Raw genomic sequence first — 144,179 nt, 5'->3', positions numbered from 1 at the left:
ACTTTGAGAAACACCCATGTGTTGTTGTTTTTTGTTAGGTGCCATTGAGTCTGTTCTGAATCATAGCAATCCTATGTACCACAGAAAAATATACTGCCTGGTCCTGGGCTAACCTTACAATCATTGTTATGCTAGAGCCTATAATTGCTGCCACTGTGTTAATCCATTTCATTGAGGGTCTTTGTCTTTTCTAATGACCCCTCTACTTTACCGAGCATGTTGTCCTTCTCCACAGATTGATCCTTCCTGAAAACCTGTCGAAAGTATGTAAGACTCAGTCTTGCCGTTCTTGCTTTTAAGGAGGATTCTGGTTGTACTTCTTGCAAGACAGATTTGTTCATTCTTTTGGCACTCTGTGGTATATTCAATATTCTTTGCCAGCACAATTCAAAGGTGTCAATTCTTCTTCGATCTTCCTTGTTCACTGTCCAGCTTTTCACATGCATGTGATGCAATTGAAAATACCATGGCTTGGATCAGGTGCATCTTAGTCTTCAAGGTGACATCTTTGCTCTTCAGCACTTTAAGAAGGTCCTTTGCTGCAGATCTACCCAATGCAATGCATCTTTTGATTTCTTGCCTGCTGCTTCCATGAATGTTGAGGGTGGATCCAAGCATAATGGAATCATTGACAACTTCAATCTTTTCTCTGTTTATATGATGTTGCTTATTGCCCCGGTTGTGAGAATTTTGTTCCCTTTAGGTTGAGGTGTAATCCAAAATGAACTCTTTGGCCTTCGATTTTCATCAGTATTGGCTTCAAGTCCTCTTCACTTTCAGCAAGAAAGGTTGTATCATCTGTACATGGCAGGTTGTTAATGAAGATTCCTCCAATCCTGTTGCCTCGTTCTTGTTCATATAGTCCTGTTTCTGGGATTATTTGCTCAGCATACAGTTGAATAGGTATGGTGAATTAATACAACCCATGTGCACACCTTTTCTGATTTTAAACCACACAGTATTCCCTCTTTCTGTTCAAAAGACTGCTTCTTGATCTATATACAGGTTCCTCATGAGCACATTTAGAGACAAAACCAACAGTTATCTCCAACTTACTGTGGCTTGAGGCAGTACAGGCCTTTTTCCACAGTGTCCTTTGCTTCATCTTCCAACTTGTTAATAGAAGTGGAACCATTTTTAATATGGTAATAATTTTAATTAAAAGATAAATGCTTTTGTGCAGCAAAAAATAGAATGCATTTGTGAAGGGAATATAACTTATTTGTGGTGATTAGCAGTACCTAGATTAGATGAACTCTAAAATTATTTGGGTACTAAAATTTCAGATTTCAAGGACAGGTTATGAATTACCTCAAAAGGCAGGTCTGTGATTCCATTTCTTAACAGTTGAGTAACGTGAAACTATAAGCTGTCTTCTTAATTTCACTATACGCTGTCTTCTTAGTTTCACTAGAATGGGTAAAAATGACTCAATGATTGGCTACATAGACACTGTTTCTTAAAGACCTATATTTAGCTTCAGCGAAGTGTAATAAGAAAGATTTGTTTTTGACAATTCATATCCTATTTCAAACTGCTACCTGGCACTTTGTCGCAAAAAATGCTGTCTTTGATTCTTCAGAATCATGTTGAATTTTGGTAAAATCACAGAGACAAAAAAAAAAAAAAAAATCAGTTCATGTGTCAAGCAATTTCATGAACTCAATGATAGATGAAATTTTTATGTCCGGGTTTCCTATTTTGACAGAATTATTAGAGAATACTGGGGGGTGTTTGATCTCTTCCAAAAGAACTTTTCCATTTTTTCTTTTAATAAAAATGAAGCTATGGTTGACATTTTTCCCTGCACATTATTCTTTCCCTCTTTTATTAACACAATGGTGATTTCCCAAATGGCACACTCTCGGCCTGGAAAAATAGTTGTTAAAGTGCACATCAGCATCACCTTGTTCTTGTTAGAAATACAAATTCTCAGGCACTACTCTAATGATATTTGTGTTGTTAACCCACCCCTGAACTCCAGGCCCAAATATTTACACACCTTCGTGAGTGTAAGGATGGGCATATGGTTTATGTCAGTGGTTTTCAAACCTTTAGTGCAAATTAGAATCATTTGGAGGCCTTGTTCACACTAAGATGGCTGGGTGTCACCTGACAGCTTCGGATTCAGTATTTTGAGAATGTGCATTTTTAACATGTTTACAGATGATGTTGATGACCATACTTTGAGAACCACCCACTTGTTATTGCTGTTAGGTGCCATCGAGTTGGTTCTGACTTATAGCAACCTATGCACCACAGAAATAAACAGTGCCTGGTCTTGGGCCATCCTTACAATCATTGTTATGCTTGAGCCCATTGTTGCAACCACTGTGTCAATCCATTTTGTTGGGGTTCTTCCTCTTTTTCTATGATCTTCTACTTTACCAGGCATGATGTCCTTCTCGAGGGACTGATCCCTCCTAATGACAAGTCCAAAGTATGTAAGACCCAGTCTCCCTGTCCTTTCTTCTAAGGCACATCCTGGTTGTACTTCTTCCAAGACAGATTTGTTTATTCATTTAGCACTCTATGGTATGTTCAATATACTTTGCCAGCACAATTCAATGGAGTCAGCTCTTCTTGGTCTTCCTTATTCACTATCCAGCTTGCACATGCATATGATGTGACTGAAAATACCATGGCTTTGGTCAGGCACACCTTAATCTTCAAGGAGACATTTTTGCTTTTCAACACTTTGAAAAGGTCCTTTGCAGCAGATTTGCCTAGCGCAATGCTTCTTTTGATTTCTTGACTGCTGCTTCCATGGGTATTGACTGTGGATCCAAGTAAAATAGAATCCTTGGCAATTTCAGTCTTTTTTCTGTTTGTCATGATGTTGCTTATTGGTCTGCTTTTGATGCTTTTTGTTTTCTTTGTGTTGAGATGTAATCTATACTGATGGCTGTAGTCTCTGATCTTCATCAGTACGTGCTTCAATTCTCTTCAATTTCGGTAAGCAAGGTTTTGTCATCTGCATATTGCAGGTTTTTAATGAGTCTTCCTTCAATCCTGATGCCCCGTTGTTCATATATTCTAGCTTCTGGGATTATTTGCTCACATACAGGCAGAAGGACCCAGCAGTCTACTTCTAAAAAGAATTAGCCACTGGAAATCATCCATTTAACTAGTGATATTAAAGCCTGGGGTTTTGTTGAAATTCCACTGCATCAGCTGTCTATTGCCATCAATAATGGTGTGTGAAAATCCACCCCAAAATCGGGTTACATACAATAATAAGCACTTATTTTTCATTTACACATAGGCAGTTTGGCTGGTATTTGACTGTTCAAGCCTGGGTTAGGCCATGCTGGGCAAAAAGCTCTAGGTTTGGTTCAGTTCTGCTCCATGTGTCTCTCACTCTCTCTGGTTTAGTGATTACTCAGAGCATAATCCTCTAATGGTAAAAGGCAAAACATTAGCCTAACCAGGGGTGGATTATTCTATAGGCAAAGTAAGCACAATCCTTACCTTGCTCAGCAGATCATCTGTAGCGAACAATTTCACATTTTTTTACCCCATCAAGGATTGTGCTTCTAGTTATAGTTGGCTTCTGTCTTTCTTCCAACCCCACAAAACATTCCTACAGAAGCAAAGCTACTTTTCTAATTTACAATCCCTGACACGGATGGATGACCCAGTAAGCATGGTAAGCAGGAACTAACTTGCGCTTATTTACTTATCTGCACTGAACAATTTCACATGGGTTTCACTACATCTTTGATGTGAAATTGTTCACTGTAGATTAGTAAACAAGTACAAATAAGCCTATGCTTAACTTGCTTACTGGGTAATCCACACCTGAGTCCAAAAGTGGAAGCCTATGGCAGCTCAAACTCATGTCACATCTGCTAATAATCCTTTGGCCAAAGCAAATTACATAGCCAATGCCGTCATCAAAACCTCTCAAAAAGTCAGAGATGGACAGAATCAAAATTTAGTAAATAATAATGAATCACACATCTGGGAGAAAGTGTTTTTGCTGGTTTTCTAAACTTGTAGATTATAGTTCTGAATATGTTATGGATTAACTTTGAAGCCACATGGGAAGAACTTGCTTGAGAATAAAGCCAATACAAGGAAAATCAAAGCTGGAGGGAGATTCCTGAGGATCCAGCCATGCCTGAAACCAAATCTATCATTGAATATATATATTTTTTAAGTTAGGAAAATCAATACTTCTATTTTTCTTAAGATAGCTATCACGATTGAGAAGTCCTTAACCCTGTATTCACGAACCAAATATTCAATAATTATTTGCCTGTTTGTAGATCTCCATCAATCCTTGAGATAATGGGCATTTTAATAAATACTGTTTTTACTTTATTGTATGAAAACAACTTTTGTTTTCAAACTTCCTTTCATACAATGGTATTCCAGAACTTCAATTGGAGGTTATGTTTATCTTAACAGTTTGTCTTTAACTAAAAACTTTCAGTACCCTATCACATTTTTTTGGCCACACCAGAAAAGATTAGGTAAGAATTATATAATGAAGTGCCATAGGTAAAAAAAAGGGAACTCCATATCTTCAGGGAAATTCAGGAAGATTGTAGATTGCATTTGTTAGGAATCGCATAATAATCCTAGTAACAACACTGGAAAAAATACTACCTTAAACAGGATGATTTCTTAAGGTCTTTTTTTTTTTTCTGTTTTTCCTGTCTAAAACTAGGCATTCTAAGGCTGGCTTGAATACCACTGTCTTTGATTCAGGCTTCTTCTATCTTTCTCCTCTGCCATCTTTAATGAATGTTTACCAATCATTACCAACAATCCAAGAAGTTTCCCAGAATTCAAACTCACATACCAGGCACAAAAAGGAATTTAGAAGAGCAAAAGGGCCTAGACTAGCTGTCTACTATTCTTTTAAGATTTACTGAAAGTGTCATCCAAAGAAATCACTCATATCAGTGGTCAGATCTTAATCACATAGAAACAGCAAGATTGGTTAAGAAATACTGTCTTTTAGCTTGGAACATTCACAGAGGAAATAAAATCAGGGTTGTGTTACTAAGAAAGAAAGAAGAAGAGATATTGGGAAGGCAATTAGCCGTCATTGCTACAAATGTAAATTTCAAAAGTAAATGAGAACAAAACACCTCTGATGGAAATCAGCATAAAATCAAAGATCAATGAAAGGCAAAGTGAAATGTCTACAGAAGTTAATGTGAACACACCTCGAAAGGGAACTGGTATATAAAATGTAAACAACAGTGTGTTGGAAAAACAGAAAAAAGTCCGGTCAACAGAACCCCAGAAAAAAAGATGTTAGAGAAAAATTAATTTTTTCAGGGCTTAGCACACAATATTCTTTCTTGGAAGAGAGGTAAGTGTTGTGAATATTCCGGTTAACAGCACCATTGGGAGGGAAAATGATCCCTCTTTTCAAATATAGCCAAGCTTTTAAAGTGTTTTTCAACAGTCATTATCAGCTTGAATGAAGTATCTTTAAAAAAATCCATTTCAGATTTTTTGCAGGCTGGGCCAAGATGACTGGCTAGGTAGAAGCTACCTCGGATCCCTCTTGCAACAAAGACTTGGAAAAACAAGTGAATCAATCACATACATGACAACCTACGAACCCTGACCATCAAACACAGATCTAAAGGACTGACCTGAGTGACAGGTGAGCAAAAAGCTGTGTCCTGAAACAGCAACTGCCACTGAAGCCAGTGACCTGCACCACAGCCTTGAGCCGTCTCAGTTCCCGGGTGCCGAGTGGCGGTTCTGATTGCGGCTTGCTGAGGCGGGGCAGGCACAGGACACAGCCCTAATCCCTAGCCCCCTGGGGTAACCTCCGTAAAGACTCAGCCAGCACAAGCAGGCTGCACACTGAAGCTGCTAACGAGAGAATGAGCAACCACGGGGAAGCAGCGCCTGTTTTCTGAGCCTGGAGCCAGTGTCCCAGTCAGAAAACCTTGGCACCGGGCTTTGGACTAGGCACAGTGGAGCTGAGCACCGTATCCTGAGATGGTGCAAACACAGGAAGCAGCCCTATCCCCATGAAGTGACCTCAGGTGAAGCCCAGCCAGTGCACTCAGGCAGTGCAGCGATGTAGCTGACAGGTGGAGAAGTCACTGGGAGGCAGTGACTGGTTTTGTAGCCTGGAGTGCGGCATCCCAGCTGGGGAACCTTGGTGCTGGGCTTTGGACTGGGAGCAGAGGAACTAACCACAGCTTCTGAGACAGCACAAGCACAGGATGCAGGCTTGACTCTTGGGGGCAATCTAGGCCCAGCCAGCCCACACAAGCTACATACCCCTTGGGAATCTCAGATAAAAGAGTCATCACCAAGCAAGATAAGTAACTTTGCCTATATTTCCGGGTGCTACTCTCTCCTATCTACCTGATCCCTCCGCTCCCTTCCCAGGCAGCTTCATTAACATTGGAATTTCCTGGGCCAGAGAGTGAAGTGCCCTGCGGTTTTTTTTTGATGTTTTTTTTTTTTTTTTTTGTCTTTTCCTAACCCATTCTCCTGGCCTGAGAGAAGCAGCTACAAAAAACACAGGGACCAAACCCCCTCCCTGACTGCCCGAAATTGGAATAAAAATACAGAACCAGCTCCAGCCAAGCATATGAAATCCACAGTCTTGGGCTTTCATCCCTACAGGGAACAAGGTGGCTATTATAATGCAAAGGCCTTTCTGATAGGGATCTGACTGTAATTGTTTTAGCTGATTACTGGAAAGACAAGTTCTCCAAGTCTGATATCTCTACCTATTAAACAGGGCCCTCTCTGACCCACAATGGGGAACTGAGAGCTGAAGCTCCACCCAAACCACCTAGCCTCCTGCCATAGGGGTCTGAGGATTGTGACACTTACCAATCTGTAGAGGTACATGCATTGGGTGCCTAAGGTAGAGCTGCAGAGCCCACCCACCAAAGTGCTTTAGGAATAAAGACACACCTACCTCACAGAAACTTGAGGGAAGCCTGTCAGCATCCTGCCCCCCCAGAGTGTGACCCCCTGCTGCTACTAGAATCTGGTGCACACAACTATCACCACTACTCCTCTAAGTGAATAGGTGACAGTCTGCACCACACACTTGGTGATCCAAAATCAGATTCTACTCAAGAATAGCGAATGGACTCTTAGGCTTATATATCTGGTAACAGCCCAAACAAGCTGGTAATAGGACATAAGTGATTCAAAGGCTACAACAATCAAGACAGTGCAATCTAGTAGCCCATCTACGTATATTGAAAGAAAACAAACAAGATAAGACTCAGTAAGCAAATATAAAATAAATCATAACTATATCTTATAGAAGGCTCGGAGACAGCAGTCAATATCAAACCACATAAAGAAGCAGACCATGATTGCTTCTACAACTCCCCAAATTAAAGAATCAAAATCTTTCCCAAATGAAGATACAGTCCTGGAATTGCCAGATGCAGAATATAAAAAACTAATTTACAGAATGCTTCAAGACATCAGGGATGACCTCAGAAATGAAATAAGGCAATCTACAGAAAAAGCCAATGAACACACTGATAAAGCAGTTGAAGAACTCAAAAAGATTATTCAAGAACATAGTGGAAAAATAAATAAGCTGCAAGAATCCATAGAGAGACAGCATTCAGCAATCCAAAAGATTAACAGTAAAAATACAGAATGAGACAACTCCATAGGAAGTCAGAGGAGCAGAATTGAGCAGCTGGAATGCAGAGTGGGGGAGGTGGAGGATAAAGCAACCGACACCAATATAGTTGAAGAAAAATCAGGTAAAAGAATTAAAAAAAAATGAAGAAACCCTAAGAATCATGTGGGACTCTATCAAGAAGAATAACTTCCTTGCAACTGGAGTTCAGGAACAGGGAGGGGTAACAGAAAATACAGAGAGAATAGCTGAATATCTGTTGGCAGAAAATGACCCTGGCATCACAAAAGACGAAAGAATATCTATCCTAGATGCTCATCAAACCCCATGTAAGATTGATCCAAAAAGAAAATCACCAAGACATATTATCATCAAAGTTGCCAAAACCAAAGATAAAGAGAAAATTTTAAAAGCAACCAGGGATAAAAGAAAAGTCTCCTACAAAGGAGAATCAGTAAGAATAAGTTCAGACTACTCAGCAGAAACCATGCAGTCAAGAAGACAATGGGATGACATATATAGAGCACTGAAGGAGAAAAACTGTCAGCCAAGGATCATATATCCACCAATATATGAAGGTGAAATTAAAACATTTACAGATAAACACAAGCTTAGAGAATTTGCAAAAACCAAACCAAAGCTACAAGAAATACTAAAGGAAATTGTTTGGTCAGAAAATCAATAATATCAGATACCAACACAACACAAGGTCACAGAACAGAACATCCTGATATCAACTCAAATAGGGAAACCACAAAAACAAATTAAGATTAATTTTAAAAAGAAAAAATGCTCAAAACAGGGATACATGGAAGTCACTATGGAAAAGATCACAATAATAAAAAAAAAAAAAAAGGGACTTAATACAGGAGACATAGAACTGCCTTATGGAGAGGAAAACAAGGCGATATAGGATGATACGAGTTAGGCTTTTACTTAGAAAAATAGGGGTAAATATTAAGGTAACCACAAAGAGGTCTAATAATTCTGTAACTCAAAATGAAAACCAAGAAAGACATAAGGACTCAGCAAACATAAATTCAACTACTATGAAAATAAGGAACACACAATTTGCAAAGAAAAACATCTCAGCACAAAAAAGTAAATGGAAAAATGAAATTGTCAACAACGCACACAAAAAGGCATCAAAATGACAGCACTAAACACATACTTATCTATAACTACGCTGAATGTAAATGGATTAAATGCACCAATAGAGACAGAGAGTCTCAGACTGGATAAAGAAACACGATCCGTCTATATGCTGCTTACAAGAGACACACCTTAGACTTAGAGACACAAACAAACTAAAACTCAAAGGATGGAAAAAAATATATCAAGCAAACAAAAAGCAAAAAAGAGCAGGAGTAACAATATTAATTTCTGACAAAATAGACTTTAAAGTTAAATACACCACAAAGGATAAAGAAGGAAACTACATAATGATTAAAGAGACAATTTGCCAGGAAGATATAACCATATTAAATATTTATGCACCCAATGACAGGGCTGCAAGATACATAAAACAATTTTTAACAGAACTGAAAAGTGAGATAGACACCTCCACAATTATAGTAGGAGACTTCAAAACACCACTTTTGGAGAAGGATAGAACTTCCAGTAAGAAGCTCAATAGAGACACGGAAGACCTAATTGCTACAATCAACCAACTTGACCTCATAGACTTATACGGAACACTCCACCCAACAGCTGTAAAGTATACTTTTTTTTTTCTAGTGCACATGGAACATTCTCTTGAATAGACCACATATTAGGTCATAAAACAAACCTTTGCAGAATCCAAAACATCGAAATATTACAAAGCATCTTCTCAGACCACAAGGCCATAAAAGTGGAAATCAATAACAGAAAAATCAGGGAAAAGAAATCACATACTTGGAAACTGAACAAAACCCTACTCAAAAAAGACTGGGTTATAGAAGACACTAAGGAAGGAATAAAGAAATTCATAGAATGCAACGAGAATGAAAACACTTCCTATCAAAACCTGTGGGACACAGCAAAACAGTGCTCAGAGGTCAATTTGTATCGATAAATGCACACATACATAAAGAAGAAAGAGCCAAAATCATAGAACTGTCCCTGAAACTTGAACAAATAGAAAGCGAGCAACAAAAGAATCCATCAGGCACCAGGAGAAAACAAAGAATAAAAATTAGAGCTGAACTAAATGAATTAGAGAACAGAAAAACAATTAAAAGAATTAACAAAGCCAAAAACTGGTTCTTCGAAAAAATTAACAAAATTGATAAACCATTGGCCAGACTAACTAAAGAAATACAGGAAAGGAAACAAATAACTCAAGTAAGAAAAGAGATGGGCCATATCACAACAGACCCAACTGAAATTAAAAGAATCATAGCAGATTATTATAAAAATTGTACTCTAACAAATTTGCAAACCTAGAAAAAAAGGATGAATTCCTAGAAAAACACTGCCTACCTAAACTAAGACAATCAGAAGTAGAACAACTAAATAGACCCATAACAAAAAAAGAGACTGAAAAGGTAATCAAAAAACTCCCAACAAAAAAAATCCTGGCCCGGATGGCTTCACTGCAGAGTTCTACCAAACTTTCAGAGAAGAGTTAACACCACTACTACTAAAGGTATTTCAAAGCATAGAAAGTGATGGAATGCTACCTAATCCATTCTATGAAGCCACCATATCCTTGGTACCAAAACCAGGTACCAAAAGCAGGTAAAGACACCACAAAAAAAGAAAATTACATACCTATATCCCTCATGAACATAGAAGCAAAATCCTCAACAAAATTCTAGCCAATAGAATTCAACAACGTTTCCAAAAAATAATCCACCACGACCAAGTGGGATTTATACCAGGTATGAAAGGCTGGTTTAATATTAGAAAAACCATTAATGTAATCCACCATATAAATAAAACAAAAGACAAAAACCACATGATCTTATCAATTGATGCAGGAAAGGCATTTCACAACGTCCAACACCCATTCATGATAAAAACTCTCAGCAAAATAGGAATTGAAGGAAAATTCCTCAACTTAATAAAGGGCATCTATACAAAGTCAACAGCCACCATCATTCTAAATGGAGAGAGCCTGAAAGCATTCCCCTTGAGAAAGGGAACCAGACAAGGATCCCTTTATCACCTCTCTTATTCAACATTGTGCTAGAGGTCCTAGCCAGAGCAATTAGGCTAGACAAAGAAATAAAGGCATCCGGATTGACAAGGAAGAAGTAAAATTATCCCTATTTGCAGAAGACATGATCTTATACACAGAAAACCCTAAGGAATCCTCCAGAAAACTTCTGAAACTAATAGAAGAGTTCGGCAGAGTCTCAGGTTACAAGATAAACACACAAAAATCACTTGGATTCCTCTACATCAACAAAAAGAACATTGAAGAGGAAATCCCCAAATCAATACCTTTCACAGTAGCCCCCAAGAAGATAAAATACTTAGGAATAAATCTTACCAAAGATGTAAAAGACCTATACAAAGAAAACTACAAAGTACTAATGCAAGAAAAATTTACATAAGTGGAAAAACATACCTTGCTCATGGATAGGAAGACTTAACATAGTAAAAATGTCTATTCTACCAAAAGCCATCTATACATACAATACACTTCTGATCCAAATTCCAATGACATTTTTTAATGTGATGGAGAAAAAAATCACCAACTTCATATGGAAGGGAAAGAAGCCCCAGATAAGTAAAGCATTACTGAAAAAGAAGAAGAAAGTTGGAGGCCTCACTCTACCTGATTTTAGAGCATATTATACAGCCACGGTAGTCAAAACAACTGGTACCGGTACAACAGGCACATAGACCAATGGAACAGATTTGAGAACCCAGATATAAATCCATCCACATATGAGCAGCTGATATTTCACAGAGGCCCAGTGTCAATTAATTGGGGAAAAGATGGTCTTTTTAACAAATGGTGCTGGCATAACTGGATATCCATTTGCAAAAAAATGAAACAGGACCCATACCTCACACCCTGCACAAAAACTAACTCCAAGTGGATCAAAGACCTAAACATAAAGACTAAAACGATAAAGATCATGGAAGAAAAAATAGGGACGACGTTAGGAGCCTTAATACAAGGCATAAACAGAATACAAAACATTACTAAAAATGACAAAGAGAAACCAGATAACTGGGAGCCCCTAAAAATCAAACACCTGTGCTCATCTAAAGACTTCACCAAAAGAGTAAAAAGGCCACCTACAGATTGTGAAAGAATTTTCAGCTGTGACATCTCAGACCAGCGCCTGATCTCTAAAATCTACATGATTCTGTTAAAACTCAACCACAAAAAGACAAACAACCCAATCAAAAAGTGGGCAAAGGATATGAACACGCACTTCACTAAAGAAGATATTCAGGCAGCTAACAGGTACATGAGAAAATGCTCTCGATCATTAGCCATTAGAGAAATGCAAATTAAAACTATGATGAGATTCCATGTCGCTCCAACAAGGCTGGCATTAATCCAAAAAACACAAAATAATAAATGTTGGAGAGGCTGGGGAGAGATTGGAACTCTTATACACTGCTGGTGGGAGTGTAAAATGGTACAACCATTTTGGAAATCTATCTGGCGTTTTCTTAAAAAGCTAGAAATAGAATTACCATACAACCCACAAATCCCACTCCTCGGAATATACCCTAGAGAAATAAGAACCTTTACACGAACAGATATATGCACACCCATGTTTATTGCAGCACTGTTTAAAATAGCAAAAAGCTGGAAGCAACCAAGGTGTCCTTCAATGGATGAATGGTTAAAGAAATTATGGTATATTCACACAATGGAATACTGCACTTCGATAAAGAACAGTGAGGAATCTGTGAATCATTTCATAACATGGAGGAACTTGGAAGGCATTATGCTGAGTGAAATTAGTCAGATGCAAAAGGACAAATATTGTGTAAGACCACTATTATAAGATCTTGAGAAATAGTACAAACTGAGAACACAAACTTTTGTGGTTATGAGAGGGGGGAGGGAGGGAGGGTGGGAGAGGGTTATTTACTGATTAGATAGTAGATAAGAACTACTTTAGGTGAAGGGAAGGACAATATTCAATACATGGAAGGTCAGCTCAACTGGACTGGACCAACAGCAAAGAAGTTGCCGGGATAAACTGAATGCATCGAAGGTAAGCAGAGTAAGGGTGGGGGTTTGGGGACTATGGCTTAAAGGGACTTCTAAGTCAATTGGCAAAATAAATTCTATTAAGAAAACATTCTGCATCCCACTTTGAAGTGTGGTGTCTGGGGTCTTAAATGCTAACAAGCGGCCATCTAAGTTGCATCAGTTGGTCTCAACCCACCTGGATCAAAGGAGAATGAAGAACACCAAGGTCACACGATAACTATGAGCCCAAGAGACAGAAAGGGCCACATGAACTAGAGACTTACATCATCCTGAGACCAGAAGAACTAGATGGTGCCCAGCCACAACGTATGACTGCCCTGACAGGGAGCACAACATAGAACCCCTGAGGGATCAGGAAAGCAGCGGGATGCAGACCCCAAATTCTCATAAAAAGACCAGACTTAATGGTCTGACTGAGACTGGAAGAATCCTGGTGGTCATAGTCCCCAAACCTTCTGTTGGCCCAGGACAGGAGCCGTTCCCGAAGACAACTCATCAGATATGGAAGGGACTGGACAATGGGTTGGAGAGAAATGCTGATGAAGAGTGAGCTACTTGTATCAGGTGGACACTTGAGACTGTGTTGGCATCTCCTGTCTGGAGGGGAGATAGAAGGGTAGAGAGGGTTAGAAACTGGCAAAATGGTCTCAAGAGACTGGAAGGAGGGAGCAGACTGACTCATTAGGGGGATAGTAAATGGGAGTATGTAGTAAGGTGTATATAAGTTTATATGTGACAGACTGACTAGATTTGTAAACTTTCACTTAAAGCACAATAAAAATTATTCAAAAAAAATCCATTTCAGGCATACTTGACTCCATATTCATTGTGCAGCCTTCTGGTGATAAATTTGTCCTTCAGCATAAACTTCCTCACCCACCAGAAAAATATAATAAAAGCACCACAAATATTTGAGTTTAATGAAAAGATACATCTCATTCAAAAACTTTGGCGTTTAAGTTAAGAATCACTGTTGTGTGAATTTCCCTGGAGTGAGTCATGTTTGTGGATCTGAGTTTACTAGCAGCCAAGCCCTCAATCTGGATGTAATGAAATGAAGATAAACTCTGGACTAGTGCCTTTGGTGCTACTAACCTCCTGATGCTGGGTTATCATAAAAGAAATGAGTTTTCAAAAAATGTATTTCATAGAAACAGTATAGGAAGAAGTTCAAGGACAATGATATTTTGACAAAGTCTTCAAATGCCTGCTTAGCTCAGTTGGGTAGAATATGGTGCTGCTAAGGACAAGGTCACTGATTTAATCTTTGATTCAATGATTTTCACTAACACTAAGGTCTCAGGCTGCCCTCAGAACTACATCCAGGAGCCTGGCGAATCCTTGCAGTTGTTTACATGAGAGACTCAGAAAAGCCTTGTGCAGGTCTAGTATAGACCTACTGAGGGGAGCTGGACAACAGCATCTATTTCAGCTTAAGAGATATCAGGGTCTATTTTCCACCTGGAACGTGGGAGCACTCTCAGAAAGGACATTGACTGAAATGGGTGTTATGGATTGAATTGTGCATGTCAGCCTGGCTAAGCATTGATTCCCAGAATTGTGTGATTTTCCTCCACTTTCTCATCTGATGGCAATTTTGCTGTTTTGAAAATCCTACCTCTGTGATGTTAATGAGGCAGGATCAGAGAAAATTATGTTAATGAGGCAGGACTCCATTTACAATACTAGGTTGTATCTTAAGTCAATCTCTTTTGGGTTATAGAGAAGCCCAAAGAGAGACAGTGAGACCTCCTACCACCAAGAACAGAGACAGGAACAGAACGCTTCCCTTGGACCTGGGCTTCCTGTGCTGAGAAACTCCTAGACAAGGGAAAAATTGATGAGAATGACATTCCTCAAAAGCCAAGAGATAGAAAAGCATTCCCCTGGAGATGGCACCCTGAATTCAGACTTCTAGCCTTTTAAACTCAGAGGGAATAAAATTCTCTTTGTTAAAGACCTTCACTTGTGGTATTTCTGTTAGAGCAGCACTAGATAAGTAACACAGTGGGACATGGCTAAGTTTGGCCTGTGTGGGTGGGTTCCTGTTGACCAGGATTTTGGTTTAGGTTGAACCAAATTCAAGTAACTGCTTAGTGGCAGAAGATCTGTCCACATGCATAGCTTCGTAATTGTACTTCCTCTGTTTGTTTGGTGTCATCTTAATGATTATAGCTCACACTGGCCCTGTGCTAAGCACTTTGTGTTTATCTCATTAGATCCTTCTAAAAACTGTGTGTAATCACTGTATTTAGTATTGTCAATTTACAGACAGTGTAACTGAGGTTCACAGAGGACACCTACTCAAGATTACCCAGGTAATCAGTGGTAGAGCTGGGGCTCTGTATCTGGGCAACATTGGCTGGAGCCCATGCTCCACTCCCCTATGCCATTATGAGTCAATATTCCCCACCTTCCATGGTACTAGCAAGGAAATCAAAAAAGAGTCAATTATTAGTACGAAATTGCTCAAGAAGCTTAACCTTGATTACTTTTTGATTCACTTGTTAATTCTTTCACCTATGTTTTCAGCAAGTGCTGAGTGAGACCCTTCATTATGCCAGGTGGTTTTCTAGGCTACTGGAATAGAAGGACAAATAAGATGGCATCTTTGCCTTCAAGGAATTCAATCATTTATTTTCTATCTCCCTCTTTGGATTTCTCTTTTCATTATGATGGAGCAATGCAACATCTTAGCAGGGGACTGTAACCCTATTTTTGTGTGATAGCGTGCAGTCCTAACAATCTTACAGTATTTCTTCCTGGTCTTTTATTATTTGTAATTTCTCCTGTTTACCACACCTTCCCTTTTATCTCTACCATCCATAGCTTTTAATAATGTTGTCTAATATTGAACAAAAAATATTCTTTCCCAAGCATGGAAGGAGCATGTGTGAGTGTGTATGTGTGTGTGTGTCTGTGTTTGTGTAGATATGGGTCTTTCTGTTTTTATTGTTTAAAAATATTATACAAATATTCTCAGAAGTAATTTAAGTAAGATTTAATCAGGATTCTAACATTATTATTGAATATTTTTTCAGCTATTAGTATTTAAAAGGAAGAGTTATCTGATAGAGTGTATCTAAACTGTTAGTTTGAAACCATCTTAAACACCACATGTTTGTCAGTTCATCACACTCTGGTGGCTTGTGTGTTGCTGAGATACTGGAAGGCTTGTCATCTGTATTTCAAATACCATCATAGTCATCCTTGGTGGGCAGGTTTCTGCTAAGCTTCCAGACTAAGACAGACTAGAAAAAAGGAACTGCCAGTTTACTTATGAAAAAAAAAGGCTAGTGAAAACCGTATGAATAGCATGAAAATATTGTGCGAGATAGTGCTGGAAGATGAACCTCTCAGGATGAAAGCTACTAAAAATACGATTGGGGAAGAGCTGCCTCCTCAAAGAAGTGTCAACCGTAATGATGTAGATGCAGTAAAACCTTCAGGATCTTCATTTGCTGATGTGGCATGACTCAAAAGGAGAAGAAATAGCTTCAAACATCCACTAATAATTGGAACGTTCAATATAAAAAAAAATACAAAGTATAAATTTAGGAAAATTGGAATGTATCAAAAATGAAATGCAATGCATAAACATGGATATCCCAGGCATTAGTGAACTAAAATGGACTGGTATATGGCCTGGAATGTCAAATTGAATAGGAATTGCATAGAATTCATATCAAAACAAACATTTCAAGATCAATCCTGAAGGACAATGCAGTCAGTGATAGGGTAATATTTATAAACCTACTAGAAAGAGATCATTAAAAAGACATGAAAGAAAGAAAAGAACAAAACGGATGTCAGAAAAGACACTGAAACTTGTTCTTGAAAGTCCAGTAGCTAAAACAACAAGAAGAAATAATGAAGTAAAAGTGCTGAATAGAGGATTTCAAAAAGCAGCTCCAGAAGACAAAGTACAGTATTACAAGGACGTGCAAAGAAAGACCTGGAAATAGAAAACCAAAAGGGAAGAGAGCACATTCAGCGTTTCTCAAGCTGAAAGAACTGAGGAAGAAATCCAAACCTCAATTTGCAATATTGAGGATTCAGCCAGGAAAATACTGAACGATCCAGGAAGCATCAAAAGATGATGGAAGTAATATACACAATCACTATACCAAAAAGAATTTGTCCATGTTCAACCATTTCAGGATTTAGCATATGATCAGGAGCCAATGGTACTGAAGGAAGAGGTCCAAGCTGCACTGAAGCCATTGACAAAAAATAAGGCTCAAGGACTTGATGGAATACCAACTGAGATGTTTCAACAAACACATGCAGCACTAGAAGTGCTCACTCATTTATGCCAAGAGATTTGGAAGTGAGTTACCTGGCCAACCTACTGGAAGAAATCCATATTTATGCCTATTCCAAAGAAAGGAGATCTGACCAAATGCAGAAATTATTGAACAATACCGTTAAACTCACGTTCAAGTAAGATTTTGCTGAAGATCATTTGAAAGTTGTTGCAGCAGTACATCAACAGAGAGCTGCCAGAAATTCAAGACAGATTCAGAAGAGGGTGTGGAACAAAGCATACCATTGCTGATGTCAGATGAATCCTGGTTGAAAGCAGAGAGTACCAGAAAGATATTTACCTGTGTTTTATGGACTATGCTAAGGCATTCAACTGTGTGGATCATAACAAATTATGGATAACATTTTGAAGAATGGGAATTCTAGAGCATTTAATGGTGCACACAAGGAAACTGTACATAAATCAACAGGCAGTGGTTCAAACAGAACTCGGGGATTCTGTAATGTTTACAGTGAGGAAATATGTTTATCAGAATGGTATCCTTACATCATACCTATTGAATCTGTATGCTGAACAAGTAATCTGAAAAGCAGGACTGTACGAAGAAGAACGGGGCATCAGGATTGGAGGAAGACTCATTAACAACCCACATTATGCGGACAATACAATCTTGCTTGGCGCAAGTGAGGAGGTCTTGAAGCACTTATTGACAAAGATCAAAGACCACAGTCTTCAGTATGGATTACACCTCAACATAAAGAAAATAAAAATCCTCACAACTGGACCAATAAGCAACATTGCAATAAGTGGAGAAAAGACTGAAGTTGGCAAGTATTTCATTTTACTTAGATCTACAATCAACAGTCAATAAATTAGGTGACACATTTCATTGGGCAAGTCTGCTGCAAAAGTCCTCTTTAAAGTGTTAAAAAGCAATAATTTCACTTTAAGGACTAAGGAGCACCTGATCCAAACCTGGATGTTTTCAATGGCCTCATATGCATTTGAAGGCTGGACATGAGTAAGGAAGACAAAGTAAGAATTGATGCCTTTGAATTAAGGTGTTGACAAAGAATATTGAATATACCATGGGCTGCCAGAAGAACTAACATATCTGTCTTGGCAGAAGTACATTCAGAATGCTCATTAGAAGCAAGGATGGTGAGGCTTCATCTCACTTACTTTGGACATGTTATGAAGAGGGACCAGTTCTTGGAGAAGGACATCATGCTTGGTAAAGTAGAGGGTCAGTGAAAAAGGTGAAGACCCTCAAAGAGGTGGACCGACAAGGTGGCTGCAAAAGTGGGTTCAAACTACCTCAGCCAGAGCCTGTAGTGCCTCCTGATAGCAAATTTTTATATATTTTTAATTCATTTCTGGTGACTGCATATGGCCGTACCTCAGAGTCTCCAGCTAGGAATGAGTGTGAGGGTTATAGTACTTCAAGTGTGCAGAAAAAAATCAGCTTAAATGAACGAATTCTTCTCAGTTAGGGTGAAAACTAAGTTTTAAGTTTTTCTTTTTCTTCTCCTGCTACACTGTTAGCAATCTGAGACTGAAAATTGTGTCTGGTTCATTTTTATAATATCAGTGCTTAAGATAATAATGCTTGGCACAGATAAGTAGTCACTGAAATATGGGGAGTTACTGAAAGACTGATGATCTTGAGACAAGCATTTCTCATATTGAAAAGAAGGTTCGTTATCTGATTACCAAGTCTTCGATTTGTCCAGTTATGCTTAGCTCTAGTTTCTAATAACCAGGTGCAATTGAGTCGATTTTGGCTCATGGTGAGCCCATGTGTGTCAGAGTAGAATTGTGCTTCATAGGGTTTTCAGTGACTGAGTTTTCAGAAGTAGATCATCAGGCCTTCCTTCTGAGGCACTATGAATGAACTCAAACTTCACACCTTTTGGTTAGCAACCTAGCATGTTAACTATATGCACAACACAGGGACTCCTGATTTTCTCTTAATAACAACAACAACAACAAATACTGTTTCACTGATTCCAACACATGGTGGCTACAGGTATTGCAGAGGAAAACTGCTCTCCACAGGGTTTTCAAGTCCGTGATCTTAGGAAGCCTATCACTAGGCCTTTCTACAACGTGCCTCCTGGTAGGATTGTACTGACAACTTTTTGGTTAGTGGCCCAGCACTTAAGTGTTAGCACCAACCATGTTGTTTAGTTTCTCGTTAAAAAAAAAAAAAAAAAATTGCAGTTGCGTAGTCCAGTCAATCCCGACTCATAGTGACCCTATACAACAGAGTAGAACTGCTCCATAAAATTTCCACAGAGAGTCTGGTGGATTCAAATTCCTGACTTTTTGGTTAACAGCTATAGCTCTAATCACTGCACCAACTGAGCTCCTGGTTTCTCATAAACAAAAAAATTTTTTTTTTTTTGTTTATGGTTTCTCATAGTGAGGGACAATTTAATAATTCACTTAATAGGCACTGTTAGTACACAAATCAATTTGATACACTTGCAGGTATACAATTATGTGCAGAATAGGCATGCTATGTGTGTATGTGAGAGTATATACAAATATATATATATCTATTCCAAGCTGTTGAATGGACAATAATTCTAAGGCGCCTTCCTACACAGTGATTTGGTTGTACATCCTTATCATGTACAAATGTATATATAAAAGATAATTACAGAGAAAGCAGTTGGGAAGTTTCCAAAAGAACAAGAAGCTCTTTAGTCTCAATATACTTGGCACACATCAAAGACTCTAAATATTTTGTCTAGGTAATAGGTAGAAATTTTCTTAAGATCATGTCTAAAGGACGTCTTTACTTGGAAAACTTCAAATCTATCTCCAAGACTGTTGTCCTAGTTACATACAGCCGATGTAACACAAATACCACAAGTAAGTGGCTTTAAAGAAGAGAAATTTTTTTTCTGAATTTTGGAGGCTGAAAGTCCAAATCAGGGTCTCGGCCATGTCAATTCCTTTATGGGTAGCCCTGAGCATTCTTTCGTTCCTTGGCGTTCATTGGTTGGTAGATGATCCTGACTTAACATCTCTCTTGTCCCTCCCTGACTCCACCCTACACTGGTTTGGCTTCATTGGCTTAACCAAAGAAAAACCCCATCGTCAAACAGAATCAGATCCACAGGCACAAGTATTAGGATTTCAATATATATGTTGGAGGTCAAAATTCAGTTGTAACAACTGTGTTTAATCTTCTGTTGTCATATTTTCCCAGAACCCAACGTTTTCTTTGCTCTTATTTCATGTAGATAGAGAGATGTGTGCTCCCATCAGAGGCTAGAAATGGAGGACAAACAGAGGGACAGATCCAAGGTTCTCTTAGAGATGGTCCTGGAAAATAGTGTTAACTTTAAGAGCATGTGAGGTCCTCACCCACAATACTTGTTTTTTTTTTTTCTCCTTACTATCAAAAACATCTTAGCTCTTAAGGTAATTGATATTTTGCTTCATAGGTAGACAATGGCTTTATCTGACTTGACCTGATTTTGGCTTCTATCAGAGCACAAATTCAAAGAAACTGCCCTTTTCTGGATTGCCCATGAAACAAAGGATCTGTCTTGAGTTCTATTTGTCACTAGAAAACATGATCGCAAGTTATTTGAATATTTAAAGTTAGAATTATATTAAGCATATAGGCTGTTCTTAAACTGGTGAAAAATTAAGGGGCAAATCTTCCAGATGACATTTGTGAAGTCACAGTGAGATATATGAGATTAAAATTCAGTTTCTGAAACTCTCCGTATTCTAATATCAACATCAACGGTTCCATAGGATATACACAGGTACATTGGCATGCTCAGCCTTAATTATTGGCATTAAAGCTTTCTATTTTTTTAGCACTCGAGAGAGGCTTTTTGCAGCAGATTTACTCAATGCAGCACCTCATTTGGTTTCTTGGCTGTTACGGCCATGAGCTTTCATTATGGATCCAAGTAATATGAAATCCTTGAGAACTTCAGTATTTTCTTCATTTATCATGATGTTGCTTACTGGCCCAGTTATGGGGATTTATGTTTTCTTTATGTTGACTTGAAATCCATACTGAAGGCTATTAGCTTCATCCGTAATTGCTACCAGTCCTCTTAGATTTCATCAAATAAGGTTGTATCATCTGCATATCACAGATTGTTAATGTCTCTTCCTTCAATCTTGATGTTATGTTCATTACATAGTCCAGCTTCTTGGATTGTTTGCACAGCATACGGATTGAATAATTATGGCGAAAGGATACAATCCTGCCTCAGGCCTTTCTTGATGTTAAACCACATAATATCAACTTGTTCAAATAACTGCATCTAGTTCTATGTACAGGTTCCTCATGATCACAATTAAGTGTTCTGTAATTTCCATTCTTCAAAATATTATCCATATTTCATTATAATGCAATATTTCTATTTTATTTGTTTATGTATTTCTTTATTGATTTAGCATCTTGTGCTTTTTTGTGTTGTTTTATATTTGTTTTTATTTATCTGGAGCTTAGCTATTTCTCTTTTTAAATTGTCTACCTTCTTTGTATTGTTTTATATTGTTTAGCTGTTTTGGTCTTTGTATGAGTGTGATATTGTTGGTTATTTTTTCTGTGTATGGTTTGGTGCTGTCTTTTGGTTGGATATTTTTTTCTTTTCACTTGTGGGTATGGTGGGTTGCTCAGCTAGGGAAGGGTTGGGTAGGTCAGGCCACAGGGTCCCACTTGGCCAGGGGTGGTAAACAGGGAAGAGCAGGGAGTTGCTCTCAGCCAAGGGTGGTTAGATAGGGCAGGGTATGGAGTCCCTCTCAGCCAGGTATGGGTTGTACTCTATAGGTTATAAAAACCCTACCACCAATCCTTTTCTCCTCTGGCTTCACAGTGCCTAATGTCTCATGCACTTTGAAGTTGGACATGGCAGTGATCTTAGAAACATTTTGTCTGTTTCGAAGCCACTTGGGGTTAAAGTTGCAATCAAGGCCAAGGTACGCATAGTTTAACTCTGTAAAGGGCATGAAACCAAAAAAATGAGTTTGTCATTGTGTGTGCAATGAACAAAAGTACGTTTAGGAACGAAAATTCATAACTAATTTAGAAATCCATGATAGTGAATCTAGCTCCCAAAGAATCACACCTTTTGCATTACTTGGAATAAATTTTATTCTGTGAAAATCTGGAATCTCCTAGTGTGCAGGATATCTAAACACCGAACAAGATCCCAATTCAAATATGGGATTTGATTTAAATGTTGGAGCTTTGATTCAGGAAGCCAAAATAATTCGGATCCCTCTCTTCTGTGCTTCGCATTGAGGTGGAAACAAACGGCAGCCTAGCAGGCTGAGTGTCCCAGGAGACGCCAACAGTGGAGCGCCTGATACACTTAAAGAACATAAACAAGAAAGTGAAGCAAACTGAAGCAAGCATTGTGAATCGTATTTAATAAGTTAACTTCATCTAAAATTGCTAAATACTGGATGTGCCTTGAATTAATTTGTACTCTGAAGGTAAATCATCAATGATACATTGACAACTTAGTTTCTTTCATCCTAAAGCCTGCTTTTGAGTTGGATTTGGAATAAATGGAACGGTGAGTCATCTAGGAGGAAGGGGGCCTCTGTAAATATGTTTGTAAAGAAAGCTAATTAGAAAAGAAATGCCAAAAACATAGGTTATTATTTGTGTAATTATTATTATTAGTTGATGCCACAGGGACTTATCCTGTGAAGACGGTGGCACCATGACTTCTGAGGAGACCCATATGAAAGAACTTGTTTTTAAAAAGTCACAAAATTGAGAATAAGATTTATTGCTTTGTTTTTTTCTGACATCTCCTACCTCATTACCCACACCTTGGCATTCTCCTAACTCCTCCCACCTTTACCCTTCCCATACTGGACTATCTCCTGACAACACCACCTGCTTATTACCCACACCTGGAATGTCTTCTTCTCCTCCTTTGGTCCAAACTTTCTTTCCACTTTCTCTGATAATAACAACCTCTAATCCTTTCATTAGGATCTGATTATTTCTCACATTATGTAGTTTAGGGGATAGTCTCAGACATTCTGATTTAATTGTCTTGGGGTGTGATCTGAGCATAAGCATTTTTAAGAGCTACCTGAGTGATTCTAAAATGTAGCCACGTTTGAAAACTACTACCCTCTTTCCCTTCCCCAGGAAGAGCATATGAACCAAAATGGGCCAATCACATATTTCCCTGAGAATTCACTACAAACATAAGAGGGTCTGTTCTGCATTTAAAGGCTCTTAGCACAAATTATGTCAGCCTGTCTGCCCTCCTCACACTCTCCAACCCTATAACTATTCCCTGCATGGTTGTTTCTCTCCTCTTTTCCTCACATGTTCATCTCAACCATTCTGCATCACATATAGCCTTCAGATTCAGTGCTCTTTTTTCCTAGATGTGCATATGTATATTTTTTATTTCAGTAAATATATTGGCCTAATGTCAGTCTTCCTGGGGAAACGTAATGATTTTATACATCAAACTATATCAATACTAATGCTGCCTTCATGCCATAATGACCTTTCTAGGCAGTTGTCTTTTTTTTTTTTCCTTACGTATGTGGAGAAATCATCACCAAAATCAAGATAATGAACCTGTGCCTCAACCCCAACACTTTCTGTGCGCCCCGTGGTAATCCTTCCTTCCCCAGCACTCATTAAAGTTCATATTCTATATATGTCTGGAACTATATGTATATATTTTAATTTTAACTCCATTTTGACATCTCTTCCCCAGGCCCTGGTAACCACTCATCTACTTCTCTCAATGCATTTTCCTTTTCTAAATATTTCGTATAAGTGGGTTCATACAATATTTGTTCTTCTGTTTCTGATTTGTTTCACTTAGCATAATGTTTTTACAGTCCATCCATGTGGTGCCATATGCTGAAAATTCATTCCTTCTTATGGCTGGATAATATTCCAGCATATATCTGTAACACAGGATGGCGAGAATTTGGACATGTTGTCAGGAGGGACCGGTCCCTGGAGAAGGACATCATGCTTGGCAAAGTAGAGGGTCAGTGGGAAAGAGGAAAACGCTCAGAGGGGTGGACTGACACAGTGGCTTCAACAATGATCTCAAACATTGCAAGGATGGCACGGGACCAGGTAGTTTCATTCTGTTGTGCATAAGATCGCTCGAGGGCACTTAACAACAACAACAATCTATAATGCATTGGTTCATCCATTCATCAGTCTATGGTCACTTGGGTTTTTTTCATCTTTTGGCTGTTTCAATAATGCTGCAATGAACATTGGAATACAAGTATATGTTTGCATCTGTTCTATTCTTTTGGGTATTGTATGTAGGAGCAGAATTGCTGGGTCACCTGATAATTTTGTGTTTATTTTTTTGAGGAATCACCAAAGTATTTTCCACAGCAGCTGCTCCATTTTACATTCTCACCAGCAGGGCACAAGTGTTACAATTTCTCCACATCCTCATCAATGCTTTTTCTTTTATTTTTAATAATACCTGGCCTACTGAATGTGAAATGATATGGCATTGTGATTTTGATGTGCATTTTTTTTAATTAATTTTTATTAAGCTTCAAGTGAACATTTACAAATCCAATCAGTCTGTCACACGTAAGTTTACATACATCTTACTCCCTTCTCCCACTTGCTCTCCCCTTATTGAGTGAGCCCTTTCAGTCTCTCGTTTCGTGACAATTTTGCCTGCTTCCCTCTCTCTCTATCTTCCCATCCCCCCTCCAGACAAGAGTTGCCAACACACTCTCAAGTGTCCTCCTGATTTAATTAGCTCACTCTTCATCAGCATCTCCCCCCCCCACCCGCTGACCAGTCCCTTTCATGTCTGATGAGTTGTCTTCGGGAATGGTTCCTGTCCTGTGCCAACAGAAGGTCTGGAGAGCATGGCCGCCGGGATTCCTCCAGTCGCAGTCAGACCCTTAAGTATGGTCTTTTTATGAGAATTTGGGGTCTGCATCTCACTGATCTCCTGCTCCCTCAGGAGTTTTCTGTTGTGCTCCCTGACAGGGCAGTCATCGGTTGTGGCCGGGCACCAACTAGTTCTTCTGGTCTCAGGTCTCTGGTTCATGTGGCCCTTTCTGTCTCTTGGGCTCTTAGTTGTCGTGTGACCTTGGTGTTCTTCATTTTCCTTTGCTCCAGGTGGGTTGAGACCAATTGATGCATCTTAGATGGCCGCTTGTTAGCATTTAAGACCCCAGACGCCACATTTCAAAGTGGGATGCAGAATGTTTTCATAATAGAATTATTTTGCCAATTGACTTAGAAGTCCCCTCAAACCATATTCCCCAGACCCCCGCCCGTGCTCCGCTGACCTTTGAAGTATTTATTTTATCCCGGAAACTTCTTTGCTTTTAGTCCAGTCCAATTGAGCTGACGATCCATGTATTGAGTGTTGTCTTTCCCTTCACCCAAAGCAGTTCTTATCTACTGATTAATCAATAAAAAACCCTCTCCCTCCCTCCCTCCCTCCCCCCTTCGTAACCACAAAAGTATGTGTTCTTCTCAGTTTTTACTATTTCTCAAGATCTTATAATAGTGGTCTTATACAATATTTATCCTTTTGCCTCTGACTAATTTCACTCAGCATAATGCCTTCCAGGTTCCTCCACGTTATGAAATGTTTCACAGATTCGTCACTGTTCTTTATCGATGCGTAGTATTCCATTGTGTGAATATACCACAATTTATTTACCCATTCATCCGTTGACGGACACCTTGGTTGCTTCCAGCTTTTTGCTATTGTAAACAGAGCTGCAATAAACATGGGTGTGCATATATCTGTTTGTGTGAAGGCTCTTGTATCTCTAGGGTATATTCCGAGGAGTGGGATTTCTGGGTTGTATGGTAGTTCTATTTCTAACTGTTTAAGATAACGCCAGATAGATTTCCAAAATGGTTGTACCATTTTACACTCCCACCAGCAGTGTATAAGAGTTCCAATCTCTCCGCAGCCTCTCCAACATTTATTATTTTGTGTTTTTTGGATTAATGCCAGCCTAGTTGGTGTGAGATGGAATCTCATCGTAGTTTTAATTTGCATTTCTCTAATGGCTAATGATCGAGAGCATTTTCTCATGTATCTGTTGGCTGCCTGAATATCTTCTTTAGTGAAATGTGTGTTCATATCCTTTGCCCACTTCTTGATTGGGTTGTTTGTCTTTTGGGGGTTGAGTTTTGACAGAATCATGTAGATTTTAGAGATCAGGCGCTGGTCGGAGATGTCATAGCTGAAAATTCTTTCCCAATCTGTAGGTGGTCTTTTTACTCTTTTGGTGAAGTCTTTAGATGAGCATAGGTGTTTGATTTTTAGGAGCTCCCAGTTATCTGGTTTCTCTTCATCATTTTTGGTAATGTTTTGTATTCTGTTTATGCCTTGTATTAGGGCTCCTAGGGTTGATCCTATTTTTTCTTCCATGATCTTTATCATTTTAGTCTTTATGTTTAGGTCTTTGATCCACTTGGTGATGTGCATTTTTCTAAAGACTACTGATGTTGATCATCTTTGCATGTTCCTGTTGGCCCATTTATATCTTCTTTGCAGAAATATCTATTCAAGTCCTTGCCTATTTATTAATTGGATTGTTTCTCTTTTTGTTGTTAAGTTGTACAAATGCTTTCTATATTCTGAACAATAAACAACTATCTAATATATGGTCCCAAATATTTTCTCCCATTCTGTATGGAGGTTGCCTTTTCACTTCCTTTATACTCTTCCTTGATGCACAAGTTTTTAATTTGACAGAGTTCACTTTAATTTCTCTTTTGTTGTTCTTACTTTTTGTGTCAGGACAAGATTTATTTTAAAGGCTCATGGCTTTTAATTCTGACTTTTTTCTTGGTTTGTTTGTTTGTGTCAATTTGGCATAACGCATTGTGTCCTCAGTATTCAAAGATTTGCTGAAAGTATTTCCCTTAAGTCTAGCATTAGACCTCTACTTCTTTATGTCTGGTATTAGCAACCTGAAGGTATGCTGACCTAGAATGTGCTGCGCTTTGATTTTATATTCCAAAGAAAGATTTAGAAATGATCCTGTGCCTAATTAACTGATGAAACAATGTTTACCCTTTTTTTTATATAATTTTTATTGTGCTTTAAGTGAAACTTTACAGACCAAGTCAGTCTCTCACACAAAAACTTACATACACCTTGCTACATACTACCAAATACTCTCCCCCTAATGAGACAGCCTGCTCCCTCCCTCCACTTTCTCTTTCCTGTGTCCATTTTGCCAGCTTCTAACCCCCTGTGCCCTCTCATCTCCCCTACAGGCAGGTCCAAAATAGTCTCATGTGGCCACCTGATCCAAGAAGCTCACTCCTCACCAGCATCCCTCTCCAACCCACTGTCCAGTCCAATCCACGCCTGAAGAGTTGACTCCAGGAATGGTTTCTGTCCTGGGCCAACAGAAGGTCTGGGGGCCAAGACCACTGGGGTCCTTCTAGTCTCAGTCAGACCATTAAGGCTGGTCTTTTTATGAGAATTTGGGGTCTGGATCCCACTGCTCTCCTGCTCCCTCAGGGGTTCTCTGTTGTGTTCCCTGTCAGGGCAGTCATCGGTTGTAGCCAGGCGTCATCTAGTCCTTCTGGTCTCAGGCTGATGTAGTCTCTGGTTTATGTGGTCTTTTCTGTCTCTAGGGCTCTTAATTACCTTGTGTCCTTGGTGTTTTTCATTCTCCTTTTGATCCAGGTGGTTTGAGACTCATTGATGCATTTTAGATGGCCACTTGCTAGCGTTTAAACTCCAGATGCCACTCTTCAAAGTGGGATGCAGAATGTTTTCTTAATAGATTTTATTATGCCAATTGACTTAGATATCCCCTGAAACTATGGTCCCCAAACCCCCACCCCTGCTACACTGGACTTCGAAGCATTCAGTTTATTCAAGAAACTTCTTTGGGTTTTTTTTACACCAGTTGTGCTGACCTCCCCGGTGTTGTGTGTTCTCTTTCCCTTCACCTAAAGTGGTTCTTATGTACTATCTAATTAGTGAATACCTCTCTCCCCCCCTCCGCCCCCACCTTGGAACCATAAAAGAATGTTTTCCTCTCAGTTTAAACTATTTCTCGAGTTCTTCTTTTACAATATTTGTCCTTGTGCAACTGACTAACTTCACTCAGCATAATGCCTTCCAGATTCCTCCATGTTATGAAATGTTTCACGGATTCATCACAGCTCTTTATCAATGCATAGTATTCCGTTTCAAAGGCACTGGGAGTATTCCATTGTGTGAATATACCATAATTTATTTATCCGTTCACCTGTCGATGGGCACCTTGGTTGCTTCCATCTTTTTGCTATTGTAAACAGTGCTGCGGTGGACATGGGTGTGCATATATCTGTTCGTATAAAGACCCTAATTTCTCCATGGTATATTCCAAGGAGTGGGATTGCTGGAATGTATGGTAGTTCTAGTTCTTTAAGGAACCGCCAAATCAATTTCCAAAGTGGTTGTACCATTTAACATTCCCGCCAGCAGTATATAGTGTTACAATCTTTCCACAACCTCTCCAACATTTATTATTTTGTGTTTTTTGGATTGATGCCAGTCTGGATGGAATGAGATGAAATCTCATTGTAGTTTTGATTTGCATTTCTCTAATGGCTAATGATTGTGAGCATTTCTTCATGTATCTGTTAGCTACCTGAACATCGTCTTTAGTGAAGTGTCTGTTCATATCTTTTGCCCATTTTTTATTTGGGTTATTTGTCTTTTTGCAGTTGAGTTTTTGCAGTATCGTGTAGATTTTAGAGATCAGCTGCTGACTGCAAATGTCATAGCTAAAAAAGTTTTTCCCAGTCTGTAGGTAGTCTCTTTACTCTTTTGGTGAAGTCTTTGGATGAGCATGTTGTTCAGTGCCTTTGAGTCAGTTCTGACTCGTAGTGACCCTACGCACAACAGAATGAAACGCTGCCCAGTCCTGAACCACCCTTACGATTGTTGTTATGCTTGAGCTTATTGTTGCAGTCACTGTGTCAATCCACCTCGTTGAGGGTCTTCCTCGTTTCCGCTGACCCTGTTCTCTACCAAGCGTAATGTCCTTCTCCAGGGACCGATCCCTCCTGACAACATGTCCAAAGTGTGTGAGATGCAGTCTCGTCATCCTTGCTTCTAAGGAACATTCTGGTTGTACTTCTTCTAAGACATATTTGTTCATCCTTTTGGCAGTCCATGGTATATTCGATAATCTTCGCCAACACCACAATTCAAAGACGTCAATTCTTCTTTGGTTTTCCTTATTTATTTTCTAGCTTTCACATGCATATGATGTGATTGAAAATACCATGGCTTGGGTCAGGTGAACCTTAGTCTTCAAGGTGACATCTTTGCTCTACAAAACTTTAAAGAGGTCCTTTGCAGCAGATTTACCCAATGCAATGAGTCTTTTGATTTCTTGACTGCTCCTAACATGGCTGTTGATTGTGGATCCAAGTGAAATAAAATCCTTGACAACTTCAATCTTTTCTCCGTTTATCATGATGTTGCTCATTGGTCCAGTTGTGAGGATTTTTGTATTCCTTAAGTTGAGGTGCAATCCCAACTGAATCCTGTGGACTTTGATCTTCGTTAGTAACTGCTTCAAATCCTCTTCACTTTCAGCAACCAAGGATGTGTCATCTGCATAACGCAGGTTGTTAGTGTGTCTTCCTCCAATCCTGATGCCCCATTCTTCTTCATATAGTCCAGTTTCTAGGATTATTTGCTCAGCATACAGATTGAATAGGTATGGTGAAAGAATACAACCCTGACACACATCTTTCCTGACTTTAAACCAGTCAGGATCTCCTTGTTTTGTCTGAACAACTGCCTCTTGATCTATGTAAAGGTTCCTCATGAGCACAATTAAGTGTTCTGGAATTCCCATTCTTCGCAATATTATCCATAGTTTGTTATGATCCACACAGTCGAATGCATTTGCATAGTCAATAAAACATAGGTGAACACCCTTCTGTTATTCTCTGATTTCGGCCAGGATCCATCTGACATCAGCAATGATATCCCTGGTTCCACATCCTCTTCTGAAACTGACCTGAATTTCTGGCAGTTCCTTGTTGATATACTGTTGCAGCTGTTTTTGAATGATCTTCAGCAAAATTTTCTTGCATGTGATATTAATGATACAAATATTGTTCTATAATTTCCACTTTTGGTTGGATCACCTTTCTTGGGAATAGGCATAAATATGGATCTCTTCCAGTCAGTTGGCCAGGAAGCTGTCTTCCTTATTTCTTGGCATAGATGAGTGAACACCTCCAGCGCTACATCTGTTTGTTGAAACACCTCAATTGATATTCCATCAATTCCTGGAGCCTTGTTTTTCAGCAATGCCTTCTGAGCAGCTTGGACTTCTTCCTTCAGTATCATCGGTTCCTGATCATATGCCACCTCTTGAAACAGTTAAACATCGACTAATTCTTTTTGGTATTATGACTCTGTGTATTCCTTCCATCTTCTTTTTATGCTTCCCGCGTCGTTTAATATTTTCCCTATGGAATCCTTCACTATTGCAACTCAAGGCTTGAATTTTTTCTTCAGTTCTTTCAGCTTGAGAAACACCGAGAGTGTTCTTCCCTTTTGGTTTTCCATCTCCAGCTTTTTGCACATGTCCTTATAATACTTTACTTTGTCTTCTCGAGACACCCTTTGAAATCTTCTGTTCAGTTCTTTTACTTCATCAATTCTTCCTTTTGCTTTAGCTGCTCGATGTTCGAGATCAAGTTTCAGAGTCTCCTCTGACATCCATCTTGGTCTGTTCTTTCTTTTCTGTCTTTTCGATGACCTCTTGCTTTCTTCATGTATGATGTCGTTGATGTAATTCCACAACTCGTCTGATCTTCGGTCACTAGTGTTCAATGTGTCAAATCTGTTTTTCAGATGGTTTCTAAATTTAGGTGGGATATACTCAAAGTCATATTTTGGCTCTCGTGGACTTGCTCTGATTTTCTTCAGTTTAAGCTTGAACTTGCATATGAGCAATTGATTGTCCATTTCACAGTCAGCCCCTGATCTTGTCCTGACTGATGATATTGAGCTTTTCCATTGTCTCATTTCACAGATGTGGTCAGTTTGATTTCTTTGTGTTCCATCTAGAGAGGTCCATGTGTATAGTTGCCGTTTATGTTGGTGAAAGAAGGTATTTGCAAAGAAGTCGTCATTGGCCTTGCAAAATTCTATCTTTCGATCTCCTGCATTGTTTCTATCACTAAGGCCATATTTTCCGACTACTGATCGTTCTTTTTTTCCCAACTTTCTCATTCCAATCACCAGTAACTATCAATACATCTTGATTGCATGTTCTATCAATTTCAGACTGCAGCAGCTGATAAAAACCTTCTATTTCTTCATCTTTGGCCCTAGTGGTTGGAGTGTGTCTGTCAGTTTGTCTTACTGTGGGGACTTGCATGTTGTTCTGAATCTGGAAGCTATGCCACTGGTATTCAGATACCAGCAGGGTCACCTATGGAGGACAGGTTTCAGCTGAACTTCCAAACTAAGACAGACTAGGAAGAAGGACCCACAGTCTACTTCCGAAAAGCATTAGCCAGTGAAAACCTTATGGATAACAGTGAATGAGCATTGGTGTTTGAATTTCAGGAGCTCCCAGTTATCTAGTTTTTCTTCTGCATTCTTATAATGTTTTGTGTACTGTTTATGCATGTATTAGGGCTCCTAACGTTGTCCCTATTTTTTTTTCCATGATCTTTATCGTTTTAGATTTTATATTTAGGTCTTTGATCCATTTTGAGCTCGTTTTTGTGCATAGAGTGAGGTATGGGTCTCATTTCATTTTTTTTAAAGATGGATATCCAGTTATGCCAGCACCATTTGTTAAAAAGACTATCTTTTCTCCATTTAGCTGTTTTGGGAACTTTGTCAAATATCAACTGCTCATATGTGGATGGATTTATGTTTGGATTCTTAATTCTATTCCATTGATCTATGTATCTGTTGTTGTACCAGTACCAGGCTGTTTTGACTACTGTTGTGGTATAATAGGCTTTAAAATCAGGTAAAGTAAGGTCTCCCACTTTATTCTTCTATCTCAGTAATGTCTTACTTATCCAGGGCCTCTTTACCTTCCATATGAAGTTGGTGATTTCTTTCTCCATCTCATTAAAGAATGTCCTTGGAATTTGGATGAGAATTGGATCAAATGTATAGATCACTTTTGGTAGAATAGACATTGTTATAATGTTAAGTCTTCCTATCCATGAGCAAGGTATGTTTTCCCACTTATGTAGATATCTTTTGGTTTCTTGCAGAAGCGTATTGTGGTTTACTTTGTATAAGACTTTTACATCTCTGATAAGATTTATTCCTTAGTATTTTATCTTCTTGGGGGCTACAGTAAATGACATTGATTTGGTGATTTCCTCTTTGATGTTCTTTTTGTTGGTGTAGAGGAATCCAACTCATTTTGTATGTTTATCTTGTATGTCGATACTCTGCTGAACTCTTCTATTAGTTCCAGTAGTTTTCTTGAGGATTCCTTAGGGTTTTCTGTGTATAAGATCATTTCATCTGCAAATAGAGATAATTTTACTTCTTCCTTGCCAATCTGGATGCCCTTTATTTCTTTATCCAGCCTAATTGCTCTGTCTAGGACCTCCAACACAATGTTGAATAAAATCAGTGATAAAGGGCATCCTTGTCTTGTTCCAGATCTCAAGGGGTATGCCTTCAGTCTCTCTCCACTTAGGATTATGTTGGCTATTGGTTTTGTATAAATGCCCTTATTATGTTGAGGTGTTTCCCTTCTATTCCTAATTTGCTGAGAGTTTTTATCATGAGTGGGTATTGAACTTTACCAAATGCCTTTTATGCATCAATTGATAAAATCATGTGATTCTTGTTTTTTTGTTTTATTTATATGATGGATGACATTAATTGTTTTTCTAATGTTGAATTATCCCTGCATACCTGGTATGAATCCCACTTGGTCATGGTGAATTATTTTTTTGATATGTTGTTGAATTCTAGTGGCTAGAATTTTTTTGAGGGTTTTTGCATCTAAGTTCATGAGGGACATAGGTCTAAAATTTTCTTTTTTTCTGGTATATTACCTGCTTTTGGTATCAGGGATATGGTGGCTTCACAGAATGACTTTGGGAGTATTCCGTTCTTTTCCATGCTCTGAAATACGTTGAGTAGTAGTGGGGTTAACTCTTCTCTGAAAGTTTGATAGAACTCTTCGTGAAGCCATCTGGGCCAGGGTTTTTTTTTGTTGAAAGTTTTTCAATTACCTTTTCAATGTCTTCTTGTGTTATGTGTTTATTTAGTTGTTCTACCTTTGTTTGTGTTAGTTTAGGTAGGTAGTGTTTTTCTAGGAATTCATCCATTTCTTCAAGGTTTTCAAATTTGTTAGAGTATAATTTTTCATAGTAATCTCATATGATTCTTTTAATTTCAGTTGGGTCCATTGTAATATCATCCATCTCATTTCTTATTCAGGTTATTTGCTTCCTCTCCAGTTTTTCTTTTGTCAGTTTGGCCAGCGGTTCATCAATTTTGTTGATTTTTTCAAAGAAACAGCTTTTGTTCTTGTTAATTCTTTCAATTGTTTTTCTGTTTTCTATTTCATGTAGTTCTGCATTTATTTTTATTATTTGTTTTCTTCTGGTGTCTGAGGATTTCTTTTGTTGCTCTCTCTCTTTGTTCAAGTTGTAGGGATATTTCTTTGATTTTGACCCTTTTTTTCTTTTTGTATGTGTGCATTTCTTGATATAAATTGGCCTCTAAGCACTGCTTTCACTGTGTCTCAAAGGTTTTGATAGGAAGTGTTTTCATTCTTATTGGATTCCATGAATTTCTTTATTCCATCCCTAATGTCTTCTATAATCCAGTCTTTTTTGAGCAGGACATTATTCATTTTCCAAGTGTTTGATTTCTTTTCCCTGCTTTTCCTATTATTGATTTCTACTTTTATGTCCGTATGGTCAGAGAAGATGCTTTGTAATATTTCAGTGTTTTAGATTCTGCTAAGGCTGGCTTTATGACCTAATATGTGGTCTATTCTAGGGAATGTTCCATATGCACTAGAAAAGAAAGTATACTTGCTTTCTGTTTGGTGGAGTGTTCTGTATATGTCTATGAGGTCAAGCTGGTTCATTGAGGCATTTAGATCTTCTGTGTCTTTACTGAGCTTCTTTCTGGATGCCCTTTCCTTAACTGAAAGTGGTGTGTTGAAGTCTCCTACCATTATTGTGGAACTGCCTATCTCACTTTTCAATGCTGATAGAGTTTGTTTTATGTATCTTACAGCCCTGTCATTGGATGCATAAATATTTAATATGGTTATATCTTCTTGGTATATTGTCCCTTTAATCAGTATATAGTGTGCTTCCTTATCCTTTTTGATGGGCTTAATTTTAAATTCTATTTTGTCAGACATTACTATTTCCACTCCTGCTCTTTTTTGATTGTTTGTGTTTGATATATATATTTTTTCCATCCTTTGAGTTTTAGTTTGTGTCTGTAAGTCTAAGGTGTGTCTCTTGTAGGCAGCATATAGACAAATTATGTTTTTTTAATCCATTCTGCCAGTCTCTGTCTCTTTATTTGTGCATTTAGTCCATTTATATTCAGCATAATGATGGATAGGTATGAATTTAGCACTATCATTTTGATGTCTTTTTTTGTGTGTTCTTAACAGTTTCTTCTTCCCACTTAATTTTATATGCTGAGATTATATGTTGTCCTTTCATCCTATTTATTGTTGCTGATTTTGTTTCCACTGAGTCTCTATTTTTTTCTTGTATTTTATTTTGATGAGTAGAATAGCTTGTCTCTTTTGTGACTACCTTATTATTTACCCCTATTTTTCTAAATTTAAACTTGAATTTATTTCCATGTATCACCTTATCTACCTCTCCATATGGAAGATCTATGATTACATTTCTTAGTCCCTGTTTATTGTTTTAATGTTGTCTTCTTTTATATAATAACATCAACGTTACCCTGTTTTGAGATTTTTTTTTTTTTAATCTTGCTTTTTTTTTTTTTTATTTCCCTGTCTGGGTTGACTTCTGATGGCTCTGCCCAGTGTTCTACTCTTAGGTTGATGCCGGATATTATTGATTTTCTAACCAAAGAACTCCCTATAATATTGTTTGTAGTTTAGGTTTGTTTTTTACAAATTCCCTAAATTTCTGTTTATCTGGAAATGTCTTAATTTCACCTTCATATTTAAGAGACAGTTTTGCTGGATATATGATTCTTGGCAGGCAATTTTTTTCCTTCAATTTTTTAAATATGTCATCCCATTGCCTTCCTGCCTGCATGATTTCTGCCTAGTAGTCTGAGCTTTTTCTTATTGACCCTCCTTTGTAGGTGACATTTTTTTTATCCCTAGCTGCACTTAAAATTCTCTCTTTATCTTTCATTTTGGAAAGTTTGATTATAATATGTCTTGGTGACTTTCTTTTAACATCTACCTTATGTGGAGTTTGATGAGTGTCTTGGATAGATATCTTCTCATCTTTCATGATATCAGGGAAGTTTTCTGCCAACAGGTCTTCAACTATTCTCTCTATATTTTCTGTTATCCCTCCCTGTTCTGGTATTCCAATCACTTATAGGTTATTTCTCTTGATCGAGTCCCACATGATTCTTAAGTTTTCTTCATTTTCTGAAATTCTTTTATCTGATTTTTCTTCAAATATATTAGTGCTAAGTGCTTTATCTTCAAGTTCAGAAATCCTGCCTTCCACTTGCTCAAATCTGATTCTCTGACTTTCTATTGAATTGTCTACTTCTGTAATTTCATTGTTAATCTTCTGAATTTCTGATTGCTGTCTGTCTATGGATTTTTCCAGCTTATGAAATTTTTCTTTAGGTTCCTGAATAATCTTTCTAATTTCTTCAATTGCTTTATTTGTGTATTCCTTGGCTTGCGCTGCATATTGCCTCATTTCCTTCCTGATGTCTTGAAAGGTTCTGTATATTAATCTTTTGTATTCTGGCTCTGGTAATCCCAAGAATGCTCTTTCATCTAGAAGATCTCTGGATTCTTTGTTTTGAGAGCTTGTTGAGGTGATCATGGTCTGTTTCTTTATGTGACTTGATATCGAGTGTTGTCTCCAAGCCATCTGTAAGTTATTGTATTAGTTTATGCTCGCTTACTGTTTCATAGCTTCTTGCTTTGTTTTGTTTTGATATGCCCAAATGGGTTGCTTAAGTGAGCTAGCTTGATTATTTTTGCCTTTGGAGTTCTGACGCCCTGACCCCAGATGGATCTATTTGTTATCAGATATATCAGTCTAGGAGTCCATTCACTTTTCTTGTATGAATTCAGCTCAGGTGTCCAGGTAGCTGATCATCAAGTGCATGGTACAGACTGTGTCCTGCAGTCTTAGAGGGACAGGGTTGATTGGTGTATGTACCGGTTTCTGATTCCAGCAGAGGATCACACTGTGAACGAGGCTGGGGGCAGAGAACTGACCTCCGAGTGTCTCTGAGGAAAGCACTTCCCTATTCCCTAGAGCATGCAGGTGGGTGGGTTCTACAGATGGGCCCTGGGCACCCAATATTTTTGGTTGTAAGGACTGGGAGGTACCAGTTATCCTTGGACCCCAGTTCTGGGTGGCTGGGTGACCTGAGTGGAGCTACAAGTCCTTAGGTCCCTGATGTGGGTAGGCAAGGAACCTGTTTAATAGGCAAAGCAATGTCAAATATCAAACACCCACCTCTCCACCATACAGCTGAAATGTTTGGAGTCTGCCAACAAGTGCCTATTCTCCTGAAATAGACCCACACAGGTCCCTGCAGAAGGGGAAGTTGCTCAAAGTCCAAGGACCATTTATGCCCGCACAGAAGCCGCTTCTGTCTTGAGCTCCTCTAGTTAGTAGAGCTGGCAAATTATCTTTTCCCTGAATTGCAAATTTTTTCCTTCTCCAAGGCTGGGAAGATGGCTCTAGGTACTCAACAGGGCTTATCTCAGGCCCAGGGAATTCAGCCAGTGAAGCTGGCTTGGGGGTTGGGGGGCATGGTAAAATATACACAAGTACTTCACTTTTGCAGACAGCGCCATTCTTCCTTCGTTCCAGAGGTGTGAGTAGGTTGTGTGGCTGGCTGCTACCCCCTGAGGAAACTGCAGCCGAGCACTAGTACTAGCCCACCACCACGGTTCCAGGAATGGTGTCTGAAGGCTCCCTGCGATTCAGGTTCAGCAAGTCCTATCTGCTTCTGAACAGTCTCTTCCTCCCCCTTCCCCTCAGTTCATTTTGTAAGGTTGCCTTTGAAGCTCAGGGCTCCTGCTCCTAGCTTGTCATAAATATACTCGTTTCACTTGTTTTTTTTTTTTTTTTTTTTTTTATCTTTGTTTTAAAGAGTGCTCACTGGAAGCGCCTGTCTATTCCACCATCTTGGCTCTACCTCCCCTCACCCCTTTAATTAAAAATAAGTATTTTTCAGCAAAGTTGCTATATTAGTTTGTTAGGTTTGCCATACAAATTACCACAACCTTGGTTGTACAAAAGCAACAGAAAATGTACTCTCTCACATCTCCTATGACTAAATGTTCAAAATTACTGTGTCAGCAGAGCCACGCTTGTTCTGAAGATTCTAGGGGAGAATTGTTCCTTGCCAATTTCAGTTCCTGCTGGTTCCAGGCAGCCGCTGGCTCCTGGCAACATAACCCTAATCTCTTTCTCTGTCATCACATAGTTTGTGACCTTGAAAAGGTGTAGAAAAGATAGATACAAAAGATACACTCACCACAAATACTTGATGAACATTTATGACCTGACCTTTGAATTTTCTCAAAATGCTGAGTTGTAAGATTTTCTTGATCACTGTGTCTTGAATTTTGCCCAGTGCTATGTCTACTGTGGATTATATTTCAGGAGGGATCCCAGGTTGCCAGCAAAATTGCTTTTTCTCTGGAGCTTCTGCTCCTGGGGGCAGATTTTGCAGATTGAAGCAGATTTAACAATCTTTCGAGGCCCCCTGTGACATCGTGCCTCCTCTCCTTGACCTACCCACTGTCGCCAAACTTTATCTGTAGAGCAGAGTCCCACCCTTTTACTTAATTGTTTATTATTTTGGGAGATTAATGATTAAGTCTTCCCATTACTCTTGTTGTTCTCTCTTTGCCTTTAGCTCTAATGCTTGTTGATGGCATTTGTATAGAATCTGGATGTCCAAGAACAATACAAGGGAGTGCTGTTTGTTCTTTCATCTTTATATGATTTCAATTCTAGCATCTAAATGATAAAACTGTGCCTTGGTTGTGTTTTGAACAAGAGGAAGTGTTTTTACTTCATATAGGCATTCACCAGGCTTTAGGCATTTATGTAAAGAATAAATGCTGTGGATTGTCCTGTTTCAACCCTTCATATTCCACATTAATTTTCCCACATTACCAGAAAAGCTGTTCCCTTTAGACTGGATTGGTTGCGTTCCCATCATGAGGCTGAAGCTAGGGAGGGGAGTAAGAGAAGTCTGAGAGGCAAAGGTGTGACCTGAGTCCATGGAGAAACATCAAGTATTAAAGACAACAGACCAGTTCAAAAATCAAAATCCATTGGGATAGAAACAGGATCTGGGTCAAAATGAATAATCTGAGCGTTCGAAGTAAGGTCTGTTGGGGAAAAAGCCTTCACGGGCAGTGGGGTGTTATAAGGGGTTATGGGCAAATAGCACTCCCAACAATCTCTGCATTCTTACATGAACACCCAGTTTTGCGATGGCTGAGCACTTGTCATAAAAGTGAAATGTCAGATAAATAGTCAATAAGTGAGGAGTAGTTGTACTCTCAACAGGCTCTAAATGTCTCTGTGCTCTCTGCTGTGTAGATTTCCTGGTTGCTGAATAAATGAGCTAATTCCTATAAACTGGTCAAAATGAAGCCTGGTGCAAAATAAAAATTTTAGTATAAAAAAGTTATCATTATGGAAACACATTTGTTTTCCTCACTTAAGGTTTTGCAGAGGTATGATTTTCATTTGGATTATTTTACACTTATGCCTTGAGTTTTCATGTCTTAGCTGTCTTTAATATTTTAATATGTCTACATTAAAATAAATGTGAAAAGGAAACTTGCAGGAGAAAATAACCTTTCATTGTTTTAGGCACTCATTCCTAAGTATGAAGCAATATTATGGCATGTTGCCACTCTTAAATATAAGTGCTTATGTAGTATACAGATTCATTTTCCATTAGCAGATGCATAGAAAGATATTCTGCTGAATAGACACCAAATTGTTATCAATAGTTATCTGTGGGTTGAAATTAGAGTCAACCAGTTCCAGCTCATGACAACCCCATGTATGCAAAGTAAAACTGTACTCCATAGAGTTTTTACAGTTTGACCTTTCAGAAACAGATCACCAGGACTTTCTTTTGAAACCCCTGTGGGTGTATTTGGACTACCAACATTTCTGTTAGCAGCTGAGTACTCAACCATCCCAAAACCAGGCCTTCATGTAAGAATGCAGAGATTGTGGGGAAGAACCAAAAGTGCTATTTGCCCATAACCTCTTAAAATACGTTTTTGGCTATTAAAGTTTGTTACCCACCAGACCTGATTTAGAACACTCAGCATATCCATTTTGACCCAGATCCTTTTTCTATCCCATTGGATTTTGTGTTTGAAACTGGTCTGTTGTATGGATAATTTTCAAATGTGGAAAATGTCAAACAATATCATTAATATCACATGCAATTCAGATTTTGCTAAATATCATTTAAAAGCAGCCACAGTAATATATCAATAGGGAACTGCCAGAAAGTCAAGCCAGATTCAGAAGATAACGTGGAACCAGGGATATCATTGTATATGTCAAATGGATCCTGGCTGAAAACAGAGAATACCAGAAAGTTATTACCTGTGTTTAATTGACTATGCAAAGGTATTCGACTCTGTAGATGATAACAAATTGTGGATAACATTGCAAAAACCAGGAATTCAAGAACCCTTCATTGTGTACATGATTAACCTATACATAGGCGAAGAGGTAGTCATTTGAACAGAACAACAGGATGCTGCATGTTTTAAAGTCAGAAAAGCATGCATCAGGGATGTATCTTTCACCTTACCTATTTAATCTATATGCTGAGCAAATTATCCAAGAAGCTAGACTATATGAAGAAGAATGGGGAATCAAGACTGGAGGAAGACTCTTTATCAACCTGTGTTATACAGAGGACACAACCTTGCTTGCTGAAAGGGAACAGGACTTGAAGCACTTACTAATGAAGATCAAAGAGCACAGCCTTCAGTATGGATTACACCTCAACATAAAGAAAACAAAAATCCTCCCAACTGGATCATTAAGCAACATCAGGATAAAGGGAGAAAAGATTGAAGTTGTCAGGGATTTCATTTTACCTGGATCCATGATCAACACTCAAGGAAGCAACAGTCAAGAAATCAAAAGGTGTATTGCATTGGGCAAATGTGCTGCAAAAGTCCTCTTCAAAGTGTTGCAAATCAAAGATGTCACCTTGAAGTCTAGGTTGTACCTGAGCCAAACCATAATTTTTTCAATGGCCTCAAATGCGTGTGAAAGCTTCACAGTTAATAAGGCAGATGAAAAAAGAACTGACACCTTTGAATTTTGTTGGCTAAGAATATTGAATATACCATGGAATGCCAAAAGAACCAACAAATCTGTCTTGGAAGAAGTACAACCAGAATGCTTCTTAGAAACAAGGATGGTGAGACTATGTTTCATATACTTTGAGTATGTTATCAGTGCCTGAAGAAGGACATCAAGCTTGGTAAAGTAGAGGGTCACTGAAAAAGTGGAAAACCCTCAACAAGACAGTTTGACACAGTGGCTGTAGCAACGAGCACAAGCATAAGAACGATTATGAGGATGATGCTGGACTCTGTAGTGTTTTGTTCTGTTGTATGTAGAATCACTACGAGTCGAAAGCAACTCGAAGGCACCTAACAACAACAACATGGGTGGACACACATCATCAACTTTTTGATTAGCAGCCTAGCATGGTAACTGTTTTTATCACCCAGGGACTCCTTTGATTCTCATAACAACAACAACAAAAAAGAACAAATCAGTTGCTACTGAGTTGATTCCGATTAATGCTGACTTCATGTTTTGCAGAGTAGCACTGTGCTCCATACAGTTTTGAAGTCTGAGAACTTTTGGAAGCAGATTACCAGGCCTTTCATCCAAGGTTGCTCTGGGTGGGTTTGAACAGCCAACTTTTTGTTTACTTAGCCATAACTTAACTGTTTGCACCACCCCTGGAGTTCAGTTTCTGATAGTGAAGGCAATTTGAGAAATCAAATGAACAGATACTGTTAGCATAAAACTCATTCAGGTACACTTGCATAAATAGAATTTTGTGTAGTAAATGCATGATATGTGTATATATATACATGTTCCTAAGTATTGGATGGACAACAGTTTCAATGTGCATTAATATAAACTAGTTGTATTACACATTCCTATCAAATGTACAAATGCATATGTAAAATGTAGAAAGCAGTTGGAAAGATGACAGGAGAACAAGAAGTACTTTAGTCTCAATGTACTTGGCACACATCAAAGTTTCTTAATATTTTTGTCTAGGTAATGAAAATAATTTTATGATCATGTCTCAAGGGAAATGCCAAATCTACTTCCAAGACTGTAGTCCTAGATCTACCAGAACACAAATTCAAAGCGCCATCTCTTCTCTGGGTACCCTGTGAGGCAAAGGATCTGTGTTGAGCTCTGTCACTGGAGACCATCTTATTGCCATTAGTTGCCTTTGAGTCAGTTCCAACTCATACATATATAACAGAAAAAAACACTGCCCAGTTCTGTGCCACCCTCACTATTGTTTTTATGCTTGCGACCATTGTTGAAGTCACTGTGTCAATTCATCTCAGCAAGAGACTTCCTCTTTTTTTCTGGACCTCTACTTTACCAAGCATGATATCCTTCTTCAGGGGCTGATCCCTCCTGATATCATGTCCACCATCCTCCCTTTTGAGGAGCATTCTGGTTCTACATCATCCAGGACAGATTCGTTCCTTCTTTTGGCAGTCCATGGCATATTCAGTATTCTTATCCAACACCATAATTCAAAGGCATCAATCCTTAGGTCTTCCTTACTCATTGTCCAGCTTTTGAATTCATATGAGACAACTGTAAACACCGTAGCTTGGGTCAGCTGCACCTTAATCTTTAAAGTGATGTCTTTGCTTTTTTGAGAGACCATGAACGCAATTTACTCCCATATTTAAATGTAGGACTGTATTTACCATGTAGGCTATTTCTAAACTGGTGAAAAATTAAGTGAAAAATCTTCCAGATGGAAGTGTGGAAATTCACAATAAAATATATAAAAATAAAACCCATTTTCTTAAGCTCTCTCTCTTTTCATAACAACCTCTAGATGGTTGGAGACATCAGTGGTTCAATATGATATACGAGAATGGATACATTGGCATACTCCATCTTATTTGTTGGCATTACTGAGATATTTCATTTAATACTTGTTTATTTAAAATGTTCTTGACATGTAAATTGAAAATCCCAATTCAAAAACATGAGCTACGCCAAAGAGGCAAATAAGGTATACTTTTTTTTTTTTAACAATGTAAAATATCCATGCATTGTACAATTCAGACTAGGCAAGATTTGATGGAGCAGTGACATGGAACACTCTTGGCCTCTTACGAAACTATCCATGATCCTTTGTTCTCATCTTTTGGTTTGTTTCATCAAAGTACCATCTCTGCTCTCAGGAAGTTTCCAAGATAATTTTAAGTTATTAGATATGGGAGAGTTTAGAACCATTTCATTCTATTTCCTTGTCATTTTTGAGGGTGTGGTGCACAGCGATTTTGTGTGTCTGTCTGTCTACCTCTCTAATTTTTAGGGTAACGACACCACACAATTAACCAAAAATTTTGCAGGTGCAACCTACAGGTGATATGACATGATGAGAGCTTATGGTTGAAAATGGGGATGTTTGAGTTTCAGAGGAGATACAGTACCTGGTGTTCACAAGTCCATGGAGTAAGCGGCCAAGGTAGAGTGCCAAAAGAGTTCATCAGAGAGAATGTAGTTTAAAAATCACTCTGATTAGAGAAAAACTTTTGGAATTAAATACAATAAGGTAAGAAGGATATCCAAACTTAACTCTCTCTACAAACTTAATTCTCTTTTTGCTACATAATCTAACATATTCATGGATTCTGGGGATTGAAACATGGACACTTTCGACAATCATTATTCTGCTTACCACAGTTTCGTAGTATGTGTAGGGCCTGTCCAGAGTGATCAGCTAGGCAGGATCCTTTCCACAACTGCAGATATGGAAACCACTGTCATTTCTATACCTTTCACTTTATTGCCAGGTTCAACAACAAGACTGCTTTCAAATCTATCTTATTTACATGCCAGCATATATCCAGGAAAGACAGTGAAGGAGAAGGATGTAGTTAACATAATCCAGTTGGTAGAGAGGGATTGAAAACCAGCCAATTCCAGACAGGTACTGAGCTAGTGGGAGCCTGGATGCACCTAATTTGTGGCCCAGGGGTACCATCAGAATCCACACAAATTCAAAGATAAAACTATAAAGAATTTCAAGACAGCAAGGGACTGCAGGACATTAAACTCCAAGCACTGGGGTGCCCCTTTGGAACATGATACCCTGAGAAGATACCCTGGTCTCTTCCTGAGGAAGTTGGCCCTAACTCTAGGTATAATACAGTTATCAACATTTCCCTCTGTTCTTTTCTCTTCTCTTCTTCTTGAGGGTAACTCTACATTTTTTTCAATGTTAATGGTGATGTAGTATATATGAAAATTACTTCTGATGGTCTCAGGTTTCTCATTCATTTAAGTCATATTCTTGACACCAAGAAGCTTGCAGTGTGGTATGGGAAGCCTCCAGACTCCCAGAACTTCAGAAGGTGATGCTCAATGAGAAAGCTGTCAGAGGACCAGATTTCCATATGCCAGGCAAAGCAGCTATACCCTGTTGTCTCAATAACATTATTCTTTCAGTCATGAACGCAATTGTGTGAATTCCTGGGTACATGTAGTGTGTTTGGTCCAAGTTTACAGACCCTTTGTAATTGTCCATTTTATATTCCTATCACAGAGAATTTACATTTCATTTTTTTTTTGTTTTGTGCAATTATCTAAATCTAAAAAAAAACCTTTTCATTAGGACTCTTCACTGTATGAATAAATATCTGCATTACTTTCCCTCTGTCATAAATCTCTCTCTAATCCATTTTAGAGGGTGAAGTCAAGGCGGCTTCTTTCCCAATGCCTTCCACCAGAGAGGGCAAATCAGAAATCTTTTGCTCTTTTCCCTGGATCTTGTTTTTTCTAGTTTTTCATGCTCGGGAAATTTCTCCTATGTGAGTCGAGTAGTGGGGAGTGCAGAGGTTACTCGCCATGGTAAGAGCAAAAACTGCAAGATACTTCCCTCCCCTCCTCTCCAAGCATCAAGGTCTGAGGGCATAATCCCCACTAAACCAAACTAATCTCTGCTTTTTTGATTGTGAATCTGGAAATAATAATGAAAGAGTTGGAGGTAGTGGCTCTTTTTGAAGCTGGAAATAACAGCATAGGCAGCTGAGGTAGAGAGGTCAAGGGTAAGTTCCTGTGTGGTGTAGCCTCTCAGGACTGACTTTTGCCTCTGGCTGCTTATCCTTGTTCTTTCTTTACCTTTGTCAAGCATCATTTTCCAGCCTTCTTAGCTGTATTGTGAGCTCCTTAACATATATATATATATTTTTTTTTAATTAAGAGATCTTATTTTTACAACACTGTTAGATTTACAGAAAAATTGAGCAGAAATGCCGAGAGTTTCCATATACCACCATGCACACTCCCATGCACAAGCTTCCTGGTTCTTAACGTTCTGTGTTTCTGTGTCGTGCATTACTTGTGATTGATAAACCAATATTTATACAATTATTTTCCAGTCAATTGTATAGGGAAAGTTACAGTTTATTATTTGTGATGTACGTTTTATGGATTTTAACAAATGCATAATATCATGTATCTACCATTACATTATCATGTAAAACAGTTAAACTGCCCTAAAAATCTCCTGTGCTCCATCTATTCTTCCCACATTTTCTCCCTGGATCCCCTAGCAACCACTGCTTTTTTACTATCACCATACATTTTTCTTTTCCAGAATGCCATATAATTTGAACCATAGAGTATATAGCTTCTTCAAACTGTCTAAGGACGCTCCATGCCTTTTTGTAGCTTGATAGCTTATTTCTTTTTATTTATTGAATAATATTCCATTATGTGACCATACCACGCTTTGTTTATCCATTCACCTATTGAAGGAAGTCTTGGTTGATTACAACTTTTGGAAATTATGAATAAAGCTGCTGTAAACATTCATGTAAGGGCTTTTATGTGGACAAAAAATTCCATTTATTTGGGGGAATACCCAGGAGCCTAATTATTGGATGATATAGTAAGCCTGCGTTTAGCTTTATGAGAAACTGCCAGACTGACTTCCAAAGAGGGTAGAATATGTTTGCATACCTAACAGCAGTGAATGAGAGTTTCAATTGCTTCACATCCTTGCCAGCATTTAGTGTAGTCAGTGTTTTTTGTTTTTGTCATTTTAATAGGTGTACGACTTTATCTCAATGTTTTACTTTGTCATTCCCTAATGACAGATAATGTTCAGCAGTTTTTCATATTCTTATGTGCCTTCGGCAACTCTGGTGGCGTAGTGGTTAAGTGCTATGCTGCTAAACAAGAGGTCAGCAGTTCGAATCCACCAGGTGCTCCTTGGAAACTTTATGGAGCAGTTCTACTCTGTTCTATAGGGTTGCTATGAGTCAGATTCAACTCAATAGCAGTGGGTTTGTTTTTTTTTGGGTTTATGTGCCTTCAGTACATCTTCTTTGGTGAGGTATCTGTTTTGATAATTTGCCTATTTTTAAACTGTGTTGTTTATTTTCTTATTGCTAGGTTTAAGAGTTCTTTATATATCTTGAATACATGCTCTTATCACATATGTATTTTGCAAACTTTTTCTCCCAGTCCATGCTTTGTGTTTTCATTTTCCTAAGAAGTTTTCTTTTAGTCCCTTTAATATTTTTGGTAAATTTGTATGTAAGATCATTGGCAGAGAGATTGTTAACTTATTTAGCTCTCTAACTTCAAGTCCTCTTCTGAAACTGGACTGAATTTCTGGCAGTTCCCTGTTGATATACTGCTGCTGCCGTTTTTGAATGATCTTCAGCAAAATTTTCCTTGTGTGTGATATTAATGATATTGTTCTATAATTTCCACATTTGGTTGGATCACCTTTCTTGGGAATACGCATAAATATGGATCTCCTCCAGTCAGTTGGCCAGGAAGCTGTCTTCCATATTTCTTGGCATAGACGAGTGAGAACCTCCAGTGCTACATCTATTTGTTGAAACATCTCAATTGATAGGCCATCAATTCCTGGAGCCTTGTTTTTTGGCACTGCCTTCAGAGCAGCTTGGACTTCTTCCTTCAGTACTTTCGATTCTTGATCATATGCCACCTCTTGAAATGGTTGAATATCGACTAATTTTTTTTGGTATAATGACTCTGCGTATTCCTTCTGTCTTCTTTTTATGCTTCCTGTGTCGTTTCATATTTTCCCCATGCAATCCTTCACTATTGCAACTTGAGGCTTGAATTTTGTCTTCAGTTCTTTCATCTTGAGAAACACCTAGCATGCTCTTCCCTTCTGGTTTTCCATCTCCAGCTCTTTGCACATGTCATTATAATACTTTACTCTGTCTTCTCGAGGGGCCCTTTGAAATCTTCAGTTCTTTTACTTCATCAATTCTTCCTTTTGCTTTAGCTGCTCAACGTTCGAGAGCAAGTTTCAGAGTCTCCTCTGACATCCATCTTGGTCTTTTCCTTCTTTCCTGACTTTTCAGTGACCTCTTGCTTTCTTCATGGATGATGTCCTTGATGTCATTCCACAACTCATCTGGTCTTCGGTCACTAGTATATCAACAGGGAACTGCCAGAAATTCAGGCCAGTTTCAGAAGAGGACGTGGACCCAGGGATATCAATCCTGATGACAGATGGATCCTGGCTGAAAGCAGAGAACACTAGAAGGATCTTTACCTGTGTTTTACTGACTATGCAAAGGTATTTGACTGTGTGGATCATATCAAACTATGGATAACATTGCAAAGAATGGCAATTCCAGAACACTTAATTGTGCTCATGAGGAACCTTTACATAGATCAAGAGGCAGTTGTTTGGACAGAACAAGGGGATACTGATTAGTTTAAAGTCAGGAAAGGCGTGCATCAGGGTTGTATTTTTTCACTATACCTATTTAATTTGTATGCTGAACAAATAATACGAGAAGCTGGACTATATGAAAAAGAATGGGGCATCAGGATTGGAGGAAGACTCATTAACAACCTGTGTTATGCAGGTGACACAACCTTGCTTGCTGAAAGTGAAGAGGACTTGAAGCACTAACGAAGATCAAAGACCACAGCCTTCAGAATGGACTGCACTTCAACATAAAGAAAACAAAATTCCTCACAACTGGCCCAATGAGCAACATTGTGATAAACGAAGGGAAGATTGAAGTTGTCAAGGATTTCATTTGACCTGAATCCACAATCAACAGCCATGGTTGCAGCAGTCAAGACATCAAAAGACGCATTGCATTGGGCAAATCTGCTGCAAAGGACGTCTTTAAACTGTTGAACAGCAAAGATATCACCCTGAAGACTGAGGTTGGCCTGACCGAAGCCATGGTATTTTCAATCACATCATACGCATGTGAAAGCTGGACAATGAATAAGGAAGACCGAAGAAGAAATGGTGCCTCTGAATTGTGGTGTTGGTGAAGAATATTGACTATACCATAGACAGTCAAAAGAACAAACAAATCTGTCTTGGACGAAGTGCGGCCAGAATGCTCCTTAGAGGCAAGGAAGACAAGACTGAATCTTACATGTTTTGGGCATGTTGTGAGGAGGGATCAGTCCCTGGAGAAGGACATCATGCTTGGCAAACTATAGGGTCAGCAGAAAAGAGGAAGACCCTCATCGAGGTGGATTGACACAGTGTCTGCAACAATGAGCTCAAGCATAACAATGATTGCAAGGATGGCTCAGTGTTTCGTTCTGTTGTGCATAGGCTCACTATGAGTCGGAACTGACTTGATGGCTCCTAACAACATCAATTTCAAGTCAAGTATCATCCTGCGTTTCTGCCTATTTTCTTAATCTGAAAGATCCTGATAGTGTAGTGGTCAAATCTTGGCTGATAACTGAAAGTTCAGCCATTCAATCCCCCTATCTGCTCTTATAGAGAAAGATGGAGTACTCTTTCATTGTAAAGATTGCAGCCTTGGAAACCCCGTGGCAGCTCTACTCTGTAATATATGGGCAGTATGAGTTGGAATCTACTTCATAGCAATAAGTCATCTGTGTTTTCTTTATTTGGCCTTGATGAGGTGAGGCACCAAAAAGGAAGTTCTAGGAGGCAGGGCAAAGATGGCAGAATAGACAGTGAGCACTCTCAGAACAAAAACCCAAAAAATCAAGTGAAACAAGTATATTTATGACAGGCTAGGGGCCCTGAACATCAAATGCAAAGTTAGAAAATGAACTGAGGTGCAGAGGGAGGAAAAGACCGTTCAGAATCAGAGAGGAATTACTGGACCTGAATCACAAGTATCCCTCAGGCACCATTTCCAGAAGTGGCAGCAGTGGGGTGGTAGTAGTGTTTGCTGCAGTTTTCTCAGGGAGAAGCAGCCAGCCACACAGTCTACTGACACCTCGAGAATCAGAGAAGAACGGTACTTTTCTCAAAAGGTGAGTACTTGCGTATATTTGAGCTCTCCCGTCCCCAAGCTGGCTTCATGTTGGTTTCCGTGGGCATGAGATAGTCCCTGTTGAGTACCTAGAGCCATCCTCCTGGTCTTGGAGAAGGAATAAATTTGCAATTGGTGGAAAAGATAATTTTCCAGCTCCACTAACTGTGGGAGCTCAGGACAGAAGCGGCTTCTGTCCAGGCATAAATGTTCTGTGGAGTTTTAGTACCCTTCCCTCCTGCATGGACCTGTGTGGGCCTATTTCAGGAGAATAGGCCCTTGCTGGCAGACTACAACTGTTTCAGCTGTATGGTGGAGAAGTCGGTATTTGATTTTTGACACCATTTTGCCTATTAAACAGGGTCCACACCTACCCACATCAGGGGCATAAGGACTTGTAGCTCCACTCAGGACACCCAGCCACCTGTAATAAGGTTTCAAGAGTTATTAGCACCTCTCAGTCCTTACAACCAAAAACACTGGGAACTCATGGTCTGTCTGCCGAACCCACCTACCTGTACACTGTAGCGAAGAGGGACACGCTTTCTTCAGAGACAATTTTGGGATGATTCTCAGACCCCCACTTTGTTCAGAGTGTGACCCCCTGCTCCAAGCAGATACCAGCACCTACACCAATCACCCCTGCCATTCTAAGACTATAAGGTAGAGCCCCTACCACACACATGATGATCAGTTACCTGGACACCTGAGCTAAATTCATACAAGAAAAATGAAAGGACTACTAGAATGATATACCTGAAAACAGCTGTAGCCACCTAGTGACAGAGTGTCAGAGCTCCAAAGGCAAAAATAATCAAGCTAGCTCACTCAAGCCACCCATTTGGGCATATGAAAATAAAACAAAGCAAGAAGTTACAACACAGTAAGCAAACATAAAATAACCAAACACAATATCTTATAGATGGCTCAGAGACAACAGTCAATACCAATTCACATAAAGAAACAGACCATGATCGTGTCAATAAGTTCTCAAAACAAAGAATCAAGGGATCATCTAGATGAAAGTGCCTTCCTGGAATTACCAGAGGAAGAATACAAAAGATTAATATACCAAACCCTTCAAGACATAGGCAATATGCAGAAGCAGTCAAAGAACACACAGATAAAGCAGTTGAAGAAATTAAAAAGGTTATTCAGGAACATAATGAAAAATTTATAAAGCTGGAATAATCCATAGACAGGCAACAATCAGAAATTCAGAAGAATAACAATAAAAATACAGAAGTAGACAACTCAATAGAAAATCAGAGGAGAAGAACTGAGCAAGTGGAAGGCAGAATTTGTGAACTTGAAGATAAAGCACTTGGCACCAATATATTTGAAGAAAAATCAGAAAGAAGAATTTAAAAAAATAAAGAAAACTTAAGAATCACGTGGGACTCTATCAAGAGAAATAACCTACGAGTGATTGGAGTACCAGAACAGGGAGAGATAACAGAAAATACAGAGAGAATTGTTGAAGATTTGTTCATAGGAAAATTCCCTGATATCGTGAAAGATGAGAAGATAATTATCCAAGATGTTCATCGAACTCCATATAGGGTAGATTTTAAAAGAAAGTCACCAAGACATATGATAACCAAACTTCCCAAAACCAAAGATAAAGAGTAAATTTTAAAAGCAGCTATGGATAAAGTAAAAGTCACCTGCAAAGGAGAATCAATGAGAATAAGCTCGGACTACTCGGCAGAAACCATGAAGGCAAGAAGACAATGGGATGACTCATACAAAACATTGATGGAAAAAATTGCCAGCCAAGAATCATATATCCAGCAAAACTGCCCCTAAAATATGAACGTGAAAGTAGGACATTTCCAGATAAACAAAAGTTTAGGGAATTGATAAAAACCAAACCAATACTACAGGAAATAATAAAGGGAGTTCTTTGGTTAGAAAATCAATAATATCAGGTATCAACCCAAGACTAGAACTCTTGACAGAGCAATCTAATGTCAACCAGACAGGGAAGTCACAAAGATAAATCAAGATTTAAGGAAAAAAAAAGCTCAAAACAGGGAAACAGATATGTTATCATATAAAAGGAGACAACATTAAAACAATAAAAAGGGACTAAGAAATGAAGTCATAGATCTTTCATATGGAGAGGAAGACAAGGCGATATAAAGAAATCATTTAGAAAAATAGAGGGAAATATTAAAGTAACTACAATGGAGACAAACTACCCTACACATCAAAATAAAATATGAGAAAAATATAGAGACTCAGCAGAAACTAAATCAGCAACGAGTATGAAGAAAAGACAATATATAAAGATAAACTGCTAAGAACAAAAAATTAAGTAGGAAAAGCAACAGTCAACAACACACACAAAATACATCAAAATGATAGCACTAAATTCATACCTATCCATAATTACTCTGAATGTAAATGGACTAAATGCACCAATAAAGAGACAGAGAGTGGCAGAATGGAATTAAAAAAAAAAAAAACATGATCAGTCTATATACAGCTTACAAGAGAAACACCTTAGACTTAGAGGTACAAACTAAAACTTAAAAAATGGGAAAAATATATCAAGGAAACAACAATCAAAAAGAGTAGGAATGGCAATATTCATTTCTGACAAATTAGACTATAAGGTTAAATTGATCATAAAGGATAAGGAAGGACTCCATATAATGATTAAAGGGACAATGTACCAGGAAGATATAACAATATTAAATACTTATGCACCCAATGACAAGGCTGCAAGATACATAAAAAATTTAACTCTATCAGCATTGAAAAGTGAGATAGACAGCTCCACAATAATAGTAGGAGACTTCAAGACACCACTTTTGGTGAAGGACAGGACAAACAGAAAGAAGTTCAATAAAGACACGGAAGATCTAAATGCCACAATCAACCACCTTGACCTCATAAACATACACAGAACGCTCCATCCAACAACAATCTGGTATACTTTCTTTTCTATTCCACGTGGAACATTCTCTAGAATAGATCACATATTAGGTGATAAAGCAAGCCTTAGCAGAATCCTAAACATTGAAATATTACAAATATTACAAAGCATCTTCTCTGACCGTAAGGCCATAAAAGTGAAATCAATAACAGAAAAAGCAGGGAAAGGAAATCAAACACTAGGAAACTGAACAATGCCCTGCGCAAAAAAGACTGGATTATAGAAGGCATTAAGGATGGAATAAAAAAATTCATAGAATCCAATGAGAATGAAAACACTTCCTATAGAACCTTTGGGACACAGAGAAACCAGCACTCAGAGGTCGATTTATTTAAATAAAACCATACATACAAAAAGAAGAAAGGGCCAAAACCAAAGAATTACCCCTGCAACTTGAACAAATAGAAAGACAGCAATAAAAGAAACCCTCAGGCACCAAAACAAAGCAAGTAATAAAAATTAGAGCAGAATTAAATAAAACGAGAAAACAATTGAAAGAATTAAAAAGAGCAAAAGCTGGTTCTTGGAAAAAATTAACAAAAATGATAAACCGTTGGTCGAACTGACAAAAGTAAATCAGGAGAGGAAGCAAATGACCCAAATAAGAAATGAGGTGGGTGATATTACAACAGAACCAACTGAAATTAAAAGAATCATATAGATTACTACAAAAAATTATACTCTAACAAATTTGAAAACCTAGAAGAAATGGATAAATTCCTAGATACACAGTACTTACCTAAAGTAACACAAACAGAGGTAGAACAACTAAATAGACCCATAACGAAAGAAAAGATTGAAAAGGTAATAAAAAACCTCCCAACAAAAAAAACTCTAGCCCAGAAGCCTTCACTGCAGATTTTCTACCAAACTTTCAGAGAAGAGTTAACACCACTGCTACTAAAGGTATTTCAGAGCATACAAAAGGACGGAATACTCCCAAACTCATTCTACAAAGCCACCATGTCCCTGATACCAAAACCAGGTAAAGACACCACTAAAAAAGAAAATTACAGACCTATATTCCTCATGAACTTATATGCACAAAACCTCAACAAAATTCCTGCCAATAGAATTCAACAACATATGAAAAAAATAATTCACCATGACCAAGTGGGATTCATACCAGGTATGCAGGGATGGTTCAACATTAGAAAAAAAAAATTAATGTTATCCATCACATAAATGAAACAAAAGACAAAAATCACATGATTTATCAATTGATGCAGAAAAGGCATTTGACAAAATTCAACACCCATTTATGATAAAACCTCTCAGCAAAATAGGAATAGAAGGAAAATTCCTCAACATAATAAAGGACATTTATACAAAGCCAATAACTAATATCACCCTAAATGTAGAGAGCCTGAAAGCATTCTCCTTGAGATCGGGAACCATACAAGAAAGCCGTTTAGCACTGCTCTTATTCAACATAGTGCTGGAGGTCCTATCCAGAGAAATTAGGCTAGATAAAGAAATAAAGGGCATCCAGATTGACAAGGAAGAAGTAAAATTATCTCTAATTGCAGATAACATGATCCTATACACAGAAAACCCAAAGGAATCCTCAAGAAAACTCCTGAAACTAATAGAAGAGTTCAGCAGAGATTCAGGTTACAAGATAAACATACAAAAATCAGTTGGATTCCTCTACACCAAGAAAAAGAAACATCGAAGAGGAAATCACCAAATCGATACCATTTACAATACCTCTTAAAAAAAAAAAATTTTTTTTTTTTTCCCAATAAGTTAAAACACTTAGGAATAAATCTTACCAGAGATATAAAAGACTTATACAAGGAAAACTACAAAACACATCTGGAAGAAAAATCACCTATATAAGTGGAAAAACATACCTTGCTCATGGATAGGAAGACTTAACTTTATAAAAATATCTATTCTACCAAAAGCAATCTATAGATTTAATGCAATTCCCATCCAAATTCTGGTGACATTTTTTGATGAGTCGGAGAAACAAATCACCAACTTCATGTGGAAGGGAAAGAGACCCCAGATATGTAAAGCATTACTGAAAAAGAAGAACAAAGTGGGGACCTTACCTTACCTGATTTTAGAACCTATTATACTGCCACAATAGTCAAAACAGCCTGCTACTGGTACATCCACAGATACATGGACAAATGAAACAGAACTGAGAATCCAGACATAAATCCATCCACATATGAGCAGTTGATATTTGACAAAGGCCCCAAAACAGTTAAATGGGGAAAAGACAGTCTTTTTTCACAAATGGTGCTGGGAGAACTCCATATTCATCTGCAAAAAACTGAAACAGAGGTGCTACCAAGATGGCTGACTAGGTAGAAGCTTCTGCTTATCTCTCTTGGAACAAAGACTCAAAAAAACAAGTGAATTGATTACATACAGGACAATCTACCAACCCTCACCATCAAACACAGAACTAAGGAGTTGACCTGAGTGACAGGAGAGTGAAAAGCCACACAACGAAGCAGCAACTGCATCCGGAGCCAGTGTGCCATGCCACGGCCTTGAGCCCTCGTGGTTCCCTGCTGCCAGAGTGGTGGGGCTGATTGCAGCTTACTGAGATGGGACAAGCATGGATGCAGGCCTAACCCTTGGGACCAACCTCAGAGGGGACCCAGCCAGCACACGCAGGCTGAACACCAATGTGGCTGATAGCCCTTTGAGTTTTAGTTTATTTGTGTCTCTAAGTCTAAGGCGTGTCTCTTGTAGGCAGCACATAGAAGGATCGTGTTTTTTTGTCCAGCCTGCAATTCTCTGTCTCTTTACTGGTGTTTTTAGCCTATTTACATTCAGCGTAATTATAGATAAGTATGAGCTTTTTTTTTTTATGAGCTTAGTGCTGTCATTTTGATGCCTTTTTTTGTTTGTTGTTGTCAATTTCAGTTTTCCCCTTCCTTTTTTGTGCTGAGAAGTTTTTCTTTGTAGAATGTATGTTCCTCCTTTTCATAGTAGTCGAATTAGGTAACTCAATAGGAAGTCAGAGGAGCAGAATTGAGGAATTGGAATGGAAAGTTGAGGAGATGGAGGATAAGGCAATTGACACCAATATATTTGAAGAAAACTCAGATAAAAGAATTAAAAAAAAAGAAGAAATGCTAAGAAGCATTTGGGACTCTATCAAGAAGAATAACTTGCATGTGATTGGAGTTCCAGAACAGGGAGGGATAACAGAAAATACAGAGAAAATACTTGAAGATCTCTTGGCAGAAAACTTCCCTGGTATCATGAAAGATGAAAAGATATCTACCCAAGATGCTCATCAAACCCCATAAAAGATAGATCCCAAAGGAAAATCAGCAAGACATATTATTATCAAACGTGCCAAAAACAAAAGTAAAGAGAAAACTTTAAAAGCAGCCAAGGATAAACGAAAAGTCACCTACAAAGGAGAACCAGTAAGTTCAGACTACGGGCAGAAATCATGCAGGCAAGAAGGCAATGGGATGACATATACAGAGCACTCAAAGAGAAAAACTGCCAGCTAAGGATCATATATCCAGCAAAACTCTCTCTCATATATAAAGGTGAAATTAAGATGTTTACAGATAAATACAAGCTTAGAGAATTTTCAAAAAGCAAACCAATGCTGCAAGAATTACTAAAGGAAACTCTTTGGTCAGAAAATCTATAATATCAGATACCAACACAAGGTCACAGAACAAAATATCCTGATATCAACTCAGATAGGGGAATCACAAAAAAAAAAGATTAATTTTTAAAAAATTGCTCAAAACAGGGAATCATTGATGTCATTATGTAAAAGATTACAATAGTCAAAAAAGAGGGACTAAATACAGAGGCATAGATCATCCATATAGAGAGGAAACCAAGGCAATACAGGGTGATACAAGTTAGGTTTTTACTAAGAAAAATAGGTGGAAATATTAAGGTAACCACAAAGAGCCCTAACAATTCCATACTTCAAGATACAAACCAAGATAAACACTTCTTATCAAAACCTTTGGGACACAATGAAAGCAGTGCTCAGAGGTCAATTTATATCAATGAATGCACACATACATAAAGAAGAAAGAGCCAAAATCAAAGAACTGTCACTACAACTTGAACAAATAGAAAGAGAGCAACAAAAGAAACCGTCAGGTGCCAGAAGAAAGCAAATAATAAAAATTAGAGCAGAATTAAATGAATTAGAGAACAGAAAAAAGAATTGAAACAGCAAACAAGGCTAAAAGCTGGTTGTTTGAAAAAATTAACAAAATTGATAAACCATTGGCCAGACTGACTAAAGAAATACAGGAAAAGAAACAACCCGAATAAGAAATGAGATGGGCCATATCACAACAGATCCAACTGAAATTAAAAGAACCATATCAGATTACTATGAAAAATTGTACTCTAATGAATTTGAAAACCTAGAAGAAATGGATGAATTCCTAGAAACACACTACCTACCAAAACTAACACAAACAGAAGTAGAACAACTAAATAGACCCATAACAAAAGAAGAGATTGAAAAGGTAATCAAAAAACTCCCAACAAAAACAACAAAAAAAGCCCTGGCCCTAATGGCTTCACTGCAGATTTCTACCAAACTTTCAGAGAAGAGTTAACACCACTACTACTAAAGGTATTTCAAAGCATAGAAAAGGATGGAATACTACCTAACTCATTCTATGAAGCCAGCATAATCATGATACCAAAATCAGCTAAAGACAACACAAGAAAATTACAGACTTATATCCCTCATGAACACAGATACAAAAATCTTCAACAAAATTCTCTCTAATAGAATTCAACAACATATCAAAAAAATAATCCACAATGACCAAGTGGGATTTATACCAGTTATGCAAGGATGGTTTAACATTAGAAAAAGAATTAATGTAATCCACCACATAAATAAAACAAAAGACAAGAACCACATGATTTTATCAACTGATGCAAAAAAAGGCATTTGACAAAGGTCAACAAATCCATTCATGATAAAAACTCTCAGCAAAATAGAAATACAAGGAAAATTCCTCAACATAATAAAGGGCATTTATACAAAGCCAACAGCCAACATCATCGTAAATGGAGAGAGCCTGAAAGCATTTCCCTTGAGAATGGGAACCAGACAAGGATGCCCTTTATCACTGCTCTTATTCAACATTGTGCTGGAGGTCCTAGCCAGAGCAGTTAGGCTAGACAAAGAAATAAAGGGCATCCAGATTGGCAAGGAAGTAGTAAAATTATCTCTGTTTGCAGATGACATGATCTTCTATACAGAAAACCCTAAGAAATCCTCAAGAAAACTCCTTAAACTAATAGAAGAGTTCAGCAGAGTATCAGATTGCAAGGTAAACATGCAAAAATCAGCTGGATTCCTTTACATCAACAAAAAGAACATTGAAGAGGAAATAACCAAATCAATACCATTCACAGTAGCCCCCAAGAAGATAAAATACTTAGGAATAAATCTTATCAGAGATGTAAAAGGCTTATACAAAGAAAACTTCAAAACACTTCTGCAAGAAACCAAAAGAGACTTACATAAGTGGAAAAGCATACCTTGCTCATGGATAGGAAGACTAAACATAGTAAAAATGTCTATTCTACCAAAAGCCATCTATACATACAATGCACTTCTGATCCAAATTCCAATGACATTTTTTAATGTGATGGGGAATCAAATCACCAAATTCATATGGAAGGGAAAGGAGCACCTGATAAGTAAGGCCTTACTGAATAAAAAGAACAAAGTGGGAGACCTCACTCTACTTGATTTTAGAACATATTATACAGCCCCAGTAGTTAAAACAGCCTGGTACTGGTACAACAACAGACACATAGACCAATGGAACAGAATTGACAACCCAGATATAAATCCATCCAAATATGAGCAGCTGATATTTGACAAAACCCCCGTGTCAGTTAATTAGGGAAAAGATAGTCTTTTTAAGAAGTGGTGCTGGCATAACTGGATATCTTCTGCAAAAAAATGAAACAGGACCCATAGCTCACACCATGCACAAAAACAAACTCCAAATGGCTCAAAGACCTAAACATAAAATCTAAAATGGTAAAGATCATGGAAGAAGAAATAAGGACATTAGGAGCCCTAATACATGGTATAAACAGAATACAAAACATTACTAAAAATGTGGCAGAGAAACCAGATAACTGGGAGCTCCTAAAAATCAAACACCTATGCTCATCTAAAGATTTCACCAAAACAGTAAAAAGACCACCTACATGCTGAGAAAAAAATTTCAGCTACAACATCTCTGAGGAGCGCCTGATCTCTAAAATCTACATGACTCTGCTAAAACTCAACCACAAAAAGACAAACAACCCAATTAAAAAATGGGCAAAGGATATGAATAGGCACTTCACTAGAGAAGACATGAGGATATGCTCTCAATCATGAGCCATCAGAGAAATGCAAATCACAGCTACAATGAGATTCCATCTCACTCCAACAAGGCGGGCATTAATCCAAAAAGCACAAAATAATAAATGTTGAAGAGGCTGTGGAGAGATTGGAAAACTTATACACTGCTGGTGGGAATGTAAATTGCTACAACCACTTTGGAAATCGATTTGGTGCTTCCTTAAGAAACTAGAAATAGAACTACCATACCATCCAGCAATTCCACTGTTTGGAATATATCCTAGAGAAATAAGAGCCTTTACACAAACAGATATATGCACACCCATGTCTATTGCAGCACTGTTTACAATAGCAAAAATATGGAACCAACCAAGGCGGCCACCAACGGATGAATGGATAAATAAATTATGGTATATTCACACAATGGAATAGTAAGCATCGACAAAGAACAGTGATGAATCTGTGAAAGATTTCATAACATGGAGGAATCTGGAAGGCATTATGCTAAGTGAAATTAGTCAGAGGCAAAAGGACAAATATTGTATAAGACCACTATTATAAGATCTTGAGAAATAGTATAAACTGAGAAGAACACACTCTGTTGTGGTTACGAGATGGGGAAGGGAGGGAGGGTGGGAGAGGGGTATTTACTAAATAGGTATAGACTAGAACTACTTTGGGTGAAGGGAAGGACAACACTCAGAACAGTGGAGGTCAGCATAACTGGTCTAAACCAAAGCAAAGAAGTTTCCTGAATAAACTGAATGCTTGGAAGGTCAGCGAAGCAGGGGCAGGGGTTTGGGTACCATGGTTTCAGGGGACATATAAATCAATTGGCATAATAAAATCTATTCAGAAAACATTCTGCATCCCACTTTGAAGAGTGTCTTCTGGGGTCTTAAATGCTAGCAAGCGGACATCTAAGATGCATCAATGTGTCTCAACCCACCTGGATCAGAAGAGAATGAACACCAAGAACACAAGATAATAATGAGCCCAAGAGACAGAAAGTGCCACATGAACCAGGTACTACATCATCCTGAGACCAGAAGAACTAGATGGTGCCCGAGCACAACAGATGATGCCCTGACAGGGAACACAACAGAGAACCCCTGAGGGAGCAGGAGATTAGTGAGATGCAGGCCCCAAATTCTCATAAAAATACCAGACTTAATAGTTGCGCTGAAACTGGAAGTATCCCAGTGATCACGGCCCCCAGACCTTTTGTTGGCCCACGACAGGAACCATCCCTGAAGCCAGCTCATCAGACGTGGAATGGGCTGGACAGTAGATTGGAGAGGGATGCTGGTGAGTCATGAACTACTTGGCTTGGGTGGACACTTGAGACAATGTCGGCATCTCCTGCCTGGAGGGGATATTGGAGGGTGGAGGGGTTCTAGAAGCTGACAAAACGGTCATGAAAAGAGAGAGTGGAAGAAGGGAGTGGGCTGTCTCATGGCGGGGGGGGGGCGGGGAAGTAATTGGGAATACGTAGCAAGTTTTGTGTAAGTTTTAATGTGAGAGACTGACTTGATTTGTAAACTTTCACTTAAAGCACAATAAAAATTATTTAAAAAAAAAACAAAAACTGAAACAGGACCCATACCTCACTCCATGCACAAAAACAAGCTCAAAATGGATCAAAAGCCTAATATAAAATCTAAAATCATAAGTATCATGGATGGAAAAATAGGGACAATGTTAGGAGAACTAATATATGGCATAAACGGTATACAAAACATTACAAACAATGCAGAAGAAAAAACTAGATAACTGGGAGCTCCTCAAAATCAAACGTCTATACTCATACAAAGACTGCACCAAAAGAGTAAAAAGATTACCTAAAGACTGGGAAAAATTTTTAGCTATGACATTTCCGATCAGCACCTGATCTCAAAATCTACATGATACTGTAAAAACTCAACTACAAAAAGACAAATAACCCAATTAAAAAGTGGGCAAAAGGTATGAGCAGACACTTCACTAAAGAAGACATTCAGGTAGCTAACAGGTACATGAGGAAATACTTGCAATCATTAGATATTAGAGAAATGCAAATCAAAACTACAATGAGATTCCATCTGTCCAACAAAGCTGGCATTAATCAAAAAAAGACAAAAGAATAAATTTTGGAGAGGTTGTAGAGCAACTGGAACACTTATAGACTGTTGGTGGGAATGTAAAATGGTACAACTGCTTTGGAAATCAATTCGGTGCTTCTTTAAAAAGGTAGAAATAGAACTACCATATGGTCCAGCAATCCCACTCCTCAAAATATATCCTAGAGAAATAATAGCCTTTACACAAACAGATATATGCACACCCACGTCCATTGCAGCACTGTTTACAAAAGCAAAAAGATGGAAACAACCAAGGTGCTCATCAAGGATGAATGCATAAATAAATAATGGTATATTCACACAATGGAATACTACACATCGATAAAGAACAGTGATGAGTCTTTGAAACATTTCATAACATGGAGGAATCTGGAAGGCAATATGCTAAGTGAAATTAGTCAGTTACAAAAGGACAAATATTGTATAAGGCCAATATTATAAGAACTTGAGAAATAGTTTCAACAGAGGAGAAAATATTCCTTTATGGTTACTAGAGGGGGAGGGAGGAGGAGGGTGAGAGGTATTCACTAGTTTGATAGTAGATAAGATTTACTTTAGGTGAAGGGAAAGACAACACACAGTACAGGAGAGGTCAGCACAACTGGACTAAAAGCAAAGAAGTTACCTGAATAAACTGAAAGTTTCCTAGGCCAGAATAGCAGGGGTGGGGGTTTGGGTCTCATGGTTTCAGGGGACATCTGAGTCAATTGCCATAATAAAATCTATTAAGAAAACCTTCTGCATCTGGCTTTGGAGAGTGGCATCTGGGGTTTTAAACAGCAGGTGGCCATCTAAGATGCATTAATTGGTCTCAACCCACCTAGAGAAAGGAGAATGAAAAACACCAATGACTCAAGGTAATTTTGAGCCCAAGAGTCAGAAAGGGCCACATAAACCAGAGACTACATCAGCCTGAGACCAGAAGAACTAGATGGTGCCCAGCTACAACCGATGACTGCCCTGACAGGGAACACAACAGAGAACCCCTGAGGGAGCAGGAGATCAGTGAGATGCAGACCCCAAATTCATTAAGACCAGACTTAATGGTGAGAGTCAGACTAGAAGGACCCCAGTAGTCATGACCCCCAGACCTGTTAGCCCAAGATAGGAACCATTCCCAAAGTCAACTCTTCAGAGAGGGATTGGACTGGACAATGGGATAGAAAAAGATGCTGGTGAAGAATGAGCTTTTCGGATCAAGTGGACACTTGAGACTATGCTGGCATGTCCTATCTGGAGGGGAGATGAGACAGCAGAGGTGGTCAGAAGCTAGCGGAATGGACACAAAAAGAGAGAGTGGAGGGAAGAAGCAGGCTTTCTCATTAGGGTGAGAGCAATTAGGAGTATATAGCAAGGTGTATAAAAATTTTTGAATGAGAGACTGACTTGATTTGGAAACTTTCACTCAAAACACAATAAAAATTAAAAAAAAAAAGGAAGTTCTAGATAAGCACGAAACCAATTCTAATTAAACAGGAAAGTAGGAGGCTAATTCTTGTTTTTGAAAATTTGCCTTAAACCCAACAATTCAAAGAAAAAACATTAAAAAAAAAAAAAAGGAACAATTAACACACAGCTAGGAATCTGCCACCAGTGCAGATGCCTCATCAATCTACAACTCTAACAGAATTAATGTAAATGTGGTGTTCTTGTTAGTTGCCAAAGAGTAGGTTCCAGCTCATTGCAACCCCAAGTGTAACTGAACGAAACACTGCCTGGTCCTGAGCCATCCTCACAATCCTAGTTATCCTTGAGCCCATTGTTGCAGCCACTGTGTCAGTTCATCTCCTTGAGGGTCTTCTTTTTCGCTGATCCTCTACTTTACAAAGCATGATGTTCATTTCAGGGTCCGATTCACCCTGATAACATGTCCAAAGTATGTGAGACCCAGCCTCAACGTTCTTGCTTTTAAGGAACATTCTGGCAGCACTTCTTCCAAGACAGATTTGGTTGTTCATTTGTCAGTCAGTGGTATATTCAATATCCTTCACCAACACCATAATTCGAAGACATAAATTCTTTTTGGTCTTGCTTATTTATTGTCCAGCTTTTACATTCATATGAGGCTATTGAATACACCATGGCTGCAGTCATCTCCTCAAAACTGGGTTCCCTATTACCAGCTTTCCCGACCCCTCCTGCCTTCTAGTCCTTGCCCCTGGGCTGGTATACCTGTTTAGTCTTGTTTTGTCCTATGGGTCTGTCTAATCTTTGGCTAAATGTGAACCTCCAGAGTGACTTCATTACTGAACTAAAAGGGTGTCTGGGGGCCACACTCTCAGGGCTTCTCTACTTTCTGTCAGGCCAGTAAGTCTGATGTTTTTTTTTTTTTTTCTTGAGTTAGAATTTTGTTCTACATTTTTCTCCAGCTCTGGACTCTCTATTGTGATCCCTGTCAGAGCAGTCAGTGGTGGTAGCCAGGCACCATCTCGTTGTACTGGACTCAGTCTGGTGAATACCATGGTAGTTGTGGTCTATCAGTCCTTTAGAGTAATCTACCTTTTGTGTCTTTAGTTTACTTCATTTCCCCTTACTCCTGAAGGGGTAGACCTGTGACGCGTCTTAGACGGACACTCACAGGCTTTCAACATCTCAGACGCTACTTGTCAAAGTAAAATGCAGAACATTTAATTTATTTATTTGATTTCTTTACTGCTGCTTCCAGAAGTATTGTTGATAGTGGATCCCAGTAAAATAAAATACTTTACAACTTCACTGTTTTCTCTCTTAACCATGATGTAGTTTATTGGTTCAGTTAGTAGGATTTTTGTTTATGTTGAGGTATAATCCATACTGAAGGCTTTAGTCTTTGAGCTTCATTGATAAGTATTTCACGCGCACTTCACGTTCAGCAAGCAAGATTATATCTTTTCCATAATGCAGGTTGTTACTGGGACATCCTTCAATTCTTAGGCCCCTTCTTCTTCATATAGTCTTGCTTCTCGGGTTTTTGCTCAGCATGCAGATTGAAGAAGTATGGTGAAAGATATAACCCTGACACACACCTTTCCTGACATTAAACTACGCGGTATCTGCTTGTTCTATTCAAATGACTGTCTCTTGATCTATGTATAGGTTCTTCATGGGCACAATTAAAGTGTTCTGTAATTGACTTCCTTAGTAATATTATCCATAATATATTATGATCCATATAGTCTAATGCCTTTGCACACTCAATAAAACACAGATAAACATCTTTATATTATCCTCTGTTTTCGCCTCGGATCCATTTGACATCAGCAATGATAGCCTGGATCCACGTCCCATTCTGAATGCACCTTGAATTTCTGGCAGTTAAATGTCAAGGTACTGCTGCATTCGCTTTTGAATGATCTTCAGCAAAATTTTATTGCATGTGATATTAATGATATTGTTTGATAATTTCCACATTTAGTTAGGTCACCTTTCTTGGGAATACACGTAAGTATGGATCTTTTCCAGTTGGTGGGCTGGTTAACTCTCTTCCAAATCTCTTGGCATACAAAAGAGCACTTCTAGCACTGCCTCTGTTTGTTGAAATATCTCAATTAGTTTTCCATCAATTTCTGAAGCCTTGTTTTTCATCAATGTCTTCAGTGCAGGTTGGATTACCATTGTTTCCTGATAATATGCCATCTTCTGAAATGGTTGAGCATGGATATACTAATGCTTTTGGCATAGTGAGTCTGTGTATGCCTTCCATCTTCTGATGGCTCCTGTGTCATTTAATATTTTCTCCATGGAATTCTTCAATATTGCAACTCAGGCTTGAATTTTTTCTTCAATTCATTTAGCTAGAGAAATGCTGAGAGTATTCCTCTGTTTGGGTTTTCTAACTCCAGGTCTTTGCACATATCATAATATTTTTTTCTTTTCAAGCCTCCCTTTGAAATCTGTTCAGCTCTTTTTCTTCCTCATTTCTTCCATTTGCTTTAACTACTTGACATTCAAGAGCAAGTTTCAGAGTCTCTTCTGACATCCATCTTGGCCTTTTCTTTCTTCCCTGTCTTTTCAATGACTTCTATTTTTCATCATGTATGATATACTTGATGGCAGTCCACAACTCATCTGGTCTTAGGTCATTAGTGTTCGACATCTGAAATCTCTTTTTGAGACTATCTCTAAATTCAGGTGGGATATACTCAAGTTTGTATTTTGGCTCTCATGGACTTGTTCTTATTTTCTTCAGCTTCAACTTGAACTTGCATATGAGCAATTGCTGGTCTTCTCTGAAGTCCTCCCCTGGCCTTGTTTTGACTGATGTTTTTGAGCTTTCCCATTGTCTCTTTCACAGATGTAGGAAATTTCACTCCTATGTGTTCCATATGGTGAGGATGACATCTGTATTCATTATGTTGTTTAACAAAGATATTTGTGGAGGTGGAGTCAAGATGGTGGAGTACTCAGAAGCTTCCTGTGGTCCCTTTTAAAACAAAGACCCAAACAAAACAAGTTAATCAATTGTATAGGACAAGCTAAGAGCTCTGAACATCAAAGGAAAATTTGAGAAATTTGGCTGAGTGTCAAGGGGAGGGTAAAATGGTTCAGAAGTAGTAAGGAGTTACCAGACCTGACCCAGTGGGAACCAGCACCCCGTAGGTCAATCCCACTGTGGCTGCAAGGGTGGTGAGGCAAGCAGAGGCATTCAGGGCTTTTTTTCCACATTGGTGAAGGCTGAATGGCAGAGGGTCTGCTCAACCCTCCAGAATAAGACAAGAGTAGCTCACAATCGGCAAGTAAGTACCTAGGTTTCCCTACCATGATCCAAAAATACACCTTCAGAAAAATCCTCTCACCCACTTACCTGCTCCCTTTCTGCTCTGCACTGGGTCTTAGCAGGCTGCATCTTCTGGGCTGGGAAAAGAACCCTGCACTCACCCTGAGACATGCTCCCATCATTGGAGGGGGAACAAATTGATGAACAGGGAAAAAAAATCTTGTGGCTCCCCTAATCTGGGAACTGGGGTGAGAAAGAGCACCTTTGCCTAGGCACAGGAATAAGGGGTCCATGGACTTTGAATGTGTTCACCCCTGCATAGACTTGTGTGGGCCCATTACAACAGCATAGGCCCTCATTAGCACGGAACAACTGGGTATATAACTGAAGTCTAACTTCACCTGTTTTAGCTATATGGTGGAGAAGAAAATTCATGTCATTTGACACCATGCTGCCTATTAAGGAGGGTGCTCACCTACCCACATCAGGTGCCTGAGGACTGGTGGCACCACCAAAGACACCTCTTTACCAGTGACAGAGGTCCAAGAATAAGTGGTGCCTCCAGGTCCTTACAGCCAACAGCATTGGGTGCTCATAGTCTGCATGCAAAACATACCCACCTACACACACTAGAGGACATAGACACACTTTCACAGACACTCGGGGGGGGTTGTCAGCCATCAGCTTTGATCAGCATGTGACCTCCCTACTGAACTGAAATACCTGAGCCTATACCAATTAATGCTGCTCATCTAGGGCTGTAGGTGAGAGCTTCAACCACAAACTTGGTGACTGACTATCTGGACACCCGATCTGAATCCATACAAGAAAAATAAATGGACTTCTGGGCTAACATACCAAGTAATAGCAATACCAACCTGGTGACAAGAAGTTAGAGCTTCAAAGGCACCAATAATCAAACTAGTTCTCTGGAGCAGCCAATTTAGATATATAAAAACAAAACAAAGCTAAAACAAAGTAAGCAAACATCAAATAAATAAATACAATAACTCATTGATGGCTCAGAGGAAATAGTCAATGCAAAACCACATAAACAGGCAGGCCACAATGGCTTCAGAAACCTCCCAAAACAAAGAATCAAGAACTCTTCTGGATGAAGGTACTTCCTGGAATTACCAGAGGTAGAATACAACAGATTAAGATACAGAACTCTTTGAGAGATCAGGAAGGAGTTCAGGCAAATTGCAGACCAGGCCAAGGAAGCACAGACAAAGCATTAGAGGAAGTTAACAGATTAGACAACAGCAAAATGAAAAATTTCATAGGCTACAAGAATCAATAGAGAGACATCAAGAGACATGCTGAATATTAAAAATAAAATTTCAGAATTAGACAATTCAGTAGAAAGTCATAAGAGCAAAATTGAGGGAATGAAAGTCAGGATCAGTGAGACCGAAGATAAAGCACTTGACATCAACATATTTGAGGAAAGATCAGATAAAAGAATTTTAAACAATGAAGAGACTCTAAGAAATTATGTGGGACTCTAACGAGAGGAATAACATATGAGTGATTGGAGTACCAGAATGGGGGGTGGGAGAGGATAAAAGAAAATAAATAGAGAAATGTTGAAGATTTCTTGGCAGAAAACTTCCCTGAGGTCCTGAAAGATGAGATGATATCTATTGAAGATGCTCAATTAACTCCACACAAGGTAAATCACAAAAGAAAGTCACTAAGACATATTATAATCCAACTTGCCAAAACCAAAGACAAAGAGAGAATTTTAAGAGCAACTAGGGATAAAAAAAAGTCACATACAAAGGAGAGTCAATAAGACTAAGCTTGGACTGCTCAGCAGAAACCATGTAGGCAAGAAGGCAACAAGACGACATATATAAAGCCTTTCAGAAAAAGAAAAAAAAAAAAAATCCAGGCAGGAATTATATATCCGTTAAAACTGTCTCTCAAATATGATGACAAAATTGTGACATTTCCAGGCAAACAGAAGCTTCTATAGCAATCTATAGATACAAAGCAATCCTGATCCAAATTCCAAAGGCATTTTTTAATGAAATCAAGAAGCAAATCGCCAACTTTATATGGAAAGGGAAGACACCCTCGATAAGTAATACATTACTGAAGAAAAATAACAATGTGGGAAGCCTCACACTACCTGATTTTAGAAACTTTTATACCACCATGGTAGTCAAAATAGCCTGGTACTGGTACAACAACAGATACATAGATCAGTGGAACAGAATTGAGAATCCAGACAAATATTTATCCACCTATGGCAGCTGATGTTTGACAAAGGCCCAAAGTCCTTAACTGGAGAAAAGACAGTCTCTTTAACAAATGGTAATGGCATAAGTGGATATCCATATGCATAAAAATGAAACAAGACCCATACCTTGTACCATACACAAAAACTAACTGAAAATGGATTAAAGACCTAAACATAAAATCTAAAATGATAAAGATCATGGAAGAAAAAGTAGGGACCAGGCTAGGAGCCCTAATAGAAATACATAACATTGCTAACAATGCACAAACACCAAAAGAGAAACTAGATAACTGGGAGCTTCTAAACATCAAACATTTAACACTCATCCAAAGGCTTTACCAAAAGAGTAAAAACACAACCTATAAACAGGGAAAAAATTTGTGGCTACCACAAATCCTTTCAGTGTCTAATCTCTAAAATCTACAAGATACTGCAAAACCTCAACAACAAAAAGACAATAAAATTGAAGAAAACAGGCAAAAGATATGAACAGGCACTTCACCAAAGAAGACATTAAGGAGGCTAACAGATACATAAGGAAATGTTTATGGTCATGAGCTGTTAAAGAAAAGCAAATCAAGACTACACTGTGATACCATCTCACCCCAACAAGGCACTAATACAAAAAAAAAAAGAAAATAATAAATTTCGGAGAGGCTGCAGAGAGACTGGAACATTTATACACTGCTCTTAGGAATTTGAAATGGTACAACCACATAGGAAATTGATTTTGAGCTTCCTTAAAAAGCTAGAAGTACCATATGATCCAGCAATCCCACTCCCTGGAATATATCCTAGAGAAATAAGAGCTGTCACAGGAATAGAAACACGCAAACCAATGTCCATTGCAGCACTGTTTACAGTAGCAAAAAGGTAGTAACGACCTAGGTTTCCATTAACGGGTGAATGGATAAACAAATTGTGGTATATTCACATAAGGGAATGCTATGCAACAATACAAAAAAAAAAAAAAACTCTGATGAATCTGTGAAACCTCTCATAACATGGAGGAATCTGGAATGCATTACGCTGAGTGAAACTAGTCAGTGGCAAAAGGACAAGTATTCTATGAGACCACTTCTAAAAGAACTCAAGAAGAGGTTTAAACCCAGAAGACAACATTCTTTGATGGTTACTAGTGTGGAGAGAGAAGGCAAGGGATATTCACTAGATAGACAAGAATTATTTTAGTCGAAGGGAAGAACAACACAATTCAGATGAAGTAAGCACAACTGTGCTAAGCAAAAGCTAAGACATTTCCTGAATACAACTAAACACTTTTAAGGACAAAGTAGGAGGGGCAGGAGTCTGGGGACCATAGTTTCAGGGGACATCTAGGTCAAAGCGGCATAACAAAGTTTATTAAGAAAATGCTCTGCATCCCACAGTGGAGAGCAGCATCGGGGGTCTTAAAAGTTAGCAAGCAGCCATCTAAGATGCATCAGTTGGTCCCAACTCACCTGGAGCAAAGTAGAATGAAGAATACCAAAGACAAAAGGAAAATATGAGCCTAAGAGACGGAGATGGCCAAATAAACTAGAGAATCCATCAGCCTGAGCCTGGAAGAACTAGGTGGTGCCGGGGTACCACCAACGATCGCCCTGACAGGGAACACAACAGAGAGTCCCAGATGAAGCAGTCTATAAGTGGGGTTCAGAACTCAATTTCTACTAATATGACCAGGCTTGATGGTCTCACTGAGACTGGAGGGACTCCAGAGGTCATCGCCCCCGGACTTTCTGTTATCCCAAAACTAAAACCATTCCTGAGGTCAATTCTTCAGACAAAGATTAGACTGGAGTATAAGACATTAAAAGATACTGTTGAAGAGTGTGCTTCTTGGCTCAAGTAGATTCATGAAACTAAATGGGCAGATGCTGTCTGGAGGTGAGATGAGAGGGCAGAAGGGGACAAGGTTGAATGGACAAGGAAAATACAGAGTGGAGAGGTGAAGTGTGCTGTGATCACGTAGTAGGGAGAACGAACCAAAAGACTTGGACAAGAAAGTTTCTGATTTCCAGTTCTCAAATGCTTCTGTGCCTATGAGCTTGTGTGGGAACAGGACCAAAAAGATGCAAAGTATTTACCGCCCCAGGATACAATCAAATGGACAGGAAAAGAGAGTGTGGAAGGAGACAGCGGGATGTCTTATTAGGGGGAGAGTAATTGGGAGTGTATAGCAAGGTGTATAGGGGTTTTTGTGTGAGAGACTGACTTGATTTGTAAACTTGCACTTAAAACACAATAAAAATTGTATAAAAAAAAATACTAGAAGGGTCAGGTTTCCTTAAGGAGAAAGAATTTACCCATGCTCTTAATTTACACATTTCTCTGCAGGAATCCTCAATAAACACACATGGAAGCAGCAGTCAAGAAACCCAACAATGTATTGCACTGGACAATTGTGTTGCAAAAGGACTCTTTAATGTGTTGAAAATCACAGCTGTCATTTTGAGGACTAAGGTATGCCTGACCTAAGTCTTGGTATTTTCAGTCACCACATAGTGTGCAAAAACTCGACAAGGAATAAGGAAGACTGACAAAGAATTAATGCCTTTGAATTGTTGTGCTGGTCAAGAATACTGAATATACTATGGACTTCCAGAAGAACTAACAAGTCTGTCTTGCAATAAACACATCCATAGGGCTCCTTGTAAGTGAGAATGGTCAAACTTCATCTCAGGTACTTTGAACTTTTTATCAGGAGGGACCACTTCCTGGAGAAGGACATCATGACTGGTAATGAACAGGGGTCAGCAAAAATGAGGAAGACTCTTGAACATGATGGATTGACACAGTGGTTCCAACAATGGGCTCAAACATAGCAAAGACTGTGAGGATGGCTCAGAAGAGGACGGTGTTTCCTTCCGTTATGCCTAGGGTGGTTATGAGTCAGTACTGATCTGATGGCACCTAATAACAACAACAACTGCAGGCGCGTCTTTATGTCCAGTTGTATTCCTAGGAGGTCTTGTGTAAGTGGCAAAAGAACCGGACTGAAGCTTATAATGTAAGCACTACTCTTCCATATAATTAAATTAATAGAGAACTCATAAAACATACCGCACAGGTAGCATGTTCCTCAGAAGCCACAGAGGATGACGAGATTTTGTCATGCTTACAGTAGACATGTAATCAGGAAAGACCAATTTCTAGTAAAGGACATCATGTTTGGTAAAGTAGAGGTTCAGCAAAATTAAATTGAAACCCTCCATGAGATAGAATGACATGTGAGAGCAATAATGAACTCAAAGATGCCAACAATTATGTGAATGGTGCAGGACCAAGCAATGTTTTGTTCTGTTATACCTAAGTTCACCTTGAGTTAAAGCTTCAAACCCATCCAAGCCAGTGGTGTTAATTATTCTTTGGGCTCTAGGCACTTAAGAATGCCTTTGAGAACTAAAGACGCCATTCTAAGATTCTACCTGTATGCAAATCTTTGGACCATTTAAAACACCCTAGGCAGAATCGAATCGAGGGCTCTGGGTTAGTTCTATATTTGCATGTATTGCTTACTTAAAGCCCTCCAAGACCATTATCCCTATGCCGTTCTCCCTTCTCTGACTCTGCTGTGCTGATGTTCCATTCTTAACTCTACTACAAGATGTTCCAAGGCAGAAAAGCCATGGTGACTCTTATCTCTCCAGGAGGTCAGCAGGGTTTGGCCATCTCAGAACATGTTCATGCCAGTGGTGACACTGAAAAAGGGGTGATGATGGTGGTGTTGATGAAGATTAGGATGAGACAGCAATAGCAGCACCAGTTCTACAAGAAGTAGAGGGAACAGGAGAGCGGAACCATACCAGAGCTTCAAACGCTTAGGTTTCTGCACGATTTCCCAGCGTTTGGAATTTGGACTTTTATCTGGTCATTCTATATGTGTGGTCTTGGAGTCCTGTCCGAAGACCCTGCAAGCAACAAGCAAGCAACACAAGGATATCATTCAACACAGGATGAGTTTCTCAACATCTCTCACTATTACCCTGGGCTCTCACCTTTGGTGGACCCTGCAGCCCTGGGCACCACTTGACTAGGGTCTTCACCCAAGTATATGGGGTGGAAAGTCACTAGCAGGCATCATTTCCTTTCCCCCATTGGACCATTTCTACTTGAATGTCCCCATACTTTCAGGACGTGAGGAAGGTGGTGGTACCTACATTTCTAGACAGAGAGATCATCAGGTAGCCTCAGGGACCTACATCAACTACTGATGCCTGTCATTCTTGTACTAGGGTGGGGAGCAATTGCAGTAGAAATAGTCCAAACTGGAAAATTCTTCCCACGACAGGACCATGGCCCAAGCTCTTGGGTGGCTGTTGTTGCTGCTCTTCTGTTCCTCTGCTCAGAGTTTTCTCTGGAGACGGACTCGTGGTGCCTATAAGAGCAAAGGAATGCACCCTTCTGATGATGGTTCCTTCCAGCAAAAGTTGGACCATTTTAGCAAAAATTCTTCAGAGTTATGGCCGCAGGTAAAAAATAATGACAAGGGCAAGTGATGACGGGTAGGGGATGGTGTGATCTTGAAGTCTTGAGGTGGGTGCTCCAGAAGTCTGGGAGGTATAGGAGAGATGGGGAAGGTTTTCAGTCCTTGGGTGGTGCAAATGGTTAAGTACTGAACTACTAACACGAAAGTTGGTGGCTCAAACCCAGCTAGAGTCACCTTGGAAGAAAGACCCGGTGATCTCCTTCTGAAAGGTCACAGCCTTGAAAACTCTATGGAGCACAGTACTTCTCTGAAACTCATGGACTCACCATAAATCAGAATTGATTTAATGACAAGAGGTTTGTTTTTTTGGTTTCAGGACATTTCACTGAGCTAACATGCCATCAATGAAGTTATGAAGGAAAATTTTCTGTTATTTTTGTTTGTCTGCTTTCGAGGTCGCATAGATTTTCTACAAATTTGTTGCTGGATCTATAGAATTGATCAAAATCTATATGAGCTAGTTTCCCTTACAGTGGCAAGTTCTTTCGTGTAGAGATACGAAATGCCTGATTTTTTTTTTTTTTAAGTCTTGTTATGGTAGAAATTGTTGATGTCCAATGCTTAGATCTAATTACTCATATGGGGGGTGGTGTTTCAAAATAATAATATTAATTTTCTTCATTCTTCATTTATTAGCTGGAATATGAGTATAAAAGTAATTTACATTATGTAATTTTTTTTCTAATATTTGGCTACATGGAGACAAATTTTTTTTTTTTTTTTGGAAAGACAGTATAAATGCTTGACTCATTCTCTTTATTTACCAGATTTTAAAAGGACATTAAGAATGATGGATTTAGAAAATTACACAATCACTTATTTTCTTTATCTTATATTACACGGCTGTCTCAGGATAATACCAACACTGACACCAACAATATAATTACTAAAAAAAATTTAAAACTTTGCTTTGCACTCTATTTGTCCATGAGATTGATTCTATCAAAGATATGCAGTTAAATTACTGACTTCTCAGTCTCTCAGAATTGGTCCTTTCTGTGTGGATATGTGCTAATCAGATAGTATATATGCCCATTTATTTCATTTTATTATTTTTTTAAGAATTGTGTTTTAAATTTGATATTGTTTCATAACTATGTATTTATATGGTCCAAAGTCAAATTGACAAAAAAAAATATTTCAATAAACTCGATTTTGACTCATTATATGAAGGAAGATTCATGAACAACCTGCAGATGACACAAGCTTGCTTACAAAAATCAAACGGGACTTGAAGCAAATACTGATCAGACCAAAGGCTACAGCCTTCAGTATGGATTACACTCAACATAATGAAAACAAAAATTCGACAACTGGACCAATAAGCAGCATCATGATAAACGGAGAAAAGATTGACATTGCCAAGGATTTCATTTGACTAGGATCCACAGTCAACAGCCATGGAAGCAGCAGTCAAGACATCAAAGTGTGGATTGTATGGGGCAAATCAGCTGCAAAAGACCTCTTTAAAACGTTAAAAAGCAAAGAAGAAGGAGCGAATCTGTCTTGGAAAAAGTGGAGCCAGAAGCAGTAGAGCTTAGCAGCAAGGATGGGGAGACTTTGGCACAGGTGCTTTGGATATGTTATTGGCAGGGACAAGTCCCTGGAGAAGGACGTCATGCTTGGTAGAGGGTCAGGGAAAGAATGAAAGATCCTCAACACAATGGATTGACACAGTGACTGCAACAATGGGTTCAAACATAGCAATGATTGTGAGGATGACACAGGAAAGGGCTGTGTTTGGTCACTAGGAGTCAGAACTAACTCATCACCTAGGAACAACAACAAAACATTATTATTCTTATTGCTTCTCTTTATGATTTTATAAAAGGTGAAGTTCTTCCTTTTGCATGTAACTTCCCACCTTTGCTCCTTTACTTTTCTATTTTGTTAGCGATATCATAGCCGTATGTTTCTTGTTTTGTTTGTAATTTATTTTATGTGCTTTGCTGCAGTTCAGAGTATAAACAGTCAAACATACTCCAGTTCAGCAGTTTCTACAGGTCTAATTTAGTGATATTGATTCCATTCTCTGAGTTGTGCAACCATTCCCACCCTCCTTTTCTGGTTTGTTCCTCCTCCATTAACATAAATTCACTGCCCCCTAAGATTCCTATCTAATCTTTAGGATTTCTTTTGTAAATTTTCTTCAGTGTACATAGACCTTAAAGAGCATAACATTCGAGGCACACATACTTTAGTAGAAAAGCTAAATTATTATTTGGTTTTAAGAAGACTTCAGGGGATAGTTTTGGTTTGAGGTTTAAGGATTATATCAGGGCAAATTTTTCAAGAGCTCATCCAGCCTCCATGAATCCAGTAATTCTACATTTCAAGAGAATTTGAAATTTTGTTCTGCATTTTTCTGTTTTTGATCAGCATATGTTTTAAATTTTCATATTTTGTAACATTTCATTGTTTTCAATGACCATAACCTCTTGGTTGTTTTACGCTTAGTGTTGTATGTAAATAGATAAATTTTTCACTCCCAATTCCTTTTTCATAATCGATTATTAAAGAAGGACTTACAATAATTATACTCTGGGAATTTCACTACTTGCATGATATCTGAATGGTTAAATATACAACTCTTGCATGTCAATTTTCTTCCCTGAGTTAAACTCTTCATCTAGCATTGCATGTTGCTATGTAGCATGTGGACTCCAGCAAAATATATAATGTCTTTTTTGGGACTTTTTGCCTCAATGCCTGAAGGATCCTTTCTTTTTCTTTGCAGTAAATAAATTTTCCTGGGACTCATCTGAAGCTCTGGTGGCACATGCTTAAGAGCTTGCAGCTTGAATCCACCATCTACTCCTTGGAAACCCTATGGGGCTGTTCTTCTCTGTCCTGTAGGGTCACTGTGGGTTGGAACCAACTTGCCAGGAATGGGTTTGTTTTTTGGCACACATGTTGCTACTGACAAATTGATACCAGTTTTTCCTGAGACACAGTCTATTTATTTTGTAACAATTTTTTTAATAATATATTTTTCCTAGTCTATGTATTTATTTTTCTTCTTTAAAGTCACCAACTACACATGTGTTGAGTGTCCATAGCCAATCACACTCAGCTAGTTCTTTCTCTCTAATTCAATTAAATACTTTCCCATTTATTTCTACTAATTCTTCTGTAGCTTGACCTCTAGATTCTTCATTTCTCTGAATAATTGTTATTTCTATAAGTTTGTTTTTCCTTCTACTTATATTTTGAGCATGACCACTATAGTTTTCATCTCTTTATGCCTTTTTTTTTTTTTTTTAGGTGTTCCAATCTTTTTTATAGAGTGTTGACTTTGCTTTAAGTTCCTGAATTCGTAGGAAAAACTTTGGTCACAGTTACGAAGCGCTTGCCAATACCGTTTTTCTAGCCCAAGAACCTACTCTCCTGGCTAGGCTATTGGTTAACAGACACTCTCATGCATAGTAGTTAGGAATGGTTAAATGGTGCAACAATTACAGAAAGAATTTAGCAATATTTAGTAAAATTATGCCCTCTTTTGGAAACCCTGGTGACGTAGTGGTTAAGAGCTACAGCTGCTAACCAAAATGGCAATAGTTCAAATATACCAGGTGCTCTTTGGAAATTTTATGGGGCAGTTCTACTCTGTCTTATAGGGTTTCTCTGAGTAGGAAACCTGTCTCAAGGATACACTAGCAAAACTATGAATAGATAAATGTGCAAACTATGGATTCCAGCAACATTTAGAATAAGAAGTGATGGGAAATAAATGTTCGTCAATAGAATACTAGTTTATTTAAGATATGTCTACACTTAAAAATAAAATGTAGTTGTAAAAGTTAATTTATTGCTATGTAATGATCTCCACGATATGATATTGAGTGAAAATAGCAGAATGGCACCCTACGAAATGGCAGAGAAATTATATATATATATGTTTTACAAAATAATGGAAGAATAAATAAAAAGTAAAATCAGTTACATACATGAGATGGAGATAAAAGCTTTTGGAAACAAAATGACCCCAGTTTTTCTGAATATTCTTTGCACATTTAGCTTTGGAACCATGTTAAAAATTCAACATAATTTTTTTTTTTTTTTGAAAAGGAGCTAATTGTCTATTTTATCTGTGGCTTTACTAGACATAATTATCTTAAGTGACTAGATAGCTCAGTACTTTGACTTTATATCTCTTGTAGAATAAATTCTAAGTATACATACACAGGGAAACATTTGTAAAGAAATCAGCTTTCAATAATGTTGCTGTCACCGTTTTTATTAATTGCATTTTAGGTGAAAGTTTAGAGAGAAATTAGTTTCTCATTCAAAATATTACACACAAATAGTTTTGTGACATTGGATTCAATGCCCACAATGTGTCAGTACTCTCCTGTTTCTACTGCGAGTTCCCTTTCTAACTCAGCACTGAAGCCACCCATACTCTCTCAATACTCTTCTTTCTGCATACCATCATGTCGACTCAAACTCATAGCAACCATATAGGAGAGAGTAGAACTGCCCCTCAGTGTTTCCTAGACTGTAATATTTATGAGAAGGGGATTGGGTGGTGCAGTGGTTAAGGGCGAGGCTGCTAACTGAAAGGTCAGTGGTTCAAATCCAGCAGGCACTCCTTGGGAGAAAGATGTGCCAGCTGGCTTCCATTTATCCCCAGGGGTATTTGGTGGGTTTGAAATACCAGCCATTCAGTTGGCAGCCTTTCACTTAACCACTGCAATGCCAGAGTTCTTTTTAACATTGCTCTTATTAGGCTAATGTGTTACTATGTATTATTTGCATAAAGCAAATAATTATATTAATGTTAGAACCCAACTTTCAGAGTATAAGAAAATGGCTACAAGTATAACATCAAACGGGAATCTCGCATTCTAAATTTTAAATTTAAACAAATAGTAGTGATGGTTGCACTTTGTGGGTGCAATTTACACCACTGGATTGTACACTTGAAAATGGTTGAAATGGCTAATTTTGTGTTGGGTCTGTTTTACCACCAAAAGCAAAAAATAAATTTGTCCAGCATGTAGGTACAGTGACTTGAGCAATGACACTGATTTAAATGGGATCTCAGAATCATGGAAACCCTGGTGGTGTAGTGGTTAAGACCTGTGGCAGCTAACCAAAATGTCAGCAGTTCGAATCCATCAGGGACTCCTTGGAAACCCTATAGGACAGTTCTTCTCTGCCCTATAGGGTCTCTATGAGTCGGAATCGATTCAATCGCAATGTATTGCTTTTGTTGTTCTCAGAATCATAGCTGAAATCTGACAATTCAAATCATGCTGCCACCCAGTTATCAGAAACCACAAACTGCAAGTCCTGGTGAGTTAGTGACTTATGAGAATATTTTTACTTTCACAGAGATATTTCTTTAATGACGTCTTCTACAAACCTGGAGGACCAGTATTTCTATTGATTGGAGGGTCTGATACTATCTGTGAATCCTGGATATCAACAAATAATACCTGGGTTTCATATGCTGAGAGATTGGGCGCCCTCTTAATACTTCTGGAACACAGGTTTTATGGACACAGCCAACCAACAGGGTAAGTCTAAGCTTGTCTTTTTTTGTGCTTGTTCTCATTGTGGTTGCTTTTCTCTATCTTTTTCATTTAGGCAATGTTAACTCTAAATATGCTCCTCTTTGAAGAAGCTGAATATTTGAAAATTCAAATGATAAGAAAGAAAAACTGTACGTAGAGGTTGGGGTTAGGAACAACGTTCTTGATAAAAAGATTCTTGTGAAATTTCCTTTAGAAAAATGTATTCCTCATGTACTATGTTTTCTTTTTGAAACTGTTATTTTCCTGAACATGTTTAAAGAAAATGGCATACTTCTTTTTTTTTTTCTACTCCAATAGAATTTTATACCATGAAAGTTATCCCCCTCATGGAAAAGTGGTGACCATTTTGTAAAAACCACTCAACAAACATAACTGCATATAATATTAAATTTCAGCCTGCAGTGGCAGAACACGAAACAAGAATGATAACTGTTTTTCCTTAATAGCTTATTCTTGCCTCCTACTATTTTTTTTTCACCCAATAAAAAGATATACTTTTAACTTACTTGCTTAAAATTATAAATTATTCATTATATGAAGTCAAGCAAACAGAATGAAGTTTAAAAAGTTCTTGAAAGGTTCTGAAAATTCCAATGTAATGTCAGCATCTTTTATTTTCGTTAAAATAAGAAGTATTGCCTCTTATAAGCCTGAGAACGAGATTAGTGTCAGTAACGTGATACATTTTTTATGAGTCAAAGTGGTAACTTTTATCATGACAGACTAATAATTACTGAAGGTTTCATAGGCTTCTGTCTAACAATGACTCCAAAAATATGATTTTTGAATTGCATGTCAACTTAACTTTTGGTAGTGAGGTGACACTCCAATAATTCCATCAGTTCTACATTTTTTCATTAGAAACTTTGACTTGAACACTTGTATTGATGACGCTGTGGTAGTCTACAAAGAGTTTTAAGTCTAAGATTTCTTTACTAATTCGTCAAAGGCAGTAAATTGCTGTTCAAGAATGGAATAACTTCTGTTTTAGCAAATAACTGTAGCAAATAACTTGTTTGCTATCTAAATTAACTTCATGTGGTATATTTCATTTTTGGGTATATTTCAGTAAGATGGGCATTGGAAAGAAACTACAATAGAATTTGGACACTGGGTGAGCAATTTGGGAGAGAGTCTAAAAAAAAAAGGATCTGAGAATTTGCTTTTACAAAGTGGGGTGAAATCTATGATAGAGTATTCCCATAAATCCTATCTACATATTTCCAGTTATATCCCATTGCCTTGATCTTAAACAGTAAGTCCACATCTGGCTGGAAGGGTGGCTAGGATACAGAGTGTTTATTCTGGGCAGCCATGTGCCCAGGCGAAATCCAGGGCTCTGATTACATAAAGATAAAAGGGAAAGTAAATATAAGGGGAAAATTAACAGGTTCTGCTGTAGCTTCTTAGTAGAAATGCTGAGCCAACATAAACATTTTGCCTCTTGACATACTTATTACATGAGGACAAATTGCTTTCTGAATGATTCTACCAGTCCATACTTCCACAAGTGGTACAGGATAGAGCCTGTCTCATCACATGCATGCCAACACTGAGTACTAAAATAAATCTTGCCAGTTTGTTAGGAGCGGAAAAATACTCATATTTATGTTACTTTGATAATAGAAAAGGCTAATCATTTTCAAATATTTGCTGACCGTTTGTGTTCCTTTTTGTGAATATTCTTTGTCTTTTGTCCAGTGTTAAATTCATAATCAGCTAGTTATAACGTCATGTGGGGGTGGGTGGTGGGAGAATTATTTTTTAGCAATAAGGATTAAAAAATCCCAGGTGTGTATGAAACCATACTATGAAAGATACATCATTGAAAAATAAATTTCAAAATTTTATTTAGTTTTCTTATGACTGAGAACCTTAGGTTTAAATAGTGCTTTGTCTACAGGTAGCAGAAAAGGAGAAAGGATGGAAAACAGCATCAGTACAATTTAATATGTGTTTTTGTAAAGCTTTGCTAATAATTAAATCACAGATATTTAAGCCCTTTCAAAACCAGGCTCCTCTCTGAGTCAGGGTAATAATGTGATAGTTGTGGTTCAGTTTGGTGAATGAAGAAATGAGATCATATGGGTATTTGCTGTTACTAGGTGCCAGTGAGTTGGTTCCAACTCATATTGACCCTATATACAACAGAAGGAAACACCACCCGGTCCTATACCTTCCTCACAATCATTACTATGCTCGAGCCTATTGTTGCAGCCACTGTGTGAAACAATCTCATTGAGGGTCTTCCCTTGTCTGCTTACCCTGTATTTTACAAAGCATGATATCCTTCTCTAGGAATTTTTCCCTCCTGACAACATGTCCAAAGTATGCGAGAGATAGTCTCACTATCATTTCTTCTAAGAAGCAGTCTAGTTGTACGTCTTCCAAGACAGATTAGTTCGTTCTTTTGGTAGTCCATGGTATATTCAGTGTTTTTTGCCAACACCACAATGCAAAGGTGTCAATTCTTCGGTATTACTTATTCATTTTCCAGCCTTCACATGCATACGAGCAGATTGAAAACACCACGACTTGGGTCAGGGGTACCTTATCACTGTTTCCAAGTCCTCTTCTTTATCTGGCTTGAAGTTCTGGCAGTTACCTATTGATATGCTGCCGTAGCCACTTTTCAATGATCTTCAGCCAAATTTTACTTGCATGTGATATTAGTGATATTGTTTGATAATTTCCACATTCAGTTGGATCACCTTTCTTGGAAATAGGTATAAATATGGATCACTTCCAGTCCGTTGACCAGGTAGCTATCTTCCAAATTTCTTGGTATAGACAAATTAGCTCTCCCAGCGCTGCATCCTTTTGTTGAAATATCTCAACTGGTGTTCTTTCAATTCCTGGAGACTTATTTTTCACAAATGCCTTTAGTGCAGCATGAAACTCTTTCTCAGTACCGTCAGTTCTTGATCATATGCTACCTTCCAAAATGGTTGAACGTCAGCCAGTTCTTTTTGGTTTACTGACTCTGTGTATTCCTTCCAACTTCTTTTGATGGTTCCTGTGTTGTTTGATATTTTCCTTGTAGAAAACTTCAAAACCCCAACTCAAGGCTTGAATTTTTTGTTCAGTTCTTACAGCTTTGAAAATGCTGAGTTCTTTCCTTTTGGTTTTCTATGTCCAGGGCTTTCCACATGTCGTTATAATAATTTACTTTGTCCTCTAGAATCCTTTGAAATCTTTTTCTTTTTTTCTCCTATTACCTCTTTTCTTGTTCCCTTATGTCTTCTAGTCCTTGCTCCTTGCCTGGTGTGCCCTTTAGTCCCGTTTTTTAAAAACTATTTACATTATTTTTGTTTTATTTTATTGTGCTTAAGTGAAAGTTTACAAATCAAGTCAGTCTCTCCACAAATCTTATATACACCTTGCTACATTCTCCCAAGGGCTCACACCTTAATGAAACAGCCCACTTACTCCCTCCACTCTCTCTTTTTGTGTCCATTTAGCCAGATTCTAAGCCCCTCTGCCCAATCATCTCCCCTCCAGGGAGGAGAGGGCAACACAGTCTCAAATGTCCCCCAGATCAAAGAAGCTCCCTCGTCACCAGCATCCCTCTCCAACCCGTTGTCCAGTCCAATCCCTGTCTGAAAAGTTGGCTTTGGGAATGGTTCCTGTCCTAGGCCAACAGGGATCCTTCTAGCCTCAGTCAGACCATTAAGTCTGGTATTTTTACCAAAACTTGGGATCTGCATACTACTGCCCTCCTGCTGCCTCAGGGCTTCTCTATTGTGTTCCCTGTCAAGGCAGTCATAGGTTGTAGTCGGGCACCATCTAGCTCTTCCGGTTTCAGGCTGATGTAGTCTCTGGTGTATGCGGCCCTTTCTTTCTCTTGGCCTCATAATTACCTTGTGTCCTTGGTGTTCTTCATTCTTCTTTGACCCAGGTAGGTTGAAACCAATTGATACATCTTAGATGGCCGCTTGCTAGTGTTTAAGACCCCAGACACCACTCTCCAAAGTGGGATGCAGAATGTTTTCTTAATAGATTTTTATTATGCCAATTGACTTAGGTGTCTCCTCAAACCATGGTCCCCAAACCCCCACCCCTGCTACACTGGCCTTTGAAGCATTCAGTTTATTCAGGAAACGTCTTTGCTTTAGGTTTAGTCCAGTTGTGCTGACCTTGCCTGGATTGTGTGTTATCTTTCCTGTCACCTAAAGTTGTTCTTATCTAGTATTTAATTAGTGAATACCCCTCTCCCACCCTCCCTCCCCCCCCCCAGCAACCAACAAAGAATATTTTTTTCTCTGTTTTAACTATTTCTTGATTTCTTATAATAGTGGTCTTATACAATATTTGTCATTTTGCCTCTAACTAATTTCACTCAGCATAATGCCTTCCAGATTCTTCCTTGTTATGAAATGTTTCACAGATTCGTCACTGTTCTTTATCAATGCGTAGTATTCCATTGTGTGAATATACCATAATTTATTTTTCCATTCATCCTTTGATGGGCACTTTCGTTGCTTCCATCTTTTTCTATTGTAAACAGTGCTGCAATGGACAACCAAAAAAAGAAAAAAACCCAGTGCCATCGAGTTGATTTGGACTCCTAGTGACCCCATAGGACAGAGTAGAACTGCCCCATAAAGTTTCTAAGGAGTGCCTGGTGGATTTGAACTGCCGACGCTTTGGTTAGCAGCCATACCACTTAACCACTACAACACCAATGGACACAGCTGTGCATATATCTGTTTGTGTAAAGGCTCTTATTACTCTAGGATATATTCCAAGGAGTGGGATTGCTGGATCCTATGGTAGTTCTATTTCTAGCTTTTTAAGGAAGCATCAAATCAATTTCCAAAGTAGTTGTACCATTTGACATTCCCACCAGCAGTGTATAAGTGTTCTAATCTCTCCACAGCCTCTTCAACATTTACTATTTTGTGTTTTTTGGATTAATGCCAGCCTTGTTGGAGTGAGAAGGAATCTCATTGTAGTTTTGATTTGCATTTCTCTAATGGCTGATGATCGAGAGCATTTTCTCATGTAACTGTTAGCTACATGGATGTCATCTTTAGTAAAGTGTCTGTTCATATTTTTTACCCATTTTTAATTGGGTTATTTGTCTTTTTATAGTTTAGTTTTGGCAGTGTCATGTAGATTTTAGAGATCAGGGGCTGATCGGAAATGTCATAGCTAAAAACTTTTTCCCAGTCTTTAGGTAACCTTTTTACTCTTTTGTTGAAGCCTTTGGATGAGCATAGGTGTTTGATTTTGAGGAGCTCCCAGTTATCTAGTTTTTCTTCTGCATTGTTAGTAATGTTGCGTATGCTGTTTATGCCATGTATTAGGGCTCCTAACATTGTCCCTATTTTTTCTTCCCTGATCTTTATCATTTTAGATTTTATATTTAGGTCTTTGATCCATTTTGAGCTCGTTTTTGTGCATGGAGTGAGGTATGGCCTTGTTTCATTTTTTTTGCATATAGATATCTAGTTATGCTGGCAGCGTTTGTTAAAAAGACTGTCTTTTCCCCCATTTAACTGTTTTGGGGCCTTTGTCAAATATCGACTGCTCATATGTGGATGGGTTCATGTCTAGATTCTCAGTTCTGTTCCGTTAGTCTATGTATCTGTTGTTGTACCAGTACCAGGCTGTTTTGACTACTGTGGCAGTATAATAGGTTCTAAAATCAGGTAGAGTAAGGCCCCCACTTTGTTTTTTTTTTCAGTAATGCTTTGCATATCTGTAGCCTCTTTCCCTTCCATATGAAGTTGGTGATTTGTTTCTCAAACTAATCAAAAAATGTCATTGGAATTTGGATCAGAATTGCATTAAATGTAGATTGCTTTTGGTAGAATAGACATTTTTGTAATAAGTCTTCCTATCCATGAGCAAGTATGTTTTTCCACTTAGGTGGGTCTTTCTTGGATTCTTGCAGACATATTTTGTAGTTTTCCTTGAATAAGTCTTTTATATCTCTGGTAAGATTTATTCCTAAGTATTTTAACTTCTTGAGGTCTACTGTAAATGGTATGGATTTGGTGATTTCCTCTTCAATGTTTTTTTTGTTGGTGTAGAGGAATCCAACTCATTTTTGTATGTCTGTCTTGTATCAGGATACTCTGCTGAACTCTTCTATTAGTTTCAGTATTTTTCTTTGGGATTCACATAGAGAAAATTTTACTTCTTCTTTGCCAATCTGCATGTCTTTTATTTCTTTATCTAGCCTATTTTCACTGGATAAGACCTCCAGCACGATGTTGAATAAGAGCAGTGATAAAGGGCATCCTTGTCTGGTTCCCAATCTCAGCACGAATGCTTTCAGGCTCTCTCCATTTAGGATGATGTGGGCTATTGGCTTTGTATAAATGCCCTTTATTATGTTGAGGAATTTTCCTTCAATTCCTATTTTGCTGAGAGTTTTTATCGTGAATGGGTGTTGAACATTGTCAAATGCCTTTTCTGCATCAATAGATAAAATGATGTAGTTCTTGTCTTTTGTTTTATTTATGTGGTGGGTTACTTTAACTGTTTTTCTAATGTTGAACCATCCCTGCATACCTGGTATGAATCCCACTTGGTCATGGTGAATTATTTTTTTAATATGTCATTGAATTCTATTGGCTAGAATTTTGTTGAGGTTTTGTGCATATAAGTTCATGAGGAATATAGATGTGTAATTTTCTTTTTTAGTGGTATCTTTACCTGGTTTTGGTATCAAGGACATCGTGGCTTCATAGAATAAATTTGGTAGTATTCCGTCCTTTTGTATGCTCTGAAATACCTTTAGTAGTAGTGGTGTTAACTCTTCTCTGAAAGTCTGGTAGAACTCCTCAGTGAAGCATCCAGGCCAGGGCTTTTTTTTCTTGGAAGTTTCTTGATTAGTAGGAATCAACTCGATGGCATTGGGTTTGTTTTGGTTTTCTTGATTACCTTTTCAATCTCTTCCTTTGTTATGGGTCTATTTAGTGTTCTACCTCTGTTTGTGTTAGTTTAGGTAGGTGGTGTGTTTCTAGGAATTTATCTATTTCTTCAAGGTTTTCAAATTTCTTAGAGTACAATTTTTCATGGCAATCTGATAGGATTCTTTTAATTTCAGTTGGGTCTGTTTTAATATCACCCATCTCCTTTCCTATTCAGGTTATTTGCTTCCTCTTCTGTATTTATTTTGTCAGTTTGTGTAATGGTTTTTCAATTTTGTGGATCTTTTCAGAGAACCAGCTTTTGTTCTTGTTAATTCTCTCATTTGTTTTTCTGTTCTCTATTTCATTTAGTTCTACCCTAATTTTTATTATTTCTTTTCTTCTGGTGCCTGAGGGTTTCTTTTGTTGCTCTCTATTTGTTCAAGTTGTAAGGAGAATTCTTTGATTTTGGCCCTTTCCTTTTTTTGTATCTGTGCATTTATTTAAAGAAATCGACCTCTGAGCACTGCTTTCATTGTTTCCCAAAAGTTCTGTTATGAAGTGTTTTCATTACCATTGGAGTCTATGAATATCTTTATTCCATCCTTAATGACTTCTATAATCCAGTCTTTTTTGAGCAGGACATTGTTCAGTTTCCTAGTTTTTTATTTCTTTTCCCTGCTTTTTCTGTTATTGATTTCTACTTTTATGTCCTTATGCTCAGTGACGATGCTTTGTAATATTTTAATGTTTTGAATTCTGCTAAGGCTTGCTTTATAACCTAATATGTGGTCTATTCTAGAGAATGTTCCATGTGGAATAGAAAAGAAAGTATACTTGGTTGCTGTTGGATGGAGTGTGCTGTGTATGTCTATGAGGTCAAGGTGGTTGATTGTGGCATTTAGATCTTCCATGTCTTTATAGAACTTCTTTCTGGTTGTCCTGTCCTTCACCAAAAGTGGTTTGTTGAAGTCTCCTCTTATTATTGTGGAGCTGTCTATCTCACTTTTCAATGCTGATAGAGTTTGTTTTATGTATCTTACTGCCCTGTGATTGGGTGCATAAATATTTAATATGGTTATATCTTCTTGGTATATTGTCCCTTTAATCATTATATAGTGTCCTTCTTTATCCTTAATGATGGATTTAGCTTTAAAGTGTATTTGTCAGAAATTAATAGTGCCACTCCTGCTCTTTTTTGATTGTTGTTTGCTTGCTATATATATATTTTCCATCCTTTGAGTTTTAGTTTGTGTCTCTAAGTCTAAGGTGTTTCTCTTGTAGGAAGCAGATAAACAGATCATATTTTTTAATCCATTCTGCCACTCTGTCTCTTTATTGGTGTTTTTAGTCCATTTACATTTAGCATTATTATGAATAGGTATGAATTTAGTGCTATCATTTCAATGTCTTTTTGTGTGTGTTCTTGACATTTTCTTTTTCCCACTTCATTTTACATGCTGAGTAGATTTTATTGTCCTTTCCTGATATTCCTTGTTGTTGATTTTGTTTCTGCTAATTCTCTATTATTTTCTTGTATTTTATTTTGATGTGTAGGACAGTTTGTCTCCTTTGTAGTTCTTATTCTTTCCCCTATTTTTCTAAATTTAAATCTGATTTTTATTTATTTGTATCACCTTATCTTCCATATGGAAGATCTATGAATACATGTCTTCTTTTACATAATAACATCACTGTCACCCTGTTTCGAGCTTTTTTTTTTTTTAACTTGCTTTGTTTTTTTGATTTCCCTGTCTGGGTTGACTTCTGGTTACTCTGCCCAGTGTTCTAGTCTTGGGTTGATACCTGATATTCCTGACATTCTAACCAAAGAACCCTCTTTAGTATTTCTCGTATTTTTTGTTTGGTTTTTAAGATTTCCCTAAACTTCTGTTTATCTGGAAATGTCCTAATTTCATCTTCGTATTTAAGAGACAGTTTTGCTAGATATATGTTTCTTGGCTGCCAATATTTTTTCTTCAGTTTTTAAAATAAGTCATCCCATTGCCTTCTTGCCTGAGTGGTTTCTGCCGAGTAGTCCGAGCTTATTCTTGTCGACTCTCCTTTGTAGGTAACTTTTCATTTATCCCTAGCTGCTCTTCAAATTCTCTCTTTATCTTTGGTTTTGGCAAGCTTGATTATATATCTTGGTGGCTTTCTTTTAAGATCTACATTATGTGGAGTTCGATGAGCATCTTGGATAGATATCTTCTCATCTTTCACAATATCAGGGAAATTTTCTGCCAGCAAATCTACAACAACTCTCTCTATACGTTCTGTTACCCCTCCCTGTGCTGTTACTCCAATCACTCGTAGGTTGTTTCTCTCGATGGAGTCCCTCATGATTCTTAAGTTTTCTTCATTGTTTTAAAATTCTTTTTATCTGCTTTTTCTTCAAATTATATTAGTGCCAAGTGATTTATCTTCAAGTTCACAAATTCTCTCTTCCACTTGCTCAATTCTGCTCCTCTGACTTTCTATTGAGTTGTCTCCTTCTGTAATTTTATTGTTAGTCTTCTGAATTTCTAATTGCTGTCTATGGATTTTTCCAGCTTATTAAATTTTTCGTTATGTTCCTGAATAATTTTCCTAATTTCTTCAGTTGCTTTATCTGTGTGTTCCTTGGCTTGTTCTGCACATTACCTCATTTCCTTCCTGATGTCTGGAAGGGTTCTGTATTTTAATCTTTTTATTCTACCTCTGGTAAATACAGGAATACACTTTCACGTAGAAGACCCGTGCATTCTTTGTTTTGAGAGCCTGTTGAGATGATCATGGTCTGTTTCTTTATGTGACTTGATATTGACTTTTGTCTCCGAGCCATCTATAAGTTATTGTATCAGTTTATTTTGTGTTTGCTTACTGTGTCGTAGCTTCTTGCTTTGTTTTGTTTTGATATGCCCAAATGAGTTGCTTGAGTGAGCTAGCTTGATTATTTTTGCCTTTGGAGTTCTGACATCCTGTCCCCAGATCGCTGGAGCTGTTACCAGATACTTCAGCCTAGGAGTCCATTCACTTTTCTTGTATGAATTCATCTCAGCTATCCAGGTAGATGATCACCAAGTGTGTCCTACAGGCTCTGTCCTACAGTCTTAGAGGGGCAGCGGTGATTGGTGTAGGTACCGGTATGTGGTTGCAGCAGGGCGTCACACTGTGAACAAGACAGGGAGCTGGGAATCAGCCCCCATGTGTCTCTGAGGGAAGCATGTACCTGTTCCCTAGAGCGTACAAGTGGGTGGGTTCTGCGGAGAGACCATGGGCACCCAATGTTTTTGGTTGTAAGGACTGAGAGGTACTAGCTATCCTTGGGCCCCTATCAAGGATGGCGGGGTGACCTGGGTGGAGCTACCAGTCCGTAAGCCCCTGATGTGGGTAGGTGAAGATTCTGTTTAATAGGCAAAGCAAAGTCAAACATCAAACGGAAAAGGTACTCAAAGTCCATGGACCATTTATGCCTGGACAGTTGTCACTTGTGTCCTGAGCTCCCTTGGTTAGTGGAGCTGGGAAATTATCTATCTCCCCAATTCCAATTTTTTGCTTTCTTCTTGGCTGGGAGGATGGCCCCAGGTGCTCAACAGGGCCTATCTCAGGCCCAGGGAATCCAACCACTGAAGCCACCTTGGGGGTTGGGGGGTGTGGTAAAATACACGCAAGTACTTAGCTTTTCTTGTGAGCTCCGTTCTTCTCTGGTTCCGAAGGTGTGAGTGGGCTGTGTGGCCTCCCTGAGGAAACTGCAACAAAATGCTAGTACCAACCCACAGCAGCTCTGGGAATGGTGCCTGAGGGCTCCCTGCGATTCAGGTCCGGTAACTCCTCTCTGCTTCTGAACCGTCTCTACCTCCCCTTGCCAATCAGTTTGTTTTCTAAGCTTGCCTTTGATGCTCCGGGCTCCCAGCTTATCATAAATATATTCATTTCATTTGTTTTTCTGCGTCTTTGTTGTAAAGAGGTCTCACCAGGAGCATCTGTCTATTCTGCCATCTTGGCTCCGCCTCTCATTTTGTTTAATGGGCTTGTCCAATCTTTGGCTGAATGGTGAACCTAAGGAGTGACTGCATTACTCAGCTGAAAATGGGTCCAGGGGCCATATTCTCAGAGTTTCTTCATTCTCTGTCAGGCCAGCAAGTCTGGTCTTTCTTTTTGAATTAAAATTTTGTTGTATATTTTTTTCCAGCTCTGTCCAGGACCCTCTATTGTGATCCCTGTCAGAGCAGTCAGTGGAGGTAGCTGGTAACCATCTAGTTCTACTGGACTCATTCTGGTGGAGGCCATGGTAGATGTGGTCCATTAGTCCTTTGGATTAGTATTTCCCTTGTGTCTTTAGTTTTCTTCATTCTTCCTTGCTCCTGAATGAGTGAGACCAGTGGAGCATCCTAGGTGGCCACTCACAGGCTTTTAAGACCTCTGAGGCTGAATGCCAAAATAGACTGTAGTACATTTTCTTTATAAGCTGTGTTATGTCAGTTAAGCTAGATGTTTCTGGAGACCATGGTCCCCATATCGTTCAGCCCAGCAATTCGGTTCCTCAGGGAGTTTGTATGTGTTTATGGTTGAATCTCGGCCAATTATTTTTGGTATATTGATTCTTCGTATTCCTTCCATCTTCTTTTGATGCTTCCGGTGTCATTCAATATTTTCCCTGTACAATTCTTCAGCATTGTAACTCAAGGCTTGAATTTTTTCTTCACTTCTTTCAGCTTGAGAAATGTTAAACGTGTTCTTTCTTTTTGTTTTCTAACTCCAGGTCTTTGCAAGTGTAATTATAATACTTTGTCTTCTCGAGCATTTTTTAAAATCTTCCACTCATCTCTTTTATTTCATAATTTCTTCCCTTTGCTTTAGCTACTGGACATTTAAGAACAAATTTCAGAATCTCTTCTGACATCAATTTTGGTCTTTTCTGTTTTCTTTTTAATTACCTCTTGCTTTGTTCATGTATGATATCCCTGATGTCATTCCATAACTCGTCTGGTCTTTCGTCATTAGTGTTCAACATGTGAAATCTATCCTTGAGATGGTCTCTAAATTCAGGTGGGATATACTCAAGGTTGTACTTTGGCTTTCATCTACTTGTTCTCATTTCCCTCAGATTCAAATCTAACTGGCATTTGAGCAATTCATGGTCTGATTCTCAGTCAGCTCCTGACCTTGCTCTGACTGATGATACTGAGTTTTTCATTGTCTCTTTCCACAGATGTAGTTGATTTGATTCCTATGTATTCTGTTTGGCATGGTCCACCTGTATACTCACCATTTATGTTGGTTGAAAGAGATATTTGCAATGAAGAATTTATTGGTCTTGCAAAATTCCTTTATGCAATCTCCAGCTTTGTTTCTATTACCAAGGTCATATTTTCCAACTACAGATCCTTCAGCTTTGTTTCCAACTTTCACATTCCAAAAGTGATCAAACGTGCAATAAGGCAGCATTGATAATTACTGGTGATTGGAATGCAAAGGTAGAAATTATATGGGTAGTGATAGGCAGTTGAAGCTCCTTCAGAGTGGCAACAAGAAGAAATAAAATAACTAAAATGAGACAAATGATAGCAATTATTGTTAGTTCCAGCATTTCTTTGTCACTGTCAACCAGATCATGCTAACTGAAATTTCAAGTTGGACCTGATGTAAATATTCAATATCTTTTCATACTATTCATTTTTACTTTATAGTAAAGCTGATATTAAGCCACACATTCTCTGCTTTGTTGTCACAGAGTGTTTTTATGCTTTCATTGTAGAAATGTGAGTACTGCCAGCCTCCACTACCTCAGCAGCAGGCAAGCCTTGGCTGACATTGTGAACTTCCGAATTAAAATAGCAGAAAAAGTGGGACTCACCAAAAATAAATGGGTTGCATTTGGCTGCTCTTACGGTGGCTCCCTTGCAGTGTGGTCGAGAATAAAACACCCTGACCTGTTTGCTGCAGCAGTGGGCAGCAGTGCACCGATGCAAGCAAAAGCTAATTTTTACGGTAAGTCCATCTATATCTGGGAGTCACTGGGTGGCAAAAATGGTTAACAATCTGGGCTGATAATGAAAGGTCGGATGTTCAAGTCCATGCTGAGACATCTTGGAAACAAAGTCTGGCAATGTACTTCCGAAAAATCAGTCACTGAGAACCCTATGGAGCACAGTTCTACTTTGACACATATGAGGTCACCATGAGTAGGAATCAACATGGCGGTAACAAGTTTGGTTTTTATGGCACATATCTGCATATATATGTCTATATGTATTTTATATATATGTATATATATATGTATATACATATATATATATACATATATATAAAACAACAAAAGCATCTGTACATTAGTGATTACTAATCAAGCATGGTCCATCCAATAACACAGCATCACAGAACTGGTCTTGAATCTATCTTCCTATCCGTAAGATAGGGTCCATGAGAGATTCCTATGCTACCTACCATTGGTAGTTTGTATCCATATTTGCAGCTATATGATAGACGACAGCTTCTTAATTGGTGGACATGATGTGATAAGTCATAGCTTTTGATTTAATAATGAAAGAATTCATGATTTAGCTTTTTCCAAAAAAGTTAACAAAAAGATCTTTTTTAAAAATGATAAAACTTACCTATTCTTTTTTAATATTTTAACTTTTTTTTACTTTAGATGAAGGTTTAGAGAACAAACTAGTTTCTCATTAAACAGGTAGTATGCATATTGTTTTATGACATAGGTTACCAATCCCATGATGTGTCAACATGCTCCCTTCTCCACCTTGCGTTCCCTATTACCAGCTTTCCTATCCATTTCTGCCTTCTCATCCTTGCCCCTGGGCTCTCGTGCCCCTTTACTCTCAGTTTGTTTTATGGACCTGCCTAATTTTTGGCTGAAGAGTGAACCTCAGGAGAGATTTAGTTATTGAGCTAAAAGATGTCTGGGGACCATACTCTCAAAGTTTCCCCAGTCTCTACAGGCCAGTAAGCCTGGTCTTCTCTTGCAAATTAGAATTTTGTTTTACAGTTTTTCGCCAGCTCTGTCCCATACCCTGTATTGTCACCCCAATCAGAGCAGTCAGTGGTGGTAGCAGGGCACCATATATTTGTACTGGACTCAGTCTGGTAGAGGCCATGGCAGATGTGTTCTATTAGTACTTTGGACTGATATTTCTCTTATATCTTTAGTTTTCTTCCTTCTCCCTTGCTCATGTTGGGGTGATACCAGTGGAGTGCTTTGAATGGTTTCTCACAGTATTTAAGACCCCAGATGCTACTCACAAGGTAGAATGTAGAATATTTTCTTTATAAACTGTGTTATGCCAATTAATCTGGATGTTCCCTGAGACCCTGGTGCCCACAGCCCTCAGTTTGGCGCCTAGATCTCTCAGGGAGTTTTGATGTGTCTATGGAGCTTCCATGACCTTGTCTTGTATAAGTTGTTCTGGCATCCCCATTATTGTGTACTGTCTTACCCTTCACCAAAGTTACCACTTATCTATTACCTATTTAATGTTTTTCCATCCCCCCAACTCCCTATTAACCATAAAAGATTGTTTCATTTTGTGTGTAAAATTTTTGTGAGTTTTTACAGTAGTGGTCTCCTATAATATTTGTCCTTTTTTGATTGACTTATTTCACTCAGCATAGAGCCCTACAGATTCATCCATGTTATGAGATGATTCACAGATTCATCATTGTTCTTTATCATTGAATTATACTCCATTGCGTGTATGCACCATAGTTCATTTATCCTTTCCCCTGTTTTGGGGCATCTAGGTTTTTTGGATCTTTTTACTATTGTGATCAATGCTGCAATGAATATGAGTGTGCATCTACCTATTCGTGTGGTAACTCTTATTTCTCTAGGGTGTATTCTAGGAGTGGGATTGCTGGATCACATGGTATTTCTGCTTCGACCCCTCTAAGAGAGTATCATTTTGCAAAATGGTTGTACAATTTTGCATTTCCACCATCAGTGCATCAGAGTTTTGATCTCCAAGCAGCCTTTCCAACATCTGTTATTTCCTGTTTTTTTTTTTTTTGTTTATGCCAGTAATGTTGACATGCGATGATAACTCAGTATGCTTTGATTTGCATTTCTCTACTGGCTAGATGGAAAGAATACACAGAGTTATTGTACCAAAAAGAATTAGTCGATGTTCAACCATTTCAAGAGGTGGCATATGATCAGGAACTGATGGTACTGAAGGAGGAAATCCAAGCTGCTCGGAAGCCATTGGTGAAAAACAAGGCTCCAGGAATTGATGGAATATCAATTGAGATGTTTCAACAGATACAGCACTGGAGGTGCTCACTCATCTATGCCAAGAAATATGGAAGACAGCTTTCTGGCCAACTGATTGGAAGAGATCCATATTTATGCCTATTCCCAAGAAAGGTGATCCAAATGAATGTGGAAATTATAGAACAATATCATTAATATCACATGCAACCAAAATTTTCCTGAAGATCATTCAAAAATGGCTGCAGCAGTATATTGACAGGAAACTGCCACAAATTCAGGCCAGTTTCAGAAAAGGACGTGGAACCAGGGATATCATTGCTGATGTCAGATAGATCCTGGCTGAAAGCAAAGAACACCAGAAGGATGTTTACCTGTGTTTTATTGACTATGCAAAGGCATTGGACTGTGTGGATCCTAACAAATTATGGATAATATTACAAAGAATGGGAATTCCAGAATACTTAATTGTGCTCATGAGGAACCTTTACATAGATCAAGAGGCAGTTGTTCAGACAGAACAAGGGAATACTGATTGGTTTAAATTCAGGAAAAGTGTGTGTGAGGGTTGTATTTTTTCACCATACCTATTCAATCTGTATGCTGAGCAAATAATTCAAGAAGCTATACTATATGAAGAACAGGGCATCAGGATTGGAAAAAGACTCGTTAACAACCTGCATTACACCGATGACACAACCTTGTTTGCTGAAAGTGAAGAGGATTTGAAGCACTGACTGATGAAGATCAAAGACCACAGCCTTCAGTATGCATTGCACCTCAACTAAAGAAAACAAAAATCCTCACAACTGGACCAATGAGCAACATCATGATAAACGGAGAATAGATTGAAGTTGTCAAAGATTTCTTTTTACTTGGATCCCAAATCAACAGCCATGGAAGCAGCAGTCAAGAAATCAAAAGACGCATTGCATTGGGCAAATCTGCTGCAAAGGACCTTTTCAAAGTGTTCAAGAGCAAAGATGTCACCTTGAAGACTAAGGTGCGCCTGATCCAAGCCATTGTATTTTCAATCACATCATATGCATGTGCAAGGTGGACAATGCATAAGGAAGACCGAAGAATTGACCCCTTTGAATTGTGGTGTTGGCAAAGAATATTGAATATATCATGGACTGCCAAAAGAACGAACAGATCCGTCTTGGAAGAAGTACAACCAGAATGCTCCTTAGAAGCAAGGATGGCGAGACTGCATCTTACATACTTTGGACATGTTGCCAGGAGGGATCAGTTCCTGGAGAAGAACATCATGCTTGGCAGAGTACAGGGTCAGTGGAAAAGAGGAAGACCCTCAAGGAGGTGAACTGACACAGTGGCTGAACAATGAGCTCAAGCATCACAATGACTGTAAGGATGGCTCAAGACTGGGCAGTGTTTTGTTCTGTCGTGCATGGGGTCGCTATGAGTCGGAATCAACTGGACGGCATGGAACAACAACAACAACACTGGCTAGTGATAACGAGCATTTCCTCATGTATCTGTTGGCCCCTCAAATGTCTTTTTTTGGTGAAATGTCTGTTCTTTTTTTTTGCCTATTTTTTATTAGGCTTGTCATTTTTTTTTTTTTTTTGTAACAGTGTTGGATTTTCTTGTATATTTTAGAAATTAGACCTTCGATTTGTAACAGCCAAAAGCTGTTTCCCAATCAGTAGCTTCTTGTTTTACTCTTTTGGTGAAGTCTTTTGATGAGCATTAAGTTTTTAATTTTTAGAAGATCCCAGTAATCTAGCTTATATTCTAGAGTTTGTGTGTTATTGGTTACAGTTTGTATCCTCTTAATGCTATGTATTAGGGTCTCTAGTGTTGATTCTATTTTTTCTTCTACGAACTTTATAGATTTTGGCTTTATATTTAGGTCATTGATCCATTTTGAATTATTTTTTGTGTGTGTCTGGTGTGAGGTATGGATCCTGTTTCATTTTTTTGCAGATGGACATCCAGTTTTGCCAGCACCATTTGTTAAAAAGACTGTATTTTCCCCATTTGTTGGACTTTGTGCTCCTGTCAAAGATCAGTTGATCATAGGTGGATGGATTTACATTTGGGTTCTCAATTCTTTTCCAAATGGCCAATATATCTGTTTTCATACCAGTACCAAGCTGTTTTGACTACTGTAGCTGTATAGTAGGTTCTAAGGTCAGGTAGTGCAAGTCCTCCTACTTCATTCTTCATCTTCAGTAGTGCTTTACTTATCCAGGGCTTCTTCCCTTTCCATATAAAGTTAATGTTTATTTTTTTGTCTCTTTAAATAATGTTGCTGTTATTTGTGTTAGGATTGCCTTGTATTTGTAAATCACGTTGTGTAAAATTTTCATTTTCACCATGTTAAGACTACCTGTTCATAAACACGGTATGTTTTTCCATTTATGTATATCTCTTTTTGGTTTCTTGCTGTAGTGTTTTGTAGTTTTCTTTGTATAGGTCTTTTCCCACTCTGGTTAGATTTATTCATAACTATTTTATTTTTTAGGGCTATCTTAAATGGTATTGTTTTCCTGATTTCCTTTGTATCATTCTCTTTATTGGTGTATAGGAATCCATCTGATTTTGTGGGTCTATCTTGTACTCTGTTACTCTGCTTCATCTTTCTGTTAGATCCAGAATTTGTCTCCTGGAGTCCTTTGTGTTTTCTATGTATAGGATGATATCATCCTTAAAGAGGGACAGTTTAACTTCTTCGTTACCAGTTTAGATTTACTTGATTTCTTTTTCTCGCCTTGTTGCTCTAGCTAGGACTTCCAACACAATGCTAAATTGGAGTACTGATAAAGGCCATCCTTGTTCCTGTTCTCAAGGTGAATGTTTTCACCCTCTCTCCATTAGGAATGGTGTTGACTGTTTATTTTGTGTAGATGTTCTTTATTATGTTGAGAAATTTCCATTCTATACCCATTTTTTTTTCTTTATTGTACGTTAGATGAAGGTTTAAAGAAGAAACTAGTTTCTCATAAAACAGTTAGTATACACATTGTTGTATGACATTGCTTAACTTTACCTATTTTACTGATTGTGTCTATCAGGAATGGGTGTAGGAGTTTTTCAATTGCCTTCTGTGCATTGATTGAGATGATCATGTGATTGTTTTCTTTCCTTTTATTTATGTGGTGGATAGCATTGACTGATTCTCTAATGTTGAATCGTCCTTGTATAACTGGTTTGAGTCCTACTTGGTTGTGATCTATTATGTTATTTTATTTATATGATGCTGAATTCTATTGGCTAGAATTGTGTTGAGAATTTTTACATCTACCCTGGGTTTATATTTATTAGGGTTATTGGTCTATAATATTCTTTTGTCTGTGTGTGTGGTGTCTTTGCCTGGTTTTGATATCAGGGTTATCTGGCTTCATAGAATAAATTTGGAAGTGTCACTTCCTTTTCTATGTTCTGAAATAGTTTGAGTAGTACTGGTGTAAGCTCTTCTCTGAATGTTTGCTAGAATTCTCCAGTGAAACCATCTGGGTCAGGGCTTTTTATTTGTTGGATTTTTTTTTGTTACTTTTTCAATCTCTGTTATGTGTCTGTTCTGATTTTCAACATCATTTTGTGTTATTTTGGGTAGGTAGTGTTTTTCAAGGAATTTGTCTATTTCCTCTAGTTTTTCAAATTTGTTAGAGTATACTTTTTCATAATAATCTGTCACAATCCTTTTTATTTCCTTTGGGTCTGTTAAAACGTTACCCATTTCATCTCTTTTTTGGGTTATTTGTGTCTTTCTTGTTTTTCTTTGTTTAGTTTGGCAAGCGGTTTGCCAATTTTGTTGATCCATTCAAAGAACCAACTTTTGGTTTTGGTTTTTGTCCTCTATTGTTTTTCTATTCTCTGTTTTATTTATTTCTGCTCTGATCTTTATTATTTCCTTTCTTGTGGTGGCTGTGAGCTCCTTTTGCTGTTCTCTTTATTTTTGTTTGAGTTGTGTAGCTAATATTTTGATTTCGTCCCTTTCTTCTTTTTTGATGTGTGTGTGTATTGTTATAAATTGACCTCAGATGACAGCCTTTGCTGTGTCCAAAAGGATATGGTATGGTGTGTTTTCATTCTCGATTGAATTTTTTGATCCATCTCTGATTTCTTCTATTACTGAGTAGTTTTTAAGCAACGTGTTAATTCAGTTTCCAAGTAATTGAACTTTTTTCCTTGCTCTTCTTGTTGTTAATTTCTACCTTGAAGGCATTGTGGTCAGGATGAACTGTCCCTTTAATCATTTATATAGTGACCTTCTTTGTCCTTCATGGTGGATTTTGTTTTAAATGCTATTTTATGTGAGATTAGCATTGCCACTCCTGCTCTTTTTTTGGTAATTGTTTGCTTGATATATATTTGTTCCATACTTTGTTTTTTAATTAATTTACATCTTTCTTTCTAAAGTGTACCTCTTGTAGACAGCATATTGATGGATCCTTTATTATTATTTTTTTTTAATCCATTCTGTCACTCTGTGCCTCTTTATTGGTGTGTTTAGACCATTTACATTCACTATATGTATTGGTAGGTGTGAGTTTATTGCTGTCATTTTTGAGAGCACTTTTTGTTGTATTGATGTTTTCTTTGTTTTTCTTCCTCTCCTGTGCTGAAGTCCTTTTGTTTGTGGATTTTTTTTTTCTTTTTTGTAGATTTGGTTTTCCTGAGAGTTTATGTTTTTCTTCTTTATACTGGTGACTAGGTTTGTAAACTTTCTTTGTTGTTACCTTGAGATTTACCCTTACATTCTCAGGTTTGAATCAGTCTATACCTTCCTGTCCATTACAAAGTTCTATACTTATACTGTTTATTCCCTCTCTGTATTGTTCTGACATTGTGGTCATTACAGTTTAACCTCTCTGGTTCCATGTTGTAATTCTTTCTGTTTTACATAGTCCCTGAGAGTATATTTCCTTCGTTGGTTTCTGGCTGGTACAATCTTTGTCTTTGGTTTTAGTTAGTGTGATTACTGTATGGCTTTTTGATTTCTTTTGGGGGTCTATCCAATATGGGGTTCATTGAGCTTCTTGGAGAGCCAGCTTTTCATCTTTCATGATATTAGAGAATTTTTCTGTCAGCAATTATTCAATGATCCTCTCTGTTTCTTCCCTTCTCTCCCCCTGTTCTGGAACTTTAATCACTTGGAAATTTTTGCTTTTGATTGTATCCCACATAATTCTCAGAGTTTCTTCATTTTCTCTCATTCTTCTGATTTTTCCTCAGAGTTGTAGCCAAGTGTTTGTTTTCAATTTCACTGATCCCGTCTTTCATTGTTTCAGACCTGCTCCTCAGTCCTTCTGTGACACAGTCCATTTCTGAAACATTGTAGTTTATATTTTGGATTTCTAATTGTTGTTTTTGTATGATTTCTAGCTGTGAATTTACTTTGTCATTTTGTTCCTTTATTATTTTACTGAATTCTTTGATTTTTGGGTCTCTATTTTCCATGATTTTTTCTACCTTTCCCATAAACTTGTTGATTTTTTTCTCTCATTTTTGTCTTCTTTTTACTTGAGCTCTTGGATAGCTCTGAAGATTAAAGGTTTGAATTCCCTGTCAGGTAGTTCTAGTGTCTTTTATGCTACTGGAAAGTCATCTGATGTTTTATTTTGGACAGCTACTGCAGCAATTCTGTTCTTTTTTGTATGGTTTTTGATATTATGTGCTGTCTTTGGGTCAGTATTTTTTTTCTTTCATTTATTGATGTTATATTTGTTCGTTTCATCCTGCATCTTTCTTTTATTCAGTTACATCTGATCAGGCAGGCTGCAGGTTTTCGTTGTTTGCTCCTCAGTGGGCATGATACTTTCCACCTCCTTGTCCAATGGGCAGGGTCATTAGCTCAACTATGACTCAGCAAGTTCCAGCTGAAGGGAAAGGGCTGGAATGTGTTTTTTGCGGCATGCACTAGGGCCAACAGGGCAGGCTGGGAACCAGTCTGGGGCAGTTCCTGCTGGGCAATGCCTGTGCTGCTCAAGTGTTTCCTGTTCAGTGCATGGTGCAGGTAGGAAGGAAGGAGGGGTGTGGTTGATATGTCTGGAACTAAGATGGGTGTGGGAAAGAGGGGAGAGAGAAGAGAGAATAGGAGCAAAAAAAAAAAGTGCTAAGGGAGCAGGCCATTGGAGTGGAGAGATGAGAAACTGATAAATGGAGAAAAACAAAAGGAAAAGGAAAACAGAATAATAAATAAATAAAAAATAAAAAGGCAAAGTCCCTAGGGTCTCCAAGGGTGTGTATGGGAGACAAGGGAAGTGACTCCCAGGAAATGCAGTACACCATCTCTAGAAGGGGTAGAGATGTCACATACCACCAGGTATTCAGAAGACAGGAAAAGAATGTAAGTATAGGGAGATGAGGAACTAAGAAATGAAGAGAGATGAAAAGGAAAAAAGAGAAAAGAAATTCCCCGCAGGGATTCCACTGTCATGGCTTAGCTGAAAAGGATAGTGGCTCCCAAGTTTCATGGTACAGCCTGGCTAGAACGGGCTCCCAAGCCACAAAAAGAAAAACAAAACAAAACAAACAAAACATAACAAAATAAAACAAACAAACAAAAACCAGAGATCCCACCAGCATGGCAGTGCAGCCTGGGGGAGAAGTTCCCCAGTCAAGCAGCCCTTCACAGGATTCAAAAAGAAGCAAAGATTGCACATAGAGACAGGTGTTCAAGAGAAAGCAGGGGAAGGTGGTGAGAGGCATGGAACAAACCAGAAGAAGCAAATAAAAGCAACATCGGCAACAAAAAATGGTACTCAGAGAGCTGCCAGTGTGGGTGCAGTGAATCCAAGTGGCATGGGGACTAAGGCAGTGCCTCCCAGCCAAGAGTCTGCAGCTAGCGGGAAGCAGAGGAAGCTGAGCAAAGATAAGAAGTGTGGGGGGGTGGGTAAGTATATATTGTTGGTTACCGGGTGCTCTGTCTCCTGCTGGGAGCTTCATGAAGCTGCTTTCCCATGCTCCCTGCCTGGCAGTCTCTGATGTGGGTGGGGTGAATCCAAGTGGTACAGACCCTGTGTTTCCTGGCTGATTGAGCTACTGCAGCAAGCTATGAAGCCGGGAAGGTTATGCAGGGGACAGAACGATGGGGGATGGGAAAGCATATATCCCTGGTTACCAGGTGTTCCATCTCCTGCTGGAAGCAATGTGAAGCTTCTTTAGTCCAAGATGGAGGCCTCATTCTGCTTTAGCTAGTAGGGGACCTCTGCACATATCATTCCTAGCTCTATGTTCTCTGTTAGTTTCTTATTCCATTTCGTTCTTGACTGAGTTCTTTATCCCTTCATTTGATGCTTAGGGTTACAGAATTGACATTTGTCTCTGTTTTACTTAGTTTGTCAGGTCTTTACTGTAGAGGGACACTATGGTGCTTCCATCTATACCAGTATGTTGGCTCCTTCCAAAACTTACCTGTTTTGAAGTTGCCTTTCAATTTTTTTTCCTGCTACCTGATCCTGGTGGCATAGTGGTTAAGAGCTATGGTTCCCAAACAAAGGCCGTCAGTTTGAATCCACCAGGTACTCCTTGGAAACTCTATGGGACATCTCTACTGTCCCATAGGGTCATTATAAGTCAGAACGGATTTGACAACAAGTTTCCTTTTTGTTTTACCTGACTTTCTGATAAACTGTTTATAGTTAATGGCATTAGGATTTTTCAAAGTGGATAAGAATTCTGCAGTGGCAATTTGTGCTTCTGCATACAAGCTCTCATTAAAATGAATAAAGTGTAAAATTTCTACTTAAGTTTCTCTTTCAAAAAGAAAACAACCCACCTCACCAATAAAAGAGATACATTCCAGATAATTTTCCTTAAATATTTGAACTTTTCAAATATAAAAAGTTCAGGTTTCTATATCCTTCTTAGAGTATCATCTGGTCCAATAATTCTGAAATGTGTAAGTTTGAGGGATCTTTCTACCTATCTAGTTTAAAGAGTAAAACCATGCCCCAGTTCATTAAAAGATCAGGATGTACAGAGCATCGTTATAATTCTCTGTTTGCCAGTTACTTCTATTGGCATTCTGGGAAAATCTGTAAATTTTTCAGTTTCTTCAATTTGTCATAAAATGGAGGAAGTTGCAAACTTGAAAGAACTCTATTTTATAAATAGTTACAATTAAATATTACTGAATGTATTTTTTTTTTCCCTTATTCTTAGAGTACCTTGAAGTTGTTCAAAGATCTCTGATCACTCATAACAGACAATGTTTTCAAGCAGTGAAAGAGGCTTTTGGTCAAGTTATGAAGATGCTGAGACTTCGAAAATACCACAGACAGCTTAGAAAGGATTTCACGTAAGTGGATTGATTTGCCTGCGAGGGAGTCTGTGTCTAAATATAGTCTGGTATTTACTTGAAGTTACATCATTCGTGTCATTTTCTTACATGCTGTAATGGATTGAATTATGTCAACCCCAAAAATGTATCTATCAACTTGGTTAGGCCATGATTACCATTATTCTGTGTTTGTCCTCCATTTTGTGATAGTAATTTTATGTTAAAAGATTAGGGTGTGATTGTAACACCACCCTTATGCAGGTCAAGTCCCTGATCCAAGGTAAAGGGAATTTCCCTGAGATGTGTCCTGTACCACCTTTCTATCTCTCAAGAGATAAAAGGAAAGGGAAGCAAGCAGAGAGTTGGGGACCTCATACCACCAAGAAATCAACACCAAGAACAGAGTGTGTTGTCTTGACCTGGGGTCCTTGTGCCTGGGAAGCTCCTGGACCATGGGTAGAGTGAGGACAAGGACCTTCTTCCAGAGCCGATAGAGACAGGAACCCTTCCCTTGTACCTGGCGCCTTGAATTTGGACTTTTAGCCTACCTTACTATGAGGAAATAAATTTCTCTTTGTTAAAGCTATCCACTTGTGGTATTCTGTTGTGGGAGCACTAGATCACTAAGACACTTGCATTGCATTGCATTACATTGCATTGCATTGCATTGCACAAATTACCTGCAAATGATTGCTTTAGAATGTTAAAAAGCAAGCATGTCACATTAAAGATTAAGGTGCTCCTGACCCAAGCCATGGTGTTTTCAAAAGCCTCATATGCAAGCGAGAGTTGGACAATGAGGATTGAAGTTCAAAAATCAATTGATATCTTTGAATGTTAGAGCTGGCGAAGAATATTGATTATACCACGCACTGCCAGAAGAATGAACCAATTTGTCTCAGAAGAAGTACAGCCAGAATGCTCCTCTCACACACTTTGTACATGTCACATGAGGGACCAGTCCCTGGAGAAGGATATCATGCTTGGGTAAGTAGAGGGTCAGTGAAGAAGAGGAAGACCCTCAACGAGATAGGATGACACAAGACTGCAACAGTGGGCTCGATCATAACAACAATTCTGAGGATGGCTCAGGATTGAGCAGTGTTTCCTTCTGTTGTAAGGGTCGAAATTGTTCGGAACCAACTGATCCTAACAGCAACAACAACAAAAACAAGAAATAAGGAAACCATTGTTTAAGATCTGTATTAGAGATTTCTATGGTAGTGGTGGAAGTACTTTTTGAGTTTCTTAAACTTAAAAAAGTTAGGATCAAACAAATATGTTAAAATGTTTTCATAGATTCATAGAATAACTAGAGTGCTATGAATAGTAGGCTTAGTGTAACCTACATGACCCACAAATGTGTAGTGTTTTTTCATATACAGTTTCTGAGTCTCTCCTTGTTGTTATTATTAGGTGCCTAGGATCAGTTCTGACCCATAGTGACCCTGTATGTAACAGAAGGAAACATTGCCCGGTATTGTGCCATCTTCACAATCATCAATCCATCTTCTTGACAGTCTTCCTTTTTATCATTGATCCTTTTCTTTACCAAACATAATGTTCTTCTCTAGAGATTGGTCCCTTTTGATGACATATCTACACAAAGCAAGATGAAGCCTCATCACTCTTAAATCTAAGGAACATTCTGGCTATATTTCCCTAAATCCATTGCCATGAAGTCGATTCAGACATATATCCACCCTGTAAGTCTCTCTCTAGACCTACTACTGAGTAAGAATCTCGAAGGGGACAGGATTGGGGAACTGTATTCTTCCCCTGGTTAAATATACAAAATATTCATTATATAAGTTTTGTATCTTCTTTGTACAATTGGTAAAAAGATTGAAAATTTTGGTAGAGATATTCCCTACACTGAATCTCATTTCTGCCTCTAGTTTTGTTCGCAGGTTGCTCGCCGTTCTGGAACCTTCTTTCTTTTCACCCTACACAGATTGTATCCATCATAAACCCTTGATTAAATTCTACCTCCTGACTAAAGTAATAGCAGACTTCTATGTGCCTAGCATTGTGCTAATAATCCATCCCCATAGCAATCCTGTGAGGGAGCGCCTATTCTCCTCCCTGTTATAAAGGCCAGGGAGGCTTGGAGAAGTAAGGTTGTTGTTTTTCTATTTAGCTGTTATTATTTTGCCCCTAATTCCTCGCAATCCTGTGCAGAAAGGAATGCAGTTTCCTGCTCCTCAGCCATCCCCTTGTTAAGCATGAGCCCTGTTGTTGCAGTACTGAAACAATCGTTCTCCTCGAGGGTTTTCCTCTTTTTCACTAACACCCTACTTTTACTAGAATGATGCACTTCTCCAGGGATTGATTCCTTCTGAGAACAGGTCCAAAATATGTGAGACAGAGTCGCACAATTCTTGATTCTAAGGAGCAATTCACCTATATGTTTTTCAAGACAAATATGTTCATTTTTTTTGGCATTTCATGGTATATTCGATATTCTTCCTCAACACCATAATTCAAAGGTGTCAAATCATCTTTAGGCTTCCTTATTCTTTGCCCAGCTTTCACATGCATATGACGCAATTGAAAACACCATGGCTTGTGTCAGACGGACCTTAGTTTTCAAGGTGGCATCTTTGCTTTTCAAAACTTTAAAGAGGTCATTTGCATCAGATTTATCCAATTCAATGTGTCCTTTGATTTCTTGACTTTTGCTTCTATGGGTGTTGATTGTGGATCCAATTATAATGAAATTGTTGACAACTCCAATCCTTTCCCCATTTATCAAGTTGTTCCTTATTGTTCCAGTTGTGAGAATTTTTGTTTTCTTTAAGTTAAGATGTAACCCATACTGAGGCTGTAGTCTTTGATATTGGTCACTAAGTGCTTCAAGTCCTTTTCACTTTCAGCAAGCAAGGTTGTGTCATCTGCATAAGGCAGGTTGTTAATGAGTTTTCCTCCAATCCTGATGCCATGTTCTTCTCCATACAGTTCAGTTTCTCAGATTATTTGTTTAACATACAGAATGAATTAGTGAAAGAACACAACTTTAAGGAAAACATTTCCTGATTTCCAATGTTCTGTTCAGAGGACTGCCTCTTGGTCAATGTACAAGTTCCACATGAGCTCAGTTGAGTGTTCTGGAATTCCCATTCTTTGCAATGCTATCCGTAATTTGTTATGATCCACAGGGTGGAAATCCTTTGCATAACATATAAAACACAGGTAAACATCTTTATGGTATGGTGTGCTTTCAGCCAGGATCCAGCTGACATCAGCAATGATATCCCTGACTCCACATCCTCTTCTGAATCCACCTTGAATTTCAGACAGTTCCCTGTCATTGCACTGCTGCAGTTGCTTTTCAATGATCTTCAAAAGAATTTTACTTTTGTGTGATGTTAATGATACTGTTCAATAATTTCTGCATTTTGTTGGGCCCCCTTCCTTGGGACTAGGCATAAATATGGATCTCTTTCAGTTGATTGGCCAAATACCTGCCTTCCAAATTTCTTGGCATAGATAAGTGGGTGGGCACTTCCAACATTGCATCCATTTATTGAAACATCTGAATTGGTATTCTGTCAATTCTTGGTGCCCAGTTTTTCACCAATTCCTTCAATGCAGCTTGGACCTCTTCCTTCAGTACCGTCAGTTTCTGATCATATGCTACCTCCTGAAATGGTTGAGCATCCACCAATTCTTTTTGGTATAGTGACTCTGTGTATGCCTTCCATTTTCTTTTGATGCTTTCTTTATCGTTTTATATTTTCCTCATAGAATCTTTCAATATTTCAATTCAAGACTTGAATTTTTTTCTTAAGTCCTTTCAGCTTCAGAAATGCGTAGCATCTTCTTCCCATTTGGTTTGTAACTCCGCAAGTCATTATAATACCTTAATTTGTCTTCTAGATCCGGATTTTGAAATTTTCTGTTCAGCTCTTTTACTTTATTATTTCTCCCATTTGCTTTAGCTACTTAACTTTCAAAAGCAAGTTTCAGTCTCTTTTGCCATCCACTGTAGTCTTTTCCTTCTTTTCTATCTTTTTATGACTTCCTGCTTTTGTCGTGGATGATGTCCTTACCCATTCCACAACTTGTCTGGTTTTCCGTCATTAGTGTTAAATTTGTCAAATCTGTTTTTTGGTGGTCACTATATCCAGGTAGGATGTACTCAAGGTCATACTTTGTCTCTCAATTTGTTCTAATTTTAATCAGCTTTAATTTGAACTTGAAAATGAGCAATCGATTTTCTGGTTTGCAGTTAGCCCCCACCTTGTTCTGACTGATGATATTGAGCTTTTCCATTGTCTCTTTTCACAAATGTAGTCGATTTGTTTCCTGTGTATTCCACCTGGTGAGGTCCATGTGTATAGCTGCCGTTTATTTTGTTGAAAAAAATCTATTTGCAGTGAAGAAATCATTGGTCTTGCAAAGTTCTATCATGTGATCCCTGGTATCCTTTGTATCACCAAGGTTGTGTTTTCTAACTGCAGACGCTTCTTTTTTGTTTCCAACTCTTGGATTACAATCCCCACTAATTATCAGTGCATCTTGATTGCATGTTCCATAAATTTCAGACTGCATAAATTGTGAAAAATCTTCAATTTAATTGGCCTTAGCTGTTGATGTGTAACTGGTATTAACTCTTCCTTTATAGGCATATGGATATTAGCCTATCACTGACAGTGTTGTGTTTCAGAATAGATATTGAATTTTTTTTTTTTTTTTGACGATGAATGCAATGCCATTCCTCTTCAAGTTGTCATGTCTGGCATAGTAGACCATACAATTCTTTGATTGAACCAGTTAAATTTAGAGAAATATTTGTAGCTGGCTTCAGATCTGATGTGAATTCTATTTGAGGGCATTTAAATTCTCCTAAGTGGAAGTGGGAGCCCTGATTGTGCAGTGGCTAAGAGCTACTGCTGCAGGGGAAATTAAATGCCTTGGCCAGAAGAAATGGGTGAATTGTCAAATATTCTTGAGATATTTCTGCTAATGATAAGTTGTGGCCATTTGAACTGTTCTCTTTTCTCTCCTTCCATTTAAGTGATTTTTATATGGGTTCTAATTTATCTCAGCCCACACATAGATTCAGGAAAAAGTTAAATGTAATGTATTTTACCAGTTTTATGTTCCAAACACCTTGTGCATTTAAAATCATTCAGAAACTTTTTTGTTTCACATTGGCCTTTGAATATTTCTGGAATAAGTTGGGAAATGTAGGATACTTAAATATCTCCTTTTTATTATATTTTTAAAGACTGAAAACTAGTGAGTTTCTTGGACTTTTTATTACCATGAGTTAAATTGACTAAGTCTCTTTTCTCCCAAGTGCATAAATATATTGTTAGCTAAAGTGGGAATTGCATATTAACTAAATTGTAAACTAATGGCAGCATTAAGTTTTATTTCCAGAAAGACCAATCACTCTAGTCTTGTGTTTGTAAACTGTTGTTAATATGTATTGCCAGGTGGTCTCTATATGTTCTTGTTTTGTTGTTGTTAGGTGCCATTGAGTTGGTTCTGACTCATAGCAATCCTATGCACAAAAGAAGAAACACTGCCCAGTAGTGTACCATGCCTAAAATCATTGTTGTGCCTGAGCCCATAGTTGCAACCACTGTGTCAATCCATCTCATTAAGGGCCCTCCTCTCTTTTGTTGACCCGGTACTTTACCTAACATGATGGCCTTCTCCAGGGACAGAGGTCTCCTGACAATATGTTCAAAGTATGTAAGACTTAGTTGCGCCATCATTTTTCTTTTTTTCTCTTTTGTTGACCCTGTACTTTACCAAACATGATGTCCTTCTCCAGGGATAGATGTCTCCTGACAATATGTTCAAAGTTTGTAAGACTTAGTTGCACCATCTTTGCTTCTAAGGAGCATTCTGGTTGTACTTCTTCTGAAACAGAGTTGTTCCTTTTTTGGCAGTACATGGTATATTCAGTATTTTTCATCAATGCCACAATTCAAAGCCATCAATTCTTCTTCTGTCTTTTTTTATTTATCGTCCAGCTTTCCCATGCCTATGATCTGATTGGAAATACCATGGCTTGGGTTCAGTGCACCTTAGGCTTTAAGGTGACATCTTTGCTTTTCAATACTCTAAAGAAGTCTTTTACAGTGGATTTGCCCAATGCAAATCATCTTTTGATATCTTGACTGCTACTTCCATGGGTGTTGATTTTGGATCCCGGTAAAATGAAATTCTTGACATATTCAACCTTTTCTCCATTTACCATGATATAGCATATTGGTCCAGTTGTGAGGTTTTTTTGTTTGCTTGTTTGTTTCATGTTGAAGTGTAATCCTTATTGAAGGCTGTGGTCTTTTATCTTCCTTAGTAAGTGCTTCATGTCCTCTTCACTTTCAGCAGCATTGCAGTGTCATCTGCATAATGCAGGTTGTTAATGAGTCTTCCACCAATCCTGATGCCCCATTCTTCTTCACAGAGTCCAGCTTCTCAGATTATTTGCTGAGCATACAGATTGAATAGGTATGGTGAAACGATAGAACCCTGATGTAAAACTTTCCTGACTTAAACCACTCAGTATCCCCTTGTTCTGTCCAAACAACTGTCTCTTGATCTAGGTAGAGGTTCCTCCTGAGCACAATTAAGTGTTCTGGAATCCCCGTTTTCACCAATGTTATTCATAATTTGTTTCGATCCACACAGTCTCATACTTTTGTGTAGTCAATAAAACACATGTAAACATCTGTTATTCTCTGCTTTCAGCTAAGATCCATCTGACATCAGCAATGATATCCTTAGTTCTACATCCTCTTGTGGATCGGGCCTGAATTTCTGGCAGTTCTCTGTCGATATACTGCTGCAGCCGATTTTGAATGATTTTCAGCAAAATTTTTACTTCCATGTGATATTAATGACATTATTCAAAAATTTACACATTCTGTTGAATCACCTTTCTTGGGGATAAGAATAAATATGAATCTCTTCCTGTTAATTGGCCAGGTAGCTCTCTTCCGAATTTTTTGGCATAGATGAGTGAGCTCTTCAGTGCTGCACCCGTTTTTTGAAACGTCTCAATTGATATTCTGTCAATTCCTGGAGACTTGTATTTCTACAATGCCTTCAGAGCAGCTTGGACTTCTTCCTTCAGTACCATCAGTACCTGATCATATGGTACCTTTTGAAATGATTGAATGTCGACCAATTTTTTTGGTATAATGACTCTGTGTATTCCTTGCATCTTCTTTTGACGCTTCCTGAGTCATTTAATATTTTATCAATAGAATACTTCATTATTTGCAACTAGAGGCTTGAATTTTTTCTTCAGTTCTTTCAGCTTGGGAAATATAGAGCATGTTCTTTCTTTTGGTTTTCTATCTCCAGCTCTTTGCACTTTCCATTATAATACTTTGTCTTCTCAAGCTGCCCTTTGAAATCTTCTGTTCAATTATTTACATCATCATTTCTTCCTTTTACTTTAGCTACTCGACATTCACTAGCAAGTTTCAGAGTCTCCTCTGACATCCATTTAGGTCTTTCTTTCCTGCCTTTTTAATGACCTCTTGCTTTCTTCATGTATGATATTCGATGTCATTCCATAACTCTTCTGGTCGTCGGCCATTAGTGTTCAACATGTCAAACCTGTTCTTGAGAGGATCTATAAATTCAAGTGGGATATACTCAAGGTCATTCTTTGGCTTTCATTGATTTGTTCTAATTTTCTTCTGCTTCACCTTGAGCTTGCATACGAGCAAAATGAAAATAAACAGCGGCAAATGTGCCTTAACAATCAGAATATGGAATATATGAAGTATGAAAACTGGAAATTTTCAAAAATCAAATGGAACATATAGACACCAATATCCTATGCATTAGTGAGCTGAAATTGACTGCTATTGGCCATTTTGAATGATCCAATCATATGGTCTACTATGCCAAGAATGACAACTTGAAGAGGAATGGCATTGCATTCATCATAAAAAAGAACATTTGAAGATCTGTCCTTAAGTACTACCTTGTCAGTGATAGGATAATATCCATATTCCTACAAGGAAGGCCAGTTAATATGACTATTATTCAAATTTATGCACCAACCACTAAGGCCAAAGATGAAGAAAAGGAAGATTTTTACCAACTTCTGCAGTCTGAAAGTTGATTGAACAAGCAATCAGAATGCATTGATAATTACTGGTGATTGGAATATGAAAGTTGGAAACAAAGAATGCACGGTAGTTCAAAAATAGAGACTTGGTGATAGAAATGATGCTGGAGCTTGCATGATAGAATTTTGCAAGAGCAAGGACTTCTTCACTGCTAATATTTTTAAACCAACATAAACAGCAAGCCTATGCATGTACCTCACCAGATGGAATACACAGGAATCAAAGACTACATCTGTGGACAGAGACAACGGAAAAGCTCAATATCATCGGTCAGAACAAGGTCAGGGGCTAACTGCAAAACAGACCATCAATTGCTCATTTGCAAGATCAGGATGAAACAAGGTCTCTATATAGGGCCGCATAATAAAAGAGTAATGTCTCCAGCTATCACTAACAGAAGAGGTGGGCTTAGACATATGGCTCTTTTCCAAAGGCTGGAGTCGAGGGAGCAATTCCTTCAGAACTCTGTGCCATGGCAATAACTGCAGGGAAAGGCCAAGGTTTAAACACAACAGACTACTTGTAAACAGCATGTCTTTGGACTAGAGGTGTGATGGAGGTCAGTGCTATGAAGCCAAAGGTTCTCAGAGAGGCAAAGAAGTGTTCAAAGGACTAGGGCCAGGATGTAATGGGGAGCAGGCTTGAGATGTCCGACTGGGTTAGACAGAATAAAGTGTTGGAGGCATAACGGATAATCCTTGTGATTCTTCCCTATAATCTTAGAATCCTTCTGCATCTCTATTTCAAAGTTAGTTATCTGCTAATATACACTGTGTGTGTGCATGTTTGTGTGTGTAGCAGCGTAGAAATGGGATCAATATATGTGTATTGTTACTGTAATTGGGAAGAGCATCAAATATCATTTTAATCTCAAATTATTGTATATTACAGAGTCATATTCCTTAAAAAAATGAGTCTTCAGCAATGTTAGATTTTCAAAGATAACCACTGTCTCAGAATACTCTCGGAATTTTTTGTGATCCAATGCATTGATTCGAATGAAAGCATTTTGATAACAGTAGTGTTACATAAATGTTGGATGGAATTATTTTCGTAGACATAATTTGAAAACTTAAAGTAGGGACCATAATTTATTTCTCCTTCCACAGTGTAAATATTCTGAAGAAATCTAGTATTAATTCAGTTTGGATTATTTTCTACATTTGGGTTTTGATTTTGAAGAGAAATTGAATTTCACTTCTGTTTTCCTGTTTTCTTTCCCCTAGGTTATGTAAACCTCTGAAACATTACTCTGAAATGGACAAAGCCGTTTTTATAGACCTTTTGATTTTTCCTCTTAAGTCCACTGTTCAGGAGAATGACAATGAAAAGGACTATGAGGTAAAAAAAAAAAAAAAAATGTAGAAAGAAAGGGAGGAGGGGCGTAGAACATATGGAGAAAGAAAGAAAAGCTCAAATAGGTAGTCTCTACTTGTCTATGTGTCATAAATTAGTTATAGAGAAAGACACCCATGGTTTGGGTGTATTTTTAAAAATTCAAACAGCACATATAAGCTTCCATTCTGAGAATCAAACTAAATGATGGAAAATGTCATCTACCAAATTATTAATATGCTACAACTTCCTCATCTTACTCATCTTTTATTCTAAATACACTTGGAAACTCTTTAAAAAATGCAATAATGGCTACACTGTAGGACAGAATACAACTATTTCAATAAACTGTTTCATTTCCAAAATTTTAGAAAGCTGTCCCATTAATTAGGAGTACTCTGAGTCTGACCTATTTGATTTTAACAATTATAATTACAAAAAAAAAAAAGAAATCATGTCTTGTGTGGACTGAAGAAAAGGACATGGTGAATTTCAATACCATGAATAACTCTCAGAAGCAGGAAATTTAAAAGCAAATTTGAATATGAAGATGATAACATTTCTAACTCTTTTGATCCACTGAGTCATGGAGTTAAACAGATTTTGAAATGGAAAACTTGTGAACTTTGATATATCTAGAAAAAAGATCACAACTTCTTTGGGAGATTAGGGAAAGTTTTTTTTTTGAGGAATGCCAGAGATTAAGGAACATGTCCAGAGACGGGGGTACCTAACCAAGGCAGCCTCACCCCTAAGGTCAAGATGTTCTAACCCAGCCAGGTTAACTGCCAAAAAGAGTAACTAAGGACAGACATTTTTTAGAAGAGGGGATAAATTGGTTCATGACTGCCATTGATTTTTTTATACACTTTTATTTTGAACTAACTATGGACTAACAAGGAATTACAAAAAGTATACTGAGAGCTCTCATGTTCCTTTCACTGACATTTATCCAATATTAGCATCTTACCTAGCGTCACTGAGTTGGAATCGACTGGATGGCAACAGTTTTATCATTTATGTAAATACAGTCCATTATAAAAACCAATCGATATTGGAGCAATACAGTTAGCTAGACTACAGATCTTACTTGGATCTCACCAGATTTGCATACACTTTTTTTTTTTTTGCTTTTTGGCGGGGTGGAGTTTGATAATTCTGAGTTGAGAATATTGCACACAAGTTTCCAAAGTCAAAATAAAAATCTCTCATATTTTTCCTCCTTCCCACAAGGTCTCCCTAACTCCTTCGAACACTCTCTTTCTTTCTTCCTCCCTTGCTTTCAACCTCTCACAGTGGGTACCAATTTAGTGCCAGCACTGTGCTATGTGGCTAGAAAGATTGGTAAAGGTAGACAGCTGTGGCCATGCCCTCCTTCTGTGTTATCCCTCCCTTACTCTCAACCAGATTCTTAATGGTTTCTGATCTGTCTTCCAGCCTTCTGTCTGCCCCTCAATCCAGTTCTTTGTATACCAAACTCGAGGTTAATCTTCCTAAAACACACCTCTTATCTCGCTGCCTCTCTTTCTAAAGAACACTTAGGAAGCTCTTTTCCATCAACAGAATGAACTCCTACAAAAAGTGTTTCCTATGCTATTATACCACGTCCCGTTCTTCTGAAGTTCATGACTTAAGTTCTAGCCAACCAAAAAAAAAAAAAAAAAAAAAAAACCACTGCCTTCCAGTTGGTATTGACTCAAAGCAACCCTATAGGACAGAGTAGAACTGCCCCATAGAGTTTCCAAGGAGCTCCTGGAGGATTTGAAAAGCCGAGCTTTTGGTTAGCAGCTGTAGCACTTAATCTCTACACCACCAGGGTTTCCAAGTTCTAGCCAAATTCTACAATTTGCTGTTCTTGTATTCACATGAACATTTCCCCTCATGTTACTCTAGGCTTCTGGAATGCCCCCCATCCTTGATCCCCTCAAAATACATTAAGTGCTTTTCAAAAGCCACCCAGATGAAATCTCTCCTGATCACTTCAAGCAGATGCAACCTCTTCTTTTTTTTAACCACTGTTCCTCAGTCCCAGCATTTTATGTGTGATCTTGTTGTATATGTATGTTTTTTCCACCACATTTTATGCTCTATGGCTACATTCCTGCTACTAGATCATACCATTCTTTAGAACAGAGACTCTGTCTGGCTCCCATCCAGCTTTTCTTTTTTATCCGGAGAAGGAGCATTGGTTTGGGTCAAGATTTATCTCCATGTCCCTCCTTTACAGTCTCTTTTTCTTGTTATCTATGTGACTCATAGCAGAATATCACATGAAGTGGGTATTAGTAGCTCTAAAGCTCTTGGGCCTAATGCATCTACATCATGGGGTATTGTAGTAGTTTCCTTGTACTACCTTAACAAAGTATCACAAAGTGGGTGCCTATAAACCACATAAACTTAGTATCTCACTGCTCTGTAGGCTAGAAGCCCTAATTCAAGGTGTCAGATGGGCCATGTACTCTCTGAAGGCTCTAGGGGAGATCCTTTCTAATCTCTGTCAGCTTCTGGTAACCTTAAGCATTCCTTGAATTGCAGCCTCATCATAAGGCCATCGTTACATGCCTCTTTTCCCTTCACTATTATATGTCTGTCTGTCTGTGCCTATTCCCCTCTCTTATAAGACACCACTCATATTGGACAAGGACTCACCTACTTAGGTAGGACATCATGTTAACTTATCTGATATCACCTTCTAAGACACTTTTTCCAAATGAGCTCCCATTCACAGAAATCACTGGTTAGGACTGCAACCTGACATTTGGAGGGAAAAAATTCAACCCATAATGGCATTCAATAGTAGTATATGTGGAATGTCTAATAAAAGAAATATTTGTAAAATTAAGCCTTAAAGTCTTGGTAGAAAATCATCGTTCTACAAAGGGAAAAAAATAAATTGTAATTATGGCTGACTTTGAACGAATTTGAGGGGTTTTTTTTTGTTGTTGTTTAGTGACTAAGAAATCTAAGACCACTAGGGTTCAGAATTAACTGAAAGCTGAAGTCATTGTTGAAAAGGAGTTGCCCCTAACTCTTGGCAAAACATGTTGGGAATAACAAGGTCATGCTGGGGAGCAGCATCTTCCACTGGTTTCTCTCCCCAAAAACAATCACTAAGGGTCTAAAATAACAGAACCATCCACATCTACTTTCTTGTACCCATTGTCCTCCACACCTGGATGTGTTAGTTACACAGAAGAGATGAGGGTCAGGCTTTTGTCCCTTTTCTATTTGTAAGTAGTTTGTGGAGAAAATTCTTGATTATTTCTAAAGTATCATTTAAGGAAGGACTTGGTTTGTGATTTGTATATCTGTTTTCTAATTTGGATATCATGCATGAGTTTTTTTATTACCTAATAATTAACATTTATTTAATAATTGACCTTATATACATTTTTTAAATCTTTACAAGGGTATGTTATGCCCACTTTTCACCAGAATTAAAATAATATATCAGGTATAGATAATTCTCTGTGATTTAATGTGTAAGTGTTACTTTTCTGCCCACCTTTCTGCTCAACACAATGGAGAATTTTCTAACTTTGTAACTGGTGTGCTTGGTCTCCAATTTGGTTGTCAGAAACTCTCAGCAAAGATAACAAACATTTCAGGACTTAGAAGCCAAATATTATATGGCTAGCCTCCAGTGGTCTGGAAAACAGTTTAGAGGTTACTTTTAAGGCTGATAGTTGTTTTGGCAGGCCAAGATCATGCAATTAAATCGTTTGCAAATGTAAGGGACTTGTACCAAAATAAGTTTGCCTAGAAATGATGGGGCAGTTCTACTCTGTCCTGTAGGGTCACAATGAGTCGGAATCTACTCGATGGCACTGGGTCTGGGTAGAAATGAACATCCAAGGACCATGACCTATTCCATATTGTTAATGAATAATAACAATAATAATGAGATAATGATATTAATAAAAATTTCCACAGGCCAAAGGCTTATCCTGCCCCAGACCTTATACGAAGTAGTTTATAGTTTTTCTGCTAGAAATTCTTACAATATCTCTAAGTTCTACTATATCACAAATAAGGAGCTCAAGCTTGAAATCACTTGCCCAAAGACAAAAGTCTACTGAGGGGGTGTATCAGAATTTCAATGAGAGTTTCCCTAAATAAAACCTATATGTTGACTACTGTAATAATACATAAATTACATTTTCTTAACTCCTTTTTCAAAAAAATTACAAATTAAATTAACACCTTTATCCTCATGGCTTTTCTTTCTTTCTTTTTTTTTTTCCCCCTTCCTCCGTCCCTCCCTTTTCCCTTTCTTCTTTCCTTTGTAAATGAAATGTTCATTCTCTCATGGATAATATCAGAGTTAGTGATTACAACTATGACACAGTGCTCCATAGGACAGGTGCATGTACCTTATCTCATTTACTCTAAGATACTCTCATAGGTGGGCATCGTTGTATCCACATTTAAAGTTATGGACCCTGATACTCAGAAAGGCCAAGTGACTGGCCTACAGTCACACAGCCAAAATGAGGCAGAGCCAAGATGCAAGAGTGTCCTGCAGGTGATGGCAGGATAGTGTTTTCCTGAAAGAACCTCTAAAGGAAGCTCACATGCTCATTAAAATTTAAAATTTAATCCCACAAAGCAGGTTCTTTCCCTCAGTACCTGTTGGCTTGGTGATTTTAATGAATAACGCCCACTAATTTTTGAAGGTGTGCTTTGCTGTTAGGAAGTGACTGGAAAGGGCTTGGTCGAGGATAGATTTTACTCTTAATGTTTTTTTTTTTCTTTTTTTACATTTCCAGGATTATCGCTGTTTATAGGAGACTTTATTCTACCTTTTGTTTCATGACTGAAATATCAGAACATTCTTAAGACTATGTGGATTGACAATCACACATTTAAAACTTTTACAGCATAGAATTCTCTTATGCAAAAATCTAGCTTTTTTTCCGATAATACACTAAACTTAGAATTGGAAAAATTTTATGTACTATGAGGGAAGGTGAGTGGATTGAAATTATGTGGTTTTCTTTCTGCTGAAATAACATACAACTCTAGTAGGAAAATTGATTTTTAGATTTACCTTTTGAAGAGCCTAGTAGAAAAGAGGGATATGTATCAATCCCTTGCTATCTAATGTGAGGCCATGAAATCAGATGATGGTCAGCAAATTATGATTTTTTCAAGGCTTTTTCTCTCACTCAAGCAACCGCTGAAAATCTATTCCTTCTTTTAACAGGGCTTTAGCTATGCCAGATCAAACCAAATCCCCTGAAATGCCACTATACACACCATGTGGTGAGAGTGGTTTTTTTTTTTTCTTTCAATATCAGCATCTAAACAGAATTCAACTCTACTAGAATTTCTAAAATTGTGATGAGGACCAATTTTCAGCACAGTTACCTGAAAGTCACTTTAACTATGCAGGTTCCTTGGCCTCACTGCCAAACCTCTAGAGTGGGAACCAGGCATCAGGTCCTCAGGTGATTCTCATGCAATTTAAGTGGAATTTAAGACCCTGACTTCTATGCTAACTGCTTATGTCCATCCTTAAAAAAAAAGACAAAAAGTCAAACCCATTGATGTTGAATCAGTTCCAACTCATGAAGACCCTACAGGAGAGAGCAGAACACCCAACAGGGTTTCCAAAGAATGGCTGGTGAATTTGAAACACAGACCTTATGACTGGCAGCAGAGCTCTTAACCACTGCATCACCAGGGCTCTCATTACCCCTCCCCATAATCCCACAATAGGAAAGTCCTATGAAACAGGAGAAAAATGAGTTAATAAAGGGTAAATATGTTCCTTTCTTACACTAATTTTCTTTAGCAACATTTTCTGTGTTGGTATTCAGCTTCAGGTTTCCTGTGCAAATGTAGGGTTTGATCAACTAGTTGCTGTCATGTCGATCCAACTGATAGTGTCTCGCTGTGTGTCACAGTAGGATTGTACCCACAGAGTTTCCATTAGATGATTGTTTGGAAGTACATTGCTAAACCCTTCTTCTGAGACACCTCTGGGTGGACTTGAATCTCTAGCCTTTTAATTAGCAGTTGAGCTTGTAAACCATTTGCACTACCCAGGAACTCCAAGTATGGCATTTAAAAAATATATATATATATATATATATATATTTTTTTTTTTTTCTTTAGGGAGTCCTAAATCCACAGACAATTCACTAAGTGTAAATTAGGGAGTATAATTTTGCCAACAGATTTGACCTTCATCCATGTTAAAACTTTTGTGGTTCTTAATAGGCGGCATATTTGAACTAAAAAATGTTATTGTTCCTTTAAAAACTTTTCTACAGAGACCTTTAACCCTCTGAAAATGATAATCAACAAAAATGTAAGAATTCTACAACTGACCACATTCTACGATTAATAGATATTTCAAGTTTTGTTTTGTTTTTTTAGTTTTCTTGACTAAAAAAAAAAAAAAAAAAACCTTAATTAACAAATCTTAATTATATGTATATGTACAAAAAATGTAGGTGATAGATAATCTGTATACCCTTACCACAATTAAAAAAGGAAAAATGGAAGAAGAAATATAATAATTATAATGAAAACAATGTAGCTTCTTATTGAAAGACCTTTGTTCCAGGCATTATCCTAAGGACTGCTTTCATTTAATCCTCACAGCAGCCTTATCAGTTACTCTGAGTAGCTTATTCTGATTGTCTACATGGGACACATGAGCAAACTAAGGCTCAGACAGTTTAGTAGCTAATTCAGTGTCACACATCCAGGCTTACTGATCATCCTTATAGACATTGAATATCCTTGCCACCACTTCTTCAGACGTGTTGTTCCCCTTGCCTAAAATGCACGCTAGTTTTTTAATTTTTATTATTGTAAAAATATAAAAACCTAACATTTGGATCTCAACATTTCTCACTTGTACAATTCAATAAAAAGCAATAACATTAACCATGTTGTGCAACCATCACCAATATCCATTGCCAAATTTTCCATCCCCATAAACAAGAACTCTATGTTACCTAAATAACGATTCTCCCTTTTTTCTTTCCCTCTTTGCCTATAAACACTATTAAACACTAATCTCTACACCTTTTTCTATTCTAGATACTTCATATTAATAAAATCATACAAATGCACTCTACTTCTTAAACCTTATACCATCTTATAGGTCCATCTCAATTCCTGCCTCCTCGGGAAGCTTTTCTTACGAGTCTAGTCCTCACAAAAGTCTGTCAGAATTCCCAGAATTGCTCATTAGTGTTGTCATATTTTATGTATCTTGTCTTCTTAGACTAGATCCTTGACACTCACCTTTTACACCTCCCACAGGTTCTAGCATTGATCTGGTAGGATACTGCATGCTAATCAAAGCTTGCTTATTCGTTAACAGTTACAACCAAATAGAGACCTGAAAAACAAAAGTCTTTGTTAAAACAAGTGCTTTTATGAGCTATGTGTCTTGCACAAGGGGGGCCGATTAGCTTCTAGTAGACTCTGCAACCCATGCAAGTGAGCTGATAGTTTTCAGGCGTTGATCTTCAAGCAGTCACCAAAGACTATTTTTAACTTATTAGAATTGAAAGCAATCACTTAAAGCATTGAAAATAACTTTGGAGCTCAATTCCATTTGGACCCGAAAGCCTTCCCATCTATGTCTCTTTAAGGATAATTGGAATCTTGGTTTTTGCAGAGAGAAGAGGATTCATTCACCATGGATGAAATGTGTGACATTATGGCTGAAACCTCCCTGGGTTCACCATACTATAGATACCTTAGAATTATACAGTTAGTATTCAAGCTTGAATATTTGCGTTGCTTTCCCGCATATTACAGAAAGAAACTGGAAATGTTGTCGAACTCTTCCATCGACCAACACAATCCCAAAAAAGGTAAAGTGTTTTCTGGTAAAAATGAGACGTGACAAAGTAACCAGAGCTAAAGGATTTCCTCAAGGATGGGTACAGAGAGTGAATGAGTTGAGGAGCTAGATATACACAGATTAAACCACTTTAATAAAAGATTCAGAAATACCAAATGCTTAGGATTGCAACAAGCAGAACAAAGAAAGGTGACCCTTAGTACTTTTCAACACTAATCTAGCATCATTGGTGCCTACGGTATACTTCACTTCACTTCAAATTCTATATAAAGTAGTTCTGCAAATGTGGTTGCTCTCTGAAATGACCTAATCTGTTGCCGTCCAGTCAATTTCGATTCTTGGCAACCCCATGTGTTACAGAACAGAAATGTACTGTAGGTTTTCTTGGCTGTAATCTTTATAGGACCAGATCGCCAGGCCTTTCTTGCGTGGCACTGATGGGTGTGTTCAAATAGCCAACCTTTAAGTTAGTAGTCGAGTAAAAATCGTTTGCACCACCCAGGGACCCTCTCTCTATCATTAGCCTGTTTGACATCCAATATAACTACAACTTCAAGCTATTTGTAGTATGAATAGTTCTTAATATGTTTAACTAAATTGATCAAAGATGTGTGACTCCTTGACATAGCTGCTAGACTTTAAATGAACTGAACATCTCAGTTCTTATCCACAAATTGATGAATTGATTTGTATTATCACACCAATATTGGTGACCTCTGGGGGAGAACATGCAGCCATAGCGTAACTGAAGATGTACAGATGGCGAGGCACAGGGGCATTGTGCGTGCATCCTTTCTTCAAGAAACTTCGTGGAGAAGAGCCTGTGACATCCTGAAGGGGCGTTGACTAGAGGAAGATGCAAAAATGGAGTGTGTTCCAGTAGAAGCTGGAAATCGTGGGCAAGAAGGACAGCATCAAGGTGATCAAAGAGATGGTCCTGAGGGAAAAGATAGGATTACTTTAGGAGCACGTGGGGACCTTGCCAGAATCTCCTTCTCGTTGGACGTAGTCTCAAGTATTGCTCTGGTAATGTTGGATATGACTAAAAATATTGGTAATGATGAGATCAAATGTGTTTTAGAATGTCACGAGCATCACGTAAAATTGTGTACTGAAATCTTTTAAGCTCTTTATTTCGTAATTGACCAAAATATCATTTTTGGTTAAATCAATTGATGTTTTGCTTTCTAGCCAGGCAATTCTTTTACCAGTCTTGCACTGAATTTGGGTTCTTTCAAACCACGGATTCAAAAAACCAGCTCTTCACTGGGTTGCCTCTTAGGTAAATGTTGTATTTTGATTTCTTTTTGTCACTAGAAACCATGATAGCAGTTTTTTTCTTCCTTCCTTTCTTTCTTTTTTTTTTTTTCTTGCCCGCACTTAAATTGATCAAACTGGCCAGTTTCATATAGATAAAGTTAAGGTAGAAATATTTTAGATGGAAGTTTGAGAAATCAAAAATAAATCCAATAAGATATGTAGAACCAAATCTCAGATTTCCAAATCTAACTTAACTAGTAGGTGCCAGGAAACACTCTATAGGTTTTATAGGATAAATAAGAATAAATAAAGTAGTAGTCTCAGTCTTCCTTTCTGGCATTAGAAGGTCATTTTATCTAATACTCTTTAACCAAGAATGTACTTTGTATGTTTTTTTTTAAAAATCCAGTGAAGGATCATGGGTGACAGCAAAGTTGCAAGTAAAGAAAGCAAGTTCTCCATCTCTTTTGAATTTTGGTTAGTGAAGGTTTGCTAGTTGTGTGAACCAAGACAGATAAGCCTTAGTAAACTTTATTCCCATTGTTCTGTGACCCTTTGTTCATATTTACTGGGTTTGTAGAGCAACATATGATCCCTGACACGAAGTCTATATTTTCTTCTGTCAAAGTCTAAAGGTCAAATTCCCTAATGAGGAAAGGAGCTAGGACTTAGTCTATCTCAAGTGTATTAACTGAACCACAATTTTTAAAAGTGATGTCTATGGTGAAGGTACCTGTATTGGGGCAAACAGCTACTGTAGCCTCGCTTCTTTTGGTGTCTATTCCACCAGTGTGGAGAGAAGGCCATCTACATTTTCCCTCCTTTGTTCCTTTGCTTATCAGTTTTGCTCCTAGGACACAGGAGGAGAAATCTTCCTTTTGATTGATTCCGTTTTTTAGTTTCTGTTTGATGTTCTAAACCCTCAGGCTAGAACAACTTGAACTGGGTGGGTTCGAGTAGCTCTTGGCCTTCCTCTCTGCATTGGAGGTAGTCTCTCACTTTCACTGCCCCTGTAGTCTCTTCTTTATCAGGCTGGCAGGCTATGTGTTCAGTTGTCTTCCTTCCACAGTGGTTACTAGTCCAAGTATGGATTGGGAAGGAAAGAACAGAGTTTTCTGCTTTTTTGTTTTGAATCCCTGGATGGAGTCGAGAAAACAGCAGCCTGTGGTGTCTATAGCCTCCTCGCTAAGGTGGTACATTGAGTTGGCCAACGGTAAGATAGACAAGTACTTTGTTGGCCACATTGCTCTGTGTTTACTGAATCGAAGACCTCATAGGAGGAAAGGCTGGACTCACACAGATAGCTAGCTAGCTAAATAGGTACATTTCCTTCTTAAACTGAAGAAATCCTTATTTAGTTATTTTAAGTAACTCAGATTCTCAGAGGAAAACAAAACAACTAAGTAAATAACATCATACTCTTTCCATAGATGTCTTTCCTACATTCCTCATCCCTGATCTTCAGCACCTAAAATTTTGTCTCATTTTCTTTGCAGTTATTTTGTTCAACAGTGTTCTGATCTCTTTGGCCCTGAGTTCGATTATGACTTAATAAACACGGGTGTTATGTCCACCAATGCATACTATGGTGGCTTCAATGTGACAGGAAGCAAAATCATCTTTTCCAATGGTTCCTTTGATCCTTGGCACCCTCTGGGAATCACAAAGGATATCAGTAAAGATTTACCGACTGTCTTCATTAAAGGTAACAATGTGATTACTCAAATACCTAAAAATAAGGCGAAATCTGTCAGCATGTCATAATAAATGAAGGAGGCTAAAGTGTTTCGGTGGATGAATTCTTACATTCACTGTGGGAAAACAGGTTTGGATTCCCTGACAATACATATTATGTATAGCCTCTACCAGTCTGTCATTAGAAGCTTGTGTGTATTATGATGTACAGGTTTCTATGGAGCTTCCAGGTTAAAATGATCTCTTTAGAGAAATCAGCCAATGAATGCCCTAGGGATCACAATGGTTTGATCTGCAGCCAATCACAGGAATGGCACAGGACCAGGAAGCATTTAGTTCTGTTGTGTATGGGGTCTCCATGAGTTTGGCACAGACTTGACTATAGCTATCAATAACATTATTTGTTTTGATGCTGTTTTTGGCAAAAAGCAGAAAATGCTTCTGAGCAGGTGATTAGTAGATCATTTAGCCTTCACTAGTATTTCAACTTCTGGCTGGCATCTAAAGAAGAGCACATTAAAAAAAAAAAGTACTAATTAACATAGACATCTAATGTGCCTATAAAATTAACCATTTGAGTACTATTGTCCTTGTGTGTGTGTGTGTGTGTTTTCTAAATAAGAAGTGTATGTGGTTTCATATAATCAACTGATATAAGGTCATTTTCTTTTGTGAATGTAATTGCTCATTAAAAGATGTTGTTTTGTCTAAGGGCTCTGAACACTAGACAAATCAGTGACCACCAGCACAACAGCTTGGTTCTTAGAGTAGTAACCTTACTTGGATCACACTGCCTTTCCATGTGATCCATTTTACCTGCTGAGGTTGCTGAAATTATTTTTAAAATAATCTCAATAATCTATACGCAGTAGTGGATAAAATGTGTATTTTCACTGCAAAATAAAATGTTCTGTTTATTATGCTAATGTGACATTTACACAAGCCTTCACCATGATTCTTAGCTTAAAAACCCTCAAAATTTAAAATGAAACTGTCAAAAATTTCATTGGGGAGGCGGGGCCAAGATGGCTGACTAGGTAGACGCTACCTTGGATCCCTCTTGCAACAAAGACTCGCAAAAACAAGTGAATCGATCACATACATGACAATCTATGAACCCTGACCAACAAACACAGATTTAAAGAGTTGACCTGGGGTGACAGAGACTGAGAACGAACAACCACGGGGAAGCAGCGACTGTTTTTGGAGCCTGGAGCCAGCATCCCAGTCAGGAAACCTTGGTGCTGGGCTTTGGACTGGGCGCAGGAGAGCTGAGCACGGCATCCTGAGAGGGCAAAAAAATGGGACGCAGCCCTAGCACCCTGAACTGAAGTCGGGGGAAGCCCAGCTAGTGCACGCAGGCAGCGCAGCCAAGCGGCTGACAGGAGGAGAAGTCACCGGGAGGCAGAGACTGGTTTTGGAGCCGGGAGTGCAGTGTCCCAGCCTGGGAACCTTGACGCTGGGCTTTGGACTGGGAGTGGAGGAACTAACCACGGCTTCTGAGACAGCGCAAGCACAGGATGTGGGCCTGACTATCGGGGACAATCTCTACCCAGCCAGCGCACACAGTCGACGTGCCCTTTGGGAATCTCAGATAAAACAGTCATCCCAAGCAAGATAAGTAACTTTGTCTATATTCTGGGGTGCTACTCTTTTTTTTTTTTTTACTCTCTCCTATTTATCTGAACCCTCCCCTCCCCTTCCCAGGCGGCTTCATTAACATTGGAATTTCCTGAGAGAGAGGGAGAACTGCTCTGCAGTTCTTCTTTTCCTTTTTTTTTTTTTTCGGTCTTTTCCTAACCCATTCTCCTGGCCCGAGAGAAGCAACTACAAAAAACCCAGGGACCAAAAATCCTTCCCTAATTGGACTAAAAACACAGAACCAGCTCCAGCCAAGCATATGTGATCCACAGTCTTCGGCTTTCAACCCTATACGGAACAAGGTGGCTATTATAATGCAAAGGCATTTCTGATAGGGATCTGACTGCAATTGTTTTAGTGGATTTACTGGAAAGACAAGTTTCCTAGGTCTGACATCTCTGCGTATTCAACAGAGCCCTCACTGACCCACAACAGGGAACTGAGGGCTGAAGCTCCCCCCAGACCACCTAGCCTCCTGCCTTACGGATCTAAGGAGGGAGACGCCTACCAATCTGTAGAGGTACTTGGATTGGGTGCCTAAGGTACAGCTGCAGAGCCCACCCACCAAGGTGCTTTAGGAATAGAGACACACCTACCTCACTGACACTTGGGGGAAGCCTGTCAGCATCCTGCCCCCCCCCCCAGAGAGTGAACCCCAGCTGCTTCTAGAATCTGGTGCACACAATTATCACCACTACTTCTCGTGGTGGATAGGTGACAGTCTGCATCACGCACTTGATGACCCAAAATCAGATTCTACTCAAGAATAGTGAATCGACTCAGGCATATATACCTGGCAACAGCCCAAACAAGCTGGTAATAGGACATAAGTGAGTCAAGGGCTACAACAATAAAGACAGTGCAATCTAGTAGCCCATCTATGTATACTGAAAGAAAACAAAACAAGATAAGACTCAGTGAGCAAATACAGAATAAATCACTACAATATCTTAGTGATGGCTCGGAGATGGCAGTCAATATCAAACCACATAAAGAAGCAGACCATGACTGCTTCTACAACTCCCCAAACTAAAGAATCAAAATCTTTCCCAAATGAAGATACAATCCTGGAATTGCCAGGAACAGAATATAAAAAACTAATTTACAGAATGCTTCAAGACATCAGGGATGACCTCAGAAATGAAATAAGGCAATCTACAGAAAAAGCCAAGGAACACACTAATAAAGCAGTTGAAGAACTCAAAAAGATTATTCAAGAACATAGTGGAAAAATTAATAAGCTGCAAGAATCCATAGAGAGACAGCATTCAGAAATCCAAAAGATTAACAATAAAATTACAGAATTAGACAACGCAATAGGAAGTCAGAGGAGCAGACTTGAGCAATTAGAATGCAGAGTGGGAAATCTGGAGGACCAGGGAATTAACACCAATATAGCTGAAAAAAAATCAGATAAAAGAATTAAAAAAAAAAGAAGAAACCCTAAGAATCATGTGGGACTCTATCAAGAAGAATAACTTGAGTGTGACTGGAGTTCCAGAACAGGGAGGGATAACAGAAAACACAGAGAGAATAGTTGAAGATCTGTTGGCAGAAAACTTCCCTGACATCATGAAAGACTAAAGGATATCTATCCAAGATGCTCATCGAACCCCATTTAAGATTGATCCAAAAAGAAAATCACCAAGACATATTATCATCAAACTTGCCAAAACCAAAGATAAACAGAAAATTTTAAAATCAGCCAGGGGTAAAAGAAAGGTCTCCTACAATGGAGAATCAATAAGTTCAGACTACTCAGCAGAAACCATGCAGGCAAGAAGGCAATGGGATGACATATATAGAGCACTGAAGGAGAAAAATTGCCAGCCAAAGATCATATATCCAGCAAAACTTTCTCTGAAATATGAAGGCGAAATTAAGACATTTACAGATAAACACAAGCTTAGAGAATTTGCAAAAACCAAACCAAAGCTACAAGAAATACTAAAAGATATTGGTCAGAAAACCAATAATATCAGATACCAGCACAACACAAGGTCACAGAACAGAACATCCTGATATCAACTCAAATAGGGAAATCACAAAAACAAATTAAGATTAATTAAAAAAAAAAAAACGCTCAAAGCAGGGAATCATTGAAGTCAATATGTAAAAGATCACAATAATCAAAAAGAGGGACTAAATACAGGTGGCATAGAACTGCCAAATGGAGAGGGATACAAGGCGATATAGGACAATACAAGTTAGGTTTTTACTTAGAAAAATAGGGGTAAATATTAAGGTAACCACAAAGAGGTATAACAACTCCATAACTCAAAATAAAAACCAAGAAAAACAGAACGACTCAGCAAACATAAAGTCAAGTACTATGAAAATGAGGGACACACAATTTACAAAGAAAAATGTCTCAGCACAAAAAAGTAAATGGAAAAATAAAATTGTCAACAACACACACAAAAAGGCATCAAAATAACAGCACTAAACACATACTTATCTATAATTACGCTGAATGTAAATGGACTAAATGCACCAACAAAGAGACAGGGAGTCTCAGACTGGATAAAGAAACACGATCCGTCTATATGCTGCCTACAAGAGACACACCTTAGACTTAGAGACACAAACAAACTAAAACTAAAGGATGGAAAAAAATATATCAAGCAAACAACAAGCAAAAAAGAGCAGGAGTAGCAATATTAATTTCTGACAAAATAGACTTTAAACTTAAATCCACCACAAAGGATAAAGAAGGGCACTACATAATGATAAAAGGGACAATTGACCAGAAAGATATAACCATATTAAATATTTACGCACCCAATGACAGGGCTGCAAGATACATAAAAGAAACTTTAACAGAACTGAAAAGTGAGATAGACAGCTCCACAATTATAGCAGGAGACTTCAACACACCACTTTCAGAGAAGGACAGGACATCCAGTAAGAAGCTCAATAGAGACATGGAAGACCTAGTTACTACAATCAACCAACCTGACCTCATTGACTTATACAGAACTCTCCACCCAACTGCTGCGAAGTATACTTTTTTTTCTAGCGCACATGGAACATTCTCCAGAATAGACCACATATTAGGTCATAAAACAAACCTTGGCAGGATCCAAAACATCGAAATATTACAAAGCATCTTCTCAGACCACAAGGCCATAAAAGTGGAAATCAACAACAGAAAAATTAGGGAAAAGAAATCAAATACTTAGAAACTGAACAATACCCTCCTGAAAAAAGACTGGGTTATAGAAGACATTAAGGAGGGAATAAAGAAATTCATAGAATGCAACGAGAATGAAAATACTTCCTATCAAAACCTCTAGGACACAGCAAAGTAGTGCTCAGAGGCCAATTTATATCGATAAATGCACACATACAAAAAGAAGAAAGAGCCAAAATCAGAGAACTGTCCCGACAACTTGAACAAATAGAAAGTGAGCAACAAAAGAACCCATCAGACACCAGAAGAAAGCAAATAATAAAAATTAGAGCTGAACTAAATGAATTAGAGAACAGAAAAACAATTGAAAGAATTAACAAAGCCAAAAGCTGGTTCTTTGAAAAAATTAAAAAAATTGATAAACCATTGGCCAGACTGACTAAAGAAATACAGGAAAGGAAACAAATAACCCAAATAAGAAACGAGGTGGGCCACATCACAACAGACCCAAATGAAATTAAAAGAATCATATCAGATTATTATGAAAATTTGTACTCTAAAAAATTTGCAAACCTAGAAGAAATGGATGAATTCCTGGAAAAACACTACCTACCTAAACTAACACAATCAGAAGTAGAACAACTAAATAGACCCATAACAAAAAAAGAGATTGAAAAGGTAATCAAAAAACTCCCAACAAAAAAAAAAGCCCTGGCCCGGATGGCTTTACTGCAGAGTTCTACCACACTTTCAGGAAGAGTTAACACCACTACTACTAAAGGTATTTCAAAGCATAGAAAATGACTGAATACTGCCTAACTCATTCTTTGAAGCCACCATCTCCCTGATACCAAAACCAGGTAAAGACAGCACGAAAAAAGAAAATTACAGACCTATATCCCTCATGAACATACATGCAAAATCCTCAAAAAAATTCTAGCCAATAGAATTCAACAACATATCAAAAAAATAATCCACCATGACCAAGTGGGATTTATACCAGGTATGCAAGGCTGGTTTAATATTAGAAAAACCATTAATGTAATCCACCATATAAATAAAACAAAAGGCAAAAACCACATGATCTTATCAATTGATGCAGAAAAGGCATTTGACAAAGTCCAACACCCATTCATGATAAAAACTCTCAGCAAAATAGGAATTGAAGGAAAATTCCTCAACATAATAAAGGGTATCTTTTTTTTTTTTTTTTATACAAAGCCAACAGCCAACATCACTCTAAATGGAGAGAGCCTGAAAGCATTTCCCTTGAGAACGGGAACCAGACAAGGATGCCCTTTATCACCACTCTTATTCAACATTGTGCTAGAGGTCCTAGCCAGAGCAATTAGGCTAGATAAAGAAATAAAGGGCATCCGGATGGGCAAGGAGGAAGTAAAATTATCTCTATTTGCAGATGACATGATCTTATACACAGAAAACCCTAAGGAATCCTCCAGAAAACTACTGAAACTAATAGAAAAGTTTGGCAGAGTCTCAAGTTATAAGATAAACATACAAAAATCACTTGGATTCCTCTACATCAACAAAAAGAACATCAAAGAGAAAATCACCAAATCAATACCATTCACAGTAGCCCCCAAGAAGATAAAATACTTATTAATAAATCTTACCAAAGATGTAAAAGATCCATATAAAGAAAACTACAAAGTACTACTACAAGAAACTAAAAAGGACCTACTTAAGTGGAAAAACATACCTTGCTCATGGATAGGAAGACTTAACATAGAAAAATGTCTAATCTACCAAAAACTATCTATACATACGATGCACTTCTGATCCAAATTCCAATGTCATTTTTTAATGTGATGGAGAAACAAATCACCAACTTCATATGGAAGGGAAAGAAGCCCCGGATACGTAAAGCATTACTGAAAAAGAAGAAGAAAGTGGGAAGCCTCACTCTACATGATTTTAGAATCTGTTATGCAGCCACAGTAGTCAAAACAGCCTGGTACTGGTACAACAACAGGGACATAGACCAATGGAACAGAATTGAGAATCCAGATATAAATCCATCCATATATGAGCAGCTGATATTCGACAAAGGCCCAGTGTCAGTTAATTGGGGAAAAGATAGTCTTTTCAACAAATGGTGTTGGCATAACAGGATATCCATTTGCAAAAAAAGGAAACAGGACCTCATACCATGCACAAAAACTAACTCCAAGTGGATCAAAGACCTAAACATAAAGACCAAAATGATAAAAATCACGGAAGAAAAAATAGGGACAATGTTAGGAGCCCTAATACAAGGCATAAACAGAATACAAAACATTACCAAAAATGACGAAGAGAAACCAGATAACTGGGAGCTCCTAGAAATCAAACACCTATGCTCATCTGAAGACTTCACCAAAAGAGTAAAAAGACCACCTACAGACTGGGAAAGAATTTTCAGCTATGACATCTTCAACCAGCGCCTGATATCTAAAATCTATATGATTCTGTTAAAACTCAACCACAAGAAGACATACAACCCAATTAAGAAGTGGGCAAAGGATATGAACATGCACTTCACTAAAGAAGATATTCAGTCAGCTAACAGATACATGAGAAAATGCTCTCGATCATTAGCCATTACAGAAATGCAAATTAAAACTACGATGAAATTCCATGTCACTCCAACAAGGATGGCATTAATCCAAAAAACACAAAATAATAAATGTTGGAGAGGCTGTGGAGAGATTGGAACTCTTATACACTGCTGGTGGGAATGTAAAATGGTACAACCACTTTGGAAATCCATCTGGTGTTTTCTTAAACAGTTAGAAATAGAACTACCATACAACCCAGAAATCCCACTCCTCAGAATATACCCTAGAGAAATAAGAGCCTTCACACGAACAGATATATGCACACCCATGTTTATTGCAGCTCTGTTTACAATAGCAAAAAGCTGGAAGCAACCAAGGTGTCCATCAATGGATGAATGGTTAAATAAATTGTGGTATATTCACACAATGGAATACTACGCATCGATAAAGAGCAGTGACGAATCTGTGAAGCATTTCACGACATGGAGGAACCTGGAAGGCACTATGCTGAGCGAAATTAGTCAGAGGCAAAATGACAAATATTGTATAAGACCACTATTATAAGATCTTGAGAAATAGTATAAACTGAGAAGAACACATACTTTTGTGGTTATGAGGGGGGGAGGTTGGAAGGCCTGGAGAGGGTTATTTACTGATTAGTTAGTAGATAAGAACCACTTTAGGTGAAGGGAAGGACAATAGTCAATTCACGGAAGGTCAGCTCAACTGGACTGGACCAAAAGCAAAGAAGTTGTTGGGATAAACTGAATGCTTCAAAGGGCAGCGGAGCAAGGGCGGGGGTTTGGGGACTATGGCTTAAGGGGACTTCTAAGTTAATTGGCAAAATAATTTTATTATGAAAACATTCTGCATCCCACTTTGAAATGTGGCGTCTGGAGTCTTAAATGGTAACAAGCGGCCATCTAAGATGCATCAATTGGTCTCAACCCACCTGGATCAAAGGAGAATGAAGAACACCAAAGTCACACAATAACTAAGAGCGCAAGAGACAGAAAGGGCCACATGAACCAGAGACTTACATCATCCTGGGACCAGAAGAACTAGATGGTGCCCGGCCACAGCCGATGACTGCCCTGACAGGGAGCATAACAGAGAACCCCTGAGGGAGCAGGAGATCAGTGGGATGCAGACCCCAAATTCTCATAAAAAGACCAGACTTAATGGTCTGACTGAGACTAGAGGAATCCCGGCGGTCATGGTTCCCAAACCTTCTGTTGGCCCAGGACAGGAACCATTCCTGAAGACAATTCATCAGACATGGAAGGGACTGGACGATGGGTAGGAGAGAGATGATGATGAAGAGTGAGCTACTTGTATCAGGTGGACACTTGAGACTGTGTTGGCATCTCCTGTCTGAAGGGGAGATAGGAGGGTAGAGAGGGTTAGAAACTGGCAAAATTGTCACGAAAGGAGAGACTGGAAGGGCTGACTCATCAGGGGGAGAGTAAGTGGGAGTATGGAGTAAGGTGTATATAAGCTTATATGTAATAGACTGAGTTGATTTGTAAACGTTCACTTAAAGCTCAATAAAAATTATTATAAAAAAACGAAAATAAAATTGAATAACTACTCAAAAAGGCTCACTTCAAAGTGTGTCATTAGAATAAAGCAATGCTCTAAAAAGCAAAAAAAAAAAAAAAAATTTAATTGGATTTGGTGACCTTGACCTCTCTCATTGAGTGTTATTCTGGACTAGTCAATAGAAGTAAGAAAAAAATACGTAAACAGAGGAGGTGAAGAAACAGAAACAAGAAGCTTAAACACCTTGACTGTGAGGAGTGGGAGAGAGAGAAAAAAAAAGATGCTGTTGAATGGAATAGGATTAAGGAGAAAGATGTCACACTAAAAGCAAGTCAGGAATGGAAAGGGCCCAGCAACACATGGAGGACCTGCCTTCATTGGTGGCTCTGCTGTAAATGGAGCAAATAGCTTAAGTATGAGGGAAAACACAGTAGGTTTATAGTCTTAGTGGCAGGAATCTGAGAAAGTTCCTGGGTTGGATTTACCATTCTTACAATTATCCAACCTAAATCAAGAAAACTGTCAAATTCCTGCTACCTGGCTTTTAAACTTCTCTGTATCTTCTCCTGGAATAGTTCAAAATATATCTAAGCAGTAAAAAAAAAAAAAGCAGTACCCTTCATCTATTCTCTCTCTAGCTAATCTGAAATTTCTCTCATTCACATTGTGTGTGTGTGTGTGTGTGTATGAGTGTATGTGATAGTGTATATGAAGCTAGTAATCAATTTTTGCCCAAAAGTCTTTCTTACAAGAAGGTGGCAAGGCCATTTTGATTTCCTAATGAAAGCAGGAAGAACTATCGCTATGGCATCTCCCAGAGATGAGATCCTAACATAAATTCCTGGTGGGGAGGGTAATGCCTTATCCAAAGCTCCTAATGGTTTTGCTCCTTTTGGCTTGGTGACTACAAATTCATTACCTAGACAGTCTCATGCCCCTTGGTGTTATTGTAAAGAGGACACAGCATAAATATGATACCAACAGGGTTAAGACTGATACTTTGTTCTTGCCCTTTTCTTGCCTCTGCATAGATATCAAGGATGAGATCACATCTTAATAGAAAATTACAATTCTTTTAGGGATTAATTAAAATGTCAAGGAGATAGGTGGGAGGATATTTTCAATACCTTAATTAAGACAAATGACAAGAAGCATGATTAAAGCAAGTTCCTATTCCATCAGAGCCAGTCAGGGAGTTTTAAGGTTTAAAGGGTCAGTGTCGTTTCCAGAAACATCAGACTTTAGAAGATTTTCTACTTTTCTGATCTCTCTCTGACGGTATCCTTGCCCTTTCCCCACTAAGATGTATCAGATAATGTTCAGATCTGAATCACAATCCCATGGATATACCCAGGCAGGAGGTGCTCACTATAGCTGTGACATGGGAACATACAATACGTGCCTACTTGTTTTGACTGCCGTTTCTCTCATATTCAAGAGTGGGTGATGTATAATGCCATAATAGAAACCATGAAGCTGTTCTTGAAATAAAATATATTGTGTATTACACATTATATATGTTAATCACAAACTTTATGGCTAGTTGCCATTGAGTAGGCTAAAGCTCATAGCAATGCCATGTACAAAAGAACCATTATGATTACTAGCACACCTGAGTCTCGTGTTGCCTTCCAAACTAGGGGGCTCATCTTCCAGTACTACATCAGACAATAACTCTATTGTGATCCATAGAGATTTCATTGGCTACTTTTTAGAAATAGATCATTAGGCCTTTCTCTCTAGTCATACTCTGGAAGCTCCATTGAAATCTGTCCCGCATGGGTGACCCTGCTAGTATTTTAAATATCTGTTTCATAACTTCCAGAATCTTAATAACATGCAAGCCACAACAGTATGAAAAACTGACTGACAGATGGTGGATTCACAAATTATAGGGCTATATTATTCAATAAGATGGTACGTATAAAATATTTAGTATAGAGCCTGACATGTAAAAATTACTCACTGATTGGTAACCCTGAGGAAGAATACTTAAATAACTTGGAATAGACAACTGTAGTGTACCAAGGGCACTAGGCAACCTTTTTATGAGCAGAAGTATTTTACCAAACGAACACAAATCTTTTGCATTCTACTTCTGAATTAATGCCTAACACTAAATTTTACAATGATTCTAGTTATTTTTAAATGAATCTAATTTTATTTAAACCTACCAAAAACCAAAACAAACCCATTGCTATCACATCGATTCTGACTCATAGTAACCAAACAGGACAGAGTAAAACTGTCCTAGAGAGTTTTCAAGGCTGTAAATCTTTATGGAACCAGACTGCCACATCTTTCATCCATGGCGCCACTGGTAGTTCAAATCTCTGACCATTTTGTTAACAGCCAAGGACTTTAGTCACTGCACCACCAGGGCTAGCCACCATTTTTTCCAATGCTATTTAATACAAGTATAATTTGAGCTATATATTTGAAGAACATAAAAATTTTCAAGTAAATACAAACACACACACACACAAATGAAGTCAGCTTTGAGGACATATTTTATTTAACAGAATATATTCAAAGTATTTTCATTTCAACGTATAATTAATATAAGAGGATAGTTAATGCAATTTTTTTTTTTTTTATACTAAGCACTCAAAATCCAGTGTGTGTTTTACTTAAGGCACATGTCAATTTGGAAGAGCCATATTTCAAGTGATCTATACCCACACATGGACTAGATGAAGAATGGGGCATAAGGATTGGAGAAAGATTCCTTAACAAACTACTATATGCAGATGATACAACCTTGCTTTGTGAAAGTGAAGGGAAGTTGAAACACTTTCTGGTGAAGATCAAAGGCCACAGCCTTCAGCATGAATTATACCTCAATATAAAAAAAAAAAAAGAAAAATCACAATTGGATCAATAAACAACATCCTGACAAGTGGAGTAAAGATTGAGGTTGTGAAGGATTTCATTTTACGTGGATCCACTATCATCACCCCTGGTTGTAGAAGTCAAGAAATCAAATGATGCATTGCATTGGGCGAATCTGCTACAAAATCTGTCTGTAAAGTGTTAAAAATCATAGCTTTCTCTTAAGGACTAAGGTATGTCTGATCCAAGCTATGGGGTTTTCAATTGCCTCATATGCATGGGAAAGCTGGACAATGAATAAGAAAGACCTAAGAAGAACCCATGCCTTTGAATTATGTTGTTGTCTAATAGTATTGAATATACCTTGGACTGCCAGAAGAACGAGTAAATCTGTCTTGAGAAGTAAAGCAGAATTTTAAATAGAAGTGAATATGGTGAAACTTTGTGTTACATAATTTGAACATGTTATTAGGAGGGACCAGTCTCTAGAGAAGGACATTGTGCTTGGTACAGGGTAAGCAAAAAAGAGGACAACCCTCAACAAGATGGACTGAAACAGTGGCTGCAACGGTGGGCTAAAACATTACAACAATTGTGAAGATGGCGCAGGATAGTGCAGTGTTCCTTTCTGTTGTACATAGGGTCATATGAGTCAAAACTTTCAGTGGCATGTAACAACAACAAGATAGCCATGTGTAGCTCATGGTGGCTACCACATTGAACACTGCAGGTCACACTCTACATGTGTAATCTCATTATATACTCCTAAAAATCAAGGGTAATTGTTAACACATTTCGCATTTTACAGATGAGAAAACAGACCATAAAACTAATAAACCTGTTGCCATCTAGTTGACCCCGACTCCTTATCATCCCATGTGTGTCAGAGTAGAACTGTGCTCCATAGACTTTTAAACCACTGATTTATTTTGAAGAGATAGTCAGGCCTTTCTTCTGAGGAACCTCTGGGTGAATTTGAACCTCCAACATTTCTGATGTTACCATCCAAGGACTCATACAAAGGTTAAGACAACCAGACTAAGACTCCCAGTGTAATAAGTAATAGGACCAGTATTCAAAGGCAAGGAGTCTCACTAGCAGTCTTGTTCTTTAACCATTGTGCCACTCACCATCCACGTTTTTTTTGGGATAGAAGTTCTTATGATTTCAAAAAGACCTTGAAACCCTGAGAAAGGTATTAAAAATCCTTATGTTTAATGGAACTTAGTAAGATGGAGTACTCAAATTAATTCATTTAAAAGTATTTATGGAGGGTCTACTTGTGTCAGATGCTGTGCTGGACACTAGGGGAATAAGGGTGCACACAGTCACTGCTCCTAGGAGCTACTCATCATAGACGTGAGACAGATATTGATCAAATAACTACACAGAAAGCTTTCCTGGGTCACAGATGACCAGACAGAATTGAGAAGGAGAAGGGGAAATTTAGGATTCACTTTCTAGGAAGCAATCTCCCTCATCCCTCTGACTGGGTCTTATTCGTTTTTGAATCCTTGGTGCCTACTATATGGGTGATGTCCAGAGACTATGTGCTGATTGAAAATTCTAAAATTATAAAAATGAAGTTAAAAGAACCCAGCAAGAAGGTCAAAGTCTCATCTTCTGGTTCTTCCCATTTACCGAAAAAAAAAAAAATTAGGGATCTTATCTATAACTGGAGAAGAATTTGAAATACTGAGTGAAATTTTGTAAATAAATATGCCTTTTCCACTTCATTTCCATTTCCACATCTCTTATTATCACATTTCTAGTTGGTCTTGTATTCACTTAGTGTTTTGTGCTCATTGAAAATATACTTTTATGACTCATATTAGATAATAAAATCAAGTTGGTGTAATAGCCTACATTTTTATGAACTTCATTATCTATTCTTGGATATTCATAATTTCAGTATATATCAGAACTACCATTTCATATTTTGGTATGTCCAAATTTGGCCATTGGTCAAAATTAAATGCTGTAAGCCAGTTGAGGTAATTCAATGATGGAGAATCAGTATAATTATTTATTCCAGAGGCAGGAGGAACAAAGTGGGTCTAGAGCTGTCATGGTAGAACAGTAGTAGCTATGCATGTCCACCTGGAGAAAAGGATAGGTTGTTACTGTTGTTGTTGTATGATAAAAGTCAGTTCTGGGTTCCAATCATGTCAATCCCATGTGTTTCAGAGCACTGCCGTGCTCCATAGGGTTTTCAATGTCTGTGATCTTCTGGAAGGAGATGGCCATTTCTTTCTTCCAAGGCATTTCTGGGTGGATTTGAATGGCAAATCTCTCGATTAGTAGTCCAGTCCTTAACAGTTTGCATCACCCAGGACTCCTATGGTTGCAGGGTGTCATTGTTTTTGTCTATGCTCACACATGATTACAGTGTGTCTTATTTCTACCTGATCTTATCACAGTCATGGTGTCACCTCATCTGAACTTGAAACTCTGTGAAATTGTTTATGTTTATAGGAAACTCCGTAGTTAGTAAGCATCTGTCAGTTGTGAGGGGCTTTGCTTATTTCTCTACAGACAGAACTCTTACCTTTCCTACCCAGTTTCTCTCCTAACCTGTTAGGGAGACATCTATAATAGTTTCTTGTTCATCATTCTGGTATTTCTGTTTTTGCAAATCAAAATAAAAAAAAAAAAAAAAGCTCACTGCCAGCAATTTGATTCTAACTCATAATGACCTTTAGGACAGCGTAGGACTTCCTCTAAATGTTTTCAAGGCTGTAAATCTTTTATGTAAACAGACTGCCACATCATTTTCCAGCAGAATGGCTGGTATTGTCGAACTTCCCACATTTGGTTAGCAGCCAAGTGCTTTAACCAAGGTGCCACCAGAGCTTCTGCTTTTGGCAAATACAATAATATATATTCTTATCCCTTTGTGAAAAAAAGGTAGCGAAATATATACATTGTCCAACACCTTCCTTGTTTCTCTTACCAACATACACGGGAGATTTTTCCATCTAAGTACATAGAAGTCTTTTTTATTGTTTTTTCAATGGTAAATAGTACTCCACTGTCTGGATGTGCCATATTTATTACATAATTTTAGCTACTTAAAAGAAAATAAGGAGCTCTGGTTGTGCAGTGGTTAAACACTCAGCTGCTAACCAAAATGTTGACATTCAAACCCACCAGTGGCTCTGCAGGGAAAGATGTGGTTTTCTGTTTCCTTAAAGATCTCAGCCTTGGAAACCCTATGGGACAGTTCTACTCTTTCCAGAAGGATTACAATTAACCTGAATAGACTTGACAGCAAGGAAATTTTGGGATAGTAGCAAATATATCTTGCCCCTAAAATAAATAAGGCCTAATTACTGGGTAATGGATGGATGTTTCCAATCCCTGAGTGGCGTACATGGTTACGTGTTCGGCTACTAACTGAAAGGTTGGTGGTGCCACGGAAGAAAGAACTGGCCATCTGCTTTCCAAAGATCATGCCATCGAAAACCTCATGGAGTACAGTCCTGCTCTGTAACATATGGGGTCACCACGAGTTGGACTTAAGACAAATATTTTGTTCCATTTTGTTATATTTTTCCTTTGGTTGTATGCTTCTTCGTAAAACACTGAGGTCACATTTGATAGCATTTACTACATAATACAGCGTGTGACAGACCTTCTGGTGATCTGGGTTCAATCCTTAGCTATTTTGCAATTTTCATGGCAAGACACTTAAACTCTCTGAGGCGTAAGTTCCACATATGCAAAACGAAGAATGTGACAAACATTTAAGTTCCCATCAAATTTTGTCTCTTTGACCTTATTCTTACAGGTTATGAGTTTATCAATCCATTCTTCTTAAGAAAAAAAAAAAACACTGATTTTTAGCATCTGCTGATTTTCATGGTGTAAATACTCCCATGAAGACCAAATTCAAACTGACATTCATTAATTTGTGGCACAAGAGGACTATATAGACGTCAATAGTAACTCAGTTTAGTAAATATCATATGGTTACCATTCCTTAATCTACAAAGAATCTTACTTCTTTCATTCAAAGCCCATTACATTAGTAAACTAATTCTCTTTCTTAATTATGGCTGCACATTTTAAACAACTTTTAACCAGCTTTTGAAAGTTACTGATAACCACCTCCACCCCAGACTAACTAAATTAGAACCTCTGAAGGATGGGGGTCAGGTATTGGTTTGTTCGAACAGGGTTCAATGTGGTTCTAACGTGTAGCTGGGGGTTAAGGACATTTAATATTTGGACACTTGGGATGTAAGTATTCTCACATTTATCTTTCCCTTTTTAGGTGCAGCACATTGTGGAGATATATACGAACAAAAGGATACTAATTCAGCTGATCTAATTCAAGCGCGAGAAAAAATCTTCCAGATTCTACAACAATGGCTAAAGCAATAGATCTCTCTGAAAAATAAATGCAACAGAACCTGAAATCTGGACTCCCATTTTATTGCTCAAATGTAAAATGTCCTACAAGGGTGAAATTAGACCAGTCCCTCTCTGTACGTTTACAGTTGGTTTTGATTTCATGGAAGGTCGTCTTGTTCCTCCTTTCTTGGTGACCTTTAGAAGGAGCAGATCATCCAGCATGCAAGAAATAATTACCCTGGAGTGCCAGGTGCAAAATCTCAGTTGGTTGCCATGGAGATGGAAGCTATACAAATCTATGTTTTCCAGAACAATCTCTATTTCATCAACTCTTATTCTTTTCCATAAAGGCTATTCATTACATGCAAATATAAATGTTTTGATTAATTTTAGATACCCATTAATATATAAACAAGACAAAATACTTTGCCAAATAACAAATTCTTATCTTTGTTAAGAAAATTTAGGGATAGACACAACTTGAGTGAATTCGGAAATTAAAAAAAAATTCTTGAGGCAGATGAAAATCTCTTTGGAGAAACTGGCTCCAACAACCAATCTTTCCTGGAGTCCCATAGTGCTTAAAAAATGGTACTGCTGTGCCTAATAGATTAAAGTTAATCTCAACATGGAAATTACTGTAGCTCTCATCTGAGATTTCATTATAACTTCTGTCCATATTAGCTTATATTTAATTCATCTGAAGAGAGCTCAAAATAGCGATACACGTTTAAAACTTATTTCAGAAGTACTATTATTTAGTCAAAATGTTATCTTCTTTTATCTGAAAAAAGGACATGAGATGTTCTTTTTTTAAGTATTATTTGTTATTGTGCTTTAGTAGAGGTTTAAAGAGAAAATCAGTTTCCCATTAATCAAGTAATATACATACTGTTTTGTAACATTGGTTGTGAACGCCTCGAGCTGTCAACACTCCCCTTCTCAACCTTGGGTTCCCCAATACCAGCTTTCCTGTCCTCTCCAGACTTCACTTCTTTGCCACTGGGGTGCTGTGCCCATGTAGACTCATTTTGTTTTCTGGGTCTGTCTAATCTTTGACTGAATGATGAACCTCAGGAATGACTTCAGTACTGAGTTAAAAGGGTGTGCAGGGGCCATACTCTTGAGGTTTCTCCTGTCTCGGTCACACTAGTAAGTCTGTTTGTGTGTGTGTGTGTGTGTGAGAGAGAGAGAGAGAGAGAGAGTTAGAACTTTCTTCTACATTTTTCTACAGCTCTGTTCAGGATCCTCTATTGTGATCCTGGTGGTAGCCGGGTACCACCTAGTTCTGCTGGACTCAGTCTGGTGGAGGTTGTGGTCCTTGAGGTCCACTAGTCCTTTGGACTAATCTTTCCCTGGTGCCATTGATTTTCTTCATTCTCCTTTGCTCCAGAAGGGGTGAGACCAGTGGAGTATCTTAGATGGCCACTCACAGTTTTTAAGATCCCCTTTATGCTACTCACCAAAGTAGAATGTAGAAAATGTCTTTATAAACTATGTTATGCCAATTGAGGTAGATGTTCCCTGAGACCATGATCCCCAGCCCTCAGCCCAGTAATTCAGTCACTCAGGGAGTTTGGATGTGTCTATGGACCTTCCATGACCTTGTGTTGGTCAAGTTGTTCTGGCTTCCCCAGTATTGTGTATTGTCTTACACTTCACCAAGGTTACCACTTATCCATTGTCTATTTAGTGAGATGTTTTTGATCTCATTATTTGAGTAGCTCTTCAGTTGAAGTTTAGTTATTAGTAATATTAATGTGCTAATATTGGTTTCTTGGTTTGGTGAATGTGCCATCAGTTATTAATTTTTTTTTTTTTTTTATGTGAGGAGTCTCCAGCATGGTTGTCAGTTTCTCCTCCTGTGGAGGCTTGTGTGTTGCTGTGATGCTGGAAGCTATGCCACTGATATTCAGATACCAGGAGGTTCACTCATGGAGGAGAGATTTCAGCTAAGACAGACTAGGAAGAAGGACCTGGCAGTTTACTTCTGAAAAGAATTAGCTATGGAAATCCTTATGAATATCAGTTGAACATTGTGTGATATAGTACTGAAAGATGACAGCCCCAGGTTGGAAGGCACTCAAAAGATGAGTGGGGAAGAGCTGCCTCCTCAAAATAGAGTCAACCTTAATGATGTGGATGGAGTAAAGCTTTAGAGACCTTCCTTTGCTGATGTAGCACGACTGAAATGAGAAGAAAGAGCTGCAAATATGCATTAAAAACCAGAACATGGAAAGTACAAAGTATGAATCTAGGGAAATTGGATATTTTCAAAATGAAATGGAAAGCATAAACATCAATATTCTAGGCATTAGTGAACTGAAATGGACTGGTGTTGGCCATTTTGGACTGCAGTATCATAGAGTTTACTGTGCCAGGAATGACAACTTGAAGAACAGTGTTGCATCCATCATTAGAAAGAAAATTTCAAGATCTATCCTGAAGGAAAATGATGTCAGTGATAGGATAATATCCATATGCCTACTAGGAAGACCACTTAATGTGACTATAATTCAAATTTACACACCAAACACTAAGGCCAAATAAGAAGAAACTGAAGATTTCGCCCAAACTTCTACAGTCTGAAATTGATGGAACATGCAATCAGAATGCTTTGATAATTACTTGTGATTGGAACGTAAAAGTTGGAAACAAAGAAGGAGGATCAGAATGCAGAAAAAGCATCAGCAGTTCAAAAACATGGCCATGGTGAAGGAAATTATGCTGGAGATTGCATGATTTAATTTTGCAGGACTAATGACTTTTTCATTGCAAATACCTTTTTTAAAAAAAAAAACAACAAAAGCAGTGATTGCACATATGGACCTTCCCAGGTAGAATACACAGGAATCAAGTTGATCACATCAGGGGAAAGATATGATGGAAAAGCTCAATTTCATCAGTCAGATCAAGGCCAGGGGCCACCTGTGGAACAGATCATCAATTGCTCACATGAAAGGACAAGTAGTACATGAATAAAATTAGAACAATTCCACAGAAGTCAAAGTATGACCTTGAGTGTATCTCACCTGAATTTAGAGACCCTCTCAAAAGCAGATTTGATACGCTGAACACTGATGACCAATAACCACATGAGTTGTGAAATGATATCAAGGACATCATATACTAAAAAAGCAAGAGGTCATTAAAAACACAACAAAGAAAGAAAAGACCAAAACGGATATCAGAAAACACCCTGAAAGCTTCTCTTGAACTTTGAGTAGCTAAAGATAAAGGAAGAAATGATGCAGTAAAAGCTGAACAGAACATTTCAAAGGGCATCTCAAGAAAACAAAGTATTACAACAAAATGTGCAAAGACCTGGAGCTAGAAAAGCAAAGTGAAAAATACATTCAGCATTTCTCAAGCTGAAAAAACTGAAGAAAAATTCTAGCCTTGAGTTGTAATACTGAAGGATTCTATAGGGAAATGTTAAATAACGCAGAAAGTATCAAAAGAAGACGGAAAGAATACACAGAGTCACTGTACCAAAACTAACTGGTCTACCTTCATCCATTTCAGGGGATAGTATGTGATCAAGAACTAATAAAGGAAGATATCCAAGCTGTAGTGAAAGCATTGGTGAAAAATAAGGCTTCAGGAATTGAGAGAATAACCGAGATATTTCAACAAAACAATCCAGCACTGGATGTGCTCACTTTTCTATGCCAAAAAATCTGAAATATTTCTACCTGGCCAACTAACTTGAAAATATGCATATTTGTACCCATTCCAAAGAAAGTGGATCCAACAGAATGTGGAAGTTATTGAATGATATTATTAATGTCACACACAAGTAAAATTTTGCTGACAGTCATAGGAAATCACTTATGGTAGTACCTGAATTTAGAGACCATCTGAAGAATAGATTTAACACATTGAACACTAGTGACTGAAGACCAGATGAGTTGTGGAATGACATCAAGGAAATCATGAAGAGGTCATTGAAAAGATAGGAAAGTAAGAAAACACCAAGATGGATGTCAGAGGAGACTCTGAAACTTCATCTTGAACATCCAACAGCTAAAGCGAAAGGAGAAACTGACAAAGTAAAAGCACTGAACAGAAGATTTCAAAGGGCATCTCGAGAAGAGAAAGCAAAGAATTACAATGACATGTGAAAAGAGCTGGAGATAGAAAATGAAAAGAGAAGAACACATCTTGTGTTTGCAAGCTAAAAGAACTGAAAAAAAAATTCAAGCATCAAGTTGCAATAGTAAAGGATGCTATGGGGAAAACAGTAAATGACACAGGAAGCATCCAAAGAAGATGCAAGGATTACACAGAGTCATCATACCAAAAAGAATCAGTCAATGTTCAAACATTTCAAGAGGTGGCATATGATCAGGAACCGATGATACAGAAGGAAGAAGTGCAAGCTGCTCTGAAGGCATTGGCGAAAAACAAGGCTCCAGGAATTGATGGAATAGCAATTGAGATGTTTCAACAAACAGATACAGCACTGGAGGTCCTCACTCATATATGCCAAGAAATATGGAAGACAGCTTTCTGGTCAACTGACTGGGACAGACCCATATTTATCCCTATTCCCAAGAAAGGTCATCTAACAGAGTGTGGAAATTATAGAACAAAATCATTATTATCACACGCAAGCAAAATTTTGCTGAAGATCATTCAAAAATGGCTGCAGCAGTATATTGACCAGGAACTGCCAGAAATTCAGGCCAGTTTTAGAAGAGAACGAGGACCCAGGGATATCATTGCTGATGTCAAATGTATCCTGGCTGAAGGCAGGGAATACCAGAAGGGTGTTTACCATTGTTTTATTGACTATGCAAAGGCATTCGACTGTGTGGATCATAACAAATTATGGATAACATTGCAAAGAATCAAAACTCCAAAACACTTAATTGTGCTCATGAGAAACCTTTACATAGATCAAGAGGCAGTTGTTCAGACAGAACAAGGGGATACTGATTGGTTTAAAGTCAGGAAAGGTGTGCCTCAGGGTTGTATTCTTTCACCATACCTATTCAATCTGTGTGCTGAGCAAATAACCCGAGAAGCTGGACTACATGAAGAACGGGGCATCAGGATTGGAGGAAGACTCATTAACAATCTGTGTTATGCAGACTACACAAACTTGCTTGCTGAAAGTGAAGAGGACTTGAAACACTTACTAATTAAGATCAAAGTCCACAGCCTTCAGTATAGATTTCACCCCAACTTAAAGAAAACAAAAATCTCACCACTGGACCAACGAGCAACATCATGATAAACAGATAAAAGATTGAAGTTGTCAAGGATTTCATTTTACTTGGATCCACAATCAACAGCCATGGAACCAGCACTCAAGAAATTAAAAGTCACATTGCTTTGGATAAATCTGCTGCAAAAGATTTCTTTAAAGTGTTGAAGAGCGAAGATGTCACCTTGAAAACTAAGGTGTGCCTGACCCAAGCCATGGTATTTTCAGTCGCATCATATGCATGTGAAAGCTGGAGAATGAATAAGGAAGACCAAGAAGAACTGATGCTTTTGAACTGTGGTGTTGGGGAAGAATATTGAATATACCATGGACTGTCAAAAGAAAGAACAAACCTGTCTTGGAAGAAGTACAACCAGAATGCTCCTTAGATGCAAGGATGGCCAGACTGCATCTTACATACTTTGGACATGTTGTTAGGAGGGATCAGTCCCTGGAGAAGGACATCACATTTGGCAGAGTACAGGGTCAGCGGAAAAGAGGTAGACCCTCAACGAGGTGGATTGACCCAGTGGCTGCAACAATGAGCTCAAGCATAACAACCATTGTAAGGATGGCGCAGGACCGGGCAGTGTTTCATTCTGTTGTGCATGGGATCGCTATGAGTTAGAACTGACTTGATGGCACCTAAAAACAAAAACAACAGTACCTCAGCCCAGAACTGCCAGAAATTCAAGCTGGCTTTGGAAGATGAAGTGGAATGACTGATATCATTGTTGATGTCAGATCGATCTTGGCTAAAAGCAGAGAGTACCAGAAAGATGTTTACCTTTGTTTTATTGACTATGCAAATGCATTTGACTGTGTAGATCATAACAACTCAGGGATAATCTTTCCAAGAATGGGAATTCCAGAACACTTACTTGTGCTCATGAGGAACCTCTACTCAGAGCAAGACGCAATTGTTTGAACAGAACATGGAAATACTGTATGGTTTAAAATCAGGAAAGTTTTGTGTCAAGGTTGTATCATTTCACCATACTTATTCAGTCTGTATGCTGAACAAATAATTCCAAAAGCTGGATGATATTAAGAAAAATCAGGCATCAAGATTGGCGGAAGACTCATTAACAACCCGTGATATACAGATGACAAAACCTTGCTTTCTGAAAGTGAACAAAGCTTGAAGCTCATACTTCAATGTGGATTATACCTCAAATAAAAAAGAAAAGAATAATTCTCACAACTGGACCACTGACCAATATCTTGACAAACAGAAAAGACTGAATTTTTCATTTGACTATTTACACAGTCAACGCCAAAGGAAGCAGCAATCAAGGTATCAAAGGACACATTGCATTGGGCAAATCTGCTCCAAAAGTTCTTTTTAAAGTGATAAAAAACATAGATGTCACTTTAAGGACTAAGGTGTACCTGACACAAACCATGGTATTTTCAATTGGCTCCTAGTCAGGTGAATGTTGGACAACTAATAAGGAAGACTGAAGAAGAATTGATGACTTTGAATTGTGGTGTTGGCAAAGAATATTGAATACAACATTGGTGAAAAAACCAAAAAATCTGCCTTGGAAGAAGTACAGCCAGAATGCTCCTTAGAAGCAAGTATGGCGAGGCTTTGTCTCAGATATTTTGGATATTTTATCAGGAGGGAACTGTCCCTGCAGAAGGACATTATGCTTGGCACAATAAAGGGTCAGTGAAAAAGAGTAAGACCCTCAATTAGGTGGATTGACGCACAGGCTGCAACAATGAGCTCAACCATAGCAACGATTGAGAGGACGGCAGAGGACCAAGCAGTTTATTTCTGTTGTAGCTAGGTTTGCTATGAATCTGAATTGACCTGACGGCAAATAAACATACATATACATAGATATGTATGCATATTAATTTACCGAAGGCTTTATGTTATTTATTTTATTTAGCCTAATATACCCAAAACTGGACTGATAAACAACATCATGTTAAATGGAAAAAATAATGAAGTTGTGACAGTTGAGATTGTGTGTCAACTTGACTGGGCAATGGTTTTCAGTGTTTTGGCAGTTGTATAATGTTGTACTCACTTCCTTGTTGAAATCTGATATGTGATCACGCAGTGATAGAATCTGATGAGTGGTACCAGCAGGGGCAGGGCCTGTGGTGGATCACTGCCCCCTCAGCCTTCATCTCTCCATCAAG

At 38.2% G+C, this 144,179-nt stretch overlaps 1 protein-coding gene across 1 annotated transcript; it reads left to right on the top strand.

Annotated features, from left to right (window-relative positions):
• Positions 1-71,412: 71,412 nt before the first annotated feature.
• On the top strand, positions 71,413-136,840 carry LOC135231564 (putative serine protease K12H4.7). The gene is made up of 9 exons (XM_064287391.1): positions 71,413-71,636; positions 76,991-77,175; positions 89,797-90,029; positions 100,402-100,537; positions 109,854-109,968; positions 117,605-117,803; positions 118,985-119,075; positions 120,550-120,758; positions 136,731-136,840. The coding sequence occupies exons 1-9, from the start codon at positions 71,460-71,462 to the stop codon at positions 136,838-136,840; spliced, it is 1,455 nt and encodes a 484-aa protein (XP_064143461.1). The 5' UTR covers positions 71,413-71,459.
• Positions 136,841-144,179: the final 7,339 nt, after the last annotated feature.

Source organism: Loxodonta africana, chromosome 6 (genome assembly GCF_030014295.1).
Source record: "Loxodonta africana isolate mLoxAfr1 chromosome 6, mLoxAfr1.hap2, whole genome shotgun sequence".
In the NCBI taxonomy this organism is placed as follows: domain Eukaryota; kingdom Metazoa; phylum Chordata; class Mammalia; order Proboscidea; family Elephantidae; genus Loxodonta; species Loxodonta africana.
Note: the sequence above shows the minus strand (reverse complement) of the source record. Positions and strands in the feature narration are given on the sequence as shown.

Excerpts from the sequence above, each read along its gene's own strand:
- LOC135231564 (XM_064287391.1), top strand. The coding sequence starts at position 71,460 with ATGGCCCAAGCTCTTGGGTGGCTGTTGTTGCTGCTCTTCTGTTCCTCT. Across the intron at positions 90,030-100,401 it reads AGCAAAAGCTAATTTTTACG|AGTACCTTGAAGTTGTTCAA; the intron begins GTAAGTCCATCT and ends CCTTATTCTTAG. Across the intron at positions 119,076-120,549 it reads TTCACTGGGTTGCCTCTTAG|TTATTTTGTTCAACAGTGTT; the intron begins GTAAATGTTGTA and ends TTTTCTTTGCAG.